Raw genomic sequence first — 144,179 nt, forward strand, 5'->3', positions numbered from 1 at the left:
CCCTGGACTTGTTCTCCTGCTTCAAGGGCTGCCCAAACCTGATTCTGCTCACAGCTACAGAGGAATTAATTATTTCTTGTCTAATAATGTTCAAATAGGCGACTCATTTTACCTGTGAGATGAGGACACAGGAATATTTTAGTCTTTGACTGATGTGGTATTTGGGGTTAGGGAAGGTTTAGCTCCTGAGACAGAAGGGTGAGCCTTGTATCTCTTTGCTTTGTAGAGATGTTTTTGTTACTTTTTTCATCCTGTTTGAATTGTAGAGCATAAAGCTCCTTAAGAAGATAAAGTAGCCATCTTTTTTTATTAATCAGTAGTTTTCGTGGTGTGGGGAAGCACACAGCAAGGATGCAATATCTGCCTTAATGGGTGTATTGCATAAATAATGCTAAATGGAAAACATGTTGATTGTGCTGAAGGCTAACTAAACAAGGACTGAAAATCCCTGTACCTCCCAAGCATTTGCCAGTACAAAGGCAAGAAAATACAATTACTTCTTTTCTGAATATTCCAGATAAGTGCAGACACTCAACCTGGATGTTTACGTGTGTATACAATATTAGTGAGAAAAAACTGCCTGTAAATTTTAGACATTGCCATAAACAAAATGCAGCAGAGTATCTCAGCATTACATACAGGATACCACAAGATGCAGTAGGTTCCTCTCAGAGATTAGGACTCAGAGCAAGGAAGCAAATAGCTGAATGTTTGTAATAGCTACATTCAAGAACCTGCAGTTTCAGGGCTGGGGGGAAATCTTTTAGGTGAGGGGTCTAGATGAGGGAAAGAAAACAAACCAAAACAAAAGTAGTGTGATCAGAAGCAGACCCAAATATCCAGGCAGTGCAAACTGGAACAATGCCATTGAAGTCAATCGGGTTCTGACAATTTGCAAAAGCCAAAGTGCTGCTCCAGAGTATTCTCTGAACACAATTCTTTTGTATTGTGCTGTCTCCCTTTGTTAAATCAGAAATTGCTCCCAGGGTCAGAAAATTTATTAGCTTTGAAACAGACACACTTCCCTCAGCTTTGGGAAGATTTTGCACAACTGCATGCCCTACAACTCTGAGAATCCAGCAGGCTGTTTCTGAATCAGGACTATTGTTGGTAAATCAAAGCTTCTGACAGGTATTAATGAGAGTCTGCAACATTCCTCTGCCTCAGCGAGCAAGCTGGATGGTCCTATAGCTGTGATACAATTAAAGTATGTGAAATGAAACCTAACTTCTAGTTCATCCGTCAGTTACTGAAGTAGTGTAAAAAAAGGTCTGAGCTCCTAAAAATGAACATGTCATGGATATAGATATGTAAATGAAAGCCATCCGTTTGGGGACGGACAGGTTAATCCTTCAATTGACTTCAAGAATTAAAGTGAAATGCTATCTTGATTTTTTGTTTCTCTTCACTAAAGCTGGAAGCTGTGAATCTGATAGAAGGCAGGGTTTCTAACAAGATTTCAATCTCTCTGATAAATGCAATTGTGTTGACATAATATATTCAGATCTCTGCAAAGCATTTCACTTGATGACATGTAACAGTCTGATTTAAAAAAAATGGCACTACCTAAAAATTATTGTTGTCTTTATTGAATTGATTGAAAACATTCAAATTATGGTTAACGGAGTCACCAGCATATAATCATAGAATCATAGAATACCAGGTTGGAAGGGACCTCAAGAACCATCTGGTCCAACCTTTCTTGCCAAAAGCACAGTCTAGACAAGATGGCCCAGCACTCTGTCCAACTGAATCTTAAAGTGTCCAATATTGGGGAACTCATCACTTCCCTGGGGAGATTATTCCAGTGCCTGATTGGTCTCATCATGAAAAATTTCCCTCTTGTGTCCAGCTGGAATCTCCACAGGAGTAATTTGTGCCCATTATCCCTCCTCTTTTCCATGTGACTCCATGTGCCAATGTCAATTTGAGCTGAGCTTTGCTTTTCTTAATGCATCTCTGCACACTCTGCTAATGCCCTCATAGTTCTCAATGGTTATTCGGCTGCTTTTCCACCTCTGATATGCTTCTCTTTTGGTTTTGAGCAGACTCTGAAGCTCACAGTTAAGCCAAGGGGGTCTCTTGCTCCTCCTATTTCTCTTACCTTTAAAGGGGAGGAAGTCTTCTTGTGCTTCCAGGACAGCGTTCTTGAAAAGCTTCCAGCACTCACCAGCTCCTTTATCCACCATGTAAGCTTCCCATGGAATCCCTTCCGGCTGAGCTCTAAGTGACAGGAAGTTTGCTCTTCTAAAATCAGAAACCTTTCTTAGTACTAACCTTCAGTGTGCTCAGCCGAATCCCAGACTCCATAATATCGTGATCACTTCAGCCAAGGCTATCACTAACCAAGATATTACAAGGCGGATTTTCTTGGATCAGGATGTTTGCAGGAGAGAGACAAAGAAAAGAAAATTATGCTATTACTCATTGTTACAAATTGTTACAAATGGAAAATCAGTTATAAGTTTGAAAGTGGCAGAGTTTATTAGACGCTAAGCCAAAGCAATTAACATTTAACAGTATCATTTCATTACTGATGCAGAAATGGTTTTGCTTTAAATCATAACAGGTGCTCCTACTCTGAAAGACCAGAAAGGACTTCAATGAATCAACTTCTAACAAACTTTCCTGATTTTAATCACACCTGAAGCAGAGCATACCGTTTAGGAGCACCTCCCTTATGAAGAAAGGCTGAGGGGGTTGGGTCTCTTTAGTTTGGAGAAGAGGAGACTGAGGGGTGACCTTACTAATGTTTATAAATATATAAAGGGTGAGTGCCACGAGGATGGAGCCAGGCTCTTCTCAGTGGCAAACAATGATAGGACAAGGGGTAATGGGATCAAGCTGGAACACAAGAGGTTCCACTTAAATTTGAGAAAAAACGTCTTCTCAGTAAGGGTGACAGACACTGGAACAGGCTGCCCAGGGAGGTTGTGGAGTCTCCTTCTCTGGAGACATTCAAACCAACCTGGACATGTTCCTGTGCAACCTCACCTAGGCGTTCCTGCTCCAGCAAGGGGATTGGACTGGATGATCTTTCGAGGTCCCTTCCAATCCCAAACATACTGTGATACTGTGATACAATTGTCAGTGGTGGAGACTGCATCAGACACTTCATAAATTGCTCTATTAACTAGTTGTCCTCATTTTTTTAGTAAAAAACAAACACATACTCAAAATACAGCAATGATCTTCATATCTAGCCTAAATGCAATTCCATTCAAACCTCCATGCTTCCAGGCTGGCAGTATTATTTTCCTGCTTGACAGAAGAGTCCTGGCTACAGTCAATGGTGTTTGAGCAGAAGTGGTAAAATCAGTATGATGCACTGCATAGCAGCCTCTGTGACTTTCAGCACAGGAGTCCCTTGTGCTCTTGCTGCCTTCTGCAAGACAAAATAAAATGGGAATGGGTGAATCCTATGCTGTGGAGCTATAGCACATTGGTTTTGGAGAGGCCAGGGTCACATTATGGAAAAAAATCTTCCACTTTGCCTTCCCCTAGTGCCAGAACCCAGCACACATTGCCAGGGGTTGCAGAGGTCTCATGTGATAAGAATTGGTTTTGGCGTCTAGATAGACTTGCTTTTTTCTTTGCTTGCTAAATAGGCATAAGAACTAAAGGACTGAGTATATGAGAGTCAAAATAGATGCCTGCTCTTAATAAAGAAACATGTACCAAAATAGTGTAAATGTTTTAACTGCTCTAAATTACATGAATACTTCTTCTAAAAGCATTGTGTAACCCACTAAAATTCCAAATCTACATACTAATCTCAGTTGTAAGCCACCCTTTTTATGTAAGGAAATAACAAATATCTGATAATTAAATGCATTAACAGTACAGCAGTGCCCACTGTGAGCTTATCGACTGAATCTCAAGGCAGCAAAAACAACATACCAACGTGAGAGGCTCAAAAGCCTAAGAGGAAGAGTAAAGAGAACTACATTAATAACTATTGACAGGGGTGAAGAATTTTGTATTGTACAGAGATTTTCTAATTTGTTAATTCTGCCTAGCAGAACTGACAAAAATTACATTACTAGACAGCATTATTTCATGAAAAGTCTGTCTGTGCTGCTTTTAACCTTACACATTTGACTTTTCCACTCTATCTAATGACAAAAAGGATATTTATTTAAAAATCCAAATATAAGTTTAACCTTCATCATATCAAGTTAGAAGAAAAAAGTTTTATTTTTTTAAACTCTCACATTTGTGTCATTAAAGGACACACACGGACACTCTCCATTTTTAATTGATTAAAAGCAACTATAAAAAAAAACAGACATATTTTAAGCATTAAAGCATATTTATGCAAATGGCATTTAACATTTCAACCATAAAAAGACCTTTCACTCAATGCAGAAGAGCTATTGTGATCTAATGAGCTATTATTGTGACTTTTCTCTTTCAAAGCCTCTAAACATTCCCAGAGGTTGAATTCTTTGACATAAATCATGAGTACATTTCATTTTACACTGATTTTCAGTAAAGACTGTTACCTAAAAGATAGTACAGTCTAAAGATTGTGGAGAGTTCAAATATACCAGAGACCTCATTTATTGGCTGGTTAAATAGTAATAAAATAAATTGTAATGTTTGATGCCTTTCTGAAATTGCGATGTACTTAGGCTTGTATATGTTGGTTTCCCAAGCTCTTGTGAATTTACAACTCTGTGAGTTGTAAACTTCTGCCTGAGCTGATTTTTGGCATGCCGTTCTGAAATGGTAATAATGTGGCTGGGACAGAATGCAATAAATGGTAAAATGGATGATTTACCAGGAGGGCAATTGCTCACAACAGATTAAGGGACACGCTTAATATTCTGTAAAGTTTGTATCTCTTCATGCATACAAAGTGTCAGTAGCCTATTTTTGTGACACATTTTTGCTCTGAAACCATGACAAAAGCTGTTTCAGCCTTGCTGCTGAAACTTTTATTGTAAGAGCAGGGGACATTAATACATAGACCTGAATCTTTCCCCAGGGGGCGAGCTGTAGACGTAGAAAAGCAGAGTTGGTACAACAGAAGATGCCACAATGTGTCATGAAATGTTTGCAATTGCCCATTTAATCAGTAGCTTACGCAGCTATCTGACACTATCCTGAAACCTTTAAGATTTTTCTATATGTGTTGTGTCATACATCTGCCAAATAGCCTTTTTAAAGAACATCTGACAGAGACCTGACAAGAAGCAAAATGATTGCATGTTTGTTCCAGTCAGGATGTTGAAAATTGTCTTTTTGAAGACAATCAGAGGAAAAGGAATACATTCACATAACGTATTTTCAACACAGTTGAATCCTCTTTAAAAAGTTTATATTGTGTTCTAAAAGCTGTCTTTATGGCATTTCTTCTTCTTGAAGAGAACCTCCCTATACAGTTTCATTATACCAGTATGCATTCTGGTCCTCCCCACCAAATATGTGCAGATCACTTACCCTGACAGAAGGAAGCTTTTTGTTGGATTTATTGTGCTTGATTAAGAAACCACTCTTCTCTCAAAACTGCTGCTGCCCTTCAAATCTTCGAAAGGTGTTCTCGAAATCCTGCAGCACACAGAGAATAATCATTTCTGTGTGCTCACCACTCTGATGTAATGCTGCTTACTAATAAATAGCCTGCTGTGGTGTAAATTGAAATGAACACATAGTCTGCAAGGGAATTAAAAAAATAATTTCTCAAAAATCAGAATTGTTTGATGGTTTTAAGTCAAGCTACTTATTCCAACATCTCCTATAACAATCTAAGTATTTATACTGGTGTGTTTTCTCTGACAGCATTTACTTTGAGGAAAGGGCATTGAAATATGTTGCTTTTGCATAAAAGATGATTGCTGTAAAGAGGCATTCACACGAACAGGTGTGAGAAGAAATAAGACAGCACTTAGGTTTGTTCTGTACTGGCATGCAAGAAGTTATTGTGAAAGGATGTGATCAGCTTGAAGCTATTAAAGTAATTTTAAAATTGGAGCCTCCAAATCATATAATGTTTGTGCATATCAGCTTGGAGTCATTTAGGATGATCTTGATGATACTAATCCTTTTGGAGATGTTTATTGAAAGAGGAGACCAAGCAAACACATGGTCATTTCAACTTCAAAACTGACCAGGTGGACCACTAAGCACATCTGCTTGCAGGCATGTGATGGCAGCACTATGTGATGGGCAGCAGAGTTATAATTTGGGGTATCTCAGTGTCTTCCCAGCTTGGAGAGAATAAGGCAAGACTCCGAGCACATAAGCTCTTCCTTGGAAAAGTCTTCAGCAAAACAGGCTACAATGCCCCACATTCTGAGCAGCCAACTGATAACATTTGTAAAAATCTTTGAGATTAAACAACAGAGGATATTTCAACGCAGCCCAGGGGCTAACCTGCTCTTATGTTTTCTTTGTGAGGATCCAGAAGTGCTATGTAAGTACCCATGAATTATTAATCATCAATCCTTGTGAAAAGAATTAAGTATTAAGCTGGTTTTGAAGACAAGAAAAAGACAAAGGTTAGGCTTGGTTTATATTACCCTAATGTCCGTGGAGAATGAGTTTAATAGGAATACAATGTCCTTCATATAAGCAGGATAGCTCTCTGTCATTGTTATTATATAAGTACACATTCAGATGAAATCAAGAGCACAGTAGAAACAACAAAACATTCAAGCCTGGATTTGTCTCCCTAAATTTCAGAGAGCAGGATCCTCATATTAGCTGTGTGAAAATAGAATTCATTTTGTAATACACACAAATAAAAATTTGATTTTCCTTTGTACCTGCAGCTGACAAATCTGGATTCACCTATATTTTAATTGCTACCTGTGACCAACCCACTACAGTCACTCTTCTTGCTTTTTATTTTTAATTCTACCTAAACTTGCTTATGCTTTCTCCCTTGTTCTGTTGCCTTCTCTAGCTTAGATTCTTTTCTCTAGCTTAGATTCTTTTCTTTATGACACAGAAAGGAACTTGGGTTTTAGAAAAGAGCAGACATTTCCAGCTGTACCAAATTTCAGTTAAGACCCCAAATTGAGAGCTGGAACAATTCCAGACAACCAAGTAGTTCAAACTAAGTAATGTATCCTAACCAAGTCTGTCAACTCAAAAAAACTAAAACTACGTGGTATTGATGCAGGGCAACACTGAATTCAGTGTAATACAATTATCGGTACACCCCACTATCATCTTGTGAAAGAAGAATCACACATGTTTCTTATGGACAGAATATGCATATTTTGTGACATGCTTGACTACATAAATTGCACCATTTGCTATGATAATTCATTAAGGCTACAGTTTCAGGTTTTTCCAACTGGGGTTGACCAAGAAAAGTAAAAAAAAAAGACTTGCTATCAGGCTTGCACTTTTGTGGGACAATTCAATATTTGAAAACTGGAGGAGAAACAAACTCAGAACTAGTGAAGACCTGTTCATCACCTCAGCTGGAGCCCTTTCTTAGAGAATTATTATTACCAAACTGAGGATAAACTGATGTAAATCATTCTATGAAACTCATTTCAAGACATGAACCATCAGATGTGGCTGTAAAATCTGCAATTGCAATTTAGGTTGGAGAGTTTTTTGATTGCAATTAAACTCTAATTCCAAGTCAGGAAAGGTGAATTTTCATGTTCTCCACATGGTATTTAATTTTCGGAAGCTGTTCCTTCACCGTTTTCCTCTGGAGGCAAGACTGGAGTATAAATTATCAAAAGAGAGCTATAATTTTGGATCTGACATAAAAAAATATGGGTGACTCATAGACACTATGCATCTATTATCATAATCCTGAACACATGATTATCTGGTAGATTATACTTATGGTTTCTAGAAGAGAAAGCTGCAGTTTCCCCTTTGAGTAACATTTTAACTACAATAAATGATCACAGGCACACTTTTTCAGCTTATGACTACAATCAAGGGAAAGCATAAAAGTGGCAAGTGTCTTTTAAAGAATAAAGATGATATGAGGTTGAGAGCTAAGACCCAAGAATTTCGCAATAAGATATAAAATACATCTAATCTTTCAGTAAACACTGAATATGGTGCAAAAACCATAATCCTGTCTTAAAATTGAGACTTAGAAACTGAGGCAAAAATTCTAAGTAAGGAAGTGGAGAAAGACTAAGTGCTGACAGCAATTGCAGGATTCTACCTTTTGGAGTTTTTAAAGAATCAGTCTTAGAACTGATGTTAGCTAATGTTTTCGAGCTAATGTTTTCACAAATTACATCAACCAAAAAAAATATTATGCCAATGAATTTTCCTGGTGACACAAAATTTAGACACAATACCTGAGTACATCAGATGCAAAGAAAAGCATGAGCTTGAGGAAATAAGCAAAATACAAATTTCAAACAAAATACAAGTTTAATTCCATAGAGTAAGATTTATGGACAATGACAAACATTTCAAAATTTTCTGAGCAGCAGACAATATGAAAGGAAATAGACAGTTTTTCATACTCTAGTAATTTGTATTGACATATTTTTAAATTTCATTGTTTGAACTGTAATAGAGCTTCACACGCATGCACTGATTAGTTTTTTTAATCTAGTTTTGTCCCTGGAAATTATAACTTCAACATTCTTAATCACACTTCCTCTCTATTTTTAGACTGATTTCATTTGGAAATAAGACTTCTGTGATAATATCATCTGAGTGTTTTCCCCAAAAAAAATGTGGCATTATTGGTCATTTTTCTGTCCAAGAGGAAAGAAGATTTGACATTTTAAAGATTATTATGCTCTTACTGTCATCACAAAAAAAAAAATAGGTGGTCAGAAGGAGAACAGTTTCTTGACATATGAACTATGATCTCACATAGAAAATCTGTAAGGTAGAAATACATCATAATTTCTCCAGCTGTAGGAAAAGTTTCATGTAGCACTTGCTACCAAAGGACCCAAGACTCCAGTCCTGGAGAAATATCATTCATGTTGCAAAAAATACAGTAGGTGTGTTAAAACACAAGATCTTCTGGGGATTTGGTGCATCAGTCATGAGAATTTGCCGCCAACAGTTGAGTGCTGGTGCTCATTCCTGTTTAGATGGAGCTTGTGAAGCTCATGGCTGTGAGATACATTTTGGAAACTGTGATTTGATCCTCACTTAGAAAAGAGCATTTCATTGTTTTAGTGCCTCCCAGGGAAACAGTAGCAGCAGACTGAACAATGCGGATCATACGTCAATATGTTCACTGCTGCGTCTATTTGTATTTTGTGTGTTTGCCTGCTTTGCATGTCTCTTTCTCCAAAACACTGAAAGTGGTTGCTCTTCTTTTCTTCCCACAATCTCTACATGGCACTGGAAATGAAATATGAGAGGGAATGGAGGAGGCTGCCTAAATTTCCTGCTATCTGATATTTACATTGTTGACTTGCAGTGTTTGTGTAAGAACCTCACAGGCACTGTAAATTATACAATGCTGTGGGATTGATTTTTAATTCTGTTTAATTTGTTAATGGTTCAAAGCTAAGAAAGAGGTTTTTGTCAAGTATGTTCTGATATCCAAATAGGGAGGAACCTATTTAATCTATATCTTAATTTGGATGTGAAAACGGTGGATGGGAAGGGTTGGTACCAGCTTATACAGTCCAGAAAATATGACACTTAACCAGCCAAATACCTGGATGCTTTCTAAGCATCCAAACACCCTTTAAAGTTACAGTTCAAGTGACTACCCAAATCAGAGACTGGGATTACCACGTAGCGTTTTAGTAAAGGGAGTCTTCCTAACTCATCCTCAAATGCCGCAGTTGCATTTAAAGGAATAGGAAAACCTCATGAGTATATTTTGTGATGTGATTACCCAGAGATGGGATACAACTGGCAAATTACACCGTGGGTTTCTAGCTTACCAGCTAAGTCATTTTTTTACAAGTTTTTAGAATTCTGTGTGGAAGATACAAGAAAAGCTCATCATGATTTGTGTTGTTTAATATATTCTAAAATTGTGGTTATAGCCTGTAATTTAGCATTTTGATTTCCTGGAAAAAGCATCATCTTCCTTACACCTGCCAGGTCTCAAAAGAATGTTCATGTGAAGCTAACAAAGTTACAACACATTCACCTTTGGGGCAAGAAAACTAGGTAATGTCTTGGTGATGGTGGTGGTCTGGAAAAGCATATTTAATCACTTCAGAATCAGCAAGTGCTTTTGCCCTGCTGCAAAGACTAGCGTAGAGATCAGTGCTTCCAGGGGGCTGGGGAAGAATCTATTTAGAAAAGCTGTTTCAGACTGGGTAAATTAGCGTAACAGGGACATGAACTAAAAGAAAATGCAGGTTCATAATAGTGACATGGTGAAAAATAAGATAAACACACTGTGGAATACTTAAGAAGTGTGTTTAAGGTCCCATCACCAGCGCTACTACAGGTAGGTGAGACAAAATACTGTGATTTGCATTTCAATGTTATGAAAGGAAGGTGGTGCAATGGTTACAGTACAAAGCTGACATCTGGAACCTGTGGAGCAATTCATACATTTGTGACAGATTTCCTATTTATTTATATTCCTGCCACTATAGAAAGGATGACTTGAAAATCTGGCCCCTCAGAACTCCTGCTCAGCTTACATCTAATCCTGAGGGTGCTTAAAATGTCCGGGACTGCCTATGTCTCGATGAACACATGGAGGCAAGTACTTATCCCAGCTCTCAGCCCCATTCAACTCACAGTGCAGCACAGGCCCCTTCCTGCCTCACTTGCAGTACGGCTGATATTCTCAAATAAAACCAGTCAAATACCAATAATGAGCCAGAGAAGGATGAAATCTCTGTTAACTCACTGGTCTTACTGTCAGAGTATTGACCTCAGCTATACATCGTCCTCCTTCCCCATTCCTGTATGGAAATACTTTTAACACACAGCTCACTTACTTACAATTTCTTTAGAAAATAAGGAATTCTTCAGACCTTCTTACTAAATCTACACTTTTCAAGGAATAATTTAGAATTCTGTTGGAAAAAGGCAACCCTTACCCAGCACATATTCCCAGTATTTTCTACTAGGTACTCAGCGACTGAGTCTAGCACTGATCTCTCTCAGGGAAACACCATAGCTACTAGGCTATAAAATCATTCTCACGCTTATTTGCCACGGTCTAGTAAGCACTTCATTATTTTAAATACAGTGGAAGTGCAGCAGGAGGAATTGAGAGTTATGCTCCGTACTCAGGTCAGGACAGCTCTGCAAGGCAAGGGCTTCTGCTCTCCTCATGAATTGCCTTTTCTCATCTAGTACAACTTAAGAGTATATTTCCCAGCATGGAGCAGCTACCTGTGGTAAAGCTACACAATCCTCTGTGCAGATGGTCAATGACTCCGGATGACTTTGCTGGGAAAGGGCTGAGACATAGGTAAATGTCCCTATATTTGCTAGTAAAATAAATACCTGATAGGTATTGTCAGACTCCACCATGCAGCTGCATCCATTAAGACAACTTTCCACTAAAATGTTTTGGCTGGTGAAAGAAGCAAACTCCTTAATTCTGACTTGGTACACTCCCTGAAGGATTCATGTTTCTTATTTTTTTTGTTCCAGTTGCTTCCTTGTTCAGCACAAATGCAACGAACAGCACCAGGCTGCCAAAAAAACTTCATCGCCTTCAGTAATTGAGTACTATCTCAGGCACATCAGTACCAGCCACCTTGGGATTAACATCTACCTCATCATTACTTCCCAATATCAAACAATATTTTCTTCAGTTTAGAAGCAACCACAGCTCTAACAAATGTGGCAAATCTGATGAACATCTCTGGTGTGTCTCCTAGAACAGAGCTAATTAAGCATTTCATTTTTCTTGAATTAAATATATATATATATTAAAAAATATAATTCTGATGTATCAAACCTACCAAGACATTTTTCTGCACTTTGGGTAGATTCATGATCAGGCATACTCTTGCAAAATAATACTGCTTCACTGGATGTGTCTTTGTACTTCATAAGCTGTAATTTCTGATAAACCAGAAAGACAAAAGTGGAACTTGAAATATATGGAGTTATTTGTCTGTGTCTGTAAACATCTTCCACAGTGAATGTCTCCTGCTTAAGATGATCCAAAAGTCCATTTATCATGAAAAAGACATCTGTACTTCTTTGAATAAATTATTCTTTTAGCTGCAGAGTTAGGCAATGACACCTGCTCCCAGATGGATTTGTAAAATGGAGTGTTCAGAAACTACTACATTTGCAATACAAAATTTGAGGATTTTTTCAGCTGTTAAACTAAAGTCTTGGTTTCTGCTTTTTTGCATTAATATCTTCAAGTAATAATTCAGGTGTCAATAAAGCCAAATTTGATCACTGGAGATCACGTAGAACCTTTCCTAAACTGTTTGGGCTGTGAGGACCTCGTGTCTTCCCCACATACGCAACCCTCACTTTTAAACTTTCCAGTTGTCTCCAGAGAGCAAAGCCTTAATGTTCTCAGAGATCCTCCCGTATGTTTAATTAGTGAAATATACACATTTGTATTCTGTTCTGCTGAAGTCCTAACTGTGTCACTTTTTTCTTATTTTCAATAAGCTGAAATGAGTACCTTGTGCTCTTTGTCCGCATACGCACCATATGCAACACAGCCAGAAAGCAAACAGAGCGAGAACAAGAATAGGAATTTCTAGTCTATATCATAGCACAGCTGTATGTAAGTGATTTTACTGCTAATCTCATACAAGAAACTTCACTAATGTCTTTGGCTCTTCATTTTTAGTGCATGTTCTGAAATTGTTATTTGTGAATTCCTAGTGTTCACTGAATAGTTATTTCGCTTCATGGAAATAAACACACTTTGTTTCCTTGCTGTTATATTTAACTACACTGTAAATTTCTACTACAGATGAATCTTTCTACAGGACAAATAATGTGCAACAAGAGAGTTGGGCCAATTAATTTGCTTTATTGGCCTGAACATTATTAGGCACCACATAGTTTCTTTTTCTGTTTACAAGGAGCACACAAAGTATCTTTCTGCGTACCTGCTTCTCTGTGGTCCCAAACTAATTGGGCCAATGTCTCACAAATTGCCTAATTGGCTGAACATTCCTAGCCTTCTGATTTTAATCAGGGACACATGGTGCATATCAATAGCCTGCTTCATTACGCCTGAAGAAGATCCAGGCTACTGTCCCTTTTCAATTAAATTGTATTTAAAAAGAACAGCAACTTGACCTTTTGGAATACCACATAATAGGCTTAAAAACTTAAGATGCTTTTTTTTTTTTCTTCCTGGAATAACTAACAAACAAATAGAAACAAGCAACCCTTATCACCAGGAGCAGCCTTTGACAGAGCATTGGATCCATTAGCTACATCTTGTGATGATAATAACACCTGAAAAAAAATCAATTGCAAATGGCTAGAGAATTGTGTGTCTCTACAGCCTTGCAGCTTCCTGTTAGCATATTTATTATAGAAGGACCCAGAAACCACAAAAAAAGAGTGAGCCTGACCAAATTACATAAGAGGTCTCCAATCACAAAAGGCTCTCTCTGTAAATCAACCACTGTAGGAAAGAGAAAAACGATGAAAGGCCTTGCTAAGTGTAAAGAGTGGGTCAGTGATAGAACCGGCACAGAACATACAACTTTTAATTTCTATGATGCCAATTCTAAATGCCAATTCTATTTATTTCTCCTTAGTTCTGACTCTGACTGAAGCATCTGTTATTCTAAGACTCTCGTGACATCTCTGAAAGGCCACAAAACAACCAAGAAGGTTTTACCATCAGCACAATTTTCCTCCACTTCAGATTACAGTTCTTTTTTTTCTACCTGTGGTGACAGTGGTTTTCAACCAGTATCATTCTGCGCATGAGCCAAAATGCCAACTGAATTAGGAACGATATATTAGATAGCCAAACACGTCACTGCTCAGGAACTTTTAGCTACTACATGAGATTTAATAAGCATCCTGTTAAAGACTGAACAGAGGATATGAGAAGTTTTTACTACAAAATATCAGCAGTTCTGGGAAGGCTGAGAGCAAAGGAAAAATCATGCTCCTCCAGAATGTGCAGGCCATGTTGTTGAAAATCCCTCGTCTCCTAAGTTGATAAGTAGTGCTGAACCGCTGACTGACTAAAGTACACTCTTCTTTGTAACAATAAAAATCTGTAATTCATGTGCACCAATGTTTAGGAAAAATATTCTTATCCAGATTGAATGTCACTGTGGCTTGTGTAAATGAAAAGAGACAAAGAGCTCAGGAACAGTCCCACACATGGTATGCTTTTTCATCACCAAGTGAGATGAAAGCATAATAAACCAGACATGACAACAAAACCCTGATAAAAGATAAAATTATTCACTAGGAACAATAGCTTTAGCAAAGTGTACACAGCATCTCTCCAGACTGAGGTAAGAGGTGGGTTTAGTGTATGTAATTGAATATTAGAGGCTTTAAAAGTCCTTGACCTATATCAGTACAACTATTCTCTCACCCACAAGAGCAAACAATCACCTACCACTCTCCAGCTAGGATTTGATCTGTCAGAGGCATGAAAACTACTTGTAATGCAGGTTTAAATATTTTTTTCTTTATTGACAGATTCTTAAATGAAGGTCAATCCATTCTTTTTGGAAGTACATTTCCTTCAAACAGTCCCCCATGTGTAGCCAAAGGGCTACTAAAGAAAGATGGAACAAAAGTAAACCTTGTATAACGTGGACCTTCCAGGATATTTACAAAGGATCCTCCGGGGCCCTAAGTAATCAGAAGCCTAACTTTAAATATTCTAACTTGGGTGCTTAGAAGTACCCAAGGTTTTGTTGCTTACAGAGGGAGTCTTTGGGCTAAAATCAGCCTTTGTGAATGCTAATTCTTCTGTGCCACCTACCTTCAAAATACAGACATTCAACCCCTGCTGGAGATAGTTAGGTGTGTTTTTTCCAAGCTTAGACCAAAAATATTTGTGGATAGTTCAACTAGGCTGCTCAAGGCATCAGCATCCAAGAGCAACAAGACAAGTTATTCTCTGTTGTCTTTGTCAGGTACTCTCTCCTGAGCAACTAACCAGACACATCCAGAACCCACAGCAGCCAACTGCAACACAAAAGTGCACAACAGACTTAGGGAACTGGTCCCATCTGTTTTATCTTCACATACAAATCAAGTGACGTGCAAAATGAAATAAGAGGTGTCTTACCTAAGTGTCTAATTTCAAAATCTAGATTTTTCCCACAAAAAAACACTCTTACTCAGCTGGAAAAACTTCATCACATCATGGTGTGTATCATCATTACCAGCCCTTTGCCAAAGAGGCCTTGGTTGTCGCTCACTAGAAGGAATTCCTCTTAGTTTCTGAGCACTTGAAGATACCAACTCCCAAAATTACTTCAGTAGTTTGGAAGGTGAAAATTGCCAGCTTGGGTTACAAGCACTAAAAGGACTTGCCATTTTGCTTGGGTTCCTTATCTCCTTGCCAATGTAAGCACCTCAAAACTGTCCAATTTGTTTCAGTTCCCCTTTGACAAGTTTAAAAATAAAAGCAGTAAAACTTGTTTTTGCAAAACAGAAGACTATGTCCTGTATTACAAAACTGAAAACACACTTTAAAAAGTAAAGCGTATAATAAATAGACATTTAACACATATCTTACATGAATGCTCTTAACTACCCTTAACTACATTCAGTGCAAGTATAGCCACTTCTAAACACAAGCTAAAAGGTCTCAGCTTTTGCAGACCCATCAGGAGTACCATGCAAACTGCAGATTGAAAAACACCACTCAGAGAATTGTCTTTCACAAGGGGACCTCTGAGCTTTTACTCAAAAAGAGAAGCTAAAGGGGCAGCAGCTCAGTAGTATTCATTCTCTGAAATATTCTCCTTTCCTGCTGACCTAAAAGGTTAGCTTGGAAGTTAGCAATCTATCCTTCAGAAATATGCCTTTATAAGTTTTAGAACCATTTCAACTTTTCTTGAAAACCATTCCTGGTATACTAATACCACAGATGAGAGAGCTGGTCTTTGGGAAGCTTCTTGTTCTTTTTTATTAGTTTGAGTAGTTCAGCTGTCTCCACATGCAGGAGATACCCAGACTTTACAAATTACTTTCATATTAATGTTTGAGTACTTAAAGTATGTTGAGTAATGTATTAAGCACTCTAAATATACCTACATTTCCACACAATTCTCACACTAAACTCTCAGCCTGCATAAACCAAGTATTCCCCTCCCTTTAAAGGTTAAATCCACTAGTCTCAAAGCATTCCTAAAAGATTAATTAATCTCCATAGAGAACACAGTGAAGTTTCCATTTTCTTTCATTAGACCAAACAGTGGCAACCCCTATTCATCTAAGAGCCAGAGAAGGCACGCTTAAGTCTTTCACCTGCTTTGAGGATTTAAAACCCACAACACTTGCTTCTCTGGAGAATGTTCTAACTAATAAGCCTAGAGGGCTTTACAGGAATTATTTATCTGACCAGTGAAAAGCAAGGGCATGAATCAATAACCTAATAAGTTAAGAGTCCAGCTCCTGTGCCTGAGTCCTAGTAAAGACAAACATGCCCTCAGCTGCTGGGGAAAACAGAAACTTTCTTAAGGAAGAAAAGGAAGAAAAATAAGATCCACCCTTCCCAGCTAAATACTCCTATTGGTATTAGTGAGAGTCACACACTCTCAGACTCTCACTATTTTCAGCTTGAAACAGCTGCAGGACAAGTGTCGCAGGAGGGGCTGCCATACTCACTGTTGTATTTCTTGAGCCACCTCTTGGTTCTGGCCTCCAATTCCGAGTGCAAAAGGAAGGAGGAAATAAACCAGCAGCAATTGTAACCAAGGATAGAGAAGGAGCAGTTCCTTAAATCTGTTTCTGTGCTGCAATTTTCTCTTCTGAAAAGCATGATGATCTCCACAGCAGTGTTGGGAGGACTAGCTGGTCAACACCTGAAAACACAGCTAAAGGCATAAATCCACTTTCTGATCAATATGGCTTTGGTGGCTGTTAAACATGATCAATCCCATTCCCCTCTTCAGGCACCTGTTTGCAAACCAGATTTTCAGTGAATAAAGCATACTGGATTTATTATAGAACAGTATTGCCCTCCTGTGGCCAAAGACTATTCTGAAGAAATGAATCCTATGAGGGTTCCTCTTTATTTATTTGTTTGCTTGTTTCTCATGCACAACGCCAGACACACTGGGCAATCTTTCTGAAAGGAACTAAGAACTGGGAGACTCACCTCCAAACCCCTCCAAAACCTAGATCCAAAGATGGATTGGGCATGTTATGGCATAGTAGCTAAACAGAAAAAGTAAGCAGTATACATGATGCCAGTCCTTCTGCCTCCTGATATTTCTCCTGATGATGTTATTCACAGCAGAAATTATGATTATCTGTGTTCATCTTCAGTGGCCATGTTTAATAGTGACAGCATTTATTTCTGTGTACCATCAATTAATCAGTCCTCTTCTACCTTAGATTTACTAAGTAGTAAAGTAGAACTACAACAGAGTAGGAGACAATCATCTATCCCTTCACCGGGAGCAGACGTGGGCCTTCCAGCCCTTACTCAAAACCCACGTTAAGTAAACAGATTCTCTCTTAAATGTCTTCTGGATCAGGTCCTTCGTGGCTTAGAGTCAGACATAATGCAAGAGTTTGCAGACTCATGGAGCAATAACAGAGACTGCAATGCAGGTCAGGGACTGACATGGGGCTCCCCACGGCAAAACCAAGGTCCCCCAGGATACAGAACTGATGTGCAAAGCAGAAGAGATCATCCCACCCTGGAATACAAGTAATCTCTCATAATTTAGCCAAACAGTATAGCTTAACCAACACAATTACAACCTTTTCATGGGTAAAAAAACTTGGAGATAATAAAAATTTCTTAAATCTTGGATGAGCCAAATACCTGCAAGAAAACTGTTGCAATAAAATATTTATATATATAAAAATAACAGGATGAATGTAGCTTAAAGCAGTCTAGATTCTTCACCATTATGTCAAAGCGCTGTTGAAAATCAAGTTACAGTTCCTGTGAAGATTAATTGCACTTGACATATTCCATGGAATGTGCTTGACCTGATCTATTTTATCTGCCAATTATCAGTTAATATGACTCAGCTTTTCTGTCCATCTGTCAAGGCTGGAGAAATAAGGATAAGAATCTCTGTCTTTCCTTTATGATTGCCAGCTATGCAGTGCAAGAATGACTTATATTTTCGTTCTCATATATGGTCTTTTCTTGACAGTCTTGTCACTGACACTGTCAGTGCTGCAACAAATTCAAACAGAATAATTACGGTGTTGGAATTTTGAACTTTTAACCATGACTATGCATGTCGAGCCTCGTGGCTCTTCTGAGGCGTGGAATGGAAATAATCCCACGTGATCAATATCCCTGAGACAGAAAAAAAAAAAAAGAAGAGTCTAATTTTATCGCTAACTCTAACTGAAAAAATATGTGGCAAAGACCCATTTCTACAACTGATTTATGACATCTTTAGGGTGCGGTGATAGGGAGGAAGTCCTCTATGAACTTTAATGGTTCAGAATATATACAAATAAAAAAAAGTATGCCTTGAATCAAGCCAGACTTCAATCTATGCATGTGTTTCCATATTACCTACACTGAGGTTTTTGTATTCTCCATTCAGGTTGAAGAAATCATTCACAAGTCATCCATACAGCCAGAGAAAGTTAATGAATACATCTGTGCTCAAAATACACAAAAGTATTTTAAGTTGGTTCTGGAAAACCTACAGCCCAAAATAGAGGATGGATCCTGGGCCACAACTAACTTAACTCTGCCACAGCCATCATTTTTCAATGCACTGGAATGCACTTAACAATGCACATTCCACAACACAATTTTGTTCTGATTTAAGAAAAATCAACTTCTCTTTCATGTAAGTATTGACAGCAAATTTTCCTTGCTGCTCAGTATTTCTTTCTGATCCATGAATTTTAATGATCACCTCAAGAGAAACAGTATCTGCTTAGCATTAGGTTCCAGGAGGGTCAATAGAACATGATGGAAAATGAGTTCTACATACCCAGCTGGGCATATATAGAGGGATGGCAGGATAAGGAATAACTCTTATTCTCTTGGAAATATCTCAGAAGTATTTTTACCTATTCTTCCCTTCCAAGAACACTTTGTATAGACCAAGCACACAGAACTGCAGCATGGAAGCAGAACGTTTAAAAAGTTTTTATCATCAAGGTCACAGGGAACACTGCTCACTTTTTCATTAATTCTGTATAATAGATGTTTATAGACATGTGCCACTCAAAATGACACTAGAGAAATTAGGCTTGCTAGCATTTGGTTTAATTATGCCGATCACCAATGTCTTTTGAGTGGAGTTATAAAAACAACAGCAAGCACTGGCTATGTCTTTCAGCAACGTGCCCTTTAGCACAGACGAAGACAGACAGACATACATTCAGATTTCTTGTGGGAACCCTGAAGACATCCCCCATTTCCTTTTGAGTACCTTCATCCTAACCCTGTAGCAGTGAACAGCCACATTTGGATCTGGCTACTCACTCCCAAGTGCAACAGATTTTGGATTGTTCATTTTATTTTTCCATCTTTCCTGATCAATTTTTATTTTGGATGCTATCTAGGAAAAACAAATAGAAATGATTAAGTGGCTTGCATTTAGATTTCCATTTATTTATATTTTTGGCTGGCAGATTTGTTATACATTTAACGCTATCCAGAACCATTCGTTTCATTTAACCACTTTCCCTCAGAAAATAATTTTGTTGACAATTACACTGATTTCTTTTTTGTTGGTAGTCCATCTCACAGAAGCAAAAGAATCCAGCACCTTGGCACAAAAGCAGGATGCCACCAGCTAGCACAGGCTTGTCTGCCTCTCTTCTTGCTTTTTGACCAGACCATCGCAAAGAAACTCACTTGATCCTCCCTCCCATAGCTCACACTCACCATTTATCTTGTATTGGTAAGCTCAGTACTTCTTGCTCTGTAGCAGAACCCTCCCTGCACTCCTCTTCTCAGCACGTCTCTATTTGGACAACAAGGAGCAAGTCTTTTATTATGGCTCGTAAGTTATTTTTCAGGCCGTCATAACACTGCAAAGTAACAAAACTATGATAATTACTCTCATTCTTGGTATTGGTGTGACCTCATCTCCCTCTACAAATATTGTCCTGTTTGTTTCATTCCTCCTGAGGAGATGTACAGCTACTGCTAGTTACACTATTTACATGTGAATGCCTCAGAACACATAAGAATAACAAAATATCCTGATCAGTGTTTGGCTGGTGAAGTCCTTCTAACTCAACTGTGAGTCTCTCCCTCCTTGAGGAATTTCTCTGTGATGCCCACCGGGAAGCACTGAGTTCTCAGACATAGCAGGTGATGGAGATATTTTCCCAGCTCTGAAATCCTCTCTTTGAACCTTCCACAGGAAGAGCAGCTCTTTCAGCTGGGTTAGAAGATCCCATCTGTTTATTTGGCTCAGTTTTCTACAGCTCCTTCCGCCCAAAGAGCTGAATCTTCAAAAACAATAATTAGAATGAAAACTTCTCCTTTTATACTCTTGAGTGTCCATGCCAGAGCTTGTAACACTCTGGAACACCAAAACATCCTTGAAGGTTGCTCACCAAAAACTGAATCCCCCACACAACAGTAATTTGAAAAATATTGCTGCTCCTCTTCAAGAGTTCTGACAACAAATACACCAGAAAATAACATGTTTTCTGTATGTCTCAACAGATATAAAAAGATACTGAGGCACATCTGAATAATGCAGGACTGTGACAAACAACCCTTCTCGTGCATCTAGGAAAAGAGTGTGGGCAGTTAAATAAGTTTTGAAAGGTATAGGTATTGCTTGGTAAAGTTTGAAAGCTACATACTCAATGGAGGACGCATGGGAAGAAAATAAAGGGAAGCGAGGATGTATGATGTAGATGTACTTAGAAAGTCGTGATGTGAACACTAAAGGAAAAAATGAAGGAAGCTCAAGAAGGTATGTAAAAAAGGAATGACATGGCCAAGGTTAGATGGGGAGAGGAAGAAAAAGCAAGAGAGGCAGAGAAGCAAGAAGCAGAAATTATTCAAGGTGGTAGCACGGCCGAACATGAACACATGGACACTTGCTCAGTGGTGAAGACCTCCTATCGTCACATCCCACAGTGACAATCGGCAGTCTAGAAGCCATCAGGATTGCTGTACTACATTTTTGTGGGAAAAACAGGGATCAAGTTAAACTGCAACAATACTTTTAATGAGTCTTTAACTAAATTCCTGACAAAAAAAGGACACAGTTACCCTGACAGAAAACTGTCATAAAGGAGCACATCTGTCAGGTTTGTTCCAGTACTGCACTGCTGAATACCAGAAGGGAGCACTCAGGAGGAAGAGAATTATAATTAATTATTTGTGATAATTTTATAGGAAAAAAATACAGGACTTAAATATATGGCATTGAAGGAAATGGCACTTGGAATTTTTTCAGAATCCTTTTTGTTATTTCATGTTCTGTTTCATTAAATTGCTCTTGTGTTTTTTATTGAGCTAAATACAACCATGAGTTGTACTGTTGTGCTTCATATCAGAGAGGAGCTGCATATCACTGGCAGGCGAGACACCTGTTAGCAATTAGTTTGTTTATTTTACATTCATTTTTTATTTTATTCTAATAATTTACAGCCAAAATTCTACCAAAAAAACCCAAAAAAATATATATTTAATATTAAAAGTGCAAGTAGTCTCACAACAGTAAAGTCCATGCTGGTACCAGGATTATAAAACAAAGACAGTTTCTGTGAGTCTGAGTGTTCGAGAAACCACCTCTCATTTCAAATCTTGAGCTTATTCAGTACCTAAACTGTCCCAATGAAACAAGTCAATATTCCCTCTACAAAATCCTTATTATCCTCTCCACACTTAGGAAGAATGAAAGAGCCTATAAAAGCATGTATTGGGAACTGAATGAAAAGGAGAGCTGGATTCACCACAGCAGGCAGAAATCATCTAGAGCCGTCATCAGGAGCACCAAAACTGAGAGCCGAGAATGCCAGTGAGTAGCTTGTTTCTTCCCAAAGCAAGTCTTTTTTCATCTTTAATCAGTCACACTTTAATCACTCTAATCAGTCACAAAGTTCATTTCTAGAAGGGCAGAATGCATAAGCTGGTTTTCATACACTTATCTTTAGCATCAGCCCTAAACAGTTTAGCTAAGGAAGTAATTTCAGTAAGATAATGGCAACAGAAAGCTGCTACCACTTATAAGAATTAACTATTCCAGGGAGATGATTTGCAATAATATTATGCCAACACTTGCTTTTTTCTTTCATTAAAATTAAGTGCAAAGAAGAAAGGACCCACATTATGACAATACATATTTAAAAATAAATTCCAAGATGGTTAGTTCTCTCCGGTGTTCCAGTAATTCACGTCAAGGACATAGGTAGGAAGCTAATGTAATTACAAACATGTCCCCAGTTTATCTTTTCTGCATGTTACGTGATTAATTTTCTTCAGTTTGACACTGTTTAACTTTCTGCTTGGATGCACAGAATTAAATCCAAGGAAAATAAAGAAGCTATTTCAGGAGAAGAAAGCAAGAAAAAAAAAGGTTTCCTCCACACTAGAGCAGAGTTGTGTTCCTGTGATTCAGACTTGGAACAAGGCAGCCTACAACTTCAGAGGCTGGAAAAGGACCCATTGTCTGGGTTTGCTTGGACTGGGAACTGAGAGTCACCCATGCAGAGAATCACGGAGGCAGTTGCTGTGATGAGGACATCTTCTCTGAGCTGAAAATGGAGCTCACAGTGAGAAGGAAGGTTTACAATGATGTTGCAGGTACAGCTGCAAGCCTCCAGGCCATCTGAGGAATGAGCACATAAAGTGCTTTTAGGACAACTGTGACTTTCCATCACAGTGAGCTACTGCAGACTCCTTAAGGGAACATCAGAGGAATCCAGCTCCTGTTAGCCCTGCTGAAGTAGTCAAAACTGATGTCTAAAAGCTGATTCTGACCTTGGTCTGAGATTCACAGAACAGCACATGGTGAAGGAACAGGCTTAATCCCTTCACAAACAGGGTTGTGTCTTTGATGAGAGATTTCAGCTCTGTTAGTCCAGATACATATCGCTGGCTGTTCTGTCCTAGAAAACCTAAAGAACACCTGAACAAATGCTCTTTAATTTAAAGTGGGTTAGAGTATAAGGAAGTATACATCTCTGTGAAAACGAATGTATGAGATCTAGAACAATGCTTCCTCTTCTGTTATTAAAATAAAGTAAAAGAAAAAATAGGATCCTTGAACTTTATGAAAACATACTAAGAGAGGCAGACACCAGACACAGAGAATGTTTTGTGTCACCAACTGAGCAGAGACAATCAGGCATCTCCAAAGTTATCTTGATTTGGAAGGTTCCTCTACTTGCAATTCCTGACAACCCAAGAGTGTTTTACCAGCATGGACCTGCATCTTTATAGGGCTAAAAAGATTTTAAACTGTTAATAACTAATCCAAAATATAAATAAAATGCTGCAGACATAAGGAGAGCCAGTAAGATTATACATAGTGTTCCAGTACATTTGTGGCTCTCTTCACAAGATCAGGCTGCAGCTAACTGCTGTGGTATGTACCACAGGGAGTTTGGTTTGCCACTACCATTGAAATGGGAAAGACAGTTTCGCCTTCCTATCACATTTCTTACACTTCTTTGTGACCAAATAGTGGCATTTAGGGAGCCTATATGCTCTCTTACTAAACAAGACAGCTGATTTTAACCCCTGGATGCAGAATCTTCAGTCATATTAGATCAATCTTGGCAGATCTCAATTATTTACACATAAAACAAAGGTAAAAAGTCAAGATGCTCAGGAGGGTGATTGTAAGAGTTGGTCCGAAGGACAGTATTTGCCTGAACATCGCCATCAGGGAACAGAAGCCCTGATAGAAAGAATTGGACAATGACTTGGAGAGAGGCCTGAGGAGGAGAAATGTGTTGCACAGGTCTCTCCGACCCAGGGGCTACCGGTAACAATGGCTGCTGTGTGGATTTCACCTGCTGACTCAGCCAAACTTGCCCCCACCTCCTAAAAGGAATTGTGTTATATGGGTCTCTCCAGCCTGGGGACAATAGCTGCTGTCCAGAAGATGGATTTTCACCTGCTGCTTCAGCCAAACTTGCCCCCTACCTCCTCCCTGTTACAAAGGCCAACGAAGAAAAGCATGCCCAGAAGCTCGCCAAGGGTCTTGAGGTCACCCAATGGACCAGAAAGAGACCCCTGAACGCAAGGCCATGCAGGCACAGACGCATTCTGGCAAGCGAAGTGAGGACTTTTCGAGCCTGCGCAGTTAAGCCTGGGTTGTGAAACAAAGGCGGAGATTGGTCTCAACCCATGGGAGTGAGGGAGGGTGAAGAAGCATAAAAGCCAATTCCCAACTGGACATCATTAAGATCTCCCCACCAAAGGATCCCGAATCACGACAGAGGGCCGGCAGGACTCCACGGGACCGGAGACCAGAGGGACACCTTTGAGAGTCATTTGGTGGTAACTAAATCCTCCTTTCCCCTTTTATTTTTCTTTCCCTTCTTCTCTATTCTCTCTATCGCATGCTGCTTTATGGGCAAAATAATAAAGTAACACTGTTTGATTGAATTATAATCCCTTGGTATTTTGGTTGCCTTAATTTTGTGCTTCGAGATCAAGGTAAACAAACCATCACGAGTCCATGACTGAATGCACCATGACAGTGATATCGAGAGTGGTTACCACCAAAATGGTATTATTTACCCACTGTCAGAAATAGGCAACATACCAGAACCTACCTTGGTACACAAAGGTACTGTGATATCTCGAAGCTACAGACAAACCTTGACTATTTGGAGAGCCATTTATACAGTCTTATCTTTCTATTCTGTTATATATAATAATCACAATGTTGGGAGGTTTTTATAGATATAAGACAGGGTGCTAAACCAAAAGAAAAAAAAAAAAACTAAGTAGAAATGAATCATGAAGTAGAAATGAATCATCTATGAATCATCATTCATAGATGAGAACAACTGTACAGAAACTGTAACTGGGTGAACTTGTGAACTAGACAACACTTGAATTTATTTTTCTTGCTCGTTGCTTCATTCTTAGAAAGACTATTGTTTCTCTTCCAAATGGATAAGGAGGGAAAAGTTAGTCTTTGACTGAGCACTTGTCCAAGATATCTGCTATGATGTGGTTAATTTAGTAAAAAGTGTTGGGATCTAGATTAATCTTCTTATAAATGAGGAAAAACACAGATATATCAGATGATCAATAACTAATCTTAATTTAAAAAAACTAGGATTCATAATCATTTGCCGTTCTCAAAATTTTCATTGAGTTTTTTAGTGCATCTTTCTGAATAGGTTTATAGCTACACATATTATAGCCAAGAGCCAATTATTGTTGCTTTTATATTTCAGACACACTTGTCCAATTTAGATATGCACAAAGGATCTATTTATTATATCACCTCAATAAAGATAAAACATCAGTCAAAGAGCAGCTTCTATCTTAACTAAAAGGCAGCATGATCTCAAAAGCAACGTACAAACACAGGAAAAAAAATAAAAAGAAAACAACAAAAACCACAACAGATAATGTAGCTGTAAAACTTGCTGTTTCCTCTTTTTTTCCTTTTTTTCCTTTTTTTCCTTTTTTCTGGCCTTGCCCTGTTTTTCCTCAGGGCTCTGGTCATGAAGTTTCATGCCACAGCCTGGTTCTTGGCTGGTGGAATCATTGCATCAGTGGCAAGATGGGTGTCACCTCTCATGAGCCACCCCAGCTCCAGCCCCACTCGTGGTTCCCTTGGCCCACGCAGCACCATGAAGATCATAGAATAGAATCATTGAATCATTTAAGTTGGAAAAGACCCTTAAGATCACCAAGTCCGACCATTAATCCAACATGACCAAGTCCAACATTAAAGAAACACTAAGCAGCGCATCTTTTAAATACCTTCATGGATGGTGACTCCACCACTTACCTGGGCAGCCTGTTTCAATGCCTGACAGCTCTTTCAGTGAAGAATTTTTTTTCCTAATATCCAATCTAAACCTCCCCTGGTGCAACTTGAGGCCATTTCCTCTTGTCCTATCACTTGTTACCTGGGAGAAGAGACCAACCCCCTCCATGCTACAGCCTCCTTTCAGGTAGCTGTAGACAGCTATAAGGTCTCCCCTCACCCTCCTTCAGGCTAAACAGCCCCAGTTCCCTCAGCCCCTCCTCATCAGACTCGTTGTCTCTTGAATCTGGTGGTTCCCCTTCTGTGGTTTCCTTGCCTTCTCCAGCTCAGCGGAACTGAGAAATGCCAACATAACTTTCTCAGAATGATGCGTGCATTTTCTTTCCTTGAAACCCTGCAACCATACAGCAACCAGGGGAAAAGAGGAAGGCAGCGGCAGCAGGGACCGAGCATCGTGCAGAGGAAAGCCCTGCAGCCACTCCAGTTCCAGCCCCACTCATGGTTCCTTCATCCTCTACAGCACCATGAAGGTCCCTGCAGCTGCTCTGGTCTCTTTGCTCCTCTTGGTCATCTGCTCCCCGGCCGAGGTCCAACTCAATGGTTCGTTGTCCCTTCCTGGGAGAGAGCCCTATCCCCATTGAACATGACCCTCGTGTCCATGGGGACGGCTGGGAGTGGGTGGTCAGTTCTGGGACTCAACCTTGGGGATGGAGGTTTCCAGGGGGTGTCCCCAGGGGACACAGGACAGGTGATGGCAAATTCTCTGGGAGTTCTACACAGAGTCTCTGCCATGGCATGGGGTCTCACTGGGGCTGTCCCTCTGCCTCCACAGACAACTTCTTCATGACCTGTTGCTTCAACTACGTGAGCCGTCCCATCCCACGCAGTCTCATTGTCTCCATTGAAAAAACCCATAGAAGCTGCCACAAGCCGGGAGTGATGTGAGTACCCACCACTACCAGGGTTTGGGGTGCAATGGCCAGGGCAGAGCCCCAAGCACGTCCAAGGGTGGCCAGGATGGGGAAGGGGGCACAGCCAGGGACACCCAGGGCACTGCCAGTGGGAACCAGAGCAAACATTGTGCTGCCCCAGACAACTGACCCAACACTGTTTTTTTCCTGGCAGCATGGTCACAAAAAGGGGGAGGCACATATGTGCAAACCCCGAGGCATCCTGGGTGCAGGCACTTCAGCACGACTTCCAGAAGTGGTAGGCTCAGCCTCCAGCATCAGACACAAAACAGAGTGCTTGAGCAGCATCCTTCAACAGGAAGGTTTATTCTAATTGTTTGTTACAAAAGTGAAAATACAAAAATTATTTAAGAGATATCAGCATGCCTGTTAATGTGGAGTTTTAATTCCTAAATAAAGAATTTGGATTATCAAACCCTTTGAGTGTTTCTGAGTGTCTTTGAAGCCCCTTCTGGAGCCCTGACACAAGAGAAGGAACCACAGGGTTCCCCTTGCCCTCTCCACACCATGGTTTCACTGCTTCCTCCAGGACAGGGCAGCCTTGGCCCCAAGGCAGCTGCCACAATGCTCTGCCCTCCCCAGCTGTCATGGTCCATTGGGTGATGGACTCATGATGGTTCGTTTACCTTGATCTCAAAGAGCAAAATTAAGGCAACCAAAATGCCAAGGGGTTATAATTCAATCAAACAGTGTTACTTTATTATTTTGCGCATGAAGTGGCATGCGATAGCGAGAGAGTAGGAAAAAGGGAAAGAAAAAGAAAGAGGTGGAAATGAGGATTCGGTTACCACCAGACGAGTCCCAAAGGCATCCCTCTGGTCTCTGGACCCATAGATTCCTGCCAGTCCTCTGTCGTGATTCGGGATCCTCTGGTGGGAAGATCTTAATGATGTCCATTCGGGTGTCATCTTTTATGCTTCTTCACCCGCCCCCCACTTCCATTGTTTGAGGCCAATCTCCGCCTTTGTTTCGCAATCCAGGCTAAACTACGCAGGCCCGAAAACTCCCCGCTCTGCGTATCAGGACCCATCTGCACCTGCGGGGCCTCGTATTCAGGGGTCTTCTTTCTGGCCCATTGGGTGACCTCAGGACCCTTGGCGAGCTTCTGGGCATGCTCTTCTTCATTGGCCGTTGTTTAAGAGAGAAGGTGGGGGGCAGGTGTGACTGAGGCAGCAGGCGAGAATCCATCTTCTGGATGGCAGCTATTGTCCCCGGGTCGGAGAGACCCGTATAACACAATCCCTTTTAGGAGGCGAGGGCTAGTTTGGCTGAGTCAGCAGGTGAAATCCACACAGCAGCCATTGTTACCGGTAGTCCCCGGGCTGGAGAGACCTGTGCAACACAATTCTTCTCCTCAGGTCTCTCTCCAAGTTGTTGTCCATCTGTTCTTTCTGTCAGGGACTCAGTTCTAGTGCCTGATGACTACGTTTCAGGCAAATACTGTTCCATCTTCAGACTGACTCTTACACCAGCCCAGGCTCAGCTCCTGCTCCCAGCATGATCCTAACGTCCCCACAGGGTGACACTGGCATGTCACCTGAGGGTTGCTGTTGGGTGAGTTCCCAGGTCTCGGCACCCCCCAGTCCCCAGCCCTGCGCTGCTGACAGCCCCCAGCACACACTATATTTTCCCCTTTTGCAGTACCACACCAGCGGGTTCAGCCAGTGAGGGGACGATGAAGAGGGTTCTTACAGCCTAATCTTCCAAGACAACCAGCAGGAACTGAAGCTGGTGGCATGGAAGGTGAGGCTGCAGGTAAATGTGTCCCCACCGTGGTCCCCATGCCCATGTCTGGTACTGCACAGGCCAACAACTCCCCAAGGATGTTCTTGCAACTGGCTGCAAGTAACTCACCAGATCCCCATTTATCTAAAAAGGCCCATTTCTGCAGAAATGAGGAATTTTGAGAGGGTACGTGGCCTTCTCAGCAGTCCAGTGTCACCAGCCAGGCTGTTGTGGGCAAGGGCTAACCAAGCCCCCCGGTGGCACATGGTGCTGACACCAGCAGCAGCAGGCTCCACAGTACCTTGGTCACCTGCTGGGGCCAGCGATGCCCCCAAAAATTCCATTTCCTCCATGGCAGTGAGCAATACTGCATCTCCCAGTTTTTTGAGGAGTTCAAGTGCAGTCACCCTGCAGGGCCAGAGCCAGTACCAGGGTGGAGTAAGGCTGAGGCTGAGCTGTCGCCTCTGTCCTACACGTCCTTCTGCTGGAAGCAGTGGTGAGAGCAGTGCAGCAGGGCCAGATCCCCTGCCCCATCTGCCAGGAGGTGGTGGCAGAGCGGCCCTGCTATGACACCCAGGTCTATCCCATCTGCGCCAGTGCCTGGTTCCACTGCCACTGCATCTAGGTAGGCAGCACTGCCCCCAGCCCTGACCTCATCCCTGTTGTCAGGCCCATCACCCAGCCCCAGGGGAGTGAGCAGGACTCCCCCACCACCAATGCCAGCTCTGCCCCAGGGCCACGCTGTGCCCTGAGTCACTTGTGCTGCCCACTGCCTGGACACGCAGACCTTCCGGGTGGACGTTTCACCTCAGCATCAAAATCCACAACAGGTCGGCACCCTCCCCACTGCCTCCCTCCCACTCCGCAATGCTCCAGCAGATCCGCTCCTGCCTCCCCGGGTGCTGGTGGGGGGAACCCTTTGCCCCAGGGTGAGCACTCATCAGTTCCCACAGGGATGCTCCCTGGGAGAAGGAGGATGGGGCCTTCAGTGACCATTACTGGCAGTACATCTCCTGCAACATGGGGCAGGACATATAGAACAATACCAAGCAGTGGTACTGAATACTCACTTGACACAGGTATTAATATAAAAGCACTGAAGAGTGAACTCCAACAAGCCAGCATAAGCAAACTAATGGTGCTGTATCCCTTAACTATTTCTAAAAACTTTTCCCAGTGTAGCTCAAAAACTGAAGCAAACAAATGCATAAAGCTATGCACAACCATGCTCAATACAAGGAAAAAAGTGGAAATGTGTAAGATTTCATACAGCATGAAGGTCTCATTTATTTGCAGAGAACCTGGAAACTCAAACAATACTTCAAATGACAGACAAGACCTGTTCCAAAATGACTCAACAACACATTTACACGTAATAATGGGACTAAAACAAGCTCTAAATCCTAAAACGGATGTGGAGAGCTCTGCAAGTTTTGAATAAGGCTGATGGGTTTCTTAGCACCATTTTGCTATGCTTCCATGCTTCAATGTATACTTCAATGTTCACTTCAGTTGCTCTTCAATGCAGCATATACTGCAATACTTTTGCCCACTCCTGAAATTTAGTCTTACATCAACAGCTTCTAGGTTCATATGACTAAGAGTCTCTGCACAGACTTAGGAAAATGTGGAAAAGACAAGAGGTTTATATTGCTTACAAAGCAAAAATATCAGTCCACTAAAAATGTTCCCCAGGGCATGGTTTTCAGAAATCTCATTATAGTTTAGACAATCTATTTGTTTTCATAGGACTCGTTTATAATGCATGAAGGCTTGGTGTTGACAGTACTACAGAGCTACATTCTAATTTGCTCAATGTCACGCATGCGATCTGAGGTGAATTTATGAAGCAGAACTTTGCCTCCACCACCAGCTACACTCAGGAAAAGAACCTCACCGCTACCTCGCTAAACAAACTGAACACAGAAATGCCCAGCTATGCTGAAGACCTCATGCTACACAGGCTTTGCAGTGTGCAGAACAGGGTTCATCAAGAAGACAAGAGATGGAACAGCTTTCTTCACTTCCTTCCCCTCAGAAACACGCACATGGAATGTGTTTGCATCATCAGCACTTCCTTTGTAGCAGTGTTCAATTTTAGTGGAGGATGTATACCAAGCCCGGGCTACATATTAGGCATTTTCTCAGCATGACATTGGTTTGGGGTTTTGTTTTTCTTAATACATCTTAACTTAATCCCCTCAAAAAAATTCCCGTGGCCAACTGCACTTCTTGGCTGCGCCCTTGAGGAGGAAGCATGGTGAAAGGAGGTTGGTGCCATGCAGGACAGGCACTCCTGCCCAAGAGCTGCACTCTCAGCACACACCATCAACCTCCGGGCTGTTCTCACAGTTCATACCTTGGTAAAGACCTGACCTACTTATTACTATGTTTGCCACCATCCTCTTCCTCCCCACACAATCAAACCCGATGTGCTGTCCTGGGTTGAGGTGTCCTCCACTACCACCTGCAAGAAGGACAGAGTCCTTCTTCCCCTCGCAGGGAGTACTGGGGAGCTGGTCCCCATTCTTGCTTTCCACGCTTCCTCAGCTGCCTTTTCTTTTTCTGTACACCCTTGAACACTGCTATTAGTAATATCTGAACACTTTGATGGATCAAATGGGCCGCATTTAGACCAGTCCTGTCCCCTTTTCCTCACACAGCTGATTGCAACACCTCGCTGAGGGACACACAGGGTGCAGATTGGGAGTGTTTGTGGTAGCTACTACAGTCTGCAAAAGAAAACACTTGCAAAAACTTCCACATTCAGTGTGTTTCCTCATTTTGTGAAGCAAACACTCAAGAGGACGTTGGTCTCTTCTCTCAAGCAACAAGTGACAGAACAAGAGGAAATGGCCTCAAGTCGCACCAGGAAAGGTTGAGATTGAATATGAGGAAAAAATTCTTCAGAGAAATGGTTGTCAGACACTGGAACAGGCTGTCCAGGGAAGTGGTGGAGTCACCATCCCTGGAGGGGTTTAAAAGGCATTTAGACGATGTTCTTAGGAACATGGTTTAGTCCTAGAATTAGGTTATGGTTGGACTCAATGATGTTGATGGCCTCTTCCAACTGAAATGATTCTATGATTCTATGAAAATGACACGAAGCCACTTGAAGAGAAACAGCCCAAATCTAATTCTTCTCACTCAGACCACAAAACAGACACTAGACTTTCGACCTAAAACTGGATTTTCAGCTCGATTTCCCAACGGCTCCTAACACGCCCCTCCCTCTCCGGGGAGGGTCCCGAGTCCGGCCCTGAGCACCGCCCGCCCAGGCTCTGCGGGCAGGAACCCGCCCGGCATTCTGGGATTTGTAGTTCCCCTCCCAGGGCGACATGGCGGCGGCGCAGAGCCTGGCGGTTTTTGGTGCCGCGCTCCTCCTTGCGGCTTGCGTCCAGGCCGGCAAGTACTCTCGGGAGGCTAACGAGGGGCTGGCGGCCGCCGGCGTCAAGCGTCCGGAGCCCGGGGAGTTCCGTGTGCTGAAGCTGAACCAGGTCTGGGAGAAGGCGCAGCGGGTGAGTGAGGCGGCGCGGGAGGAGCGGGGCGATGGCGGCGCTCGGGCAGAGCTCTGAGGGGGACTCAGGGCCGGGCTTGCCCGTTTCGGACCCTCGTTCCCTGTCAGCCGCCTGGGGAGATGGGCTGCGGCGGGAGAATCGGCGCGGCCGGCAGCCGGGGCGGGAGGTTTGTGAGTGAGGAGCCGAGGCTGCCCGGCCCGGCCTTCCCTCCACAGGCCCGGCTTGGTGTTGGACTTTTGGGCTGCGGTGGCTGTTTTCAGGCCAGGGAGCAGAATCATAGAATCATTTCAGCTGGAGGAGACCCTCAGGATCATCGAGTCCAACCACAACCTAACTCTAGCACTAAACCATGTCCTTCAGAACCTCGTCTAAATGTCTTTTAAACACTTCCAGGGATGGTGACTCCACCACTGCCCTAGGCAGCCTGTTCCAATGTCTGACAACCGTTTCTCTGAAGAATTTTTTCCTAATATCCCATCTAAACCGCCCCGATGCAATTTGAGGCCATTTCCTCTTGTCCTATCACTTGTTACTTGGAAGAAGAGAACAACCCCCTCCATGCTACGACCTCCTTTCAGGTAATTGTAGACAGCAATAAGGTCTCCCCTCAGCCTCCTTCTCTCCAGGCTGAACAGCCCCAGTTCCCTCAGCTGCTCCTCATCAGAGTTGTGCTCCAGGCCCCTCACCAGCTTTGTTGCCTTCATCTGCACTCTCTCCAGCACTTCAATGTCCTTCTTATGATGAGGGGTCCAAAACTGCACACAAGATTCAAGGTGTGGCCCCTCACCAGTGCTGAGAACTGTGACACAATCACTTCTCTAGTCCTGCTGGCCACACTATTCCTGATACAAGCCAGGATGCTGTTGGCCTTTCTGGCCACCTGGGCATACTGCTGGCTCATGTTCAGATGGCTGTCAATCAACACCCCCAGATCCTTTTCCTCCAGGCAGCTTTCCAGCCACTCTTCACAGCCCCGCTCCCTGAGGCTGCCCTAGGTGGCTGGGAACAGCGGTGCTGTGTAAAGCCTTCTCTCTGGAGGTACCTCCTTCCCCTCTCCTGCCATATCTACCTGTGTCAGTGGGAGTGTTGATCTTCCCATGTTTAAACCCAGCAGTTAATCCTCATGCCTGGGAAGCAGAAGACAGACTGAAGTCCATGTGGTACCATGGAGGATCTGAGATAGGCTCCTGCACTCACATGTTGAAAGCTTTAGCCCTTTTGTTGATGGGTGTGATGCTCTCATCCATCTGAAGGCAGTGGCCTTAGTTCCTGCTTTGCAAAGGACAGGTGCTCACTTCACAGGAGAGTGAGAAACCCTCCGTTGTGATGGTCATGTCACCTGTGTTATTTTACTTATACCAAGTGATGTCGTCACGTGTAGGGGAAACCAGCAAATGGGTATTGCTATTCCCAGATAAGAGCCCTAATTTTGACAGTGATACTTGAGTTTTCTCTCAATTTGAGCTAAAAAAATACCTAATTAAAGTGAAAAAAACAGTAAAAACATTTAATTACAGTGGAAATATTTAATTATAGCAAAGCAGAACAGCTCCAACAGGAGGGGAGGAGCGCATTGCGCACCTGCATTTATGCCCTGATTATTGTGGAGCGTAGAAGTTAAGAGTCATGTCTGGTAAAGGTTCAGTTCTTTCAGCCAAATAAATATATTTAATATTAATCCTGGATTTCCCATATCCTGTATAGGCATTACCCAGCCTGAGTGATTGAATTAGAGGCAGGACATCCCTGCGTTTAGTCAAAAAATAGAACCCTTGCCATAATGCTGTGTAGTTATATCCAGGTTCCTAACATGTCAGAAGAAGGTGTCAAAAATACTCCTTCACTTAATGGAAGAAGGACAGGGTGGGGGATAGGGCGGTGTGTGGTAATGAACTCCAGCTGTGAACTGACAGCTGAGGAAGAAACAACATGGAGCCTAGAAGTCAACTGCAATGGTAGTATTGTCAGTTTCTTTTTTCAATTACAGTATTTTTTAATATTAATACCTGGATCTTTTGGAATTCAATTTTGAGATGCTTTACATCATCTACATTGAGTCTTGCTGCTGAAGATGCTAAAATGTAAAATGGAGTTAATTCTGACAGTGTAAAGAGCTAAGCTTTAGTAACTTCCGTATGTGTGAGCAAGATTTTAAAGAGGCAACACCTTCTTGAACTAAATTTGCCACAATCTAAATTTCGCTTTCAAGTACAGTTGACACCCAGCCTGTGTTTTAGAAAGTGATGTTTCAGTATGTCTGAGCAATATCTGGACTAAGAGGAAACTAAGCCCATGTGTTAGACCTGCTTCAAAATATTTGTGTGTGCCAATCCTTCATTTTGGTAGTGGTGGAGATAGCACTGAAAAAAATAAACTTGTTTTATTTTTACATAAAAGATGGATATTGCAATTCAGCAGTGCAACACATGGCTGGATGAGCCCCAAAACGTTTCTTAGTGTGAACCAGGAGCTGGCAAGCCAGAATTCCTTTCCTTTTCCCTGAAGGAGGGAGGATTCGATCTTTCTCCAGCATTTCTTTTCATAGGTATATATTTTATATGAAAACTTTAAAAAGTTATTTTAATATGAGAATTCTTCCTAGCCAGACCTTAATTCTATAATTATTTGAACAAATGACAAATATGTTTCATGAGGTATGTGGTTCGGCCTGTTAGTCTCTAATTCACTGGGCTGGGGGTATTGCCGTTCGTCTAGTTCTGGCATTGGTTGTGATCAGGGTTTCCTGGCCATCCCAAAGTGGGCTCCAGAATCTAGGATGTATTATACCTAAAAAATCTGTAGTAAAGAACTCTTTCTTCATGGAAGTAAGGGTCTGAGTATGATATTGTAGGTAATGATTGCAGCCAGACAAACAGCAAACAATTGTTGTAATGTCTCACAGATTTCCAGTGCTTGTTCGCAGAATTACCAGGTACCTATCTTGGATGTTATGTCCAGGCAGCATAAGGAATGAGTGTAAGGAATTTGGTGCTTTATTATTTAATCATTAAACTTAGCTTTTTGCCTCTGCTTCTAGTTAGTTACTCCAATATATGACTGATGTTAGTAAAGTGAAGTGGAGGCTCTCCTGTTGACATTTTTTACATGGTGTCATTCAGGGTCCGACATGAGATGATCTTGAAGTTCTTGAACTATTTGCTTTAAATGAGCCTATGGATTCACTTTTGTGTTATATAAATGGTACAGGTGAGAGGCTTCCAGCACATTTCGAAGAATTTATAATGTTTAAAAGGACAGTTACTTGAGTTGCATAGTTAATTATAAGGAGAATCAGAAAAAAAAATGTTATTGGAATTGGGAGGAGTTTGAATAGAATCTTTCTTTTTCCTCTTAAGGAACAATGTAATTCCGTATTTTTCATTAAGTATTTAAAATGTTTGATTGATGATGTCTCCAAACTTTATGTTTAGATGTTCTGATACTTTTCTATGGAACTTTCAAAAAACACAAACCCGTATGTGTTTATGAGATTGCACTAACTACAGAGAGTATCTCTGATGATAAAATCATACATTTAAATATTATATTGGGCTATTCTTGCAGTACTTAGGAGTTTAATATATAGCTGAATTAATATCTAAGCTATTGCCGGTAACTTTTTTCCTGGATTTGCTCAGCTTGACAACATATTAAGTCCATGCTAATTGAGTGCTTACAGTAGGGTACAGAATTACTGAGATAATCAGTCATTTCCTTCACAATTTGTAGCAAACTTTTCAGTCAGTCTTTCTCCTAAAGCATCAGAGCACTATTACTGTGAGCAAAGCATTGTTACTTGATACCACTGCAGCAATGACACTGACCAGTTTATCCTGCTCCAGAAAAGCAAATAAGTACCCAATTAAGGTTTTTTCACTCTAGCGCATACTAAAAGTCATAAATAAATTTGTTCCTTCTAAGTACTTGCTCTTATCAAACAGGAGCTGGCTGCCTAGTGGTCTGAGGTAGGAGGAATCCAACCGCTCAGGCAGAATTGTATTGGAAATTGCACTGCTGACGTGTTTTTTTATCGCCTCTGTTCTTGGGGCTTTTCCTTGTCTCACTTGCTTGTTATTAACATGCACACACACACAAAAGAAGTTCTGAAGCATTAATATGATTTGTTACATTGTTACATTTCATAGTTCTAAACTGAATAACTGGAGTGTCCAAAATCTCAAAGTTTAAAAGTTTAGGCTCATTCTATGAAAGTGCTGCTTAGTCAACTGCATGTTAATCATTGTCTCTGTTCCTGTTTTCTCTGTATTTCACAAAATTTCAAGCTGAACACTCATTAATTTAAACCTTATTTCTTTGTCATCTTGTTAGCTACGTTATCTTTTTGTTCTCTTATATGGGACAGGAATACCTCTAGGTTTTCTATGCTTTTAGTACACATAAACATACACATAAACCATGTTAAGAAGAGATTGATCTTAGAAAATTTTGCACTTTGATCATAGTAAAAATTGCTGATAAGTGACTCTTGACCTGCAAGGCCATCCTGATAGTCTGCAAAACCATACTGACAAATTTTACTGACTCACTGTAACTGTGATTATAAGGTGGCCACAAGAAAGCATATACGGTGGCAGTATCATGTCATTTGAAAAGTTTGGTCATAAGTGCCTTTTGTGAACCAGTGAAACTGAATTCTTTACATTGTTGGTACTGGACATTTTTTAAGTAGAATTTTTTTTAGAATGTGGTCCTGTTAAAAGCAGGGAAAAAAACCTTTTTAAGTATTACTTGAACGAACACCCAAGAAAGATGGAAATTTTCTATCCTTATGTAATTTTGCCATTGTCCATGTAGTTGAAGAGCTGAGAGAAAAGGCTACATGATAATTCTCTCTAACACTAGTATGCTAAAGGTGTAGCCATGTTCATAGGCAAGAGATGTATGTATGCAGTGGCTCATGCCTTAAGGCCCTTAAATTCAGATGAATACACAGCATTAAATAAAAGAAACAAATACTGTGGTCTACTGGCTTCTGAGGTAACATTGCAGAAAGAGGTGACTCAACATAACTGAATACAAACTTTTCTCTCTCTCTTTAGCTTCATCTCTCTCCTGTGAAACTGGCAGAGTTGCACAGTGATCTAAAAATACAAGAAAGGGATGAGATAAGCTGGAAAAAAATGAAGGCTGAAGGGCTGGATGAAGATGGAGAGAAAGAAGCCAAACTTAGACGCAACTTAAATGGTAAGATATATCTTTGCAGAAGAGGTTTAGACTTTGCATCAGACACATGCATGGTTAGACACCCATGTTTATGTTTGAATCATTAACTAGCAGGTTATCTTTCAAGACACTGGGCGCACACAAGTTCTTTAGAGGTCAGTAGGGCTGGAGACTAACAGCTTATTTTGCTCCCGATGTTTTCAGAAGAGGTCATTAAACCTGGGATCTCTGTGTCTTAAACTGTTAGACTATCCACTGTGAGCTGCAAAATCCAGCTCTGCAAGTCAAGGATGTAGGCAATCGCTCATCTTCCATATATCCGTGATTCTAATGTTTCTGTATCTTCCATTTTCCTGCAGTCATTATGGCTAAATATGGAATGGATGGAAAGAAAGACTCTAAACTAGTTGATACCAACTACATTAAAGATGGTACAGAAAGTGATACACTAGATGATCCAAGACTGGAAAAATTATGGAGCAAGGTGGGTGAGATTTCCAGGAACTGTAGTGTAGGAAATCGGTGTTTCTTCACTGAACTACAGTCAGTGTCTTCTGAGAGGCCAGAGACATGGAACTGAATGGCTTTACTACTGTGTTTTAACCCTGTTTCCCCGAAAATAAGACCTTCCCTGAAAATAAGCCCTAGCATGATTTTTCAGGATTTTTGAGGATGCTCAAAATATAAGCCCTACTCCAAAAATAAAACCTAGTTACAGTTCATTAAAAAAGTCAATTTGAATAGTGTCCAGGCAGCTATACATGTAAAAAAGTAATAAATTTTGGAGCAAAAATTAATATAAGACCCTTATTTTGGGGGAAACAGGACAGGCACTGGCCAAGCTGCTGTGCTCTGTAGCTCACATCATTGTGCCCTCAGGGCATCCCTACCTGCATCCAGGTCACCAAGTGTGGCAGGTTCGCTTTGCCAAAGAAAACACACACATCAATTTGTGTGGAGGGTGAGATCGTGAGTCCACCCAGGACAGTTTTTCCTCACATTACACTGATCTCATGATTTTCCTGTGTGTGACTATTAGGCTGTGTGGTAGAATACTTTTGCTTTTTTTTCCTGGTTTTCTTAGTGTTGTTTCTGGGCTTTTAAAAATAGAACCATTTCATAAAATGTTTAAAAATGTATAGTGGGGGATGTTAAATAAGCACTTGCACAGCCTGGTATTCAAGTGAAACTTTCCAAGATTTGCATTAATGCATAAAAAAATAGGAAGTGTAGCATTTGTTTGGGCAGTTAAAACTGGCACAATCATAATCTTCAAAAATGAAATAATTCAGGGTGTTAAAAACAAGTACTCATGAAAAGCAAAGAATTCTTAGACCAGTCTAGTGCAGTGGTAGTAAAGCAGAGAAGGAGATTTACTTGGTTTTAAAATGTTGCTGTGACTAGATAGAACTCTGGCAAAGGACACGCTGTCATGTGCTTTGAGGAACAGTAAAGTGCATTAGATAGAAATATGCCCTAAGCAAAAAAAGGATTGGGGCTGAATAGGTATCAAAAACATTCACTTTTGATCATGCATTGCAGTAAGTCACCAGATTTGTGGGCAGTGCTCCAGCTGTCTGAGCAGCGCTTCCCTAATTGCTCAAAAGTAGTCCAGTGAGGAACAAATCCCTGCAGAGCAAATGGATGGCACTGATAACATCCTCACTTGCCCATAGAGTAAGAGTTCTTGAGTAAAGGCTGAGGTTAATATCAGGCTGTATCCCTCATGCAAACAGTCACTTTACAGTTGCATGTGGAGTTCCATGGCCTGTATTTCTTTGTCAAATTGTTTCCCACAGAATAGAAATAACAGATGCTTTTCACTGGGTAGGCCACAGCAAGTCTAGCTTTGTAAGTCTGAAACAAACTTCCTTTTGACATGATTAAAGCCACCATATCTATCGATGTCTAAATCCTGGCCTCATACTAGTATAAAGGAACTTAAAAGAAAAGATCTTAAGGAAAAGCTGGACTTGATGATGTTCTAAATGTGGTGGGAAGTGGAAAGAAGGTTTGGCAGCTGAGTGCACTTAAAAGCACTTGGCCTGGGAAGCATAATGAGCTTATGTTTCTTTCAGGCCAAGAGCTCTGGGAAGTTCTCCGATGAAGAGCTGGATAAGCTTTGGCGAGAATTTAAGCATCACAAAGAAAAGATTCGCGAATACAATATTCTGCTAGAGACCGTGAGCAGAACAGAAGGTGCCTGAACATTTCTCTGATGTTTTGAGATCAGTACAACTCTTTTCTCTGCCCATTGCCTCCATTGTTTCCAAGTTTCTTTGAAATTCCTGAAGTCTGACATTTCTGTCAGAACTGCTTGCAGATGCTGACATTTCCAGATACTTGCTGGGTTTAGTTCTGCAGTAACTGCCAAAAATCTTGCCAGCTAATGAAAATGTTGCCATTTCAGTTTTCTGATTCTGCCTATTATGATTAGGGAAGACACCATCAGATTAGCAATGATGTCCTTGGTAGTTTTCTGGGTATTAGGCATCAAGTGTAGATCTGCTGCTGCAAAATGTGTTTTTAAAGTCTGTGGAACATGCATGTTTTATCTCACCAGCTGGGAGCCCAAGAGGATATGCTTCAATATTTTAGGCACTGAGCCTGAGGTGTATTAAAGCATCAAGGATCTGAATCCAGCCTTCTGTACTAATCCTAGATAAAACTTTGTTAGAGCCAAAGTATTCTAAAGCTTATAGGCAGTTTGATGTTTGCATCGTAGAGACCAAGTCAGGAGCTGCCTGAAGTCATTTCAACATCAGATATCTTTATTGGTTCATGAAATGTCCAGGGAAGAGGCCACAGAACTCATCAGCCATCCCTGTCACATTTCCTTGGAATATTGATAACCTAAGAAAATAAGAACTTTTCCTTACTAAAATCTTGGCTGGTCACCAGTAGGAATTAAAAGGCATTTTTGTACTATCACCCTCTAGAGCATTGAGGGGCACTGATCTTAATACTGACCTGCAAAAGGAATTACTGCTTCTTAAAATGTGGTATTGATGCTTTATTTACACTCAGCTCAAATGCTAAGAACTTATTACCTTTTATTCACCTCAGATTTGGGAGATTTCTGGAGCTTTTGACCTGTCAGGATTTGGCCCACAATCAATAACACTTTTCTTCTCTAACAGATATTCACAAAAATGTTATCAACCCATCTGAAGAGAACCTGGTGAAAGAGGAAATCTTGCACAACAAACACAGAGAACTCAAGGACAAGCTAAGAAGCATTAATCAGGGGTTTGAGCGTTTGCGTAAAGTCAGTCACCAGGGATATGACACAACCAGTGGTATGATACAGTGCTTTTTTATGCTTTTGGGAGATTATTTTCATTTTTTAAAATGTCAATGGGCAAGTAATAAGATGTAGTCACAGTATCACAGTACATGGTGTGACCACAATGGGCTGAGGAGATACAACCAGCCTGGTCTATTTAGAAGCCAACATTAGAAGCCTAATGAAAGGAGGGTGACAACCTGAGACAAGGAGAGTTCTGTCTTCCACATGCACATGAGAAGGGCTATTACACCTTCTGCTCCAGGAGGGTGGGTAAATGAGACAACATGCAGGGCAAGCAACACCATTGTTCAGTTCCTTGGTGGAGGTTTTGCTTTTTAAAAAAATACTCACTACAGCAGTACTATAGTTTTAAGTTAAATACTTTTCTCCCTTTTCATCTAAATAGGCATTAATAATGCAGTACCTAATGTATCTGTGTGTACGGATGTGAGAAAGCATGCTCATCTTGCCTAGAAGCTGGGCATCAAACACATTATGTCCACATTTTCATTTAGTGGTATGTGTTTGTTTAGAATTTGAAGAACCAAGAGTGATTGATTTGTGGGACATGGCCAAATCAGCCAATTTCACTGAGAAAGAACTGGAATCTTTTCGGGTAAGTAGAATTCCAGTTTGATCTTTTATGGAAAGATATTTCCCTACCTAAAGTAACACTTGACGATACTCTGAGTGCAGCCACTTCTGTATTGCTCTGCAGACACCATAAAAAAAGAGTCATGCTTCTTTCTTAGTATTTCGAATATATAAATATGTATGTAACTAGTCATATGCATGGTTGTGTTCTAATCAGCAAAGTGAAAATTCTGAATCCTGTTGTTACAGCAACATTTTAAAGCCCAGAAAATGTGCAAGTGTTGCATATTTTAAATCTTTGAAAGATCAGGCCCTGCTCATTTGTTTCCAATGCACCAATTTCCCTCTCTTACCTAATGCCTTAATGCAATTACTTCATTGGGAAGCAGTGTACTCCGTATACCCAACAATTGCCCACCTCTTGCACTGCTAATCTGCCATGTTGGAGCAGTATTGAAAGTAATTTCTGTGCGGTTCTTACTGGTTTGTGGGGTTTTTTATCATTACTATTATTTAATTCAAATTATGTTGAGATTTTTTGTTGTTTTCATCTGACTCTGCCTGTATATCAGAATAGATTTTGATGATGGATAGCCTGGAGAAGTAACTCTTCAGGGCTTGCTCATGGAGTTGCATGTACTTACGATGGTGTCTTACCCTCCAAGACGTGGCTGGGGACACCTTGAGTTTTTCCAGATAAGGTAATGAGAGAGTTTTAACTGCCTGGGTCAGGGATTGAAATCTGTCTCTCTTTAGATATCAAAGATCCATCTTTTTTCTTTTAACTCATGTGGAGGCCGATTCTTTTATGAAGGAAACATTTTAATTACACTGATTTCAGTGGCCTTGCTTTTAAGGGTGTCAGAGGACAGCCTGTTGAAGCTTCTGCTGACCTCAGTGGGACATTTTGGGTCAGGACCGTGCAATTGTATGAGAGGTAAATTGGGCCTTCGTATCTGGTGCTGTGAAAACAAAAAAAATCCATAAGCAAGAATACATACTTGCTTATTAATTTTACTGGTTTCATAGAAATCTTCATTCATGCGAACCCTCTCCACCAGACCAAACCTGTCTTCTTACTGGGAATGCTGGGACATCCTAAGACAATAAGAATCACAGTGAAACTCTGTCTATTTAAAAAAATCCATGAAAGCAAAGTTAAAGAAGTCATGTGCTGATTCCATTCAGCTGAAGTTGTGTCTTCTCCTGGGTGGCCACAGTACCAATATTTGTAAGGGTTTCATAATGAAAGACACAAGTGCTGCTCTGCTGGTACATGATTTGAGAGGAACAACTAAAATGATTTATCAGAGCAGTAGAACCCCAAGCTGAGGTGAGTGGAGTACGTAAAACAGACTGGAAAGTTCTACAGCAAAAGGAAACTGTTTTCTTGTCGGAAATATTGAAAACAAAACTCCTCTGCTTTAAAAGTGGAAGATCTATTAGGATGATTTTTGGTTCTTTTTTAATTGTCTTGACATGAGAGGAATTTTGTCAGCTGCCTGGACTGAAACACACCAGTGACCAAAATTAAGTGGGGTCTGTCAAACGGGGGGATTTCACTGTAGGGTTTCTCTGAGCTTTTCTTGATGTAATGCATGGAACTGCCACCGTAAGTGGCATAACAGTTTGAACTGTTCATATCCTCTTCACATAGGAGGTATCCTAAGACACATAGAAACTGAATTTACTTCTTTGAAGTAGCAAAACAAGAGCATGCTTCAGTGGGTAGAGACATTACACATTCCTTGGTCCCCTTTGTAGTGTACCAGGATATCTGAGGCCCCTCTCTGATATGTCCTGGAACACCACAGTTAGTCTGGCCACTGTCGTTGGGACAAACTGAGATGGCTTTTTGTTTCTTAATTAATTCATCCTGTTTCAGATTCATCATAGCAGACTGCAAACCCAGAAAACCTTTAAGTCTGAGCAGAAAACAGCAAATTTGGGACCTGATTTTTAAAAAGAGGCTTCTCTTAAAAATTGTCTGTCTCCCTCCCCTGGTCCACTATTCTTATGAAGAAACTCTTATTGGTTACTCACTGCTGTCATCTCCTAGCACCGCGCAGCCATCAGCCTCCTTTTGAGGGTTCTGCAGTGGGTCATTTTCAGCACCTACCTTCAAAATCGAGTGTCTGGATGGTGATGATAATGTATTGTCCAGACGTTCTTAAGAAGAAGGGAAATGAAAAAGCTTTCTGTGCTTGACTTAGTAGAATAGCATTTGCAATATCTTGGCAAGAAGAGAGAGGAAGCCTTGGAAAAAAAGTCCTGTGAAGCTGTGTGTATTTTTTGTCTTAGGAGGAGCTGAAACACTTTGAAGCAAAAATTGAAAAACACCAACACTACCAGAAACAATTAGAGATTTCACATGAGAAACTGAAACATATAGAGGGAACTGGAGATAAGGATCATCTGAACAGAAACAAAGAGAAATATGCCATGCTGGAAGAAAAGACGAAAGAACTAGGATATAAGGTCCGTAGAAATCCATTCTATGTATGTGTTGAAAGTTTAATTCGGTAGAAGAGTGTATGTAGATTATCCAGTGCAATTTCATGCAATTTGAATGATTTCTAGAGGGGGAGTTTGACGCACATCTGTACTTTGTGTTTAGTACAGTATATGTATAACTGTTTCATAGACCTAATTCGAAAATGCCTGAAATCTCCTTATTTCAGCTCTTGCTGTTGTCACATATACTGATAGCAAAATCTGAATATATGATAGTGATAATTCATTGTCTTACTAAAATTTGTTTGATGTGTGTTGTTTTCCTGCTAGGTAAAGAAGCACTTGCAAGACTTATCCAGCAGAATCTCTCAAGGTCTTCAACACAATGAATTATGAAAATTTGTTTTCCTTCATGGGATCAATCTATTAACACAAAACAGATAATGTGTTTTTAAACAGGATTCACCAAGAAGTCTGAAATAGTAAGGATTGAACAGGTTTGTCCTGTAAGAAAATTTTTCTTGGTCCACTTAAATGCCAGTTTTGTATTTGCACTGTCAAATCAAATTAAATAATTAGATTGTAAATTTAACTTGCATATCTCGGATCATGTAAATCTTAGATCTGAATCAAGTAACAGGCTTTGAAATAAGCAGTCATGTCAAAAGGAAAAATATGTGAATTCTCAGAGGATTCCTGCTAGTAAAAAAAATACTGATCTGATAGTCAGGAAAGGAATTCCGATCAGTGAAAGCAACACTGAGGTATGGGAAGTTAAAACAGAGGCCAGAAAACTCTCTTATTTCAGTGCCTGGCCTAATACATTTCCTACTGAAGGTAACAAAAAAATTTCTACTGACTTTGAGCAGTGGCTCAGAGCTGCACTGTATATGAATCTTTCATGTGAGAGGGGGAGGAAGAGGAAGGAGGGAACAAGTATTGAGGTCAATTCACACAATTTAGTTCTAGACTAACACATCTGACGTTGTTGAATGTATGTGTACAATTATCTTGTTCATGGTTGCTTGGTTTTGTTACACTTAGTCATTAAAAAAATCAAAACAAAATACTGGTGAGGCTTTTATTTTTCTTTCATTTAGTGAGAAGTAACCAGACCTGTTTTTTGAGCATGTTGCTTATTTCTTTAAGCTAAAGTTCACTCAAGTTAGATTTTAAGACAGAAGGGGTGGTTTCGCACCACAAGAATGCATCTCTATATTCTGAATAGACAGAAGGCTCGCTAAAGCAGCTTTTCTCTCAACATATTTCAATACAATCCCTATAAAGATTATTATCACTTTCTCTTTCCAGCCCAGATTCTTCTGTAGTTCATCAGAACTTTGGCAAACATTAGCCATCTGGGTTGAAATTTTCTACCATAATAACGCTGACCATTTATTTCTGAGGAGTGTTTCACATGAAAGGGTTCAGAACAAGGTTAAGGCAAAGGTCTGATGCAGGTAAATCATTACAGCTGCTTGTGCTGTGCTGCGTGGGGAAGCTGTTCTCAAGCCTTGCATGCCATAACCTGTTCAATGAGAAATACTGAACAAATCCATTCAGTCAGAATCAGGTACTTTATATTATTTATCCAATTCCTGGGTCCATGATGAGTTAAAAGTAGTACGATTATGTACATAAAGACTATTTCATAATGTGCAATTGATCTGAACCAGAAACACAGGCCACGGTTAATATTAAAAATCACTTTAGAGATGGCTCAGTTCGTGTAGTTTATGGTGTACATCCCCTTTGGTTGGTGAGCTAAAAAAGTAAATGCCAAAACAGATATAACCCATTTATGTGAAAACTGGTTTGTTTCTTTCCTAGATGCTGCACACCATTTCTTCTCTAGACTATCACTTTAAGGGCTGTTTAGTCACCTTCAACACAGCGGTAACTGCATTGTCTTACAGGTTTATCTTCATCATTACTTTTTCATTGTTTCACGATCAATGCAGAATAGAAATGTATATTATGTGTGGAAGGTGCAGGCTTCTCTGCGTCCGTCAGTTTTCCCTTTGCTAGAGTAAGAAATAAAGCCACGTACCACAGGTCAGTTTGGTGCCTGGTGGCTGTAGGTTGGATGGGAGAGGCCCACACCACTCGCTCCTGGGTGAATAATCTGAACTCATGTACAATGTACATCAGCAGAGGAAAGAAACTACGCAAAGCACTGAAATCTGAACAGCTCCTGCTCAGCAATCCTGGCCAGGCTGTACAAGAATGGAAAAGCTTTTCCTGAGCATGTTCAGAAACTGCTGGTGGGGAAAATCTGTTGCACAAAGGAAAGCGACGTATCTTAGCCTACAGTGAAGATGGGCAGAGTAGCTGGGTTTCATCTTTGATGTGTCCATGAAATAGAATATCTTCTTGAAGAAAATCTGAAGAATTTTGGAATAGCACAAGGCGCAGGATTCACAGAACAGATAACTAGGGCCAGACCAGCATTGGTAATGGTTGGCTCCAAGTGCAGAGCTGCTTCTGCACAGGCTGTGAACAGATGGTGGCTGTACCACATCTCTACCCACCACACCATGACAGAAATCGGGCTCAAAGGCCAGATAGGCTTCAGCAGAGAGAATGTTTGGCAAGCACTTGAAAGTACAAGAGGCTGACAAAATATTTACGTGTCACAGGAATTTCAAATTAGGAATGAGTCACAGGCAGCAAAGAGTGGAGTCCAGGGTCAGCACAGTCACCTCGTTTTAGTTATTCCACAGGGCTGTTAATGAGTCATTGGACCCGGAGATTTTCCATTCCAACCTAGAGGAGACAGCAGCCATTGCTGCCCCTGAACCCAGCTTCACCCCAAAATAGTCTGTAGCTGAGTTAGAGTCTGCAGCGGAATCAAGGGGACATTAGGAAGAGTCTCCATTCCTGTCCAGACTCTTTGGGGCTTTCCCTACATTTGGAGATCTGGCAACAGCGCACAGGCGAGTGAGTTGTAAAGTCTGATTTCATTTGTTTCTGTAGTCTTCGCCTTCCATGCATCAATACAGGTACAAGTCAGTTAATTATTACAGATTTTAAGTCTCCGAAGACAATTCCTGTGGCCAAAATAGCTTGAAGCATTAAAGAAAAAAAAAATAGCTTGAGTCACCACTCTTGTTTTTCTGTAAATAGCAGCCAAATTTCAAAGCCAAGAAAAAAGGTTTAAATGAAATATGCCTACAGTCCTGTACCTGGTAAAAAGTGAATAATGGAGTGCAGAGGTGAGACTGCATGGGAAAGACATCCGCATAGGAAGGAACTAGCAGCTTTCGAACAGCAGTTGAACCTTTTCTTCTTCCTTACCTGGTATTTCATCTGATCTTTTTGTAATTATTCAAGTTAACATGTTTTTCACACCTGTCTGAAAAACAATTTGAAATACAAAACTGGGAGCAGAAAAAGGAAAGAACTGCATTTTGTAGGAAAAAAAAAAAAAAAAAGAACACTTTAAACACTTTACACAGTCTGTCAAATTCTGCCCTGGAAAAAGGATCCTCAATTTAAATAAATGTGTCAGTGATTTCAGGTAGGACAGATTTTATTTATTAAACGGGTTGGAGATGGAAATGAGAGGGAAATAAATACACAAGGCATTAAATACAACAAAAATAACCAAGTCCTTCTTAAAATAAACACTGTATCCTACATGCTGGTAGAGGAGCTCAAATCACCTCGTTCTGCCAAGACATATACAGAACAGCCATTACTGCAGATGCTTTGCCATGACAATGTCCCTTCTCCCCTCCCAAGGGATTTTGATGCCAAATAAATCAGGCAATAGCCAGAGTATCTAAATTCACCAAGCAGAGATCATTTACGTTTCATAAGCTTAAGCAGGCATCTCGCCCTGCCCGCCCCAAATGGACTGGCAGCGGCCCTAACTCATTGTATTTTCATTTCTGCCATTTATTCAACATTGGAGTTCAGGTGAACTGGTGCAGTTACACTCCACAAAAGAATGTAGGGCCCCAGGCAGGAGCCAGCGCACCACAATGCCCAGAAATCAGAGCACTGCACTGGCAGCCAGGCTGCTGGGAGCTCCCCTGAGCCAGCACCACGTGGCAAAAGCCCAAACACAGCGTTCAGCTCGGGACTGACCCACACAGAGGTAACACACAGTTCATGTGTTTGGTTCACAACACGGTCATCATCCACAGCGCTTCCCTGTCATCATCTGGCACTGCTTCTGAGAGGTATTTGGGTTGAATTTTTGTTTCATTTGTTTAAAAAGATTTCACATACCAAAAAAAAGAAATCTACCAGTAAGTAGTACACACGCAGTTCTAAAATCAATTTAAAATATATTTTTCTTTCCATAGCATTTAATTAGAATAGATTAAATAAAAAAGTCATGAAGTATAAGTCAGTCAAGAGGACAGACTGTTGCTTTCAGTACAAACAGAGCTACCCTTGTAACAGAGATCAGGGAGCTTTGAAAGACAAAGACTGCATTTTGCATATATGCTGTTACCTGACAAACAGCTTCGAAATGCTGGAATCAACATTTCCAAATACAGCCCACAGTTAACGTGTATTTCAGGCCATTCACACAGCACCTGTTAGGAAGCAGGTTGTTAATCTACAGAAAAAAAAAAAGACTGGATTTCTTTTACTAGTATCCACAGTCATAAACTGAAAGTGTTCATAAAATCTGTCCACTTGAACCAAAATAAATTTATAAAATCTCATCCCCAGTAAATATTTCAAGTTCAGCCATATTTGGTGCAGCAATGATTGTGACCCAAATGTTTTTAGCAATAGCCCTTAATACACTTACCTATCCAAATCTTCACGTATATTATCCCCACCACTCAACAGAAGAGCACTCTCCTAAATCAAAAAGAAAACAGCACACAGATGCTAACACTTAACATGTGAATGTAGAAACACTGGATACAGTAATATAGTATGGAGATATTTTGTTCCTTCAGTGATGAGTTAATTTATCAGAAAGCTGCACACATCCATTTTAATAAAACGCACCATTTTAGGTTAATTCTCAAAGGTTGTCTGTCAAGAATTGATCTACTGTAACTTAAACCTGGTTATTTCCATAGGGTGAGTGTTGAATCACTTTGAAATAAGCATCTTATTAAATAAAATGCTATTGAATGTTCTGCAGTTATAATTTTCCAGGCAACTTACTTTAAAGGGGGAAGGAAGCTGCATTATTTTAAGAAACACACTGAGAACTTGAAACCTGCATATTAAGCCAAATAATTTGCAATGCTTGCCATCAGATCTGGGAGTTTAACCTCAAAATTCAAATCTCAGTTTCTAATTCAAGAAGAAATCTGAACCAGAACCATTAACTAAATGGTCCTTCAAAGGGAAAGAGTCAGTTCTGCAACCTCAATCCAGATCCAAATTTTGGGACTCCCATTTATGATCCCAGATATGCCCAGTCACAGTATAAAGAGTTTTCGTTCTTAGCAGTGCCTGGGGCCATTGATGATCCAGTGTTTGTTCCATTTTGAAGTTCAAGATAACAAAATGGGAGTGAGGAGAACTATGTGCAAAAGCTGACATCTCCAAAAAGAGGATTTCTGTGGCAAGAACTTAAGAATCAGGTTACTGCTCATTTCAGTTTAGCAAGAGTCTACTGGCAGTGGGAAATGCAGGAATTTTCTCCCAGTTTTTGTAAGAAAGTTTTCAGCTTATACCTGTTCCTAATCTTTACAAAACTGGCACAGATTCTTACATGAAAAACACATTCCAACAGTCTGAACTCCTTCCACACAGGTAAATGTGACCTGGGACACTTGAGTTAACCTTCTCCAAGCCGCTAATAACAATTATCTGTACAGGGTGCAAATGCCTGCATTAGTGTCACTTTAATGGTGTTGCTAAACCGCTGCTACTGATGGATCGTTTCAGGTCTTGTGCAAACTGACCCTCATTCCTCTGCAGAGAAATGAGCTTTGCAGAACTGCAAAACAAGGGTTTCATTCATGAGTGGTTTTTAGTTCAGGATGAGAACATTATTTTCCAGAGATACCCTCAGGAATTGTGTTCCTTCTCACTTTATAGCCTTCTGTATAAACAGCTATGCTAGAATTTTTGAAAGAAAGAAAAAAAAGCCAATGTACCCAAATAAGGTGATCAGAAATCTCAACAGCAGCCCTGCCTGAGACTCCAAGTCCCATCACTGCAGGAAATGCATTATCCCAGCTGTCACTTGTGGTCACCAGTTTCATGCATTCACCGTAAAAAGCACAGAGATGGCAAAAATTAATCTAAGACCAGATTCATCTCTAGCAAATCTACTGTAAACGACACAGGTACGGCTGAGTGCAGAATGAGGTGCACCTTCGCATCAAGTCAGGTGCTCTCTGTCACAGCAGGGCCCAGCTCCCACCACCCCTCACCAACCTATGTACTAAGTTTTCATATATAACACTTTCCACAGAGGAGAAAAAACAGACATGGAGGATAATTCCCTCCGAGATCTAGATAGCATATACTCTGCAAACTTGAACCATTTGCATGACTCGATATAAGGTCACACTCTGTGGCAGCACAGTGTGCCAGTCTGCCTCTTCAGAGTGGACACCAGCATTTCACCATCCCATGGTTCCCACTCCATTCCTAGCAGAGACGGTGCTGGTACATTTTGTTTGACTGAGGACACAACCTCATCCTGTTCCAAGAGACTCCACTTCCTCACTACAACCCCAGTTTGTGCAAGAACCAACAATCCAGCTGGCAACCTCCAGCACTGACCCAAACACCACATTTTACAGACATAAAACTTTCCTGTCACCCTTGTCCTGTCAGCACAAGGCCTGGCAAAGGACAACCACTGCTCTCCGCTGACACCTTCCTACTTCTCCATCAAACTCTCAACGTGAATGTTCCCCGTCCTTCCCGGTCTGCGTCCAGTACTGCTGACTGTGGGTACCAAAAGGACAGAGTGTGACAGCAGCCAAAGGCAGGTCATGGGCTGCATCTTCCAACTGCCGCAGAGACACCGATGTGCGTGTGATGAATCTGAGCAATTCATTACATAATAAAACTTTGGAACCCAAAGGCCAGATTCCCTTCCGAACATGCAATCTGCTCTATTTTCTGTATATGAACTATCCATAAATTGCCAGCTCAGCCCACAGATGAGTAAAATTTAACTTATACAATAGCAGATGCTAGGGCTTTTTTAATTTTTTTTTTCTTAGGGATTTCACAACAGTATAATGTACTGTAGAGACAAATTACTGTCATGCCAAATCTGCTTTCTGATCCCACCCCCCCACTGCACATTCCTCAAATAAGTTGACGCTTATTATTTCAGTAAAATGGTGCTGTTACATACGCCTCTGTGTACAAAGTGGGATAATAAATTTGAATTATTTCTAGATGCTCTGATGCAGACAAATGTTTGAAAGTTAACTTTCACTCACCCTGAAGTTTTTATGAAACACCAAGTTTGCTCAGCAGTTGCGCTTCCCTACACCTGCCTACTGACTTATAAAGCCATTTATTGTGTCAGAATCCAGGCTGTGAATTCCACGTATTTTCCTGTCATTTGCGGTCCAGCCTTTCAAAGAAAGTCCACAGGTGTATTGTTTTTAATATGCAATCAACTGATTATCACTGTCATAAGCCTCAGTGTGGCTACCCTGAAGCCAGTCATCTTTTAGGGAAAGCATAAACCTGAACTCATCAGAACCCATCCACATTCAAGAAAAACCACAAAACACACCACTTTTCCTTAATTCTACTCACCTATGCTGAAAAGACATGCTTACAGAGCTATTCCTTACAAGTATCCCTTTGATAACTTCCAATTCTTCCATCCTTACTCTGTCTTGTTTGTTCTTATTGCTATATGATGTTAAATTAACATTTCCTCTCAACATACATTGCAAAATAATGTTCGTATTACTGGCCAAATGAGAGCTGAGCATCTTCCCAGATAAAAGGTGACATTAAAACCTAACCACTTTCATCTGAAAAAATGCATAATTTCAACAGAAATGAGCAGCTAGTAACCCATAAAATTCTGTCTTCTTCCTGTGGTCATTTAAGCAATGGTATTTGTGTTATTCCAGCCCAACTAGAAAAGGTGCTTACCAAACAGAGCGTGTTTCAGCATCTCATAAAAAATGTAGTCACTCATAACCCAAATTCAAGCCTAGTTTTCCAAGCTGCAGTAATTTACAGCTGCACGTACAGCAGAGAGGAAAACGAGGAATTTTTCCAAGCTATTTGCTAAAAACAACTCTTGGGGCTGATTTTCACACACATTTAGATGCCTAAAGACACCTACTGGCATTTTCCATGACTAGTTGGCAGCGAGCTATTCAATCCCAGACAGCTATTTGCATTGCTGGGCAATTAAATGCCTCCAATCTCCAGCCCCGCATCCTGCAGCACTTGTTAACTTGGAGAAATTCCATCACCCAAATGCTTGCATATAAAAATGTTCCATATCAGCTTATGAACGACACCATAAAATGCACAGAAGTAGTAGTTACATGTTGCAGTAACCTACTGAGTAGGATATCGGATGTAAAGAGGTACATACACAACGCACTAATGGTTATGCCCAAGCAACGCACTTGCTGACAGCGTGTTTTCTCACCACTGAGAGCACTTCTGCCATGTTAAAGTGCTTCAAGAACATCTTACAGAAGTATCAGCCACATCACATCGTTTTGTTCTTCTGATAATTAATTCTTCATACTCCTGGTCAGGGCAGGAGGACACCTGACCATAGAAGAAAGCTAAATCAAAAATTATCAAAGTCTTCATTTGTACCAGCAGATGTTATGAATCACATTGACCTCCAAACATGTGGGAGATATTTTGGGTTTTTTTTGCAAAGAGCTCTGAATCTGGAGTCATCGCAAACCACATTCTAGATCGCTTATGCACAAGTTTTATGCAAGGCATATGAATAAACCCCTAACTATCGTACATTAACAGTGGTACTAGAGTTAACCCGTGGCAGCTACACAGTGGGCCCAGGCCTGCTCATAGGATTATGGTTTGACTTGTGCTTTCCTAAGGTCAGAACTGGAAACTGAAGCCACATTGTTTTATTTCTTTTGGAAAAAGACTTCCTGTGAGCTCCTGTTGTTCAAATGAGGAAACTAGTTTCTTAACGGGTTGTGAGGCAATAAGGATCTGTTCAGTTAAATAAATCTGGTCCCAGAAACTGTAAGAAAGTCCAGGCTATTCCAGTTATACTGAATAAGTGTTTACAAAGCAGATCACCACTGTCTGTTTGTCAAATAATAATAATAATAAAAAAAATTGTTTAAACTGAGAATGTCATAACAAGTATTTTTCTTTTCCCTTCAGAAATATGGCAGGCTGATAAACAGAGAAGTACATCTTAGCGCAGGACAGATGACAATGCCAATTGTCAACTCTCAGACACATTGTTATTTATTTGAGAGATTTCTGATATTTTACATTATTGCTGAGGCTACATTCAAGTAAATTTATAAGTCAAATTTTGCCTCAGAAACAAACACCCACCTCTCCTTCTGAGTCACTTAGTGAAATCCCCTCACTGGCACAAAACTTCCACTCACCAATATGAATTACAACGCAAACCTGAAAAACAGAACTGGGCTGTGATATTTTGTCTTAAGAGGACACAGTCAAAAATCATAATACCCAAGATTTCACTCCTGATATAACTTCTGGGAGCCAAAGCTGATGTGTTATTGCAGGCTAAGATTTTGTTCTCTTCATAAGTACACTGCTTTGTTACTGCAGTAACATTTTATTTAAATAACACTTTGTATCGGGACAAATACACAGAACACAAGAATTACATAGACAATGCAACAGAAACTACGTCAAGTTTTAAATTGTACAATCTCACTGTACAAAAGCAAGAAGTCAAAGACTTTTGGATAAACCTATATTACAATAGAACATCTGTTGTGCCTCAATTCTGTAGCATCTCTGAAAACATCATCCTTTTACACAGAACTGATTTTATGCTATTTAGGGACAGCAGAGATTTATTCAATGAACTATTTACATTCAAGGTAGATGATCTGCTTTTGATGATGGTTTACATTGGGAATAGTTTTTAAGATGTAAATAAAGGACTCAATTTTCAAAACTGAATGTTTCTTTAGAATACCTTGATTTTAAGATATCCTGCATGAGAAACCTGACACCTGGTTTGCCAAGTGATACATATGTTCAACTCCAGGAAAAGTGCTAATAATTACAGGTACTCAGCAACTATGAAATGAGCTATGGTTTGACACAGGGTTTCTAAGAACAGAAGCACCCAAAATGTCCCTTCACATTACTTTGGTTTATAGACATAATTAAATAAAGTAACTTGTTTGTGTGTGCTCTTGTCTGTATGCATACACCTATGCATCCCTGACGCTGCAGCTTTAAATCTGAGCAACTTTAGCCAAAGCTAAAGAACTCTTGGTGAGTTATAAAACTGAATTACCCATAGGTAAAGTTAAGCATGTCCATAAATAAGCATATAAATTGAAAAAAATTGTGCCTGCAAAAAAATCAGGCATGAATGTTCTTGCTTTTGTAAGAGTCCATTAATATATTAATAGAGGCTTTACATATTTTATACACTCAGATATATACATATATTTTATCAGTAATGTGTGCTTACATACATACGCACAAATGCGAACATATGTGTACTCTTACAATGCACACACTCGCATTCCCTTATCCGCACACATTCAAATTCTTCATTTTTAAAGAAAATGCCACCATTTAATAAAAACTGGAATTAGTTCCAGTTTCTCCAGGATTTTAGAATTATGGAAAAAGGTAACTTACATCTGTCATTGCATATGGAAAAAAAGAAAAAATCAGAACTTTACAACCAAATTAAAATAGAAAGACCACACACACTCTTCATGCTACCAGCTTTCCAATCAGGAATCAAGATATTGGAATGAATCTGGCATAGGTGCAGTAAGTAATGGCAGCTTCTTGCATGAGTATTTTGAAAATAAACGCGAATCTTTTGGAAGAGAAATTAGTACCAGTTTATGGTGAGCAAAAAGTTCTTTCCTAAACAGGTCACTGCTGAGCCCCTTTCTTCTTCTGCTCGAGCTCCTGCAGGCGTTCCTCCCGGCACTGGGCGTGCTGTGTCCCCACTTTGTGGGCTGTCTCGGTGGCTGCAATGTCAATCTGTGCATATCGGGATGATCCACTCCCTGAAATACCAAATGAAACCATGTAAAAGGCTTCACCCCTCACATATTCCTGGGTAAAATTGACCTAGGGTTAAGCTATTGAGACACTTCTTCTATAGATTTCCTAGATGATCTTGGTCTAATCTTAAAGCAAGCTCTATAAATGGAGTAAGATGATAACCACAACTGGGAAAAAAAACAAATAAAACCCTCAAAAGCTTTTTTACCTCCATATTTTGGCTATCTGGTTTTCTTCAAGTAAGCAAATGAACCACATGTATTTCTGCCCAGGTTTGAGTCTCCACCTCTACTCTTCCTGGTAGAAGACAAAACTGAATTCAGCTCTCCCATTTCTGGGAGGCTTCATCAGCAAGCTACTAGTAAGTAAATGAATAGCACCTGGTATTTGTAAAGCAAGCACCATTGGTAGGGCAGTTGGCAGGGATTCTTCTTTGTGTGGAATAGGTGCTCTGAAGGTTTACCAGATCAACCACCTTCAGCCTTAGGCAGAATGACAATTTAACCCAATAATTAGCAATAAGGGAGATTAAAGCTGCTCAATGTGTTTGAGAGCAGAACAGGTCTGTCTAGGCAAAGGTACAACTCTGGAGGCTGGATAAACTTTAGTATGGCAAAATAAAATATTCATGGACATTAGAGGCACCTTCAGTTATTCAAGTTGAGCACAGGAGGGCGGTTGACTTTTAAGAAACTATGTCTTAATGCGTTGGTTCACTGTCTTTAAAAAGAAGATAAACCACCACTTTTATATCTCAACAGGATGTTGTACGGAGAACTACATTAAAGTCTGGGAGAACCTTAGAATTATTTAACTAGAGCCATATAAAGAACCAAAGGGGAAAACACTAGCATTTCAAAGTTAATAAAACTTGCTGAAATTAAAAGTATATTAATTAAAATCTCAGTAGCTGAAAACTATACATGGAAAACACATTAATACCAAATGTGAGCAGTTAAATGGCAGATGCTGATTAGAGGTTTTCTGTAAGGAAGGATGCATCTCCAAATGATAATACATGATAGCTATGATGCATGTTTATGTGCTAATTGTCCATTAAGAATTAGAAATAAAATACCTAGATCCAGACAAAAAAAACTAAAAAAAAAATAAAAATTAAAAAAAAAAAAAAAAAAAAAAAACAAAAAAACAAAAAACCACAAACAAATAATTGCACTGCTTTCCTCTCTGTAGCACTTTCACACATCCTCATGGATAGAACAGATAGAACACTTTGTTCTATTCTCAAGCATCTGCTGCATGACTCCAGAGTCAGTGTCTTCAGGAGCAAGCCCCGTACACCTACACCCACAGCCCTGTTTCTGAAGCCAACCAAGGCCAATTAAGTAAGTGTAGTCCTAATATGTGTGATGAAAACCTTGAGAACACAAATCAAGTCCCTCTGTCAGACTCCATAGACATGGAAATGTTCGCTTTAGGAGGAGTGCATATACAATGCACCTGTCAGAAGGATGCAACATCTTATAGAGCCTCATTACTCAAAAATCTTTTCCAAAAGAGTCGTCAGTTCCAAGAACTGACTCACAAATGTACCAGGGTTCAACTCCTCTGTTAGCAAGAGCCTATGGGTAGACAAGAAACTGAGATTCCCACTAGAGTTCGCATTTCCTTTGCTGTTTCAATGGTACTGTAGACTTCCTTACCTCTTATGCTTGTGCTAGGTTCTTGAAGTTCCAGTTCCATGTAATGAAGTTGTTTTTTGGAAGTAGGGCTAACAGGAATATTCACATAGGTGGCTGTCTCGCTGTGGGGTCGATCTGATGCAGGAACATCACCTGAATAACCTACTGCTCCTTCTAAAATAAGTAACACATTATTAGAGACACTGTTGGCAGTGACCAACAATGCATTTCATAAAAACACGATGTTCCATCAAATGTTCTCAAAGCAAACATTCAGCGGCAACAACTCAGCTTGCCAAACAGTACATTCCTCAGTAGTAGGTGGGACATGTGAAGACAAAGGCTTCTACAGAAAAGACTCAGAGTCTGATCAAGTCAGGATCTGCGCAGAAGACCACAGACCACAGCGAGTGAGCTCACTTTGTTGTGACAGAAAGTGAACACTGTGCAGGAATTATCAAACAGAAGCAACATGTGCAACACTCCCTCACAAGGCTTTCAGCTCTAACACAGGTTAGTAAAGCTTTATATGAAGCAATCTGTTCTGGGAAGATGTGAACTATTATATCATCTGCAAGAATAAAGGTCAAGAATTATGTCCTCACAACAGGGACTGAAGAACTGTTTAAAGCAAGGAGAAGGCTTCCCTGTAATGAGTTGAAAAAGACAGGAACAATGCCAAGTGGGGACAGACCAAGTAATAAAAGACTTCAATTGCAGGAAAAAAGTAGCAAATTAGACAGTGGGAAAACCTTTCTAATAGTGAAGATCACAAGAACACTAGAGGAAATCTCACAGAGGCTGAACAATTTCTGTATCTAGAAATTTCTAAAAAAGAGATGGACTAACACCTACCAGGAAACAGTTCTCTATAAAGTGATTCCGACTTAAAGACAACTTTTTTTGTCTACTGGAAGAATTCTCAAGACTTCTTCTAGCCTGACTTTCAATTATTCTAAACTTATCAGAAGTGAAACTAAGAGAGAATGTGGAAGCTGAATGTTCCATTCACTGGCCAACCAGGCATTTCAGCCTTCAACTCGTTCCTGACATCAGATACCTAGATCTAGATCTTTTGATCCATGAATGCCAAGAGACTTATCAGGATTGACTGGGCTACAGGAGACCCAAATATGCACCTGTATTCCTCCTGTGCTTGGACAAGTCTTTGAGTCACATTCTCATTGTCCTGCTCAGCAGGTTAGCAATCACCTGCCTGTCCAGTCCAGTTGAAGTTCTTTCCCTTAAATACTTTCTGCTGTTAAGTCAATTGACACAGAGGAGTGCAGAGGAAAAATCATATCACTTCCAGGTTCCCCCATTCCCTTTCCTTGTCTCTGCATAAACCTCCTATCAAAACTTTATTTGTCCAAATCACTGCTTTGCTTTTCTGCTTATTCAGACACTGTCGAGATGTGAATGAAAAGGCAGTAGGTGATCAAAAGTTTTTAGAGGCCGGGAGAGAATTACTTCTTATATCCAACTAACAGCACCGGTGAATAACCATTAAGGGGAACTTTTTCTTCTTCTCAGGCTGTGTTATGAATAGCAGAGATAGCTCATACAAAGTCAGGCAACAGTAAGAGTTGTCAGAGGCTACAGCAGGTTCCAGGATAATGGAATATCTCCAGGATTAAGCTATTTAAATCAGAGGAGTCTGCCAGGCAATCCAAAATCTTTAAAGCCAGAAAAGTCAGCCCATTTTCTGCCAGATTTTCATAAAGAAAACACAGGAACATCTATGGCATAACTGAACATCTTTCTGACCATCAGACTTCAAGTCGTTGTTCCAAAACCAGGTGTCAGGAAAAAAATGAAATTTCTATATCTTCATCAAATGTCATTCTCAGAAATCATCCTCGATAGTTCTTTAAAGTATTTCAAAGAAATTTGGCCTGACTGTGCTAACAGGGATTCGGCAGAACCATAGCATTAAAAACCTGCATCCCAAATAGTTAAAATTGTAAGCAAATTACGGTCTTAAGGACTAACACAGAGTCATGAATAGTCATGAAGGAAAAGATAATTTTTGAAGTCTTTCTATACACTGTTCAAGTGAAGTCTCCTCAAAGCTCGCTAGCATGAAAACTAGCACATTTCTCTCCAGACCTACATAGTTGAAAGGTTTCAGGAAGCTGAATGTCATACCTGATGCAGACAAGCCAAGTGACTTTCCTGAGAACTAAAACAACACACATGGAGAAAAATAAATTAGTTGGTAGGGCTTTGTGCAAGAAAAGCAAAAGAAACACACAGAACAAAGTAATCCCTGTCAACAAATATTCTTCTCAAAGGACAAAAAAACAAAGTTGGGCAAACTAGAGTGGAAGGAAAAGTCTTCTGTTGTTTAGTCTGTGCTTTCTTAATAGAAACTGCTTTCTTTGTAAACATAGAAATACTTGGCTTTTCATTTTTCCTTCAAATTAAAAGAAAAACCCAACTCATTAGACAATAAAAACTGGCTTATGTTTGTTTGAAGAGAAAGGTTTATTTGAAAAGCACAAGACAGTCAAAAGCTCCTCCTAAGAAAACAGGCACACACATAGAGCCATCGACAGAGGCAGAGCTTTCAGCCATCCTTTCTGGGTGGGCAAAGGGAGAATATGCTTACAAACGGGATCAGAGGATCAGTATCTGAGATCATTATGAAGGGAGAATTTGGGAGAAAACCAGACCAAAATACACAGTTACAACTCAGAGACATCTGAAAGAATTGGCAGAATATCATGACTGCTTGAGGAGAAAGGGAAGAAAAAAATACAGTTAAGCAAATAACAGGAGAAGAGTAAAAGAGAAAGTGCAGTGGCATTGAAATGAGAATACAAAGAAAGGGAAAGATAGTATGACTGGGGAAGAAAGAAGAGAATGATATTTGAAACTGGTTTCAGCCTTTCTTTCAGCAAGTGCTAGCTATTCATATTTTTTGTCCTATGTAGGCACCATTTTCAGAAATGTGTGATAAATAATGCAGAAAGAAAATCAACACCATAAACACAGCCCTGAGATAAGTGTGTGAGCATTCATGTAAAGCTGACACGTTCAAATGGAAAAAAATACCTCAAAAAGAAATGTTTAGAAGAGATCACAACCATAAATAGGAGATGTTAGTGTCCTCTTGTGCAGCTGGCTGCAATGACTTGTACTCACCAGGTTCCTCAGGGTTGGTAAGAGTTCCAGATTCTGCAGGAAGTGTCAGCATCTCATAACCACCTTTAGGACCTAGAATACAGAAGCACCATCAAAAGCTTTGGAGTTAGGAATTTGCACAATGAAAGAAAATCATATGATTTTCTGGTTCCGATTTGTAACCTCCTAATCTGAATAATCACACTGAAAAATCTCAGAAAGTATAAAGAGTGGCTAGTGCTGACCTTTCTGTGGTGGTGATGCCAGCGTTATCTAATGGGTTCAACAGCAAGGAAATAAATGTTGGGACATTTTTGCAAGTATTCACACTGAAGGCCACTGAAGGCAACAGTGTATTTTGCTATACATCGATGTTGGAGCAAAGCCACCTTGAATGTATGAATCAGGGAAAAGTGTGTGGGTGATCTTGGGAGCATCTGGAAGACTCTTTTTAAAATTCCACCTCCAGCATGATGGCGAACTTCTTGATTTCTGACAAATCTCTGCAGAGAATGCTTAAACTAGCCCTTCCAAAGACAGCTTTGCTTTCCACACACAAACCATGATCTTTGCAAGAAACCAGGCTGCACAACATCATCAGTTCTTCCAGAGGCCTAAGCTGAAAAAAAGACGTCCAGGTTCCCTCATGATCTCAGACTCCACCCCAGTTAAAACAAGGCAAGTAAAAATGCTATACTCACAGAATGAACATATTTGGATTCATTTTTAACGACAAAAACTCATAATTTTATCTGCTGGTGTTTTTTCTTTCTCCATTATACTGTAGAAGTACCTTTAAATGTGATGGTTTGGGGTTTTTTTTTCACACCATATAATTTCTAGCGTACACGATTTCTTATGGCCTGAGGTGGGTTTTTCTGGTGGGTGCCCTTTGTTAAGGTGCTGGCAGCATTTTACTGCTGTAAATGAGATTTCTGCCTATGCTGTGACACTTATCTCATCTGTCACTGCCTCTTCTAAACTTATCCCATCTGTCAATGTCTTTTTAACAAAAACCCTGCAAAGCAAAAAACCCAAAGAAATACGTAAGCCTTACAATAGGGAATTAAGCCATACATTACCTTTAACATTTTCTGAAGTTTAAAATCATTTAAGTTTAAATTAATTTAAATTCACATGCACACACATACCTCATAACCACTTATACCTACCAGCTTGGAGACTGTGCCCTCTGTGTACTTTCAAAGACCCAGAAGCTGCCATGACAGAAGCACCACCTGCTTTCAAAGAGAGGTATTCACATTAAATCTAAATACCTCTTGCTATTATTAGATACATGCTGTGCATCAGCATTTTAGTAGATGCTTCTGAAACATCAAGAAAAAAAAAATGAATAGGAATTACAAATCATTGTTCTTCATTTAAGCAATATACCTTTTTTTTTTCCCCCTAAATTCTTTATCCCGAGATTGAAGCATTATAATCTAATTTTGATGTTTTCTTTCTTTAGAAAGAAAGAATACCTTCTACAAAACTTCAGGATACTGGCCTCCCTGTTTGTGGAGAGTACTACCTTACTCACAGAGACAGTTGTCTTGAACTGAGGAGTAAAATGGCAATGAACACTGAGTAGGTAGTTGCCTTTCCAATCCATAACATAGCTTTGGCATCCACAAAGTTTGAAGTATTCATTAAAATCTCATCAGATTGGATTATTGAGTTAATGGGAAGAACTGTATCACACTTCAGTAGTCCACTGTCCAGTTTTAGACATGCCTACAGAAACAGGGGCAGGGTAAAGGGTAGGCGAAGGATTTAGCTTCCATGGGGTTGCAATCCAGGTCATAGCTCGTTCTTGTGAAATACAAGTGTTACAGCCAGGAAAGCTTTACCAAGGACACGTCAGATGGCACAGTCGAGTCTCCTTTCCCCAGCCCTATGCAGATCAGCAGATGCTGTCTCACGTACGGCATTAGATAATGGAAGTTTGAGGAAACAAGAGTTAACAATTCAGAAAACCGCAGAACAGACCAGTCGGTAGATAAGGAATTCGCTGGTCACACTCAAAGAGCTGTGGTCAACAGCTCTATGTCCAGGTGGAGTGGCATTCCTCAGAGGCCAGTGGTGGTACTGATGCTGTTCAACATATTTTGTCTGCAACATGGACAGTGGGATTGAGTGACCCCTCAGCAAGTTTGCCTGTGACACCAAGCTGAGTGGTGCAGTCGACACACTGGGGGGAAGGGCCGCCATTCAGAGGGACCTTGACAGCCTTGAGAGGTGGACTCGTGTGAACTTCATGAAGTTCAACAAGGACAAGTGCAATGCCCTGCATGTGGGTCAGAGCAATCCCAAGAACAAACACAGTCTGGGCAAAGAATGGCTTGAGAGCAGCCCTGAGGAGAAGAACTTGGGGGCCTTGGTTGATGAGAAGCTCAACATGACCCCCAATGTACACTTGCAGCCAAGAAAACTGACCATATCCTGCACTGCATCAAAGGAAGTATGACCAACAGGTCAATGGAGGTGATCTCCCCTTCTACTCTGCGCTTGTGAGACTCCACCTGCAGGCAGTTCAGCTCTGGGGCTGCCAACATAAGGACATGGACTGTTGGAGCAAGTCCAGAGGAGGCCACAGAGATGATCAGAGGGCTGGAGCACGTCTCTGATGAAGACAGGCCGAGTTGGCGTTGTTCAGCCTACGGAAGAGGAGGCTCTAGGGAGATCTTACAGCAGGCTTCCAGTACCTCAAGGGGACCTACGAGAAAGCTGGAGAGGGCCATTTTATGAGAGCTTGTAGTGACAGGACAAGGAGTAATGACTTTAAACTGAAAGAGGGTGGACTTAGATTAGATATAAGGAAGAAATTCTTCACCCTGATGGTAATGAGATGCTGGAAAAGGCTGCCCAGAGAAGCTGTGGATGCCCCATCCCTGGAAGTGTTCAAGAGCAGGCTGGACAAGGCTTTGAGTAACCTGGTCAAGCGGAAGGTGTCCCTACCCATGGCAGAGGAGTTGAGACTAGATGATCTTTAAGGTCACTTTCAAACTAAGACATTCTAGATTTCTGTGATTCTATGGTTTAGTGGGATTGGGAGTGTTAGTTTCACAGTTAAGCTCAATGATCTCAGAGGTCTTTTCTAAATGATTCTATGATTCTGTGTGGTGTGGTTTGTCTACAAACACACATCCCTTCTTTATTTACCCGGGAAACTAATCATCGTTATACCTACCTGTTTGGTTAGCATTGTCCCTATCCACCCATGAATGTCTTCTCTCTATTGGTGTCACCATGGGCACCAATGCAGCAGCATTTTTTTTCCTGATATGAATAATTTCAAGGGAACTTCTTGTGCAAGTAAATGGTACTCGACAGAAATAAGGTAGGAGGCTGAGCATATGAGCAACCCTGCCACTGGTGACAGGGCAGCTGTGCCATGTGCTGCTGGGTGTTGGGGATCAGGGGTAAAATTAACACTAAACTGGTGAATTGTCTCTGAGCAGGTGAGACACTTCTCTGCAAATTGTTTTTAAAATAGCATCCAAAAACTGTTGAGATTCTTACATGACATGAAAAAGCTCTGTAAGATAAATAGCAGCCTCGAATACCTAAGAAATCTGCAGGACCTAAGAGTCTAAAGAAAATGGTAACTTCTTAATTATTCCCCTGTATAAACTATACATTCATACGATTTTTTTCTAATTCTAATAATTTCCACACTTACAAAAATTATTCTTACACTTTCATAAAATAAATCTAAACAAAACCCACAGATTATTTAATTTAATGAGGAGAATTGATTAAAAGATAATAAATACCTATTTCAGAAGTGCACAACTGGCCTAAAACCTTTAGTTGTGAAGACTTTGTGTACACAAAACCAAATATCCATATAATACAGAGGTACATCAATTTTCAGGCACAGCATACTGAGAAAATGATTTTGTATTTTAACAAATGAGATCAGATTGTAGAATCTTGATATACTCTGGTGAGGACTTAACCACTAAAAATATTGTTTGAAATTTTATTTTTAACAAGATTGATGATAAAAATAAATGCAAAAATAGGACAGAAATTATGATGCCTTGGACTGATTTACTTATTTTACTTTTTCTCACCTCAGAGAATCCTGTCTGCATTATTAAGAATATCAGAATATGCTTTATGCAGCTGAAAGCCTTACCTTAATTTGAAGATTGTACCTTTACACTAATTGCAGCTTCATTACAAAATTGGTGTGGGGTATTTTTCTCCCTCAAAAACTTAATGTAATTCAATAGAAATCACTCCACAGGAAACAGGGATTACAGCCCACTTATGGTCAAGTTGAAGTTTTCCCATTTGGAGCTGGTTTAAAAGAACTGTATTAATGCTTCAGGATTTGACCTGTTGCATTTTCCTCATTTTCAAATCTTGCACCTAACAAATATTTACATTGTCAAATCTCTCATGGAATTTTTTTTTAAGCTCTGAACTGAGTCATATAAAGACATGTCAACAGAGATCAACCTATATATTTTCTTCCTTCTTTATATCTACCATGTAAACTGGTTTGTTTCTTATTCATGAATCTTAGGATATTTTCTGCAAGAATGGAAAAATCAAAGTAGCAAGATGAATTTCTGAATGTATAAAGCATCCAGCAGGAGATGGACACTCCCTTCCATTGTTCTTTTTGTCTTATAAGGGATTGTTAAGAATAATTTTTCCAGTTTCCCCTGCCATCCAGTTCTGTGTCTTTGTTAAAACTGAGTGGCTCATCAAGAGAGTTATTTCTGTTCTACTTTCCTCAGTGTGTAAGAGGAAGAAGATATTCAAAATATGACAAAATGAAAATACACTGGAGAATATTTTGCATTCCTACATATGATTAGACTCAAAATGTCTGATGTAGCTCAATGAGGACAACCACCACTTGAAACATTTTTCTAACTTCATAGTCTTTTTTTTGTGCCAAGTCTTCAAAAATAAGCACAGTTTACAGGACATGTGCTACAAGAAAGAGCCATGAAAAAAGAAGAAGGGAAAGGGAAGGGAAAGGAAACTGAAATACATGCTATAAACTGAGCCCAGACACTTTACATTTTCGGATCCTGTCACCTATCATTACATGTGAATAGACATGTACAACACTGCACTGTATTTACCAAGCAAGCACTTCTTAATGCTCAGCCTTCACTTTGCCTTCATGGAGAAGGTCACAAACTCTGAAGGTTTGGGTTATTAAATTTCCTGACAAGGAGTCAGGACGGAAGAAAACACTATGATCTACCATAAATTCTTGCTTCTTGTTGAATTAAAACTACATTTATTATGAAGTACTTCGATCCACTCAGCCAAGCAACTTTTCCATCTCCTCCGAAGAGAGATACCTTGCTTAAGAGAGCATCCAAAGGCTGGAGATACTGATTGACAGGTGAAATACTGCAAGTACGCTAGGAGGTTTTTTCATGAAAATGTAATAATAGGCTTCCTAGTGCTGTATGATTGTCATATAAAACTTCTGTAAGTTTGTTACTCTTCAGTTTTCAAAGTGATTTCATATATTTTCTGCCAATCAAATGGCATTATCTGCAATACAAAAAAGCTGAAGAGGATGCTTAAAAACGCTTACTTGGTCTACAGATTTCACCATATTCAGAAATGCCTCCTGACTCTCTAACAGTCAACTTTGGAAGTGGAAAAATCACTCAAAATTAGGAATGGATTCCAGCACAGTGACTGTTCAAATATTGCTCCACAAAGATGTTCAGTGTGTCCAAAAGAATCACAGATGATCAAACTACCTCTTGCTATTATTTATCCTCCCTTGCTGTAGGGCCATTCTAGCCCAGCATCTCATCCTTAAAAATGTAAAAGTGTTAAGCTAGAATCATTACCATTTTCATGTACCAGCAAACTCAGTGTCTGTTTTTTGAAAAATATAACTTCAAAGATACTTTACATATATTTGCTCCAAAAATCTTGATGCATCTGAAGCTCAGTATCTATTTCAGCCAAGAATGAAGGTCACATAATGTGTTTCCTTAACAGCTGAAATAATCACTTTTTTTTCCTCCACCTGCAAGGCCCCAATTGATTCTGAGAGTCACTAAGACCAAGGTTTAGCTTGAAAATGAAATACGTATTTTAATCATCTGAGCTCCTATTTTTCTTCCCCTACAGAATTATTTTGAGTGCACTTATAAAACAAAGCCCAATCAAGAAAACACATGTCATGTTATGCATTATGGCAGTGTTTTATTGATCAGTTTCTCATTATAATAAGGCTCTTTTATTACAGTGTTTAGCCCTATCAGGTATGACATATTTATGATGGACACTGTCCAGCACACAGTCCTTTATTGGCTCAATAAAAGTATCATGGTGTACTTTGTCTCCCTACATCTGAAGAGCTGACAACACATTTCCTAAAAAAAGAAAAAAAATTGTGACTTATAAATTATTTTCAACCTAAGCAACAACAATGAACACAGTATGGCCCAGATTCTTCTTTCTCACTGTTCACAATTAATCCCTTGAAAGCTTACTCCTAAGCTTGAGACAGAAATATCAGGCTGCATAGATTCTCACTAAAAATGGTTAAAATGCATGAAAGAAAGCCTATTTTTCCATTAGAAAACCTAAGCTGTCAGACAGCTGAGTTTGTTTCCAGCACCCATCACCTGTTTATGCTTAATTTTATTCTTTGTTTCAATCTCTCTACCTTGACTCCCTACCTACCTAAGAACAATTTAATAGACATACAATATTCATAATCAGTGTTGAGCTGACATTTCAGCTAATTCCAATCCACGGCATTGTTTTATGTTTATTCTTTAACTAATTCTCTCAGAACATTTCCCATCAAGCATTGTGTAGGTTTGGTATTACAAGTAAAGGGGCTGTCAGATAACAAGAGTGTCTGTTGCGAAGCTGATGGATTTGCTCCTGTGAAATATGGAAAACATGGAACTGCACATACCAGAAAAAATAAATAAATTAAAAATAAAAAACAAATAAAGGAAACACAACTTCAGAGTCAAAAACTTAACAATATTTAAGTATGCTGCTTCCATGGGAGGATGTTTGTTAACTTATTTTCTCAGTCAGCTATTGACTTTTGTAGTGCCAGAGCCCGCGGCACAGAAGTACAGGGAGATCAGATCTGCCACTACAGATGTTTAATTTCGGTGTTGAAATGCTCAAGGTTGGATCTGGCTCCTGGGAATGCCCAGGCAATCCTGAGCTTCCCTGAGCTAATCGGAATGGACAAAGGTTTCTGAAATATGGAGCACAAAGCCTGTGTGAAATGCTTTCTCCAGGGACTGCAAAGGGTCCCCAAGCCCTTCTGCAAACCCATTCCAGCTCTCAGCTTCTCTAAATAGGAGCCTTGGGATTCAGCCTGCTCCATTCACTTGGAATGGGTGGCAACCAAGGACAGAGATAGTGGCATTTCTCCCACACGTAAAACAACATCATGGTTTAATCATCATTCATAAAACAAGGGAGCTGTGATGGAGCTCTACTCAAGTGAGAAAATCCAAATATTTTGAAGGAAAGCATGAAGACCTCATAAGTAAGGGCTGGAGGTTCCTATCTAAGCTGCTGCAATGAACTACCAAGTAGCACAAGATTTAAGTAATAGGCCTAAATCGCACCATAACTGTTAGGAAATACATTCTAAATGTAAGAATAGCAAGGAATTTCAGATGATTTAAGGTGGATTAAGGATTCTATTGCAGAACATGCTAAGCAGACTGTCTGACATGCCGTCAGACATACACACAGAAGTATATCCTAACCTCAGGGCAGAGGCTTGAGCTAGAGACAACACCTTCAGCTCTGTTTTTCCTACAGTACTTTGATTAGAGTAACAGAAAGGTAACCAAGATCATGACAAGCTCTTCAGCTCAGTGTTCTGTGAAGAAATGTGCTACCTTTTTGTTCCATCTCTCAACATTGAATGTGCTTCTCATTCATGGTCCCTTAATTCAAAACACATAAGCAGGTCGTCAGATCTCTGAAAATGTATCCGCTAGATCAGGCTACAAAATTTCTCAAGTGTTCATGAAAAATTCTATGTAAGTCCCACGAGAGCTTCTTAGACCAAATGTGCTGAACGTAGGTGCCTCCAGAATCCAGGAGGCTCAGAAATCAGGAGATCTGAATTACATTTTTGAACCTCTATTCTGTCATGGTATTTCAAGGTCCATTACAACCATGAATGTAGTCTACTACACCTAAGAGCAGGCACACCCACATCACACAGCTCCAAACAATCCCCCACCTTGACCTTCAGTACAAAGCTATGATAACAATGGGAGCACTTTGCCCCTACAAATGCAAGGAGTTTAATTCAGTCTTTCTAATCAAGCTTTATGAAGCTTTTTTATAACAAAGACAAACAAATTATTTAAATCATAATTAAATCATCCACTCCAACTTGTTTTTTTTCCACCTAGTAATACCATTCAGAATTGTTGCCACATTTATGAACATTTTTCAGCTTGCCATTAGAATTAGACACATTTCTCTGGAGTTGTTGAGTCTATTGCTCAGCATATATAACTAACAGTAAAAAGAGAATATCATCACCCACATTCACTACCAATAAACTGAAAAATATTTTATTATAAAAATTGATCCTGACTCTTTAACTCCATTTCTTGCTATAGAACTGTGGCATTCAAGAGCAAAAATACTGTACAGAACATATGGGCACCTTTAGCACTGGAAGAAGTGGGTTTGTATTCATACAGTGTATTTGAATGAAAATACAACACAATCCTTTCTGTGATAAAAAAATAAATGTGTTTATGAATAAGTGGACTGCTACACTAGCAAACATTATAGTTGTGTATTGGGTCACTGTACAATTGCTCATGCTAGTAGAGGTATCTTGTCACGTACATGTGCAAGACAGGTTTTGAAAGCAGTCACCTCAAATTAGTGTGCCTGTATGTCATAATCAACAATCGATTAAAAAATCATAATGGAGAAATATAGGTTCTAATGCTGTTCCTTTAGGCCAACAGAACTGTTTGAATTATGGCTCGGCACCAAGGAACCTTCAGTTAAAGGCTTGGATTAAACAAGACGGAACCAAAACATTTAAAAGCTACAACACTGTTTGGAAAGCTTTGCAACACCAGGGTCAATTATACTTGGCATGTTGACGTATATGCAAGACAATAGTTCAGAAGGAAATATCTGAGTATAATAATAATGGTACAATGAGACAGACAAAACACAGGTTTCTTTTGTATTCTGAAAAATAGAATTGTGTTGAAGAATAAAGTTCTACAGTTATATAACAAGACCGAGAGATGAAACCCCACCAAGACAGACAGAAACTTCATCTATTGGCTTTAGATGCTGCATCTGCCTAAAGCATTTTATACTTATTCTAACTAGTGTTCAGTTCTTTTCTTAAGTAATATTTTCCCAGTGTACCAGACATGAAAAGCCACTCAAGTTTTTTCAGTCTTCCCTCTTCCCTTTCTGTGAATCTAAAAATCTATCCCGTATTTCTGCATTTCCAATTTGCTTAATGATAGGTTTTATTAAAACAACTAACTCCTTCATCTGTATGAATAGTCTGTATTAAGCCTTTTGTTGGGTATTGTTTTGCATCCACAAATAATTTGTCACTGAAATTAATGCAGAAATAATATTGTGCCCACCACACGCAGCTATAGACCCAAGTTCCCCTGCATTTACACACACTTTAATCATAAGTGCTCTAGTTTCCTTGGGTTGATTAGAGGACTAGAAACCTGAGTACCAGAAGGAAAGATAAAATTAGAGTTAATGATCCAATTTGTTCTTCTACTTAGACCTCTATAAATCAAGAGTAATTCCACTGACTCGAGTGGAATAACTAGGAACGAGATCTGCTAAATGCCTCTGGATTTTCTCCTGCTAAGACACACAAAGGAATAGAGTTACTTACGACCTTCTCCAGAGACACATCCTAATCCTAGGTATCTTACTGGATTTGTTCACACAAGTATCAATCAGCTATACTTCTTTACCTGTTTACTAAGATTTTTAAAAGAAATAAAGAAACCCAAGCACAAAGAGCTGTTCTATGTCTACTGGAAGCAAGCAACCTGAGAAATTTAATGGACCTACTGAATTATGAGGTAAACAGTTTATGAAATATAATGACATTTAAGATTCTAAACAACTTCTTTGCAGATATCTCTCAAACAAATAAGATGGAGACAACACACAAAACCAAACACTTACAGAATGTTACCTATGAAGTAAAATGATGATACGAGAGGTGCCAGATCTATTTGGCTACTTTAGACAGGGAACTGCAGATCACCAACATGTTCTACTGATTTACAATGCAAAGTGTTACCTTTGCCTAAATAATCTTTCCCAGCTAGGTACTCAGCTTCCTCCCTGCACTCATTTTGTTGGTCGATCATTAGTTCCACTGACATGAGAGAACCATCCTCATGTTGCCTCTGGTAAGAATACATTCCTGTGTTTTTGTGTTATTTAGAAAACTGTGTATGCACACTGAACATGTAAAACAAATTTCCCCTTGGTGTTACTATACCCTAAAAAAAAAACATTTTATTGACTTTCTTTAAAATATGTGAGTTTCTCTATACAGAAACTGACAAGTTTGAGCATCTTTAGATTACAAAAGGGAAAAACAAGTATGTTAATATTTGCAACTAAAGATACCACAGATTACAATGCATTTCATAATTGTCAGCAGCACAACCAACCACAAACAGGATGCATCTCAATATAGTCTTTAATTCTGCTTCCATAAACCTTCAGTTTCCCTCATCGCAATTTGGAACTTAAATATTATTCTTTAACAAAGCAAAAAACTTAATAGCTCCTACCTGGTAGAGCTGGTAAGACTCCAGACTGTAATACTGCTGTTCCCTAAAGAAAACAGAAAATTTTAGAATGAAAAATCTTCACAAGAAATAGAAACTTTACAAAAGAGAGGAAGAATGTCAGAGAAGTCACTTCACCACCACAAAAGCTTAACACGTGGTTTTAAAATCCAGGACACAACTGTGTTCAGACCTAAAGATGTTCAGAACATGCACAAGCTGCAAAACCTTCATGGACCTTAGCAAAGCCTCACTAACTTGGCCTTGGGTTCTTTGCAACAGCTGTAGCGGGCACCGTGAGGCTTAGCGCTATTGAATCAGTCAGGAATTAAACAGCAAAATGCAAGAAAATTTTATATTCAGAGGCAGATGATATCAAGTTGGAGTAACAGGATTAACATATGTAAATTAAGGCAATGCCTATATTTGCTTAAAATGGTAGGTGTTGTGAGCAGACCAAAGCCTGGTGTTCTTCTGACTCAGCTCCATAAAACCAACATATTTTATCCTAGACCTCACATGGAATTCAGACTGCCTACAAACCCCACCTGTCACATCAGGGTCTTTCTAGGAAAGCTTTGTGCCATCTCAGATGCTTCACATGACTCATACCATGGAGATACAAGGCCACATCAGGCCAGTCAGGCACAGAGAACCAGTGCCCATTGACACTTGACAGTAAGATGTTCCAAAACGTGCTTGCAGGCCAGGTTTCTCCCCAGTTATACCATCTATGTCACTCAAAACTGATCTGGAGGACACTCTGGCACTGTCAAAGAGATCACTTATATTTCTCTGACCTTGGTGAGACCAAGAATGCATCATCACGATCCATTCTTTTTGATAAATAAATGTGTCTTCTGGATTTTGAAGCTGAAAACACTATATACCTATTAGAGCTAAGCAATAACATTGTCCAATTCCAAAGCAATAAAATTCCATTTTATATAGCACCTGACAGTAATTTTCTTCACCTAAATTCACGGACTGGTTACCCCGATAACCCTGCATTTACTATGCTTTCTTATAAACTGGTGGTTTTCTGACACACTTGGGACTTACAGGCACTGCATTGACATCCCAAAATTGTTCAACAGAAAACAAAATAGATTATTTTTTCAATTCCTGCACAATATTTCCTTAAGACAAACATATGAAGACATAAAACTCACTACATTTGACTATCATAAAAACCTGTCAGAGTTATCAACTAAATCAAACTTCAATTAAAGTAGGAGGAAAGGTTTATTTTTGGTCTTAATGAACCTTGCAACAAACTAGAAAAATATTTGACAATATTACACTGATTCTGTGTCGGCCAATAAAATACATATTAAAAGAGCTTAATTGGAACAATTGGAGTAGGGGTGGTGTGTTTTGAAATCTGCAGCACAGAACAACTTTCAATGGTGAAATAACACAATATACAGGATGTTTCTGTCTGATCCCATTGCAAACAGAATCTACAGCTTCAATATTTACTTGAGCTTTTATGCCAGCTGAATATTTTAATACATAAGACACTGAATTTGAGCAGCTGCTTAGAGTAGAAGTAGCAACCAGAAGCACGGCAAATATTTCATTTCTAAAAAAGAAAAAAACACCCCACAGCATTTCAGAAAACAAGAGCATTTTATTAACTTAACCATAGTGGATGTTATTTGTTTCTATAGTTACTGTGCGCCGCCACAGGAGCTGCTGTTTCATTTGGGGAATACACAGATCAAGGACAGAGGACTTCAGAGTCCATTATTAACAATATTCTGCACATTTAGCGAATGATATTTTTCCATTACAATAGAACTCATATGATTTTTTTTGTTACTATTATTCACAGCAGACTTGATTAAGGCATTTTTCCTGGCCTGGTAACTTGTTAGGGATTTACTAATATAGAAAATGAATGCATAATTTCCCTGACTTTGGTTGTGTCTGTGGATACAAAGCAGATTATTCTGCCCATGAAGGTAGCATCTACTAGCTTACTTAATGCAATACTAGTGAGAAAAATCTCACAAACTTTCTGGCAACTTTTTTTGCTTTTAAACAAAGCTTTTTTTCCTTTTTTTTTTTTTTTTTTAATTTGTTGGGTATGGGGAAGGGGGGACCTAGTTCACAAAGTCAATCAAAAATTGCTTCAGGAAGGAAAAAGAAAATACCTTTATATTCCTCACCTTTTCCTCCAGATTCATTAACCTGCACAGCCTTGCCACCAACCAGGGCATAGGTTTGATGCATGACATGTTTTTTAATTCTCTTTCCATAAATGCATTACACATCAGAATATCCTAAATTATGGCAAAAACATGCATAGAAATAAAGCACAGAAAGACAAAAACCTAAAAGGAGATTGAAAGCTCTTTGAAGCAAGAATGGCATTTTGGTTCTTTGTATATGCATAATCTCCCAGAGAGGAGATTATCATCATTATACATGTTGCAAGCTACAGTAATGCAGAGAAACAAAGAATAAACTGAATATTTTGATAATGACTGTTTTTCTTCTCACCTTATAGCAAAGCTATTTGCAAAATAGCATACGCTCCTACTTGCTAAACAGCTCTGCCCCACTCTAAATTCAAGTCATAACTACTTGATTTACTTGCAAATTAAGTTTTGCTGTTTTCCCTCCTCCCAGTGTTGCACAAGTATAGCACTGCTGCAAGAATAAGGATTAAAAAATTGGCAATGACAAGTTGTTAAACATATTTCAGTTGAAGAATCTTTTTTTTTGTGATATGCTGCTAAAGGCAAGTTAAAATTGATCAGCAGGGCTTTCTGACCTTTGAATGTGAGTGAGAATGCAGATCATCATTTGCCTTTTGTTCTACACATCATACATGACGTGGAAATAACTGAAAATTAAAGAGGTCATTTTGTTAACATAGCTACACTTTGTTCAACAATAAAGTCTGATTTCATGCCTGGAACTCCTAGTTACTTTAATAAATAAATTCTAAAAAGTTTTCCATAAAAACGTACAAATTAGGTAAGATGAGAAAATTGATAAAGGCTATACAGACGATATCAAATAAATACACTTTCAAAGTCATTATTAGAAGATGAGATTATACTTGACAAAGAAAGTGCAAAAAGCAGACAGCAGCTAGATGTGTGAAATGATATCAGATGTGGGACACTGATAAAATATCATTGATATGACAGTGAAAGATAACAAATAACTAAATGAGTCAGATGTTATTAGATTTTAAAAAAGAGTCCGAGATAATAAAATAAAACCAAGTTTTTGTTATAAAGTGATTTTTCCAGACTATAACATTATTGTCTTCATTTCCATTTCAATGCATCATATTCTATTACTTCTGCAACTCTGAGGTCTCCTGCTGCAGTTCTTTTAAGAGAGAGGCTTCACTAACTTACAGCAACTACCACTAAGGCAACTTTGTAGAAAGAACAGTATCAGAGCCTTACAATAGATATATTTTTAATTCTACAAGACTCAGACCAAACAACCTTTTGTCTGTAGGATAAACTTTTTAAATTGTTATGGCATAATGTACAAACATAAATGCATGGGTTGCAAATGCAAAGTATAATACATATCTCAACCTACCATATGATTACACCAAAGATATGATATTCAGACAATAACTAACAAGGTGAGTATCTAAGTCCTGAGTATCTCATACCATTACTGATAAATATAAGTTAAATATCTCTCTAAGGTAGATTCTTTTATCTATGACCCAAGAGCTGGGTGCTGAAATACACGATGCCCGGTTGTTAGTTCCAACAACCTCACCACAACACCCACAGTAAACGGATACGTACCACTTGCGTATCACCCAGCATGAACTACATGTCCAGGGCTATTTTAACTCTGGTAGTGATCTGGCTGCTGCCAGATGACATTCATTTTTGATGTTGTGCTTTCAAATATCCTGGGTAGGGTTCAACGACAGATGTTAGGAGAACCCACTAGGTTGATATGCTGGATCATTATTCACAGATTAGCTCTGTTGCCCTAAACAGCTAAACAGAACCTAAGCCTTGGCATTTATTTCTGTCTGTGCAACCATCATAGTACACAATCCTTTTTACAGAAAAAAATGGGATTTTTTTCCCCCTTGTGTATCTTTTTGGTATCTTTCGTATATCTTTTTCTTTCCCCTCTTTTAAAATTTCATTTGATTTCAAAGTTTCGTTCGCTTTAAATTTCATTAAACACATGATTTACCAGATCAGTCCTCATTTAAAAAAAATTACCAGACACAAATACTGTCTGATACATAGAGCAATATGCCTATCTTTCTCTATATACTCAAATCACTTTCCATGGACTACATAACCAATTCTGCCTCACTGCTGCCAATGGGAGTTTTAGTCTTTGGACATGAGATCAGCCTCAAAGTCCAGATCTTCCAGTAGAAGCTCCAAAGGAAGGAGCAAAGGTTACTATACTGTGCAATGTCCTATTCTTTGAAGAAGTTTGCCAGATTCATAGTGAAAAGAAGCATCACAACTGCTTTGTAAGCTCATCACCGTGGTGTGAAAAAGGAGCCAGGACTTTACGTGTCAGATGGACAGAGGAAAACATGTAATTAAAAAAAAAAATAATAAAAATATATATATATTTTTTTGTTTGTTTCATATTTCTCCTCCTAAAAAGGAGGAAACCACACTTCCAAGAAAAAATATATCAGCTTCTGTAGATTGTAATGCTGAGCTGGACTCCATCATCACTGGCAAGAGGAATGAAATGCCATTTGCCTGATAACTGTCAACATTTCAGACACACCTCATCAGTCACAGCTTATGTCATTCCCTTTGTGTATCTTTAGAAATAAAGCTTTTCTTTCAGCTCATCTGCATTTGGTAGCTTTTTATAGCTCCATTATTCTGAACCTAGTTAGAGTTCTCAGTACAGGAAAGACATGGACCTGTCAGAGTGGACCACAGGAACGCCACAAAAATGAGGACAGGCTGGGAGAGTTGGGGTTGTTCAGCCTGGAAAAGAGAAGGCTCCAGGGACACCTTATTGTGGCATTTCAGTAGTTAAAAAGGAGCCTATAAGAAAGATGTGGACAGACTTTGTAGCAGGGCCTGTTACAACAGGACAAGGGGTCATGGCTTTAAACTAAAAGAGGGGAGATTCAGGCTAGACACGAGGAAGAAATTTTTTTTGCAATCGGGGTGGTAAAGTACTGGCACAGATTGCCCAGAGAGGTGTTATTAATAGATGCTCCATCCATGGAGAGATCCAAGTCCAAGCTGGACGGGGCTCTGACCTGATCTAGTTAAAGATGTCCCTACTCATGGCAGGGAGGTTGGACTAGATGAGCTTTAAAGTTCCCTTTCAGCCCAAAGCATTCTATGATTTTCAGGTGTCATTTCCTTTAGTCTAAGCACACATATGAAGCTTTGCCCCAGTCTGAGTCCTCCGACTGGAAGAAGAAAGGCTCAACAAGAATGAGGCTCCCAGATGCTTCTTGTTACAAAAGAGGAATTCATACTCAATAGCAATAGAAGCAACTATTTGCACTGTGAGCTTTTTATCCAGCACCAAAAATGTACTCATAAACAAAGAGGATAGATTGCAATATTGGTCAGTTGCTTAATTTTCATGGAGAACATGATCTAGATTTTTTTCTCCTCTTCCTTCCTTTGCTTTAAAGCTATCACGCAGCATAAAGACCATACAAAACATCTAGTTTTTCAAGAGAAAACCATCATCAAACCAAACCAAAATCATGACTCAAAATCCAGTGGGTGATCCCTGAAAAGTGGCAACTGCGAAGCAGACTTATTCTAACAATGAACAACCACTCTCGTGCCTGCTGTATATAGCTGATGGCCCTTCACCACACTCCCTCTGACTGCTCCATGGAGTTTATAAGTAAAAGGAGGCAGTAGATTACAGTTACATTATAGAGTTTATGACAATAGTATCTTGAACTGCCGGCAATTTCTCAAAGAAGCAAAGGACATAACAAGAAATTCTGAATTAAGACTTTGAAATTAGCATCACAAAAATAGAAAAGTGTCAATTGCTTTTACAAAATGGAAAATAAAAAGTCTTAAACTTATCTAAGATTTGCCAAACTTCGGACATTTCAGCAAAAAGAAACCAGTCTCTAATGAAACAGACAACGAAGGTACTTTCCTCATGAGTATTAAAAGACTACAACTTATTCTTGGAGCAAATCACCAGAAAAATTTAAAGCTGGAATGCTTAGGCTGCCACAGGGAAAAGAGAGTTCCCAGGAAAGGTCAACAAACAGTGACACACAGAGCAACCTTTAAAGGTCATCTGCTTTAATGGGCTGTTTCGCAATGCCCAGCAGTTGATCAGGTTCTGAACAAAAAATACAAAATTATTAAACTCTGTGATCTTTCCTAACAATGAATGCAATAGAAGCTCCTGTCCGCGACATGCTTCAGCTGCAGGGCTCCCACTTCAGCCGCAAGCTTCTGATTACTCAGCTTCATCTGGCTCAAGCCAACTGTCGGCTCACAGAAAGATCGCTGAAGTCACTTCAGAAACATCCCAGTTTGCTCAGCCAAGCCCAAACATCAGCTGTTCTCTGAAGCATGAAGCTGATGATTTCAGTGGCACTGGCAAGCTGTGCTGTGTCACACTAAAATACGTCTCCTAAAACCTGTGAGATAATCGCAGCTCAACTCATCTACAAGTTACAGGTATTTAAACAACAAGAGTATTGAATGAAGAATGAAAAGTATTGTTTCATTCTAGTGCAAATTTGTGTAACCATCTTCTCTCTCTCATGTTTTTACAGAGGAACTCTTCAGTTGTGATTTTGATTATGCTTCTGTTTAGAGGAGCCTTCTGCTTCTTGCTGTGGGCTTCCCAGCTGTCCACAGCCACAAGCGGTTTGTCACCCAATCAAGCCTATGACCATTGGCATCAAACTATGACCATTAGCTCCAAAAATGACACTCCTGCCATTTACCATACTCTGAAATTGTCCACTTAAGGGACAGAAAGATAAGCTGGGCTGAGCTCTCTGCCACAGAGTGCCAGTTTGACTGAAAGTGAGTTAATTTTCTTCATGTAGTTAGAAACTTTTCCATAGCTAGCACGGTCATTATTTGGACTTAGTTTGACAACAAGAGGTAACACCCCAGCACAGAGGTAATGTTTTTAATTGCTCTGGTCTGAGGGCAAAGGACATTCTGAGCTCTACCCACAGGTGTGAGGCATCAAGGAAGCGGGGGGCATGGGTGGGCCAGAGCTTAACTGACATCCAGATTGATCAATAAGAGTATTCCATCCCATTAGCATCATGCTTCATATTTAAGGACAGTTGGGATCTTCCAGTTGCTCTCTTACTTCTTGGCCTTTTTCACTCTTTTTTTTGGAGCCGGGGAGTGTTCTGTTCAGGGTGTTTAGTTCAGCCTTTTGCCATTTTGCAGAGGCCTCTGGGCCTTTCTGACTATTGTTTTCCTTTTTTCTCTCTTCAGGATCAGCTGTTCAGGACCAGGTGCTGCTTCCTGGGACTGGCTGCTCGGTGCGGATGGAGTTTGTGAGGAATTGCCTTGAATCACAGAATCACAGAATGTCAGGGATTGGAAGGGACCTCAAAAGATCATCCAGTCCAATCCCCCCACCGGAGCAGGAACACCCAGATGAGGTTACACAGGAAGGTGTCCAGGTGGGTTTGAATGTCTCCAGAGAAGGAGACTCCACAACCCCCCTGGGCAGCCTGTTCCAGTGTCTGTCACCCTCACTGAGAAGAAGTTTCTTCTCAAATTGGAACCTTTTGTGTTCCAGTTTGAATCCATTACCCCTTGTCCTATCATTGGTTGCCACCGAGAAGAGCCTGGCTCCATCCTCGTGACATTCACCCTTTATATATCTGTAAACATGAATGAGCTCACCCCTCAGTCTCCCCCAAGCTAAAGAGCCCCAGCTCCCTCAGACTTTCCTCATAAGGGAGATGCTCCATTCCCTTCATCATCTTTCTTGCCCTGTGCTGGACTCTCTCCAGCAGTTCTCTGTCCTTCTTGAACTGAGTATCTTTTATTTCTGTTTCATACATATATTTGCTAGTAGTGTATTAGTATTTTGTTATTTTACTAAACTGTGTTTATCTCAATCCAAGTTTCTCCCTTCCCTTTCTATTTCCTCCCCTATTTGGGGGAGGTGAGGAAGGGATGAGTGAGCAGCTACTGTGGTTGTTTTGCTAGCTCGGGTTAAACCACAACACACAGCCCTCATAAAAGCCAGTATCTGGATCCAGCTGCCCAGCTTCCACCCTGAGACAGAGGCCATCTCCAGCTGCCAGCCAGCACCAACAGCCCTGACATTCAGATGGCAGGAGTCTTGGTTGCAATGCTAAAGGCTCCAGTTGCAAGCTCTGCTACTGATAATGTATGGTCATGGGGAAGCTGACACAGCAACAAGGAACATGATTTGCTCTTGTCTTTTGCATTTCAAAGACAGACCTAGAATTACTACACACCAAAGAGTCACAATGGGAGTGTGCTGAACAACTGGACTGTAACACAGTTACGCGGTCACGTATCATTTTTTCCACAAGACATGCGCCTCATTTACTGCACGAGAGGGACACATGTGTGGGTAAAAGCAAGATGGCATGAGCAACTGTAAATCTGTCAATTCCTTAACAGCGAAGGGCTTAACTTTTCAACCTAAATAGCATCCTTTTCACATCACGCCATATCTCATTATGTATAAAAGTATTCAGACAGAATTCTAGAGGAAACAGCCATGCAATTCCATCCAACACATATAAAAATAACTGATGTAAACACCTCAGTGAAGTTTGTGTGTTTCCAGGCACTGCTACAAGTCAACCTCACATACTTCTAGGTTAGACAAAAAACATACTCAAGACCATGTACAGCTGCCCCAAAGCAAAAAACACTCAGGCCACTTCAGTGAATTTAACCATAAGACACCCAGCAGATTTTCTAGTTCAAGATAGCATTGTCACCTTTTCCAAGATGTTTTCACAGCAACATTACATTCCCTTTTCCCCTTTTCAGAGCCTTGTTCAGCCACGGTCCTGTTAATTAAACCACCTCTCCTAAGTTACGCACAGAAACCCCATCTGTAATGCTTAAGCAGAAGAGTCTGAACACAGATTTGTCCTGACTGTTGAAGCTTCAGCAGTGCGCCCACAGCATCGCTTTAACCACTCACATTTTCACAGGTGGACATGAGTGCTGTTATTGAACCTGCAGTTGAATAATAATGTACACAGTAGCTTCAGCCATGCAGAAAGACAAAATGTGTTTCTCTTTTAGAAGTGGCAAGGCCTTTACGAACAGATAGATGTTTATGAACAACGACAATCAACGTTAACTATAATAGGTTATATATTTGTATTCTTGTTAGAAGGACAGTAAAATTGCAGACATCTGTGCCTACAGCTCTATTTTAACACAAAAGGAATATATTTTCAAACTTAATTCAGTCCTGATAACTGGAGGAAAAACATCGTTCCTATTTATGCCAAAAAACTATTTTCCTTTTTCCCCCCCTTTTTTTCCCTTTTATTTATTTTTATTAATAGAGACTGGCACTTCTAAAGTCCTATGAAGTGCAATGGAAATGAAGTAATGTACACAAAATAAAAGAGACTTCTATTCCATGTATTCTGGTTTATATTCCAATTATTCCACTTTCCAACAGGGGGTAGCATTACATTGCTAAAAGAACATTTGGTATTCAAAATACACTCAGTTTCCCCACATCTGCTAGTCTGAGCTTCCTTGTGCAATAGATCTTTTAATTTCTACTCATTTCACCAACTGAAAACCACTCCAGGCAGAAGCTCCAGCAAAACTACCATACCACTGCAAATAAGCCTCAGATGGGGTCCAGACAGGTGTGAATAACAGCAGACTTGACTCTGCTGTGCAGATAATAAGAAATGTGGTGTCATCTTGCTCTTCTTGCTCAGCTTGTCAAAGAAACAGGAGAGGCAAGGAGCACACAGACTGGACGCAACAGCTCACATGATCCATTTCTTTTGTATTTTAGAGTTCACAAGACTAACCGTGACACCACTGAGCATCTCAGTACTGCAGAAATACCTGTGAAATTAGGAGGGCTTGACACATAGGAAGTGTTGTTCTAGATTTTCTTAGAATAGCACATACCAGTAGAAACAACAGGGTTGTGCCGCAGTAGGAATGTTAGCCCATTTCAAGATTTTAAATGTCAATACAAATGTACTGTTTAGCAGGAAGCTTGGAGAGACTGAAAAGAAATGAAAAGGATAGTAACTAACATATAGTTGTTCTCTTGATTAGCAAAGGGGTGATTTATGGCAAATTTACACCAGAAGAGACATGTGAGACAAAAGGTCCAAGAATCCTTCCATTTCTTGACACTGAGACATTCCTTCGCTGATTAGGAAAGGGGATGAGCTTCACCAACACGCATAAGAGATTTATACACCTTCCAATGAAAAATAGCTCTTATGCCGCTGTACTGAGAAGTATCCGAACTTATCATAACTATTCTTGTCAAAAACTTCCTGATTAACAGAAAATTCCACCAATAATACAAAATTGGGTAAAGTATCTCTTTTACTCAAGTTCTCTGCTTCCAATAAGACTTTAAATCCGAGTCACCTATTCATGAAGAAAAGGGATTTTTTTTCAAATAGTTTAACTACAACTCTACGGCTACAGTGACAAACAGTAAAGAAGGGCTCAAACGTGAAAATATTTCAAAAGCTAGCAAAGTGAAACCTCAGTTGTCATAGACAAATCAAACCTTCCTCCACAAATTCCTGGAGATGAAGGAAGTTTATGTTAAGCTGTAACTACCATTTTGAAGCGTTCGCCTAGGGACTGCCCTAAGAAAGGTCTGTTCCTTCTTCTACTTCCCCAAAGACTGTTCCTCACTGAGAGCTTAGCATGTGCTTGCACTAAAAATACACTTGGGCCTGTTTTGTAGCCGATGGAGCTATGCCAATTTACATTAGACCAGTTATTTGATTCCTTCCTTCCAGCCCATGCCACATAAAGACATAAAGAAAAGAATCCTTGTTATAACCTGAGCATCCTGCTCCACACAAAGTAAGAACTGGAGTGGGCTTAATTATAAGCCTATGAAGAATAAAAATGAAAGCCTTGCAATGTCATCTTCGTATTCATTTTTCTTCTTTTCCAACCTCACATTTACAGCTAAAGTTAGTCAAGTTGTCCCAGAAAAAAATTTATTAGCAAGATAATCAGTGATCATCATCAGAAAGAAATGGATGGAACTGAGACAAATAAGGGAGAGAAGGCTCAAAATAGTAAGATTAAGACAAGTGTTTTCCTTTATCCCCAACCCATCATTGAAATTATGGTTTGTCAAAGGTAATGAAACTATAATTAAGCTGCACAGCTTCAAAGGATACAGATACTTAACTATGCACAGGGGCTGCTCACAAGCTTCTCCTATACTGTAGAGCACTGCTAGAAATTATTAGTTATAATTATTTTTGTGGTTTTCCAGAGATTTCTATAGCAGTTATCTCCATAGCATGTGCATTCTGCTTGACTTGGTGTCTCAATAAATGAGATGAATCGGCAAACTTCATCTGGACATGTTTTCCTAGGGCTACACAGGATTCAAGTATAGAGTTACCAGCCCTGATATAGCCCACTTAACACTTCTCTGTCCTTGTAATAGACCAGATCTGGAAAAGGTTTATAGTTCCTTAATATTTTCCAGGCTCAAATTTCTTGTACATTCAAAATTGCTTCCAATCAGCATTGAATTAGCAGAGGATTCCACAGAATCCAGACTACTGCAGGGGATGTGGCTAGGGGAGAAGGAATACAGCCAGAGTTCATGTCCCACTGATTCCCAGCTGTTGAAACAGTCATTTCAGTTGATTGACAGCTGGCTGCTGCAGTATATACTGCGAATAGCCCAATATCCTCATGTGACAAGACTTAGGAGCACAAAGTCTACTTTAAAGTCCCTTTTCCATCTACTCTTTGGACTTGTGTGGGATTGCACTGCTTCAGAGAAAGTCTCAGGGACTGCTTTATTTCATCGACTCTGCTTTAGGAAAGGAAACATGGAAATGTATAAAGATAATGCCAAGGAAGACATGCAAGCAGCGTTTGCATGCAATAAAAGCACTTTACTGCAGCCTAGAATCCGTGGTATTCGCTCACCCCATCCTGGCTGTCATTTATCACACGGATCACATTAATAGTCACTTGTGTTGATCTTAATGTCCCCTTCCCACCTGAGGAAGCTCAATGTAACTTTTACACACACACACACAAATTCCATGTTGTCACAGACATACTAAAGCACCAAACTTCACCGGAGTGGACACAAGACAGCAAAGCAACAGTAGCTGCATATAACAGTTTTCCCCACGTGTGCTACACCCATGGCTTGAGTTACTCCATTAAGCAAGTCAGAGTCTTTCAAAGGACCCTTCAACAGTCAATACGTTACTACTCTAGTAAGGATGGCTAAGATGCAGGGAGGTCCCTCCCTCCACAATGTCATTTAAGAACAGAACAAAAAGGCTATACACAACTAGTAAAAAGTGGGGTTAAGAGTATTTTTTACACCAGAAAAAATATTAACTCCGTTGCTCAGGCACCGTAACTGTAAGGTTTCATTGGGATACTGAGGTTCTGAGCCAGAGTTCCTACAACTTGAGCTGAGTTTAGCCAGCACCAAACTCAACAGTAAATATCTGTTTAAGATGGGACAACTGACTAGCTGAAATACTTAATTGTAGATCCTCAGAGAAATCATTGCATTAAAAAAAAAAATATGCAAAATTAGATTTGATGCAATATTCCTCTCCATAATCATTTAAGAAAAGAACACATGAAGAAAACATAATACAATTATGTTGTGTTTCCTCTAAATGCTAAAAAAGTGCTCAACCCTCTTGCTAGTCCCATGCTTAGAACTGATTTTCAACTGCCATGTCCTCCGTTGTAGACTTTCTGAATCCACTGAGTATAAAGGTTCCTGCATTAGTAACTTCTTTCCAGTAGTTCTGCAGTTCTTGAAAGACACCATTCTTCAAGCTCCATTTCACACAGAAAAAAATTCTGTTGAAATGATGTATTCAGGGCTACTGTGATCTTTCTTTAAATGTAACATCTTTGAAGTATTTGTTTAAGTTATAAAAATTAGTGATAGACTTCCCAGCATTTAAAAAAAATAATTGTAGAGCAGCTGCTCCATCCTGGCAGGCTGATTTTCTTCTTTAGTATCTCTTATTAATGAGTTCCTTTTCTGTGCACAGTTCACTTGAAAGGCAAACAACTTTTTGTCTCTCTCGCTGCAGCCTGGAAAACATCACATTTAATAGAATCTTTAGCTCTTGGATAGAATCGTCCATATCCAAAGTACTGTAGAAACACCATCACACTGATCCTGACAATAGCCTTGGGAAGTAAACTTCATCCAGATACAACACAACTAGGTAGACTGAGGTAAGCTGGTCAGAGGCACAATAATAAAACCACAAGACAAAACTCTTTGGTCAGTCCAAATCTCAAACTTCTTACCTCCCTTGCACACCCTAGGATTCCCCTCTGATTCAAAGTGAGACATTGTCCAAAACACTGTCATTTGCACTTTGCCATCACAAATGCCTGCCCAGAAGTCTGCATGAAGACAAGGAGCTTTGCCACACAGCATAGGGGTTTGTAAGATGCACCAGGCCAGGCAGGGCAAAAACCACCAAAGCTTAGTATGAATTTCATCTGTGTTTTCTGAGGTCCAGAACAATCACCCCCATTCTTCCAGCCTCTGCAGTGTGGGCTTTTGCAGAATTGCCTTTCTTTTCTTCCCTAGACAAGGTAGACATTTCAGCAAACATTTCTCTACACATTTCAGCAGCAGGATTCATAACAGTGCACAATAAAGCAATACATAAAATCACAAGGTAACTTTAAAACAGTCAATCCTGAAAACTGTTTGGCAAGGTTTTCTATACCAGAGTGACTTACCCCCATTTTCTAACCCTCCTGCCTATGAGAACTATCTATTTTGTTCTGAACATATCAACATTTTCCAGTGATTCATATCTCAAATTAATTTCAGTGTATTTTTTTGTGAAGCAAGCAATAAATTTTCTCTTTGGCCATTTTCTTGCTAACAAATGCTGAAATCCCATTACCCATAAGAAGATGCCACTACCATATTATTAAACTTTACTAAGCCAACATTAGAAAACCTTATTTAATCTTTATGAAACAAGAAATACAATTTGTTATAGGGTTGCATAGTTATATTAGAAGAAATTGCCTGCATCACAACCTCTACACGACTGATACCGTAGGGACCTGATCTGATTACAAGTCCATATGAGATATTATCAGCCAGATGGACAGTATTTCCACAGATACCTTGAGCTAGTAAGTATGTTGGACATCTTGAGTTACCAAAACTAATCCCACTCATGTGCCTCATCATGGGTTGTGGACAAATTTAAGCACAGTTTGTGTCCTTTTGTTGGAACATATTTCATCCTTCTAATTTGCCTACTGCCAGTTTTAAGTGGCTCTGTCAAAAACGGTTGGTAGGAAAGGTCACATCCCTACTGAGCATCTGTTTTCAGTCCTCTCATCTACTCACAATGAGCTGCTGTCAACCCCCAGACATCCCATCCAAATGATTGCTATCCTACTGACACTCACCAGTTCCTTTTGAGCCACACAATAACTTTAATATCCCTGACTGCTAATCAAAACAGAATATTGTCTGTGTAGCCTTCTTCAATCCATGATCTTAAAAATATGTTGGTAGACATTACAAACATTTTGCAGAAATGCAAGTCAAGGAGTTGAGCTTTTTATAATGTAACTTTGTTTATAATCTTGCAGGAGATGAATCACATCTAGGAATCTTAATCCAGGGCTGCCACTTACATTGTTTGCTTCCCTCTGCGTTCAGCTCAATGTAATCCCTGCTTTCCTAATCTCTTTTTGAGGTTTCTTCCTCTGCAGCTGAGTTCTACTTTCTCTCTTTAGGAAAACTGCTAACACTTTATAGGACTCTGTAGATTTTTTACGGAAATAAATTATTTCTATTTAGAAAAAAGGACATGAAAAAACCTTCCATTTTCCCATTTGGGACACATTCCAAGCAATCTGATGAGTGTCTCTACAACTGGATCAAACTCAAGACCACCACAAACCCTATATTCCAAGGGAGGGGATTTTTTTTAACAGCTTTTGTTGTCAGACTCCTCCTCATTCTAAACATTTCTTTCTTTCTCTTCAGAAAAGCTATTGCTCCCAACAGAGGAAAAAGTAGCCATCAGTTGTTGTAATAATAAAAGTGCTATTATCCAGCTTGATTTTATATAGGGGAGGAAATAGATTTTCCCGTTTGTTCATTCTGATGGGTCAAAAATGCCAATATCATGGTTTATCAATATCTTCACTGGTTCTCTGACAGAAAAGCAATCCAGCAACTTTTCCAGTTAGTACAGAAGAATTAATTCTGCTGAGCTACGTTGTCTGTATTCCGTCATGTAGGAAACTTCTCTCTTCTCATTATTAATTCATTTCACTTACCAGTGCTTCTATGACAGGCACTTCTTTTCCCATTACAGACCATAGGCTATCCCATCCCAAGAAGTGCTGAGAGCTTAATTCTTATTCTGAATTCAGATCAGAACCTTTAGTCCTAGCACAAACACTGTGGGGCTTCTTTCACAATAGACAGAGACTATCTTCAGCATTGTTTTTTAGATAAGAGGTAAGGCAGCCTCCTACGATGCCTAAAGCAAGTCAGATCTGCACAGTCCTGGGGAGGCTGGGTTGTCCTGTATTTTACTGTGGTATCTCAAACCCAAAGTCATACCCATGAAGTGACCTCCTCCAAGCAAAGCTTTGGGAGAGCTGGGTCACTTCTATGAGCCCTTACCAGCAACAGCAAAGTAAGATCTTTCCTTGATTATTTAGGAGTGAAGCCTATTACCAAGAAGCATTATAATATTGTGCAAAATAGCAGCAGTGAAACAAGAAGAAAAAAATTTCAAATCATTTTAAAAATAAAATCTTCCTTCCCCTGTGAAGTGCTGATAAGCAACATCTCACCACGGTGTGTAAGCAGATTGAACAGCACCTTAGGAAGAGGACAGGAGTTAACACCGACAGACTTGGGGTCCTGGCCAAAACTACAAAAAGGGAAACAAAACAAATCAAGCTCTAAGCCTGACACTATAGCCACTAATGCCCCTTTATTCTGACAGTTTCGACTGGAGAACACATCTTTGTTTTGCACAGTGGTGTGTGCTTTGGTCAGCACATCCAGCTCCAGAAACTACTGCATTTCATTGTCATGAACGGTCATGGATTTCTTTAATTTCTGAAAGATTTTGAGGCAAAACTAGTGGTTGTCTTTGAATCTGTGAAAAGCCCCCCAAATAAGATGACCTTACTGTAAACATTTCAGAGCCTTTTACAAAAACTGTAACGTAAATAAAACTCCAGATTGCCAAACCAGTATCCCGTGCAGTCACCTCATTTAATGGTGATACATGTTATGGAAGATGCACCTCACTGCAGCTTAATGTATCACAGTCAGGATTTAAATTTAAAAAGTTAAAAACCAACCAACCAACCAAACAAACAAACAAAAAACAAAACCACCACACAATTGGAATTAAATTTTAAAATAAGAAAGCACAAATGCAAGTTTTCCAATTCATGCCAAAGGCCAACAATACCCTGATGACTGGCTTCCAGATTCCTTTGAGGGGGATACTGCTCCTGTTACGGTTTTGACAAGGTGCATATTACTTATCTGCCCAGAGCTCTGAGATTAGAGCAGAAATAGAAACAATGCTGTAGGAGATGACAAATGCATCCTTCTCAACTGAGAATTTAGACAGCCCATAGCTTTTCTGAAGGTGGGAGAAGCATCAAATGTTACATCACACACCAATAATGTGAAAAAAAGAGACATAAAAGGTGTGTAATTGCTAATAATCATGTTCATATACTTTCAGAGGGAAATAAACACACTACAAGATAAACACATCAGGTGTTCAGTCTCACGGGGAAAGAGGTAATGGCTCCAACAGAATAAAAATAGCTACGTTAAATTTGTATTTAACAATATATTGTGACTTCTTTAGTGTCTATTTTAATGCTACACTAGAAAAGTACCTGATTAAAAGCCAAAAAAAAAAAAAAAACATTTTCAGCTACATGGATGTGGCAATGTAGTCTACAGCCACTATTTCTTGAGTCTCACTGCATCAATTCATACCTTACAGGCTCTCTCTCTACCACTTTCAAAAGCAGCACCTACAATTAAATCAGACACACCAGCTAAATCCAGGGTTAAGTGATTTGTACAGGATTTGGAAGACTGAGGCTGTATTCCCAACCCAGCTACAGGCTGCTCATCACCCTGGTTAAATCAGTTCAGGCAAGACCACAAAACAGACTTCTGTGCAAGACGTTCTGTAGAGTTCAAGCCCCTTCTCTGAGGACACATTGGCCTTGCTTCTCTCTAGGCTTGTCTCCCCCTGGTCTACAACACGCAATGGAAACACAGATATTCATAGCATCTCTAGATCTCTTAGATCTAGATCTAAGGTTGCATGTGATTAACAACCCTGTAGGGACATGATGCTGTATGATCAAATATACTGAGTAAAGTGCCTGCTCAGGGATCACAGCACAGATACACACATGCCTTCTCTTAAAGTTACAATGCAAAATAAAGCAGTTTCTACAGAACAGACCAAAACAGGTAAATTTCTTATCAGCTAATCAAAGCACCTCCCCACTTAAACTGAGATCCACCTCCCCCCAAGGCAGGTACAAGATGTCCCTTCAGCGTGTAGGGAAGGGTCCTTGGCTGCTCAGAGCGGTGGATCCTGCCACCTGGCAAAACCCTTAAACTCTTTTGTGCATCCTGACCACAGCATTCCCGTATTTCCGCTTCCTACAGATATGCTGGGGGATTCAAAGTTTGAGGCACATAGTTACTGTGGTAGCAGGAACTGTATAAATACCTCACAGAGGATTTTGGTAGATGGGCTCCTGATTTGGGACCATTGTCTCCACAGAGGTTTTGGTATTTTTAAACGATCAGCTAAAATAGGTGGCTGAACACCAAATCAGGATTGATGATAACAGCCACATACAAACTGACACTTTCTCTTCTCCTCTATCATGGCTAGTTAACTACCGAAGCAGAAATCAAGCCAATATTTCTACATCCATAAGAACTCCCACTGACATAAATATGAGTTTATGGTGAGCTAGAAATACATAAAAGTCATTCCTACTAATGGGCACATTTCGAGCTGTCAACAGTGATTTGAGGATAACTAAGTAGTGTGAACAGACAGCCATAATCATTCCATATTAATTCAACTTGCAAGAAGGTGAAGGTCAGGGGTCAAAAAGCAAAGCAAAACTAAAACCAGTACATGTCAGATGGAAAAGGACGAAAACAGTTGGAAAATACTTTTATTGTTCAGACTTCTAAGAAAATTTACAAACAATGGTGGTGTAAAAAAAAAGGACACCCTATAAAAAAGGTTGACATCATTTCTCAAACTATAGCATCAAATGAAGTTACAAAGCAACACATATACAGTGAAATTCTATTTGTCAAATTAGTGTTAGCTAAGTAGTTGTAATACGTAAAGTCCAATAAGAAGTCTCTACAGCTTAGTCAGAAATCCCATAACAATCCAATATTCTGAGCTTAAAATAAACTTACAATACATAAAGAATTAATCTCTGCAATCATCTATAGCACTGAAATCACCTAAGCAAAAATTACATAGCAAAGGCACACCTTGTGAAGTTTGTAAAGGACATCTTGAGCACACTACAGTAACAAACAACAGAAAGCAAAACACCCTGCATGCTTCCTTATTCATCCCCAGCGTCTAATATGAAATACAATATAGAAATAATAGAAGCAATATTTAGTGACTTTCATCATGCTGGTTCTGTTCTTCATCCAGAGTGAAACAGAAAGGCTTCCTTGCCCTATTTTCTGCTTGAACCTTGGCATGTTCCCAAGCTACGTTCTCCCTGTGTTTGTCATCATCCTGGTCATTAGGGGAGCAGATGGTTCTTAACCAAGTCCATCCCCATCACAAACACCACCAGGCCTCCCAAACATATAGGTCTTCATCCTGCAACCTGTCCCCAACTCTCCACATGCTGAACTCCAACACACATAGGCAACGTGCCCAAATCTAATCTTGATTTTTCGAAGTTTATGTACAGTGCAGAAAAAAACCAAATCCTTATATACTTTTTTACCATCATAGACTTTCCTCTATTCAGGTCACTCACTCACTTTAAATAGTAGGCATTTAAAAACCATCAACACAATTTAATTAACAGCTTAACTTGAAATTGCAAAGGCACTCCAAACACTGGCACACTAAAGCCTTTTGAACATGAATCCGAGTAAATGTGAAAACCTGGTGTCTTCATTAATCCATAAATCAACTCCTCCTGGCCCTAACTGCATCTTAAACATATTCCCTGTGCTCTGAACAGACTAAGAATTATTCTTTTATTTACAGCATATGGATTTGTGCTTCCACTGAAGCCAAAGAAAAGCCAAAGACTGTGTCCATTAAATACTGCCAAAATAACTCATCTTGACAATTCAGGACAATGTGTCGAGAGGTTATTTTTTTCTTTCAAAATTAAAAACAAACTCATGAATCATTCCAATTAATGAGTCTTCTTCCCCAATTGCTTACAAATGAGTAGAATAAAAAAAGATAAGCAGATATGCCTATCTCATGCTAAAACCAGAGCTGGTAAGAGGGCTGAACCAGTGTTTCTCTCACCAAATTTGTTTAAATATTGACAATTCCTGACATTCTTGCCAACTGGTATTATTAGGGCAACTAGAAATGCTATGAAACCTGACAGTACTTCACAATAAATATATGGTTGTATACATTGTTGGGGTCAACAGGTAGTTAAAGAAGAAGTGACATAATTTAGGCTGTAATGCCTTTGAGGATATGCAATGGAATACTCAATTTCAGCTTCCTGTCTGCCACAGATGCCCAGGGTAAATTTTGATAAATTCATGTCTAAACTGACAACTTAGATGAACCAGAAACATTTAGACCATGTGGCAGTTGCACATTCCCCTGAGATCTGGAGCCTTCAATGGGGCAGTTGATGGCTCTTTTAGCACCTTTTGTTCCCCACTGTGCCTGTCCCCACATACACACCTAAGGTGGTACCAAGGTGCTGACAGTCACATCCTCCCCTACCCCGGGGCAGGGTGACTTCACCTCCACCAGCTGGTAGGACAGGAGTGGTGGGACCCTCGGTCAATTGACAGAGTCATTAGCAGAGGAGGTGCCCAGAGTAGCTGCAAAGCTTCTGGACCATGTTGTAATGCCCACAGCCAGATCTGACCAGACTATAAAAACAGGGTTCCCACCAAAGGCCCTTTTTGGAGTGGTCTTCTCAGAGCAGCAAGTCTGTGAAATGGAGCCCTCTCCTTAGACTGGGATGCCATCTAAGGAGACTTCCCGGGATTGAGAGCGCCTCACCTCCTCCTTTGGGTGAGTGGTTATTTACTGGATATATCCTTGAATGAGTCCCTGCTTAACAAGGCAAGAGTGAGTCCTTGCCTAACCCAGGTGAGTGATTATTTCTTGTGGGTACCCCAGAGCTAGTGGCCTCTAGTTTTGTTTCTTGTGAGTGTGTGCATGCATGCTGTGGATCCTCATTATTCTTATTTTGCTGTACCCCAATAATCTCCTCAACTGATATCCAAGCCTGTGTTTTATGTTATCGGAGTGCTCACTAATTGTATAAACCTTGATTCTGGTCGGTTTATTGGCTGCACTTTTCCGACCAGATTAAAGTCTGGTTTGGAACTTGTTGTTCACCTAACACTGACTTTGTGGTGCCTCCATGACAGACCACGTGAGCTAATGGTACCTTCACAAGTTCTTGCCTAGAAAGAAAGAAAGAACACTAATCCTACTGATGAGTGTAAATACAACCTTCTCTCACACCAGCATCTCTCCTACATGACAAAGTACTGCCCAAGGTATTGTTACAGAGGCTACAAAAGCACCTCAGGCAGACATCATTTTCTAGTCTTCAGACACATAAAGGCAGCCAGTGATGCAAATCCATGAAATATCACATGAGAAAAAAAATAATCCCTCAAGTTTATAATATTCTAATTTTTCTTTCCTAACTTACTATACACTCAAGCCCTTTTCATAGCAGTGATTTATGGAATCCCACATGCTCAATTAAAATGTACACACTCCAATGGTGATACTCAATTCCTCAAACAAAAGTCTTTCTTGCTGAATCCCTACTTCACATATTCCCTAATCTGAGCACTCTCTCTAACCTCCCAGCCTTTCAACAGCTCACCAACACAAACAGCTTTATTTTCTTCAAGTTTAGCAAGCACATTCATCAAAAAATCTTCTCCAGAGTAGGTAAAAACAGAAATATTTTCTCCGTGCAAAGTACAATTAATATTATAGTTTACTGCCATTAAAAAAGCCAATAATTTAGCAGTCATAGTAACACATACTGGCAAATGTGTTTAGAAAGGCATATGAATCTCCATGCTTCAGGTTTTAAGTCTTTATGTGACTGGTGATCAATTTTTTTTTCCTGCAAATATACTGTCCTGGTAGTACACCACTAATGAGCTTTTGTACACCTCCTCTAAAATATATGTCACAGGCCAATTCTAAATGTAATACTGGATTAGTTGATCTGCTATGGATTGCCATTCTAACTTGACTATCTTGTCTTTGCCCAGTGAGAAGCTTCACTAATCTGGCTTCTAGTGCAAGACATGCTCAAACTACAATTACAAAGAAAAGAGAAATATCAATAAAATAAAAAAAATGTACTGTGGTCACCTAAAGAGCAGCACATGGCATTTGGCCTCCTTTCTTCTTTTGAAATACCATCAGTAAGACAGATCAACATCCTTCATCCTAAATTACTATTATATGACACATTCAGCCCTCTCCTATGCCTGTAAAGCTTCCGTCTTTGTCACTGTAAGCCACACATACACACCCAAAATCAAAACTGACCGATTTAAAAGTAACAATTGATGGCCTATTCTGTTCAGTGTTTTCTTCATCAGGCACAGATTGAGGAAATCATGTGCTAATCCTTTCAATTTGAGCATAAACGACACAAAAGCTATTACCTGTTCAAATTATAAAGGAAACAAGAGTACTTATGGCTTGCAACTTAAGTCGTTTTAAATTAATCATGCTCTATTTCATAAGGCTTGTTAGCATCTGCTCAGTGTTAGGTATTTACCTTTAGTCCACCACAGATTGGACAAGCTGAAAAAAGAGCTCTTGTCATCCCAAGGTGGGGGCTACATGTCTCATAGGGCTCAGCTGAGGCCCCACTAGGTGGTGACAACTCACTACTTTTGGAGTGTGACACCTCTCCTTGTGGTTTTGTGTCTGACCACCTCGAGACAAAATCCACATATGTCTCATCACTTGAGTCCTTGCTGCTTTCTGTGAGTAAGGATGAAGGCCTCTCTCTGTCCTGGCTGTGCCCAGGTACCCTCCGTGCTTCCAAATGTGGTCGTAGCAGTTTTGGGTCACTAGTACCTTGAGGTGACGGGCCCTGGTCCTTGGGTAGTGTGGAATCCGTGCTCTTGGGTTGCACATCTTTAGAAGCTGCCTGTAACAAACTCCTGGGTATGTCGTAAATATGTCTGAGAGAGCTGGGAACCTGATACTCTGATCCCGCACCTCTCTGGGGCTCACTGTGAGGACAAGTACATAAATTCTGATCCGAAGGAAAGTTCAGTGGCAAGCTTAGCAAGGATCCAAACTCATCCCCATGGCAAATATCCAAGCTCCCAGCATAGGAAGAGAAGCTTCCAGAGTAGGAAGAGTGACTACCAGTAGCTATTCCACTGTCAGAAGAACTCTGACGACCTATTTCCTGGAGCTGTCTGGATCGGAGGGGCTTTGGAGGCAGCTTAGTGGTGCCACGTGCCCCTTCTGGAAGGGACTTTTCTTCCCCAAGATGAATGCCCTTGGCAGCTGCCAGTCCGTGACTCTCTTGAGAAGTGCTGGCTGAAGACTGTTCGGGCCAAATTGTCAATCTGCTCCCAACGCTAACATCCGAGTGGCTGGTATCTGACGATGAGCTTGAAAGACTTCTATCATCTCCTAGAAAAAAAAGAAAACGTATCAACCTGTGTTTCAAACGCAATTGACAGACTGAAGCATGGCAAGTACGTACTAACAGAAAGGACCCTGAGATTCCATCTGCTTTTTATAGGGGGAACTTCTGTCAGAACGCCAGAATTCCTGCCATAATTCCTGTTAATTCCCATGGGAAAAATAAAATGCAAATAGTATGTTACCTTGCCATAACCCTACCGCATTGTGGAACCTAACACATTCAGGGCTAAATTTTTAGAGTTTATGCACCAAGTTCTCCCCTTTTCAGCCAAATTTTACTTCCGTACAGTTAATCAGTTTTATTTCAGGCACTCCTATCTTATATCACAAGAAACAGTCACAAAGTCCCGTGCTCAAAATACCTGAGGATGCTCTGAAGAAAACCTTGTTACTGTAACCCAAAGACTTTTTTTCTCTATTTAAATCTTATCTGAATGACAAAGTGAACGTCAAAGAAACTGCAAAAATAAAAATCAAACTTAAGACTGTCCTGTTCTCTCCTATGAATTTTCCTACATTGTATTTCTTCATAATATCCATACGAAAATGCAACCATACATCACTGTAATAAACAAAAATTAGAATTCTACCATTAGAAAAATGTTTACATATCTATATACAAAAAGATCTTCCACGATTCATTTATGCACATATTGCAAGGTTGGTTTTTTTTTCCTCACTGAAACCTGCAAGGACACTTTTGCAGGTAACTTCTGCTATCCAATACAAAAGGTGGAAAAAAAATTAAACATTGGCATGAAAGGGCATAAGGACAAGACGCAACCATCATAGAAACACAAACAAACAAACAAACAAAATCTTTCTTGCAGCAGCACACACACCTTCCTTCTTAATAAAACTCATGTGCAAACAAAAGCTGAAAGCAGGATCATTTTGTAGGTATTAATTTTAATTAATTGTATTACTTTTAAACCTTGGACAATAAGTTACCAGATGGGGTAGAAAGAGGAAGGGTCCACTGCAAATTGTGACCTGAGCTTCTGGTGTTAATCAGCTCTTTCTGTTCTCAGGTGTTGAGGGAAAAATTTCTAACAATTCTGCTGCTCTTCATGGAGTAATGCTTTATATAGACTATCATAAAATAGTAACGTTTATCCCATGAAATCAAATCCTTTCTTTTCCCCCAGTGTCTATTGCATGACATTGGCTTGTGACTCCTGACATTAAATTATACAGCTGTCTAGATGGAAGGAATAAATTACAAAAATATTAATGTAGTTCTCAGTAACATGGCCAGAAGAAGAAATATACTTGTTAAATAAAAGTTATTTTGCTTACAAAAACATCTATTTTTATTTAAAAAAATAAGATTGTTGAATTTTTTTTTTAAATCACCTCTCTTAGACAAATATTTCAGGCACTTTAGGACTCTGGAAGGGAAGCCCTCCCACAGTCCTGAAGAAAATACTCTAACTATGTAGAGCTACATGTTCCCCAAGGCAGTGGCAGAACCTGCATCTCCAGATGCAGGCAAATGTCCTCCCACCAAATCTACAGGACAGTTTTATCACTATAATATTTCTGATAAAGACAAATATTAATTTTCCTATGCAAAACTCAAATAACAGAAAAGGAAAATCATACTCTAGGATTCCTCATTCTCTGAGGATTACAACATTCTTAGGATAATAAGGTCATAAATTCAAGTAATCTCAAGCACAGAAAGTGTACGAACCCACACTTAGTCACAAACCACATTACTCAGCGGCATCAAGACTGAAGTAGCCATGGACATACAAAGAAGCATACAGTAAGTTCTTGAGGATCTTCACAGGATCATTTTTAGGCTTGTAGGCTTTAGAGTAAAGAGCAAAGCAGCTTTTTGAGGATCTAACTTCTGTTATTAAACAATTCAAATGTCAGCTGAGGGCATAGGTCTTTTTACAAATCCAATGGTAGACACCAATTCTACTTTGATATAGAAACAACTCCAGAAGGCACATGCCCAGATACCACCACAAAGCAAGAATAATAACACTTGAACTAAAAGCACAGGAGTCCTAGGTTTTACTACAAAAATCTGCTGTGAGCCTGATGTGTGAACTGTTCAAGTCAGTTCATTTCATAGGCTGGAGTCAAGTACTTCAGCAGATATCAAACTTAACGCAGACAGTTCTTCAGAAGTTGCAAATTCACAAATTCATTAGGATGCAACACACTAAAGGATTTTCCTGTGCTAATAATGTTTGTTCCAAAACTCACTCTGCTCAGCTGAAAAACTTCAATCAACATCAGGGGACTTTAGCCAATGCTGTTAAAGAACAGTCGCACAAGCAGCAGCAACCAAATCAAATATCTCGACCATTTCTTTCTTATTTTTCTTTTAAGCTCATCATCTTATAATTATATACATATGTTCATTTCTTATGCCTGGAAAGGAATGAACACCATTTATCTTTGTTTAATTAAACATATTTCTTACCTCCACTGCCCTGACGACTTGTATGGGACAGCAAGCTCAAGCGCTTTTCTAATTGCAAAGCTTCATGAGCCAATCTTTCTTCTGAATAGGCTGGATTTGTACTTGGATCTTTAAAAAGAAATAGAAAATAAATAAATAAAAAATAAAAAGTGTGGAAAATATATAAAAAGAAGGAAAAAATCCACCACATTCTTACGTTAGATACTCTGGTCTTATGTTTAATTTTCTACTACAGAAGAAGAAAAACTCTCACTGGGAGTTTTGTCATTGAGAAAGACCAAATTTTTCATCCTAAAAATTTACCAATCTACATCATAAACGCAGACTCTTAGTAATTAAATTATCTGATCCCTTCCAATACAGATCATCTGTTTATAACGACATGGGTTTCAAGTTCGATGTTCAGAAGGTCATTAAGTCAGAGGTGAAACAAGCAACCTGGTAGCTGTCTTCATGTTAATGGTTGGACTCAATGATCTTAAACGTCTTTTCCGACCTAAGTGATTCTATGATTCTATGTTTATTACAAGACAAGTTAGAATGGTAAAAATCACTCCTATAAATGTACTGTCAGGGATTTTCCACATACATTTTAGTGAGTTTGCCTTTCCAGATGAAATTACTCCACCGAAGAAGGCTCCTTCTATTCCAATTGAAAGACCAAAAATTATATGGAACATGGAAGAACTTTAATCAGTAAAACAGGCTGGTTTCCTCTAAACCATTTTGTTTCCAGTTGGGTACAACAATAAAACCAGATGTTAGAACTAATCGTAACCACTATCCCAAGAGAAATCGTACAGGTTTCTTCAAACAGCACTGACACGAGTGTCACATTCAGCAGTTGCATAGGATATGGTCTGCTAACTTGTTCATCATCGGAAGTTTCAGTTGCTCTAACTAATTACACAGGGAAAGGAATTAATGGCAGACAGAACCAATTAGCTTCCTCACAACCACTGCCCTTGTATATCAGATCAACTGGGTAGTAGCACACCACAAAAGTATTTAATCACTGAATCATTTAATAAGAGGGGGAAAAAAGGATGCAAAGGGCTACACATAGCTGTGGTCGAGTTAATAAGATAGAACACTGCTGAAACAATGAAAGAAAAGTTTCATTTTCATGCCAGGTCTTTCAGTTTTAAAAGACTTGGGTTTGATGTTGTCAACTCAGCAGTCAAAGCAAGCTCACAATCAGGGGAAAGAACATTGCCAGGTGAGCTGAAGTTCCATAAGAGTCCCTACATTATTAACTACCTGAGAAAAAAGCTGCCACATCTCCCTGACCGCATTCACTTTCTGACCTGCCCTGAATAGGTCCGAGTGCATCACATGAACACAAGTGACAATGCTGAACTTTCTTTCCCACATAGAGATGGGTTCCATCTTTAGCAGTCTGCAATCTGGGTAAGATTAGCAGAACAAGTCAGACTCACACACAGTCCTTCTGTAACAGAGTATCTTGGAAATGAAAGATGTTCTCACAAGGACAAGGCAACTATGCCTGCCACCTGTGTGCCTACCAGCTCAAACAGTGCTTGATGTCAGTCTGACACCTTCCAAAATTGACTTTAAAAACAGAAAAGAAGACTGATACGGATTATTTTCTTAGGTCTCCATTCCTATTTCCCCTGCAATACAACTCATATTAAGCATTGACTTGTCCAAACCTGTGTAACCGCTTACTCAAACGAAATCCCCGATGCTTCCGTATGGACCTCTGCCAAAGGAAAATGTAAGATTTGGCCACCAGCACCTATGGCGCAACCCAGACAGGTCTATGCAAGGATCTGCTCAGTGGCACGCAGTGTTACAGGCTGCTGCTTGAATCTATTTTTGAATCTCCCCTGCTCCAGTTACTCTGCTGTATCTAGTTAAATGCCCTTATGTCCAAAAGGGTTCAAAGACATTCTATAAGAACTTTGAATATAAAGTGGGCACAACAAGTCAGCAAATTAGTCAAACCAAAATGCAACGGGCACTAACGCTTCCCACAGCAAAGAACTGTCAGTAGGAAAGATCCTTCCACTTTCCTCAGAATATAATTACTTGATAAATACAGATTTTCAGAATGTTACTAGGACACATACAAAGCCATTAGTTTTTTAGTAACTGCTATCCCTCTTACAGATGACAAAATGTATTAAAAATAATTTTTTAAAAAATAAAACAACTGATCTTGGAAAAATGGACTAAAATACAAGGCGGGAAGGCAGAAGGAAGTTGAAGCAAATCAGTAAGTTTGCATTTCACATGTTCAGTTGCTTCTAGAAGCCAAATTCCCTATCGGCTACACAGCTACAGAACACAATGGGTTTCACCCAACAATATGAAATCTTCAGGCACACTGTTTGTCCAACAGCACTGACGATGCTTTGGTTAAACTTGCCCTTAAGGATTACCTATGTGTAAAAGGTGTGTATAAAATTAGGTTCCTAGTTGTGTGCTGTGACTTCTCAGTGCCCGGTTTTGTGGAAGACTGGTTAGAAAAAACGTTTCTCAGGGAGTATCAGGAAATACCCAGAGAAACAGCTTCAAAACGTGCGAAACATATATAAAGTCTCAGGCACATACTAAAAATAATCGTCCAGTCTTACTGAAATCTTTTTTTTTTGCCTTTAATCTTCTCTGCTAATAAGAAAGACTTCTATGGAAAACACACAAATTGCTATTCCCCAGAAGCAGCTGATTCTTACATCACTATTTTTGATTACAGACTGTCAAGCACTGATCAGGAGCTTTTGCTACAAGATTGGACTAAGGACTGAAGTCACTGGCATCCACCTTTTAGAAACCAGTCCTTACTGGAGTACATAACCTATGACCTCCTGTCATATTAGTGTAGAAATATGGCCTAAAAAAAAAAAGATAAAAACAAGGGGTTTTTTGAACAGTGAAGCTGTATTTGTTGCCATCATCGTATACCTTGTGCACACACAATCCAAAGCCTCTAAAAAACTGTGTAGTAATTTGTCATATTACTAACTCAGAGGACAGAAGCAGCATGACCGGTACTGAGATAGCTGCCCAAGGAAGTTCAGACAGGTTCTGCCCACACAACATCCTACAGTATCTCCAACAACTCTAAGAGCAATTAGTACCTTCATTTCCCAAACTCTTAACATCTATCCTATACCATGATTTACTCCCATGGAATCTAGGCAGTCAGATTCACTCAGGTCCTTCAATCAATTAAGTGTTTTATCATTTTCCAATCAAAAATGAATCCCTTCCCATAAAAAAAAAAAAAAATCTGTTGTGTGAGGCAGTCATTGAAATCTTCTTAAAACCCTGCTTTGAGGCAAAAGGGAAGAATTACATCAAATTGGGCTGGACCAAAATTGCCTCTGATGGAGTTTTTATTTTTATATTACGTTGGTGGATATTCAGTAAAGCCACTTCAGCTGCTCATCGTGGGAGATTTTTGAATACTTTGGTAACATACAAATAAAGTGTCACAGTAATTCAAAGCTCCTGAGTTGTTCAGTAAGAACCTGTCAGGAAAAAAATGTATCAAGCCAAGTCAGCAGCTGACTAAGATATGCTTGATTATATGCATCTTTAAAATGCAATATTGGTTAATTACTTCATTAAACAATGTTAGGTTGAACATCTCTCCTTTCTTTCTTCCATTGTAACTGTAGACACATTTGCAAATCAGGCCTGGACCCTCACCTTCATGCTAACATCTCCACACCTTGTAAGATGTCTGGAGGAATGAAAAGATGTCCTAAAAGTTTGGGGAGGATCCAGTTGGTACAGATACTGCAGAAGGCAGCCACAGAGCTGTCTTGCAATGGCCAAAGGTGTCTCAGGCTTCAACAAAAAGAGCATCAGATAGATCCTCAGGAGCAGCACTGCACACTCTCCAGTCAGTCACAAAGCAGTCTGAAAAAGCTTCCAAAATTAAAAGAGAGCATCAAGACTATCAACGTTACACTTGGGATCTTTCCAGCCTGCAGGACTGGACTGTCCCATAGCCTTTGCCAGATAAGAGCACTGATCTGCTCAAAGATATCACTGATCGGCTGGTGGGCATTTGCTGTGTTCATGTTTGGCATTCAAGATGAATCTTGCTAGTGAAAAGAAGGAACTCAATGCACACCTGGTAAACAAACATATCTCAAATAATACGCATGCAAATCTGGTAGAGATTACAAACCATGCAATCAGTGAATCATTACACTGTCAATGCCTAGACTTCTGTCAAGACAAGAACATCAAATGCTCTGGTCTGTTTCTAAACATCTTCTCAAGAAAAAAAAAAAAAAAGCAAGACTATGCAAGTAGCCAATCACAGCAATTATCTTCCAACAAGTACCTGGGGAAAACAAGCCATCCAAAGACATCCTGTTGCTCATCTGAGTTCTTTGTTTAAAATGCTACACTGTCTAAAAACTTGTACAGATACCTACACTACCTTTGCATTCCCATTCAATACCATATGTCTTAAATCTGAGACCAAATCAAGCACCATTTAACAAATCAAACCCCGCAGTCTGTTAACAGGGCTACCAATAGAAGTATTTTGGTACAATTTCGCAGAATTACTGGACTCCCAAAATAAATACCACAGAGTAGTACACTGTAAAACATCTAATGTTCTTTTCCTTTTCCATTTTATTTTGGATATACGCATACTAGAATTATTTTTATAATTAGAATATTCACATTCATTTGACACCTATTTCCAAAAAGTCAGAGAATAATCCAGGTTGGAAGGGATCTCAGGAGTTCTTTAGACTAACCTGCTGCTCAAAGCTATGTCAGCTATGAGAGACTAGACCAGATTTAGATACCTCCAATGATCAGTCAAGTTTCGAGTTCCGCTGCATAGCATTTTCATTATACGTTGTATAGATGACATCATAAAATACATACAATAATAATAAATCTGCATTATAAGAACACCAAGCTTTTAAGGAAGTAAGGTATGTTTTTTAAAACTACAGTTCTAAAAAGAAGAAGTGAATATTGTACTTGAGCAAATATCCCCTGCACTCCTTTTGGATACCGGACATTTTATATTTGTTTAAAAGAATCACTATAACAAGTGAGAAAATTGGTCATTTGCCAGTCCTCTTTAAACCAGTCTCTATAATTTCATATTAATTTTATGCTAAAACTTAAATATTTCAGCACACCATTTACCCATATGGTTGAGCTGTTTGCACATGAAGCAACTGTCTTCATTCATTACCCTTTTTCCAAAGACAAACTAAGCAGATGTTGACTGCATAATGTCTCTAGATTATATTTGTTCTGTGAGCATTGGTGTCCAAGAACACTGTCAATGGATTATTTTTTCAACACATTCCATTTTTTTAGGTGTACGCCTGCCCTTTGTGTGTTTTCCTTTCTTGAAAATAGCTAAGAGTTATTTGAGCGTATTTCGTGTTTAAGTTGGAAAGGTACAGGCAACAGCAAGAAGCCAAATTCAAATAGCAAACCGTGGAGAGAAGGCTGCTTCCCTTAAAAGCTTTTAAATTACACGAAAGCAGAAACTTGCATATTTAAAGCACAGTTGAGGCTGTGTAGCATTCTGCGCTGCAGTAAATATGAATAACGTTGACTAGATGTTTCCTGGTAGAATCCCCAATCTGGAAGTTTTGATCTAGTTACCTGAAGTATGCAGATGATTAATCTAATTAATAACAAATCCTTTCAAAAGGTTGGGTGAAGTTCAATGCTCTTGCCAGATACAGTTTGCAGCTGGTAGAGACTTGACCTTTTCAAGCAATACAGTACATTCCGTGTAACAGCATACTAGATAGGGAAAATTAATTTATGGATGAATCATTAGTATTGTACACGTGCCTCAAACAGGTCTGTGGAAGCTTCTGCGTGGGATAATAAATGAAGTAGAACATAAAAAATAAAAAATTTTCTCTGAAGGCGTGTGCACATAGCGGGTGACAACCAACTTGAACAGACAAGGGCAAAGATACACGGAAATACAAGTTGGAGGGGTCAAAGCAGCTTGGAAAAATGGCTGCAGAGGAGCCTGCAAGAACGTGAGCACAGCTCCCTACTGAACGCTGCTCCTGTCCAGGGAACCAAGGGGAAACTTTGCCTCATTTTAGCAGCAAGTCCATCAAGCACAGAAGACAAATAAAAAAGACCTCAGAAAAGAGGTCTTCCCTTACAAAAATCACCCAATAATTCCCAGGATACTCCACATCCACTTTATGCAATTCAGTGAGGTCAGATGATCTTTAAGTTCCTTTCCAGCCCAAACCATTCTATGACTCTATGATTTTATGATTACCTGGCATCTGAAAACACAATCTCAAAAATATGTTTCTAACTATTTTCTTCTATGATTTAGGAGTTGTATGTATGTAATACAGCTTTAGACATGCAGAAAAACGTGCATTCAATAGAAAAGTTTTAAGTATTGGCACTGTTTATTTGGTTTCTGTTGTTGGCTTTTTGTTTGCCTTTTTTTTTTTTTAAACACTCCATTTGGTTGAATGCAAACAGATCATTATATAACAAGAATGAGGTTTTATTGCCCACTATTCTGCTTATTTTCTTTACTTCAGTGGTACAATTAAAAGAAAGAAGAGATGAACTGAGTTTTCTATCTATGGCATTTACCTTAACTACCTTCTCACAACTTATTTTCACAAATTTCACATCCAGATCTCATCTTTTCCATCACACTTCCTTCCTGCAATTATCTTAATCTTATAACAGCAATAAAACCCTGTCAAACACATATTAACTGTCTAATACTTAAGTAGAGACTCTAAGTATTTCTCACAAATCCCACCTCGTCCTTCACCGTTCTTGCAGCCTATTCCCACAATATCCCACTACCAATTCAGAGACATTTTTGTGCAACCTCATTTCCACACTCTTGCCCTGTTTGACACAGTCATTCCAACTCAATATCATATTTCTTCATCTGCTAAAGTCAAAAGGCAACAGGGCTTGCTATGACGCCATCTAATTTCCTCTCTGAATATTACAGCACATGCAGCATTTACCATGAAATAGGAAAAGTCTAAACCTAATGGTTAGGGTTCCTTTCAACTCAAATCACCATATTTTAGTACTGTTAAATAAGAGAAGGATGAAGTTAGCAATATCACCAGAAATATGAATGAGCCAGAGCAGCAGGGGAAACTGGGTACAATCAACTGATAAATCTGTGCTGTGACATTTCAGAATGAGAACCACTTTGCACTTTCTACACCCTTAGCGTCTGCAATGTGTTCTTACAATCACAGCAATGAGTGCTAGACATAGCGAGGTCCGACTTTACTTGGTTACTCTATACTTCCTATATTAACCTGGTAGAACTGGACGCAAACCAAAAGGGCCCTTCGTCGGGGAGATGCCACGGACGATACAGTCGAACAGAAAGCTGATCTGCTCTCCTTCGGCACAAGAAAGGAAAAAAACGCCAGCCCCTGCAAGAAAGCACAATATAAGTATGTGTTTTTTCACATGGATACATTAGAAATATATTTAGCTGAAGATACTTATAATATAGCAATCAAGAGCATTAAGTGCAAGCCATGAAAAGAAATCAACAAGATGTCCTCCAGAAAAAAGAAATAAAAAGAAAAAATTCAGGTCAGCACACACACACTCTATTACCACAAATATACAAATAAACCAAATAGCTACCAAATCATTTTGCATTGCTCTAATTGTCTGAGATTCAGGCAATTAGAGCAATGCAAAATACAAGCCATAAGCGCAACAGTTGTTTGGGTCTTTTACTCTTATTTACCCCTAAAATTTTGTAGATCAAATCTCAGCTACGCAGGTGTCAGGGATACTCAAAGTGTCTTTGTTAAAATGAACCAAATTAATTCTACTTTTACCTGATTTTAACTAAGACCAGCTTTTTATATCCCAATGAATCATGTTTTGGTTATATCACCGGATTATATTATAAATTTTCCTAGACTAAGTCTTATGTGTCTATTATTAACAGAACGTAACACAACTCCACAGATTGTCATCAGATCTTTACCCTTTGCTCTATCCTGATATTTTGCTTTCCATTCATTAAGAATAGCCCCAGGCAAAATTAGAATGAGAATCACTAAATAAACAAACAAGTTCTGAGCTGCATGATATATGTCTACGTGGACAGCACACAAGACTAGAAATGCACCACAGAACATTCTATTTGGGAACTGTCAGTCCAAATATTACTGACCTCAGAGTGGTGGGGGGGAAAAAGTCTACTTGAACTTTTTGATGATCTTAAAACACCAGGCAAAAAATCACTCCAGTAACCAGTGAGTTCAGGAGAAAAAGAAAATACAATAAGCAGATATAAAGTGGAATGGAATTAAATTAGTATAGAAGCCCTGAAAATGTGCTTCCAGTTTGCCAGCGCCGTGCACATTAGAAAACCACAGTACCAAATCTAAGACTTGCAGGAGGGTTTTGCATATTATTTTCCTAGGACCTTGGGCCCCTAATCTGGACACAGGTTTAACTTCTGCATTTCTCTAACCAGTTCTGAGTTGCATACATATTTTTGCCAGTTTTACCTAAAACAGCACGGATAGTCTTCTTCAGAATGCCTGAATCCCCATCACTTTCCATATGTATGTCCTGTCATACCTAACATGATATTCACATTTCACTTAAGCAATGGATCCACTTTTGACTGCTTGACAAAGGACTATGGGATTCAAACAAAGGGTGATCACAAACCAAATTAACTATTTTAGTATATTAAATGTAGCCAGCAAGCAGTAAACTGACCACTTTAGGAAAAGCAAATTCTGGTCCACATTCATCTGTCATTATCAATTTATGTCACATCTAAGTCTCTGCCTGCTCTGCTTAAATCTATTCAAGACAACATTGTTATCAGCATTTCACAGCTTGATTTGTCACTCCACAACATTTGTTCCTCTGCAGATCTTACTGATCAAAACTTCTCCAGCTAAAGAAACAGAAATCCTGTTCCCAGTACAGTTTGTTTCATTTGGTGAACTGCTATAAACTCAAATTAGAACTGCCTCACTGGTAGAAGTTAAAGTTATACTTAGAGGCTGCCTTGCCAGTCATTTCTAGAGTACAAGTTCTCAAACATATTCCTCGAGATTCAGGACAGACAAATATTAAAACACTAAGCTATGTTTAAACAAGTGAAAAGATGAACACACACTAGCTAATGAACTGTATTAATCAACTGGAATAAAGTCTGCCTAACTCCAGACTGCTGTGGTATTGGTGTTTATTAGTGTTTGGGGTTTTTTGTTTTTGTTTGTTTGTTTTTAAAAAAAAAGTTTGTCCCACGTTTCCCCACAGCATGTATACACATCCTGACTTCAATATCAAAGACCATTTAGGAGATTACACCACTAATCAAGCAGTCTGACAGGTATGAAAGTTTCTGGTGGTGACTCACAGTCTTGTCCCATTTCCACTCCTCAAGAGATGCCAAAGAGTCAGAGAACACACCATGTTAGAAAAACCTGGGTGCAAGGTATGTATTCAGGAATTATTTAAAACTCAGCTCTTCCTTTGAGCTGCCTTCTCCTCCCCCCACAGCATAATGGGAAACTGGTTTGTCTAATATTAAATGGTGTGACTCTTCCCCCATCAATCACACTGATACCAGCTATTTAAGAATAAACTGGTGCTAACCATCTTGAAAATGCACCTAGATTCAACATATGAAATTTCAGCATTATCTCAGATGGTTTCCCTCTACCTGGATTGAGCACCAAAGCCTTCAGAGTTGAACAAAGCCTGGACTGAGTAACTAATTCAAAAACATAACTAAGTATTTTCTTTACACAAAATGTTGTGGAGAAGCAAGGAACAAAAAGCTAAACCAGACACAGATACTTTTAGTCCTCAGTTCTACCACAGAAATATTAAAAAGTCAATTTGCTTCTGTTTGGGGCTTCATGTTTTTTTGTATGGAGAGGAAAGGCAATCTAACCACAAGATCATCTGTTCCTTTTAGTAAGGTATTTATTACAGAGGTATTTAAAACTTCAGTTTCACTGCATTTGGAGCTTCACATGAAGAATGGGAGCAAACATATGGTTTCACCTACAGGGAAGTAACAATAATAGAGGCGGCATAATATTATACAATGTTTCTACGAGTGGCTAAAGGAGAGGGCTTTTGTTTGGGAATTAAAACAACTTCTATAATAACATATCAAGTTTTTTTTCCTAAATGCTACTTGTTTGTCATATTCCTCAAGAATTTCAGAGAAACAAGGTAAAATAATGAGATACCTGAAGAAAAATGGTCTTTCCTTTTACTTTTCTGTTACGAATAAGTGGAGTTATATTTTTATTTAGGTCTTATTTATAAAAAGCATTTTCTTCTAGTGGCAGTATTAAAACAAATACTTAGACTAAACACATATTTAAATGTTGTTATGCTTGCAGACCTGTCTGGGTGCTCAGTTAAGAGCATCAGCTCCTTTAACAAGACTGAGTATGTAGAGAGTTTCCAACTGTGCAGGTTATTTTGTACCAAAATGAATATACTGTTCTTCCCTTTGAATGCACTTGCGCACGGGAAGATGCAAAAGGCAAAAAGGACCCTTCCATGGCAACTGAAGGCTCTCAGATATCAACACAAATATTACTTATTAAAAACAAAAAAAAAAGTATTAATAATAATATAATATTCAGCAATATAGTAGGACTCTTTCCAAAGTATTTGTCTGTAATTCTGGTCACCTGTAACCAAGAAAAAAAAAGATTAATTCATATTGAAAAGACAGGTACACAGGAAAGCTACCGATGAGCTCCTGTATCCTACAGAGAAAATAAAGAACTGAGTTTGTTTAACCTAGCAATAGTGACAGAGAGCATAAATAAATGCTCTATAAATATTTAAGGAGATAAGCATCAGAGAGAGAGAACATTACACTAAAGGACAACGTTGGTACAAAAACAATCTAGGATAAAAGAACACATACATTTAGGTTGGAAATTTTAAAAAGATTAAAAGATCAGAGATAGAAAAGGATCTACAGACCTCAAGACCACATTTTAAGCCTAATTCACACTTTGATTCTTTTTCAAGGATGAAAGTCATGACAATACCAGTTTTCAAAAAGTTTTGGACCTTCAGGAACAGTTGACAGTCATTCAGAAGTCAGATTTTTCATTTGCATATGCCTAACCACAACTTCAAAGACCATTTTAATTAATGCTAATATCAAGAAAGGCAGAATATCTTCCTGACATCAGAAGAGTTCTCCTTGAAAGGGACATATTTCTTCCTTTTTACACCTGTACCGTTTTGCACCAGAAAATAGTGTAAGCTTAAGAGATGAGGCAGGGGGGGGAGAACTTCAAGCTCCATCACCTACAGTTTCACATTTGTACATCCATCCACACTTCCTACTACATGTTACTTATCCATCTGGCACCCTGGCCTATGGATTGAACCATTTACGTTTTCTGCAGTGTGGAGATAAGATACAGCAGCACTCAATAAGCCCAAACCAGTTTAAATTCTTGGAGCACAGCAAATGCATCAAATCTAGAACAAGTTACAGAAGAAATGCCACAATTCAGCTAAACAACATCAATGAAGGGCTATTTGTGTACCTCATTCCAGAGTCCTGGAACAGACTCCCAAGAGAGGTTGAGTCTCTTCTCTGGAGACATTCAAACCCACCTGGACACATTTCTGTGTGATCTGCTCTGGTGAACCTGCTTTAGCAGGTGGGTTGGATTAGATGATCTCCAGAGGTCCCTTCCAATCCCAACCATTCTGTGATTATTTCTGGGCTTTCTTATACAACTAAGATTTAAGACTGGGAACAAAGCATTTAAGCTTAGGAGCAGCAACCAGAATTTAGGGTCTGTCCCTGCACTTGTGCTCCCAGGCTCAAGGCTACGGACACATACTCCATTTGTCTCTTCTCATCCCAGTGACATTTTCACGTCTCGTTAAAAGTGAGGCAATTTCCAGGCTTTGTAGTAGGCTGTTCTTTTGTGGGCACTAACCACTCCACAGAAGGGAAACAAAGATTTGAAGTCCTGCAGGCTGAAGGAGGCTAGGAGCTCAGGTTTCCCACTCTGTAGAAGAATGGCAACCAGAAAACACACACACAGCAACACCACCACCACTTTGTCTTTCCTAGTGATGTTTCAGTGTGTCCCCTCCAGTTAGGCAACTCACTTGGAAAAATATTCCTGTTTTGTTTTTTTAACTGCTTATCTAGGGACCCATAACATCTTCACTCTCACTTCCTAGAATCAGTCTGCAGGAGCAGACTTTGGCTTGTTCAGGAATTTACTTGGAAGAATCCCATGTGATACAGTCCTGGTGGGAAGTGGGATCCAGGAGAGCTGGCTGATTTTCGAGGATCACCTACTGCAAGTTCAAGCCAATCAAATGTGGTGGGAAAGTCTGCATAGCATACATAGAAGCCGGGTGGCCAAGATGACACAGGAGGAATAGAGACACACTGTACAAGCACAGAGGAATGGGCTTAGGAAACCCTGATTCTGCCTGGACTTGAATTTGGAGAGGGATGTGAAAGGCAACAAGAATGGCTTCTGCAAGTATATCAGCAGCAAAAGGAAAACCAGGGAAAACTTCACCTACTGCTGAATAGAATTGTAGACGTGGTGACAAAGGACATGTAAAATGCCAAAGTACTCAAAGTCTACTTCACCTTGGTCTTTACTGAAAAGATTAAATTCCCCCATCAGGAATCCCAGGCCCTTGAGATTTGTGGGAAAATCTAGAAAAGCAACAACTTTCCCTTAGTGGAAGAGGACCAGGTTAAGGAACATTTAAACAAATCGAATATACTCAAGCCCATAAGGCCTTATGGGATGCATTCCCATGTGCTAAGGAAGATATCAGTGTCATTGCAAGTACTTTATTATCTTTGAAAGTCCAGGAAGACTGGGGGATGGAATGGTGTGCCTAAGGGCTTAGGGAAGGAAAAAAACAAACAAACAACAAACAAAAAAGCAGATGATGTAACTTTTGTCTTCAAGAAGGAGGATTCAGAGAACCACAGACCAGGGGAGGTAACAGTACAAATAATCCTAGAAGCCATTTCCAAGAAAGATGCTGACCGGGAATAGTCGGTAATGCAGAAGGAAAATAACACCCAATCAATCTCATAGTCTTTGATAAAATTACCAGCTTGGTAGATGAAGCAGTAGATATTGTTTGCTTTTACTTCAGCAAGGATTTCAGCATCATCTCCTATAATATATTGATCAACAAACTGATCAAGTACAGACTAGGTAAGTCTAGGTAAGTGAACAGTAAGATGGACTGAAAACTGTCTGAACTGCCAGGCTGGAAGGGTTATGATCCGCAGCAAAAAGTCCAGTTGGAGGACAATCCCGACTGGTGTGTGCAAGTGGTCAGCACTGGAGATAGTGTTCTTTAATATCTTCAGGAATGACCTGGATGATGGGACAGAGCACACCCTCGGCAAGTTTGCAGAAGGTACAAAATTGGGAGGAGCAGCTGATACACCAGAATACGGGAAATAGTCACTCACAGAGGCTGTGGGGTGCCCATCCTTGGAGATATTCAAAGCCTGACTCGATATGGTCTTGGGCAAACTGCTCCAGCTGACCCAGCTTTGAGCAGGGGAGTTGGACAAGGTAACCTCCAAATGTCCCCCTCAAGCTTTCTTTGACATTTAGGCATTTGTGACATTCAAATCTGATCTCATTCTAAAAATGTTCTCTTACTATACTGTAAAAACTTAATAATTAGCATTAGCTGCTGCATAACCAGATCAGCAGTGTCCCATCAACACTTCAATAACACAACTGCTATGGTAAATTCTCTGTGCAAAAGCACTGCTAATGTTTCAAAATAAATTACAACATTAATTTGTATTATCAAACAACTAAGCAAAAATTGACAGAAAGCTATTTCAGATTAATATTTTTGTTCAATTACTTGCTACTTTTCAAAATCCAAGCATTAGTGTGAACTGGTGATATTCTATTAATATGTATTAAAGCATAAAATTTTCTTTCAAATCAATTAACAGTAAATGAAAGTTCCTACTATATTCGTAATGTTATAAGATGTCACCATTTACTACAAAACCCAATTAAGAATAAAAAGACCAACACTGTTATTCCCTAACCACTGTAATGAAAGTAAAATGCACAAACTGAGTGGTCTATATTTACTGTACAGGCTACTGAACATTTTTTATATCACATAAAACCAGTTCATATTTCTTATATTGTGGTTCAACTTGGGGAAATTTTCTCCCTGTAAGCATTGTGAAAAGTTCCATTCAAAACTAATTTTTCTATTTTCAGTTAATAATTCAAAGAGGGGACCCAAATTATGTCAGCATAGCAGTGCACACATTTATTATAAGGCCAGCTTGCATTTAAAGTGGTACTTGGATACAGAGGCAGGAAGGCACAATTGCTGTACTCTGAATGGAGAAAAACCTGTTGAAACCAAAACTGCTGTTATTCAAATCAAAGCTGCAGGTTCAAGTTTAGCCCAGGTCTACAAGAGAGGGGGGAAAAGGTGACTGTGCTGACTATCCTTTATGCTCTGTAACCAGTTATCTATCCCACAGACTAAACCACACTAGTAGAGAATAAGGCAATGGTATGGTAGTTCCCATACCAGTTTTTAACCAAAACAGAATAACCTTAAAAGAAAACAGAGTCGTATCCTCACAGGCTATACCTATATCCCATTCCTGCACGTGGTGGAAACCCTTCTTTAGCCCCGACTTCCCAATTAAATAGGGAAATATTTGAACCAGAATCTTACACATCTAAAACAATATCTCAAGTCAGGAATCAGGATATAATAGTTGATTCCATACCATCCTTGTAACTCAGCTTCATACTTTTCAGTAGACAAAAAGAAAGCGCCTCACTGGAGTAAAACAGTCAAAATAATTTCTTTCCCCTTCCTCCCCATATGTTGCCAAAAGTCCCAAGGGAGAATATCTTTGGATTTAGATCAACTCTGAAACCTTCTATTTCTTCAGTTTGGTAACTGAAAAAATCCATTATTTTCACATTTCACTATGCAAGTCAAACAACTTCACATCAAACCGGCATTCTGCAATACCCCCTTCCATTCACAGATCTTCAATTCAGCATGTCTTCAAACTCTGCTTTTGAACTTTAAACTTTATGTTTTCTAATGATGTATATGATATATACCAGCGCATTAATAATCTTTCCTTTTCAGCTCTCACATAGGAACTTTACACTGTATCTGAAGTAAGAATGTGAGAAGTCCTAAACTGGAGATTGGAACAAGAGATTTATCCCCATCTAAAGGGTATCTTGGCTACTAGGCTACAAAAACTACCTTCAGTTGCTTGTTTTCATTTTGATCTCAGGAATCTCACCATCCCATAAAGTAACAAAGCTAATCTATAGGGAAAGAAAGGGAACACACAGAAGTTCCTAACTTTTAGGAGCTAGAAGTCCTCTACAGGACTTAGACATTTGTATTTTCACAATGAGAGCCTTGAGGCTGCATGTAACCTCAAGGCTCCGTACCATTTTCCCTCTGCAAAGAAGAAAATAATTAATCACAACTTAATAATCTGAACATTAAACCATTTCACCTCATCTCTTACACCACACATGCCACAAAATTTCATTACCTTATTTTAGCTCTGTGTCCACTAGCAACAGCTGGCAAAACATCATCTGGAGAGCCACAGGGCAGTATTCGGTCAGGACTCCACACAGTCACACTTTTACAGAACACCAGGGCTAAAGCCTACAGAAATCTACTCAGTAAAACAGACCCACTGACACGAGGCTGCCTGTATGACAGAGCAGCACAACTGGGTCTGCAGTCTCCACTTTGAATGACACTAGCATTTACATTTCTACAAAAGGTTTCAAACAACTTTTAGAAGACAGGTTCCATCTGTACTTACAGAAGCCGCACCTGGTACCTCCTTCAAAGATGAATCCATTTGGGACAGCTCCATACCGACGCAGATCCGAGAGCTTCCATTGCCCCATGACACTAGGAGGAAGGTCTTTTACAAGGACGAGAATGTCATTGCAGAAATGCAGGGTAGCAGGCCCGCTCTCTAGTTTAGTGCCAGGTGCTACAAAAACTTGAAATCTATGAACTATCAGATAAGGAAGAAAAAAAAAATTACCATAGAAAACAGGAGGTACCATGACTTATGTCACACAAGTCACTCCATTGAGCTGCAGTATGCGGACTCACCCCTGCCCACACCATGAGGTTCCAGCATAAAGATTCTAAGTGAAGCCCAGACAGCCCCATGTGAGTAGCTATGAACTCATTATGCCAGTTTAGCATTGGAAAAAAAACATACCTTGGCTTAATGCTACAAATTATTAAGTTGTAATACTACATTAAGTCATCCTAAGTCTTCCAGGCTACTCCCTATCTCAAATTAGTCAGTTATTCAGTTACCTCTTCCATCCTTGCGTCATTACACAAGCTTCTTTCTGTATCCTCCTCTCAAGCAGCTATGCCTCTCCTTTCCTACATGCACACACACACACACAACACTGTGCCCAAGGAGCCCAAAAGCCAAGGCTCAAAGAAGAAGGCAAATTCTAACCAGAGCTCTGACTCATTTGCAACATTTAACAAACTGCTTCACTCCTTCCTTTGCAGCAAAGGTTTTCCTGCCTTTGTGCATCTTTTGGGAGTTGGTGATGGTAGATGCCCAGGCATGTACAATTACTAGAAAACTAAGTGATTCATAGGTAATAAACACTCTTAGATGTCAGCTAGTCCTTCATATTTCACAGCCTAAACCTGAAATAAGTGGAGGGGAAAGAAAGGAAACACCTGTCTCATTCAAGTTTACAAAATTCAGGTTCAAATACCAACTCCTATATCACAAGGTCCTTACCTAAAGTAGCAGCTGTTCTAGGCTGATCTCCCAATTTTCTCCAGAGCTCTTGCATTTTGGATAATAAGCTACTGAGAACATTTCAAAGGCACAAATCTCACAGTGTTTCAAAGGGAGCAATTTAAGTGAGTAGACAATTCATTCTCAAACAACTGTTTTGACCTTCACTACTCCTCTAGTTTCTTTCATCTTGTGATTAGACAAACAAAAAAAAAAACACCACCTGTTGTGATGCAGAGAATCATCAGGGCTGTTACATTTCCAGTCAGAGGTTTCCAGTGGAGTATTTATCAAGAAGCACATAGATTTACCTTTTGGTTATCCATCCAAGATCATACAAAGAGCTTCCTGGCTGTGAAATCAGCAGGGTGACTTCCAGGCAGTCTCACTTCTTACAACCACTGTTCCCTGTCTCTTGGCTGTGCTTCTTCAGGCATCATGAATTTCAGCTATGTCAAAGTCTTGCTCCTTATCTAAATACTTGCTATATTCTTAGTTACCATCTTAGCTGTAAGTCAACTCCTCATCTGTGACATGCATTTGGTAAGTTCCCTGAGGCTCCATCAGAATTAGCCACAAAGTCATTCAAGTGAAATGTGCAAGGAGACAGAGATAGATCTAACTAACTACAGCTCTACTTACAGCTTTGCCAGTAGTACTGCTAGGGAGCAAATCTATAGTCACACGATGTCCCCTTTTGGGCACACAGTTGTTACACAACCTGCTTAAACATAAACTATGAAAAAGATACCAAAACCATCTGATGAATAATGTTCAGTAAGGAATCTTTAATATCATTTGCACCCCTCTGCCCAGTTAAGTCTGCCCAGTGCTTTGCTGGCAATTAAACTATGGGAGCAGAAGCACCAGGGTACTTTCTGCCTCGTAAATGAGGAATGGAGTGCACACTTCAGGCAATCAGTTGCAAGTTACAACAGTTGCCAAAAACAAAGAGCTGCAACTCAGATTCTAGACCACTGTTAAAAAACAGCATCTCCAAACCTGAACAAAACCAAAGTAGAGGGGAAAAAAAACAGATCTGGTAATGAAGATTTTGCCATGGGCTGCTTTCCTGCTAAAGTGGAATTTTTTTTCAAAATTCTCCCCAACCATCTAATCTGGGCGGCGGGGGAAGCACCAAACACAAAAAAAATACAACCACACCACCAACAAAACACACACAGTTGAATATACCTATGAACAAGATGTATTATTCAGGTTCCTCATTTCCTTCAGCTAATCTTTTCCTCTTCACAGCTATTTACTGAGCTGCACGCAGTATGCTAACTTCCTCAGAATGAGTTATGGGCTCAAGAACTCTTCTCACACCTGATCTATACCTCAAACCACTTAATTCCACTGTTTTCTCTAATCCTGGTTCTTTTATTCCAGGAATCACATCCACCTCATCTGCTAAGAATGGAGAGAGAACACTGGGAACTCCAGAGCAAACACCTCCATTCTGTGGTCCTCATTCAAGAACAGGACTCCTTTCACTTTGTTGGTTTTTTTTTTTTTTGCTTCCCAGACTATGAGGTCATCTGTTCATAGTCTATTTTTATCACCCAGCCACCTTACTTCCAAGGCACACAAAGGCACCCTTACTATACTTTAAGAAAAAACACTATTCACCATCCTCTCTTCATCTCAGTCTCCACTCTTTTCTGTCTTCACAAACTAGATTCGCTTCCCTTTGACTTCTTTCTCCTAACTGAACCTGCATTGAAAGAGAAAATCCTGAAAAATAATTTCTGTACTCTGGTCTATCCCCCTTCCCCTAGGCTAATTTGTAATTAACATTCCACTAATTATTGCCAGTTCAAGCAATTACACTCGTTTTCTTACTTCATTTCTTCGCCTCCACACACATTCTCTCCCACTCCATCTTTACTCTATGGCTGCACGTGTCATAATCCAATAGGCTCTGTTTCTACCTCACTTGCAGCTTTCCTTTAAAAAAAAGCTCCTTGCTGTTCTGCATTTCCTTCTATCACCATCATAACACTCACACCCAGAAACAGAACCGGTACATAATAAAGCTGCAACAAAGTGTACCAACTACTCCAGCTATGCATGCCTGTATTGAAACCCTCTCTGACCTTCCCCCTTACACAAGGCTTCATATTTGATAGCTCCAAGTGGTACATCCACACATCGCTCTTCTGATACTTGTACGTTTTATTACTGTAAAATTCCTAGGCCATCCTTCTGTGTATGTACTTCAAAGAAAAGAGTCCACAAATGCAACAGATGGCAAAGCATATGTAAGAAATGATTAAGATAGCTAATGTGTGTCCCACACACACCTGCCCTGCTTTCCTAGTTATGACTACACAAACATAAGACAGATACTTCGGATTACCAATATTATCACTCCTTGTTCACCACTGTACATTTTAGAGCTGCTAACCAAGCAAATAAAATAAATAAAAGGATGCATAAGAGTGAAGTTAGCTGGAAAGACTGTCTGATGACACTCCTTGTTGCAAGATGGCTCTTCTTGAAGGGGGCACTAGCAGCAATAAGCATCACCAGCGCAACACCTACCAGGCAGCTCAGAAAACTGGATTTGAACCAGCCAATTTCTACTCAGGACTCTCCTCCTCTTAATTCAGGCTCCCTCTGAATCCTGTTGTCAAAATTCCCAATTAAAATACAGGACCAGAAGTAGAAGTCCGATCACTTTTCTTCAAAGCTACACACTTTCAGTGCCAAAATCAAAAACTAAGTTAAGGGCTCTTGTAGTTAGTTGTCAGCACTGGGCAGTGATGTAATCAACACCTATCGTAAGGGACACCTGCTTTAAGATGGAAGGGGAAGACCAGTCTCTTTGCTCTCGAATTAGTGGCAGTCTTTTCCTTAACTGTACTTTGTTATTTGCATTTTAGCTGTGCTTTTCTGTGCCTTTTTCCCCTGAGGAGAAAAAAAAAAAAAAAAAAAAAAAACAAATAAATAAATAGAAAAAGTGTGAGAAGGCAAAGATTACCTTCCCCCAAACTGTAGCGGATTCGTACATCCCACGCACACATTGTTTCCTTGTTCTCGAACCCCAGCATCACAACTTGAGAGAGACAGATGATTGCAAGCGTGTGATTCAAGCCCTCGTAGGACAGCCCAGGATCCAAGCCACAGATGTCTTCTAAGGTCATGCTGCTCCTCTCCTTATGCCCTTTTGCACGTTCAGATTTATCCTTGTACACCAGCATGAGCAAACAGTCTAAAAGAAGCAAAACTGTCAGAGATGATGAGGCAGAACATAGAACATAACGCATTTCTCAGTACCCTGCTTCAATACAAAGGTGCTTTAGACAACTTCAGGGTCAATCTGATCAAGTCAATGTGAGAACTCAGTTTCCTTTTCCCACCCACCCCCAAGTAGTTTGCAGCCCTTGTTTTCAGGGAGCAAACACTGACGGCATGTTTAAAAGCTAACCTGCAGTATTAGAAATAAGGAGGTAAATAAAAAGTCTTCCCTATTTTATTTTTCAAAAGTCCAGTGGTTTTTCAGATACTCTCCCAAATCTGGAAGAGACTGACTCATTAATTCTGAACATTAGGAGTTACACTGTGATAGCTGTTCACATTACAAACACTAAAGACCAAGAAGCTATTGTCATCTATATTTCCATTAGAACATACTGAACCACAAATGAAATTCTTACAGTAGTTCAGAGATTAGTCAACTACTAAATGGCGAGCAGACTCCTCTGCCAGATTGTTAGTGTCAGCTCAGGTTTCCTAGTTAAATGTTACACAGTAGCCATTGCTAAATAATCATTATGTGCCACACCTTTTTGAAAAAAAAAAAAAATATTCACTTGTGTCACCACTTGTTTTTAACCCCTTCCTAGAGGTGTTTATTACACAGTAACTATACAAAGGACGAAAGTAATTCAAGTGCCAGGGTCCAATGGGAAAGGCACATTTCACAAGCAAGCACAAAAGAAGGGAAAAAAGGGGACAGACCCCCACCTTTTCTATTTATCACTCCTCTTCCCCGGGTTCCCTTCCTATGACATAGCACTCAGTTGTAAATGAAATTAATGGTCAACATCAAAGCTGTGACATCCACAGCTCAAGCTGACCCACACGCCACAGAGGAGAAAACCCCCACATGTCCCATTTTATGAATGTTGGGGTGTGATGCTCTGAGCCCTGGCGAGGTGCCCTGTGGCGCTCTGCTGGGAAAAAGGCTGGCAAGTCTCCAAAGAGGTGAAAAATGACTGAAAGGCTGAACCGTCTGCTAACTAAAGAAGAGCTTTGCATGGACTCCCAATTGTTTTTGTGCACCTGTTAGCAAAAGCAGCTGCAGCTATGATATTTAAACATTCTGCAATACAGTTGTGTGTCTGAAGAACAAATGACTATGGTTTACAGAATAAGAAAAGCAAATCACTGGGGCTCTTCTTGGTAAACCTCACCAATTTAGCTAGAATAAAAATATTGATTTTCAGGACATTATCAATCAGTGAGTTTTCAAGGCAAGTTCCTCTATCTCCCCCTTCAAACTTGGCTTACTCACGATAGAAATCCAGGCCTATATTCACATGTCTAGATACTTGTTCTAGGATCAACAGATGCCCATTCATGCAGAGAAGTGGAACACATTCAGCCAAGCTACAGGCATTTGAGACACTAACACATAACTGTAACGACTTAGGTCTGAAGAGCTTTAATTACTAAGAAACCTTCTAGAATGACGCAACAACCTAGAAAAGATGCCATAATCTGTTCTGCAGCAATGCAGATTCGTATTTTGTAAGTACAGGCAACATTTACCCCTGGAAATATATACTTTCAGGTTCAAATGTCTTCCCTGTTAGGAATAGATGGGGAAACCTGAAACTTACTTTTCCTTCTCCAGCAGTAAAACATCAACTCTGAATAACGTTTTCAATTTCCCCTTCAGAATAACATTTTCAATTTCCCCTTCAGAAACATGGAAGTGATTTTTTTTTTTAATTTAAAATGTCATTTTATTTTTAAATGGAAGTGATATTTTATGTCAAAACACTGATCAAAAATAACTACAGAGCTTACATTGCCAGGTTGGGTTTTTTTTTTTTTTTACAGCCACCAATCATCCTGAAGAAATAAAATTTTAAAAATAAAATATAAAAAACGCATTTTAAACTGGAACCAAAACCAAGCAGCTGTGCCTTGAAAAGTCACCTTTCCCAATGGTCTGAGTCAGCGCCTGGTGTTAAGCTACTCAAACCTCTCTCTCCGAGGCCGGACACAACGCCCGGGCACCGCTGCCGGCCCGATGGACAAACGCGACCGCCGGGCAGCGGCCGCGGGGTCCCCGCGTTACACCCGCTGAGGGGGCGGCGGGTGTCGAACCGGCCCCCGGCCCCCGCTGCGGGGAAGGCGACCCCGGGCCGCTAGGAGCCGGGAGGAGACGGGAGGCCTTGCGGCTCATCTCCGCGTTCGGAACACTCTGGGGGGTTCCGACAGCAGCCGCCGCCTCCTCCTCCTATTTTTGGCCGCCTGATCCGTCGCCAGATAATTTATTCCCCGCTCCCCCGCGTAAAAATAAATAAATAATAAATAAAAATATGAGGAAAGAACAGCGAACGGCTTGAGGAGAGCCCCGCCGAGGGGGATCTCCAGCGGTAGCTCACGTCTAGGAGAGCCCTCTAAACTCCTTGCCCCCGGGGCCCCAAACCTCGTCCCCGCCACGGTCGGGCAGAGGACAAGGGACTCCCCGGCACCTTTCCCCCCACCCCCCAAAAAAAAAAAAACGGGCCCCCTCTTACCTGCCACCGGGGAGGGCTTGCGCAGCACCAGCCACCTATTCTTCCACTGCAACGAGAGGCAAAAGGAGAGGGTTAGCCATGGCCGGAACGGGGAAGAGCGGGCTCTCTCCCCTCCTGGGGAGGGGGCCGCCGGTCGGGGACCCCCGGCCCGCCGCGGGGCCAGGCCGAAGGGGTGCTGGGAGCGGGCACCTTTTTTCCATCTCTCAACTTGACGTGACCCTCCACCACCACGGAATCCGTCATCTTCAGTCATGATTCCGGACAGCTGCGCCCGGCTCGCTGCTCCCTCCCCGCGCTCTGCCCGAGGGGTCACTTTCAAAATAACTTTATTAGGTCCCCGCACAGGCACAGGCAGCGACGCGGGCGAGCGGCCAGCGCGGCCCGGCCCTCCCCAGCGCCCCCCGCCACACCGGGCAGGGGGACAGGCAGGAGCCGGGCCGGCGGATGGGAGAGGGGGTCCTGCGGAGTTTTCTACCGGTTCTTTATTCATGCATTTTATTGTGGTGTTGGGTTTGTTTGGGTTTTTTTTTTTAACTATTATTATTTTCCCTACAGTGTTCTGGTAGCCGGGGGCGCGATTCGGGACACCCGGAGGGCGGCAGCCCTGCGGGGCCGCCTCAGCGGATCTCCTCCGGGCGCGATCCCGCTCCGGGCTTTGCAGCTGACCGCCGCCACAGCCTGGCGGCCGGGGACGGCGGGAAGGCCCGAATCGGATTCCGCCCTCCGCGGAGCGGGGCCGGCGGACCTAAACACCCGCTTTCCCGCGCCCCCGAAGCAACCGATTCCTTATAACGCCCGGATTTCTCTTGCAAAAACTGTAATTACTGCTCCTCCTGACTCCCAGAAGACATACAGCCAACTACCCCAGATAAAAATACCCTTTTTTTTTTCGCCTCATTGCAATGCAACTGTCACGAGATAACAACCCACTTACACCAAACCCAGAGCAGCTACAATTAATAGAATAAGATGTGTTAATGATGTCCTCAGATTTATTTCAATGAGCAATGGACTAATTAGGGTCCATTATTCTAAAAATATTCCTACTGCATCTTATTTGATGGTAATTGGTTCTTCAGCTTTTTTTTAAACTGCACCACAGCACATTTTTTCTTTCAATAGCACAATAGAGGGGGCTTTTAGATGTTTGCATTTATTTCTTCCGTTTGAATCGGTCAGTTTGCATGGAATAACATATAATTTAATGAAACCATTTTTAAGTGTGTTTCATAATGAATTGGGAAGGTGTTTGTTCAACTGGCTTTGCATTCTAATTGTTTCAATATAAATGTTAGGAAAAATATCAGATAAAATTTCACTAGTAAATTTAAGTTGGATTTTCATTTTAACCAAAGTGATAAGCACTTATAGAGAGGAGAAAAATACAGACGATGAGTTTCTGTGGGGTAACGCTCAACAGAAAACCGGGAGGTAGAAGGTGCTGCAGTGCCCCATAGGAATGTGACCAATGTCAGGGGTGTGAGAGGTCAAGCAAGGACCTCCCGCTTAACCTGGATGTCTCCTAGTCTGGGTTTGTGGATTTAATACAGTCACCACACATCAGATGCTCAAATGATGAAATTCAGTTCCACCAGATCAATGCAGTAACAGTGGGCAAACAGGCTTCTTTGAAAGCCACAAATTAATTTTAATGCATTCAGAGCATGTCAGTAATGACTGAAGATCTGCCATTTAGACCTGTGAGGGCAGAAAATAGGCTGTTTCACTTGTGAACATTTAATACATCTTTAAAAAATATTTTATTGGTCATATTGGTGGTGTTACATACTGATATAAGCAGCATAGATTTTGAAAACAGGATTGCTAAAAAGCTGCAGATGGATTGCCAGAAACACAAGTTTGACCCCTTTCCTATCAAACAGCCATCTTCTTTACAGCAAGAGAAGACTGAGAGAATATATATAACACAAAACTGTGAGATTAAAAGCATGCACAACGTGGATGGATATTAGTTGTGAAATGAAACTGAAGTCACAGAACAGATATGGACGTTTGGAATGGCATAAGCATTGTGTGTAAACCTGTTCTAAATGAAGAACTCTTCTTCCAAAGAAGAGTAAATAGTTCCTTCATGCTGACTTAGTACTTGCCTTTCAGCAGCAGCTGCAATTAGTCTGGTTACACAATCACGTATATTTCATGGAGTTAAGCAAGCCAGATATGTACTGCAAATGGTCAGGGTGGAAAACCCAGGCAACAAGAGTCTCCAGCTTGGTTTGGAATCAAGACCCTAGAGGTGGATGTCAGTTTTTCAATCGAGTGTTTGGTGCTTCAGAAAAAAACAAACTAAAGAGTTTGATCTTAGTATTTACAGTATTCATATCTGAAAATTGTGTCTAAGCTCTTGCATCTGTCTGATGGAAATTTTGTACAACACTTGCATGAAACTGGGAGCACCACCAGCTGAAATTGATTCTCACACAGAGCTTTTCAGATGCCTTCCAGCACACAGAACTGTTATTTCATTTTTTTCTACCAGCTTTCAACCTGGTGAACAACCTACAGAGGGATTCAAAGATTCATTTATAACTTTATACACAACAAAGCCCAAGAAACAGAAGGTAAACATTTTTATTAAACAGCTTATGTCATTTATCTAGATTAGCATTGTTATATATCTCTACTTACACAAATTCAGGTTTTGGTTATTTTTCCATACAAAGTTTCTTTTAACTGCCAAAATCATTCACCATGAAGACACTATGCCAGTCATATAAAACAAAACACATAGCTGAGTATCCAGGCACCACTTTAAAATTCTGTGTCTTAAAACACAGCTTTGCTTGAAACACTTAAGAGAATTCAAAAACATTCACTATCGGAAAAGAAACACACTTGACATCAACACTTCCAAATGTACATACCTGACATGACTAAAGGTTCCCTGTATATATGTTAAAAAAAAAGTTGGCATTTTCAGTTCTTTATCAGATTATAATTTGTTTTGGTTTTGAATCATTTTCTGCCTTTTCTTCTTACATAGCTGAATCCACAGCCTCTAACCAGCCATATATTGTAATAATTCCTTTGATTCTTCCTATAACAATTCCATAGACCGTGACAGCAAAGCCTGTGGTTTATGATATCACCAAGCTCCCAAGAAAACTCCCCCAGCCACCCAGTTTAAAAATTTGCTAACAGAAAACTTCTTTTTGAGTTATCTAAACAGTTGAACAACTTGTTACTACAACACCTAAGACATCTTCAAAACACTGTTAAATTTAAGGAACGTTTAGGCATTTATCATCAAGGTGAAGTATTTCCACAGCCATCCTCAGGGTGACGGGCAGCTCACAGCCTGCAAAATATCCTGACTGCGTCAGCCTGAAATCAGGTGCTTTGACTTCCAACATTTCTCAGCAAGAATCTTTGTGCTCTCAGGAGGTTTTACATTAACCTTGCTGGAAAATTGCACACTAGATTCAGCAGATCTCTGAGGCTTGTTCCTGACTTTATGTCAGCGGAACATTAAAATACACTTACATGTTTGGTTGAATCAAAACCTAAACCCTGTTTTTTTTCCCCAGAACTGGTTTGTTGCAGTTAACTGAGGAGCAGCTTCACCCCCCTTCCTCTACTGGTGTCTCTTGACCTCAACTTCAAGAGACAGGGAGGGAATTTCATTTTTGGTGCTCCCTCTGTTTATTTTTTTATCTCATCTGAGAATACAAGGACAAACTTTTTACAAGTTGGTTTGGGGATGGCAGCTCCACCAGAAAGTGCACAAACATTCAAATAACTTCCAATGATAGGACAAGGGGCAATAGGTTCAAACTGGAACACAAAAGGTTCCACTTAAATTTGAGAAGAAACTTCTTCTCAGTGAGGGTGCCTGAGCCTGGAACAGGCTGCCCAGGGGGTTGTGGAGTCTCCTACTCTGGAGACATTCAAAACCTGCCTGGACACCTTCCTGTGTAACCTCACCTGGGTGTTCCTGCTCTGGCAGGGGGATTGGACTGGATGAGCTTTCGAGGTTCCCTTCCAATCCCTGACATTCTGTGATTCTAATGCAATTACCTAAGCAGAGAAACATTTGTAGATTTTTGTCCCTGTCTGGACATGTTTGTTTTATTAAGCCAAATAATGACAGTCCTGTATATTGAGCAATTGACAGCCCTAAAATTCTAGATCAAGGATCCTGACATCAGATATCGCAGGCCTACTGTCAGTGGTCTGATTAGGAATTGCTAAGAATAACTGTGACAGTTTTCATACAAGCTTATAATAAAATATTTATGTCACTTTAATGAAACAAAAATACTCCAGAGCCATGCTTCACCTATTAGCATATTTGACAGTTCAACTAGTTTTTCGGGGAGATATTTTCTCATTAATCCAGTTTACGTAGTTTGTCATTCGTGTATATACGCCAGGTTTGTTGACTCTGCCACAGCCATCTCCCCAGCTGATAACTCCATAGAGGTAAGAGATTTCATCTTTCTCACAGGCCAGAGGTCCACCAGAATCTCCCTGTGTTAAAAATTAGGAAATATCATCTAATTTGATAGAAACTTGTCAGAAAAAAAACCAGTTTGGTAAAGTCCCAAATTAAGAATGAAGTCTTAAAAAAATACTCGAGCAGAATGGATTATCTACTTGGTGTTTCTTGGCCATGAAATATATTCATACATAAAAGTTGTTTTATAGATTAATTTCCTAAGCATATACTGAGAAAACTCAGAGGTCAGCTGCATTTATTGTGACATTAAGAAGTCTACATTATTTCTCTTTGTATCACACTACAAGCCTGCCAACAGGAAAAAAATGAATTATTGATTCACTAACAATGATTGAATGTCACGAGCACTGTTTTCAGCAACATCTGTGACTCTAAATCACTGTTTCTCAGACTTTGCAGCTCTCTCCAGACCACTTGTCTTTGTGCAGCTCCTCTCTCCTTCCCTCCACTTTCTTCTTCCTCCTTCTCATTCCTGACCAACCCTGTTTACTTTCTTCTTTCTCCTTCTCATTCCTGACCAACCCTGTTTCTCCACAGCAGGGAGCAAGAACCAGCTGTAGTGTTGCATCTTGTACTTGTACTTCCTGCGTAAGGCAAGGAAAACTGAGCAAGCAAGGTAGATTCTAGTTCACTGGCTTGTATGAACATTTGCAGCAAATAATTACAACCAGTTCTCAGCCCTGACCTGGAAACCTTGAGCCACTGATGGCTGCTGCCATTTCAGTCTGAATATCCTTCATTGGATGCTTTTGTGATCTCTGTGGGGGTTCCAGCACACAGTATACATTATATTCTTTGCTGTACTTAATCTCACTGCCAGCTATTAGCTATGTACTGTTTGTTCCCAGATTTATGCTAATAGATACATAGCATAAGCCTCTTTCTTCAAAATGAATTGAAGATAAAATCTGAAGGTTTATGTAAGGAATAATCTGATCCTTCATTTAAAAAATATTCTCATCCATCACCACAAGAATTCTGCATCCTTTTTCAGATCCAAGGTGTGACACAATTCAAAAAGAGATGCAAAGTAGTAAGAGCATGAGGTCATTTCGCAAAGGATAGAAGTCATGAAAAAGTTTCCAGCTGACTGATATTCTACAGCATTACATCCCATTCACTAGAGTAACCTCAGCTCCTTCCTCCTCCAAACCTCAATGCTGTTCCCCATCTCCTACCTAATTTCCATAAGGCAAGAGGCAGCAGCTTGGGGATTTGGCTCTGCACAGGTCCTTGCTGGCTGACCTGCCAACGCATCCCTGTCCCAAGGCCAGCAAACCTTCACCATCATGCTGCAAGCTCAGCCAGGAGCTCAAGCAGCTCACCCTCCAATGCACAGCCACTGCTTTTTATGAAGGCAGGAGGAATATAACACCCTTGAGGCTTTTTTGCCCTTCTGTAGATCTTATCTGACATTGAAAATGTTAAAAAGTGAAGGTGGAAGCAAACAGTGCAGTCACAAAAGTTACTTTTCTTTATGAACATTTCTAGAAGAACACAGTAATGTCAAAAGTAAGCACTTTAACACTACAACATTTTTGGCAATAATATACATTTATATTCTCTGCCTAGAGATGACTCATGACATTACCTGACAAGCATCAGATTTGCTATCAAAGTAGCCAGCACAGAACATATTTTCAGTGATTTCTGTTCCATAAATTTCAGGACTTCTGCACTTCTCCTCAGGAATAATTGGAATCAGTGTTTCTTGCAGGACATGTGAATAACCAGGTGTATCTTAAAAAAATTCCCAAAAAGGAAAAGAAAGTCATTTTTATAGACCGTGAAGAGTGTAACATGGAAACACTATGCAAAATAAAACATATAAACACACTTAATACATGGCAGTCATATATCTGTTGTGGATGTCTCTAAAATATAACAATTTTTCTAGTGATCCGATAACTTTCTGCTCCTCCAGTCAAATTCCATGACCTTTATAATAACAGTATGATGACCTTTATAATAACAGCATGCCATGTCCAGACATCAATCCTCTCCGGGTTCTCTCATTTTCTAGAGACTCAGGAACACTCCCCCAGCACTCCTGTCCCCTCCTCTCTCCAGATATGATGTTAAATCATCGATTTATCATAGGCTCCATTGCCTGGTTTTGCCTTTAGACTACACATTTAGATCAGGACAACACTTTCTCATACTAAATCTCTCACCAAAATGAGGCAGCCAGCTCCCCCATCCTCCTTATCTATCTACATAGATCTCTGCTGTCTCCACGTCAAAGGAGCATGGCCAAGCCTCATAATCCTGAAATTCCTCCTCTGAAAGGATGGGCTGCATTTTTCCACATTTTCAAGCTGGATGTAAACACTTCTTATCCAAAGTCTATCTGTCCCTCTCCTGTAGATGTTTCCAAATTTTCTTGCTGGTGAAGGTAAAGAACTCCTTCATCACAGACCAGTAAATTGTGTTTGGTTTGCAGTCTCTGATATCTGCCTTGAGAAACCAGGAGCAGGATTCACTCAACTAAACTATCAAGTTGTTGGCACTTGCTCCCCTCTCAGTCTATGGAGATCTAGCTGGCCCACAGCTCATCCCATCCTAAAGCAGATACAATCACTTGGTCAAGGGAACCACACTCCAAATTCCAAGGGCTATAAGGAAGATCTAAAGGTAAGTAAAAAGATTTCTGCCAGAAGTCCCTTGGAAAACATTTTAACAAGCACCAAACTATCAGTTGTATAACATAGATTTGAGCATTATGTTTTAATTGTCATTTTTTTCTACAGACACCAACTCTCATTTTACTCACCCTCATGCCTGTGTCCCCATCCAGAAATTTGACATTTGAACTGATCAGGAAAAACCGTGTTACTTTCTGGCAAGCAGATGGGCTGAACAAACTGGGACTTGACGGCACAACGTTGGCCGTTCTTCTTCAGCTTAATCAAAGCTGCAGAACAGAATATATAGGAGAAATAAAGTGATTGTTCCCTTTCTTTAATAGGATTGGCAGCAATGGGTCTCAGATACAACTTTAATTATCCCCTAAGCATCTCTTAATTAAGATATTTCAATCAAAGACAGACAGACTCATCTCAACAGCACCTGATTTCACAGCAAATTGAAGGCTGAAGCATTTAGCTACTCCCCTTGTGGGAATATTTATTTTATGCTGCACTCACTGAGCAGATTTTGCTTCACTGCCTTTGTAGAGAAGGAGGAAGATAAAAAATACATATGTCTCCTCCCACCTTAAAGTTAAATAACAGTGACATATCCACAACTTTCAGCTGAAATAAGTGGGATGTGCAAGAGCTCACTGCTTCTGAAAGTCTGTCCACACACCTAATTCCAATTTGATTTAAAAAAATAATTACTGCAAGAGCTGGTGTATTTCCTGCTCTGTGATCACTGAATTCAGCACAATTAAATATCTTGAAAAATAAGGAATAAAAAAATCAGGGTATTTCAAAACCAAGCTTCTGAAAGCTACAAGGAATTACACAATCTTTGCTACCCCCTCATGCAGCTGAGAACAGTGTAAATAGGGAGCTCTGCAGCATCATGAGCTTAATACTGAAAGAAGATGTCAAAAGTAGCAGAAACATTGGTTGCCCTGTAGCAAGCACCCTGTGTTTGGCTGCAGAGCAACAGAGGGGGCTTTGTGCGTGGTGTAGCAAGGGCAGCATGTTGGGTCTGGACACACTACTCAAAGAGGACAGAGCTGAGGTAGTGTGGAAAAACCCATTACTTCACATCACGCCTTTTGGAAGCTCCAGGTTTTCTGAGCACAGCTGTGTGGAAAGCAAGAGATCCCACTGGATAGTCTTATTTCTCTACTGACTACATTTTTTTTTGTGGAACATGTGGAGAGTATCTCACAGGCTGAGAAGCCCACGCAAACCATGCTCCAACACTCACCAGCTTGCTCTTCCTCACCTTCCTCCTCTCCCCCACCAACTCTCCCTGTTTCTGAATCACTCGAACTTCCCACCAAACACCCATGTGGCAGGTTCTTTCCCTTAGGAAAGCATTTTCAGCAGGAAATAACTCTTCTGCTTCATCAGTAGAAATCACTGACAGGGCAGAATGTGCCCCCACATCTTTTCTCCCCCAGCTTCTGCCTGCTTGTTTGTTTGCAGTGGAGCATGTATTAGGAACTCCACATTCCATTGACCTTAGATTTGGACACCGCACATTGGTGAGGCACACCAAATTTCAGAGTGATTCAAAACGTTAGGAGATCTGAAAGTCCCGATGGTGGTTTACACCAGGATATTTCAGAGCAGAGTAATACCCCAAACCCAGTTCATCTCCTGCTACACTCTGACAGCGCTCCCGCCAACACAGAATCTGAATGCTTTTTGCTATGTGGTGGAAAATATTCACCATCTGGGAGCAAAAAATAAAGCCAGTACTTGCCTGACCTAAAATATCCCTGATGCCAGGCTACTAAATAGTCTCATAGACAAAGCGCTCACACAGCTCAATACCCCCAGGTGATGTGCCACCTTCCACCAGAGCAGATCAGAAAATAAGAAATGAGTTGCTGTTACATCATCATTCTGACTATTGTTATAAGGTCAATCAGAAGGGCTTTTGACTTTTGACTAATAAGACAGCTGATTCTTAAATCTATTTTGGTGTAAAAATGATTCTTAGTAACATAGATTTTCAGAGCAGATGGGGTTATTATGTTCATCTAGTCAGGTCCTCTATACAATACAGACAATAGAATTTTACCAAGTAATTCCTGTGTCAAGCCCACAGTTTCTGGTTCAGATGAAAAAATGCTTAATCCCACAAAGACTTGAAGTGATGATGAATTTGCCATACATCTAGGTAAATTCTCCAAATGCTAATTATCATAATTATTTAAAATTTTGCCATTTATTTCACATCTGAATTTGTTTAGCTTTCAGATGCTGTTATACCTCTGGTGCAACTAAGAACTCTCTGCACTCAAAAGCTTCTCCTAATGCTTATGATTTTTTCCACTGCGAAGGCAGTTTTTGACAGATCAACTTGAAACTAACTTAAGCAAACAGAAAATAAAACTGTAAGAACAAAAATACTCACCAATGTCATGGTCAGTTGGGTTGAACACAGAATACTCAGGATGCAAGATGTATTTCTCTATTTCAAAAGTTTGTGTTACGTCAGTTGTTTTATTAAATATATGCTGACCCAGAACTACCTTAATAGTCGATTTTAGTGGACTGTAATACAAAATAAAATAAAATAAAATAAAATAAAATAAAATAAAATAAAATAAAATAAAATAAAATAAAATAAAATAAAATAAAATAAAATAAAATAAAATAAAATAAAATAAAATAAAATAAAATAAAATAAAATAAAACAAACACACACACAAGCAAATCTGTGATTATCAGACCGAACAAAACATGATTTCCAATGGCTGTGTGTCCTCTGAACAGTAATAACCTCAGTCCCTCACCACATCCATTATTTACCCTCTCATAATTATTTGACATGTTTCCCAAGCTTCCTACCTACTGTGGACCAGAAAAGGATGAGTAGTGTTACAGTGAGTCCCAGGCTCTGTGGGTCCTGATTAGCCTAATTAAAGGCTGCTGCTCTTTGACAGAAGTATTAGTAAAAGGCAAGCACTTGCACTGCTGCCCAGCTGCTGTCCAGTTCAAAAGCATCTTCAGGGGCTGCAAGCACTTCTTGTTCTAGAAACTCAACTGCGTTAATGTGGACCACACTTTGCCGATGAGTACAAATATTACTGAGGAAGAAATGAGGGACCAAAAGACGAGTCAGTGGTGGATCTCTCATTTCTCCGGGAAACCAGGCTCTTAAAATATTACAGGCATGGGTCAAGGCTTTAAAGGTGCTGGCAGACTGACAACTCAGGAACATCTGGGCAGCTTCCACCTAAGAGCTATCACCACTTCTGTTCTGAGATTAGCTTGGTCTATGTTAAATTTGTTGTCTAGAATCAAAAGCAACTTGGTGGAGGAAGGTTCCAACATCACACTAATCTAACAGGAAAAAGCACACTCAGAAGAAAACACTGGTTTTGTAATTCACAACATTTTTACAGCCATTGTGTGTTTAAAAACACCACAATGCTCTCATATCCATTGCCTTAGGACAGGCAACTAATAGGAAACAGTACAGCAGTTGGGAAGAAAGGGACATTTGGGAATAATCAGTAAGTGTTTGGAAAGACAGTAAATTTTCTAGCTTTGAAAACAATGGAATTCAAATTTCACTCTTGTTATAAAACCAATTCAATCTGCATGTGCATGTCTACAATGAATTTAGTTATCAAGTGTCTTCAACATTGGAGCGCTCATATGTTTTGTTATCCAGTGCAGGGGTAGAAAATATCTGCTGTCACACATCATGCACAGATGCAGAGGGGTCAACATCACTGCAGCTTCCCTAATTGTGTTTCTGTGCATCACCAGTGCTCATCAGATACAAAAACACCGTGGAGTCTCCTCCAAAACTGAGCACGAAGCAACGATCAACAGTGATGTACTTGGAGGAAAGAGATTCTAATTCATTGCATCACATAGAGCCAGCAGCTACCCTGCAACAATAACTGTGCTTATAATTAACAAATGAAAGTGCAAAGTTTATTTTTTTGTGACTGAAAAAAAAAATAAGACAATAATATATTCTTTGATCGATATGTAATGGCAGGATTTTCTCAGGGTTCTTGCAATAGTAAATGAATCACCTCAAAAACCAGATTTGGGGCCTGTAAAACAGGGTGGAAGTTTTCTTCCCAGGGTAGGATTTAGAATAGATATTAAAGGCACTGAATGGTTCTGCTGTGACTTACAGGTGGTTTATTCAGGAAAAGAAATAAAACAGGAGAGGTTACAGAAAAGAGAAAGAAATAATAATAAGTAAAAAAAAAAATCTGCACAGGTATCTATTGTCGCCTAGCGGAAAAGAGTTGAAATTGTGGCTAACTAAACATACGGAAGAGTGCAAATTACAATGCAGCAATTATGGAAAATCTGTATGTACCAAACCACCAGCTGGAAGTGGGTGGAAGTGTCCTGAATAGCTGCCAAAGTTAGTAGCTATTTCACAACATTTGAAAAACAAATGCGTTGTGGCTCGAGCTCCGAATGCTTCAGTACAGCATTCAGAATGGTATTATTAGCTCTACGAGCTATCAGTGTATGTATTCTGGCACAAGGTTTTCTGTTTCTCTTGGCTTCTTTACTATGTAAAGGAACAATGGGTAAGAAATGATGTAATATTTTTCTCATCAATGTGACCAACTGAAATCAGGGAAAGTGTTCAGCATTTGTGGAAAATTAAGTATTTAGAATGAAGTAAGAGCATCCTATAGCCAATGTTCTCTCCAGTGTCCCACAGCTGGAGGACAAAACCACTCCAAAAAACCCAAAATATCTTTCAAGGAAATCAGCCTTAAAAAATTAACTGTTTAGTTCTTCCCTTTGGCTTTTCATAAAGCTTGGCCCACTCTATTTGTGTCAACCAACGGTAATTTATTGTCTCCTCTAAATCATTGCTTGACTGTCTCAGCCTTTTTGAATTAAACACTGCAATAAGCATGGTCATCTGCATTACACCTCAAAGCAGGCAAAAACATTTAAAAAGGTAACTGAGAAGAAGAGAAATACTTATATCCCCTTGCAGATGCCTGCACATACAAGCTCCTAGTCTTGCGTTCTTGCTCCCGTTCTATGTCCTGCTCAGCACAACTGACTTCAGTTGGGTCATTCAGCTTCTTTGAGACTCCTTAAGGAAGAAGATTGTGAGACAACAGGGCTGCAGGCTGCTTGTCAACCTGTGAACTGCACCCAAATTGCCAGAAACTCCTTTTGAAACATGGGCCTTTTAAAATCACATCTTTGTCACTCGTTTCAGTTCAGGTTTGTTGAGAGCCACAAGCAGTGACTATGAGGAGCAGAGGAGCTACTGTCATATTAATGGGTGAGTTTACCTGTTAGCAAAGCAGTGTGCTGCTGACACCACCCAGCAGGTCTGAATAAGGCTTCCACCACAAAAACTCTCTCCAATATATATAGCTGCTGTCCACGGATGAGATCCAGGCAGAGATGAAGACCCTCCAACGATCCTAGGTCTCACAAAAGTTCTTTTTTTGTGTCTTCTCCCACATGGTCTTCTGGTGACTGCAGAGCTATCTGCATTGTCTGGAGCTGGTGGCCTCCTTTCCCTGCTTGCTGAGATAGGAAGGGATATGGCATCAGACTATAAATCCTTGTGATTTGTAAGGCCTGGAACTTTTATAGGACTCTTTAAAAGAAAAGTTCATTAAATTTTCATTAAACATTTACATACAACTGAATCTCATTCAGTTCCTCCAAAGACTTGCAAGAATGAATGCTATGCCTATTCCAACACCCTGGCTACATGTGTACTACTGTAAATTAAATTAGTCTGTGAACATTACTGGACACTGTTCCATTTACCAGCACAAATATAATGTTCACTACTGGGAGACACACATAATGCATGATAGATCACATCTTCATTCCTAGATTCTGGACTGAGCTTTTGCCACTGCAATAGCAAGGTCTAGGACAATTATGTAAATATCATGTATCAAATTCATTAGGACCATAAAAGAGGAAAGTTTATAAACTGTCTTTTCAGATTACAACTCCATTCTGAAGGTCAGCTTCAACATTAACATTTAAATATTAATTTACAGAAGAGAAGAATCTTTAATTTTTGGCATTAAGTACTACATCTAGTACATCATCAGTACATCAGAGGATCCAGTCCTCTGATTGCTCAGAGACCCATTCACTTCTTTGGCCCGTAACTCCCTGAGTGATGACAATTTGTACCAGAGCATCAATCATTTCTGACATTGTGCATGTTCTAGCAGAAAAATTGATGATATTGGGATGATTTTGACTGAAAGCAGTTGTGTGACAGTGCTGTTATATAGTATTCCAGGACAAAAATCACAGATTGTATTGCAACTTGAAAAAAAATGCAAAAGAAACTGGTTGTCATTTAATTTACTGCAAACAGTAAAATATACAGCACTCCTGGGAACAGGAGAACATTCAAAATTATATAGTGAAAGCTTGTTCTGGTATCACTAAATCTTTCCTCATTCATTCATAACATGGATTTTAAGAGAGCCTTTACATACCACAAGATGGAATGTCACAATACTCCCAAGACAAACTGTTGTTCTTCGTGATGTAGCACCATGGCTTCTCATCATCATCTGGATTTCTAATTAATTCAGGGGAGAGTGAATCACAAGCATTAACCACAGCATTGTTCCAAGCTACCTGGAGGTTTTCTTCTTTTTCCTCTTGCAGCACGCAGAGGACTGACAGGACTCTCAGGTTTTGAGCTACCTGGCAAAGGACCGAAGCACCTACTAATCCCTACACAGGTGAGCAGCATTTCAGTAGTGTTCTTCGTGCTCCAAACTAACCAAGCCTAAGGTTCTTTAGGACCTGAAATACAGACACATGACTAAACACCTGTAAAATTTGCCTACAAGTATTTGGATTCATGAGCATGTTCACATGGTTTAAACACAGCCCACACTGAAGCACTCTAACACATATCAGCTCAGCTATTTTCAGGACTAAATCCCATGGGAAAGATTCCTTTTTTAGATGATCTTTTTAAGCAAGGAAATTCCAACACAGGTAGATTCATAGAAAATCCATAACAAGAACAGCTAGCAAAAATTAATTTGAGGAGCTGAAGTTCACATTCCCTGGAGAGTCTGAGGAAATGTATGACTACCTCAAGAAAATATTGTATTCCTCAAAAGGGGGACCAAAAAAAAAGGCATATCAGAAACAGTTTAGTCCTTTGTTACCTTGGTGTTGAACAGGTATTGGTTTGATTTCAATAGGTTTTCTCCATGGTACAGCCCAATTGTCTTTATCAATGCCATATAATTAACAGAAATATGCCCAGTTTACTCCTCTAAGAATATCAGGAAACTTTAAAGAGCCAGAAAGATCTCGAGTAAGCCAAGAAAAATAGACAAGGTAACTCAAGGCTCCAGATAAACATTAATTCTAATTTCAGTTGGATTCATCAGAAGTACTATGATTTTAAGGTTCTTCAATATTTTTTTTCTTTTTAATGACTGCTCTTCAGAAAAAGATTAAAGCACTTTCAGCTTCTCAGAACTGAAGAAGCAACACAGGTTGAGTCATCTTCCGCCAACAATGTTTCTAAATTAGACTATTTGAAGAAGATGTCTGCAGGATTATATAGTGTAGCAGAGATATCCCCAGAAATTGTAACAAGCTGACAAAAAAGTGAAAAGCTTTTTTTCTCAGCTCTACAGAACACGAACACATCAGCTCCTACACCATTTTATTCTTTGCATTTCAGATCTGCTTAAATGATGCAAATTGAAGCCATCAAGATTTATCAAAGCACAAAATATGTGCCTAATAAACTGCCATACTGTGCTGGGACACCATAAATCACATACTTAAGTGCCTGAATCAGGACCAAGCCTTGGAAAGCAAGACAGTCTGCATTAGGATAGGGTGTAGGAACTGCTTATTGTTCTGTGTTAGATAGAGAAGAGCTTCTTTCAGCAGGCATGCATGCTTCTTAACACCAAACAAATTAGAAAAAGCAGCACATTCTGATCTTCCTGAAATACTCATCTAACTTCCAGTTAAAAAACAAAACAAAACACAAAACAAAACAAAGCCACCTCTGAGACATCAACCAGTAATTTATAGAATCATAGAATCATAGAATGCTAGTGATTGGAAGGGACCTCGAAAGCTCATCCAGTCCAATTCCCCTGCCGGAGCAGGAACACCCAGATGAGGTTACACAGGAACATATCCAGGCGGGTTTTGAATGTCTGCAGAGAAGGAGACTCCACAACCCCCCTGGGCAGCCTGTTCCAGGCTCCGTCACCCTCAGAAGTTTCTTCTCAAGTTTAAGTGGAACCTCTTATGTTCCAGCTTAAACCCATTACCCCTAGTCCTACCATTGGTTGTCACTGAGAAGAGCCTGGCTCCATCCTTGTGACTCTCACCCTTTGTATATTTATAAACATTAATAAGGTCACCCCTCAGTCTCCTCTTCTCCAAACTAAAGAGACCCAGCTCCCTCAGTCTTTCCTCATAAGGAAGATGCTCCACTCCCTTAATCATCTTCGTTGCCCTGTGCTGGACTGTCTCCAGCAGTTCCCTGTCCTTCTTGAACTGAGGAGCCCAGAACTGGACACAATATTCCAGATGTGGTCTCACCAGGGCAGAGTAGAGGGGGAGGAGAACCTCTCTTGATCTACTAACCACCCCCCTTCTAATACACCCCAGGATGCCATTGGCCCCCTTGGCCACAAGGGCACAGTGCTGGCTCATGGTCATCCTGCTGTCCACCAGGATCCCTATGTCCCTCTCCCCTAAGCTGTTCTCTAATGGATCATTCCCCAACTTATACTGGAACCTGGGGTTGTTCCTGCCCAGATTCAAGACTCTACACTTGCCCTTGTTATATTTCATTAAATTTTTCCCTGCCCAACTCTCCAGCCTGTCCAGGTCTCGCTGGATGGCAGCACAGCCTTCTGGTGTGTCAGCCACTCCTCCCAGCTTGGTGTCATCAGCAAACTTGCTGATAGTGCACTCTGTTCCCTCATCCAAGTCATTGATGAATATATTGAACAGTACTGGCCCCAGCACCGACCCTTGAGGCACTCCACTATATACAGGCCTCCAACCGGACGCTGCCCCAATTTATGGAGAACATCTAAAGTTTATTCATTTCTAACATTTGCTCATCTCCAGGATTCTCTCTAAAAAGAAACATTTCCTTTATTTGTGAATATCCATTGACCTCACAAAGACCCCACAGGGAGGGGGAACATAAAGTAACTGAGGAGAAAGCACAAACCTGTGTATCATAGACCTTTTCATTACAGCTGAACAGAAAACTTTAGTAGAAATGCAGTTTATCATAGGTATGGTTCAATCAAAATTGAAACAGTGCCATTTTACTTTGCAATAATTTTGCTCTGGAAGAAAGTCAGGAAAAAAATTTGACATGCCATTTCAACATATTTGAAGTATCGTGCTTTGATTTTTCATTTTCAAATAACTTTTCAGTTTTAAAATATTTTCCTTCACAATATGTATTTCAAAATTTAAGAATTAGAAATAAAAAATTAAACATTTCAACTTGGCTAGCACATTTCTGTCTCCTTTTAGATAGTCATTTATGAACAATTTCAAAAGTTTTGCAGTAAGGTCTTATTTTCAAAAAGAAAGAAAAAAAAATCCCAGGGAAAATAAATAAATAAATAAAATGACCTGGAGTTTCCAACATTAGAATCATAGGATGTCCTGAGTTGGAAGGAACCCACAAGGATCATCAAGTCCAGCTCCTGTCCCTGCATATGACATTCCCTAAATTCACACCACATGGTGTCTCTGAGCTTCTGTTAGTGGTCACAGCTATTGATTTAACCCATCTACCATATCATGTGTTCTGCACACTTACATCTCTCGAGTCAGCCTGTTAGAGTCAGTCCAGCTTTTCCGGGCCAGGAACAACACCTGCTTTGAGATTCCTGGCCCTTCTCCCCTACACAACGCATCCACCTCTTGATTTACAAATACAAGGCACCTGAGAGCTTTTCTCACCTGCAGTAAGAGAACGGCCCCAAGCCGAGTTGTACTGCTTTCTCAACACTGTCGACATGAAGCTCTTGGTAAAGCAAATCTGAATCCCATGGCAAGCAGCTGTGTCCAGAAATGGTTGTCTTTGCCGTGCCCCTGTACTCCGTGCCATTGCCCACATAGCACCGCTGGCTGGGAACTGGCAAAGCATAAGACACTGGTCAAGAATCAGTGCTAATTCTATGTTAAATACTTACTTCACAGCTGAGGTCCCAAATGTGAGCCAGTGGCCCCAATTCTGTATACTGCCTTTCACAGTAATTGAATCCATCAAATCAGGATTTTCTTTTTTTTTTAATAAAAAACAACCCAAGCAGTTAAAAATTCTGTTTAAAATGAATGGTGAGTTAGCCTTGTTTTACACATGCACAAGTAACTATTCAACAGGCAGTAGAGCAGAAAAATAAACCTAAATTTGTACTGCGTATGGAAGATTTTAGTCAGCAATCGACAGCAAAGTCAGCAATATGTCTGGGATTCCTCCTGCCTAATTTTAGACACAACCGAGCTCATGACTGGAGACTCCCTTTTTAGTCAATTAAGAGAAACAGGCATTTCTAGCACCAGACTGATCCAGCCTGCTTGAGGTGGCTTTTTTGAAACAAGATTAATCTTGCCTTACACTCTTGACTCCATTGACTAATCTCCATTGACAATAAAAGGAGCTTAAGTCAACCATATCAGATAGAGATATCTGTGTTGCAAAGTAGTAAAAACAACCCTGGCCTGCCAGTACACGTTTAAAAGGCCTGATTTTGGAAAATAGTTATTTTTATGGACTCATACGTGCCCATATATCTACGCTATACCCATGTATATTATATATAGGTAGCTACATGTTGCAAATACATGCATTTTGCAAAGATTGAACTAGTAGGTTGAATTTTGTTATTCAAACCCCATTTCTTCATCACCTGCACATGGGTTATTTCTTCAGATAGGCCTGACATACATATTCTATGACCTGTATACTCAGCTGCCAAGATCTATCAACAGCACATACCAGCATTATGGCTGAAAAACATATGGGGATGCATTTGTATACAAATAGCTACACTGAGCAGAAAGTCTACACCTCAAAACACAGCTCAGAGTATCCCAAAGGAAACACAAAACCTTCTAATGTATAAAGAGGATTAATTGTTACCAAGCCTCAGAGGGTTTCTTATCCCAGCCATGTCAGTGTGACTTATCCTTGACATCTGCAAGACTGGTTGAATCTCCTTCTAAACTTATAAACATACTTAAATATATAACATCATGATATCTCTTTACTGTTGAAAAACACACCATGAGGATGATCTGTCACACCACACAGTGTGGACAGCTATTGCCAAAGATCTGTTTATTTTGACGGAATAAGGTGACAAGTGAACCAGGGAATATCACCAGCACTGAAATTATGAATCACAGCAATGAACTGCTGGTGTCAATTATCCCTCTAAGTCAGCAGTGTAACCACAGACCTCAAAAGCTCAAGCAAGCATATGGCATAAATTGGAGAGCTGGAGGTCAAGAAGTTTTTTGCAAGAACTCCAGTGTGAGTTAGTATACAAATACTTAGCAAAATTTGTTTTCTAGCTTGGCGTGGCAGACCCTTCTGAGATGGTGACAACATTTTCTCCTACCCCTGCCCTCAAATCAAATTCCCTTTATTTCAGTTGCTATGAATATAACATTAAATCCAACTCATATTGTAACAACCATAGTCTAGGAGCTCACAGAAAATAATTTGCCTTTCATTTGTGTTGCTAGCAATAGTAACCATTTCTTGGCAATCCTGACATTTATTTTCTGGGCAAGTTGCATGTTACTCTGCTTTGTTTGCTTGAAACAGTGTCATGAAAATACCACCATCATGCTGTATGCTGAATTCTTTGATTTATCCAGGGAAGTGCCAGGTGCTGTTTTTATTTGTACTGTATTTATTACATTCAGAAATGAACTAAACTACTTTCATGAGGATGAAACAAGAGATTCTGTTTCAGCGTAGAACCAGGGACATATTCTGCAACAGCAATGCTTTGGACATCTTACAGATGGTGTTTGCAAGTTGTGCTCATTCTTGTCAGGCTTAAAATCCAATGCATCTCTGTTTCATCGGGTCTGCCAGTTATTGCTAAACATATCAGAAGATTATAACTGGAAGAATTTGGCCCCTTTCTAAATCATCCCTCCTGTTCTCCTCTTGTAAGTAAGGAGTCTGGATTATATATTACACTTGTTGAGAGGAACAGTAATATCTCTCACACAGTTTTGTGTTCCTTTTTGGTTTTATAAGGAGTATTTTGGGCACAGGAGTAAAGTGACTTAATCTCTTATCTTGTGGAGAAGCCTCTAGCTTAATGCAGTTATTGTTTCATTAGTAGCTTTCCATCAGCCTGCTCTCCACTCCAGCAAGCTTTATTTGACTGGCTTGTAGTAGCATCACAGTATTCACATCGCTGCTCATTAAACCGCATTTCATTATGTATCTGAGGCCATTAAGAAGTATATGCAAAACCTAATACATTTTATCTCCTATAATTCAGGACAAATAGTTTTCCAAAAATCTCTTCTTTGCAACTATTACAGTCATATAGATCTTTTGCTCCTAATACTCTTTTTTGAACTGTTACAGCACTGAAAAAATCTCTTTTTCCTCTCTTTGTCAGAAACGGTGCGTAGGTGGTCTGCTTTCAGCAGTTCTTTATGGATTGCTCTGACTGGGAATTGTTCATTCTCAGTTCCTAATGGCTTCTGAAACTTCTCATAACTCCAAAACATATTTATTTTCCTATGTGGAAAAAAGTAATGGAGGACATAATGTCTGTATTTTTCTTGTTTGTTCACTTCCCTGCAGTATTGCCAATCACTATGTTGAGTAGAAATGGCCTAAACTTTCAGATGACAAAAAATTTCATGCAAATGCAGATTCAAGTTACTCTGCAGGCTTATGCCACTATCACCACTGTTTGTTTCTTTTCAGAAAAATAAAAACACAACTTAAAACTAGAAATACTTTCCTGCTATGATTTGTTTTTAAAATCCAAGAGGTTTAAATAGCTCACTTAAAACATTTTCATTGTGTTAGGATGGCATATTTTATCAGCATGTCACACAAATTCTTTCCCTTTTAAATTTTCAATAAAAAGCTGTTTCAGGTCTTAAAATTAAAAGCAACCTGAAACAGCAGTTATCCAACCACTTCTAATTGCTAAATTTCTGAAAACAGTGCACAAGACTTTTTGTCACCAAATCTTGTTCCAGGTTCTCTAGTTACATACCTGAATGGTTTTATGAGTCTCTTTTTGAAGTCTTTGTGTAGAAAGCAATATATCTTTTAGATTTTTTTTCCCCCTAAAACATCTCGTCAGCAAATTTCCTAATGTTTTTGAGTTTTTACTTTATTTTCCTTCCAGATATGCATAAACTGTTTCATTCTGTTAATAAGAATACATTTTTCCCCTGATGGTCCTAATCCTGGGATGGGATAGTTTTAAGTAACCTTTTCATTCAGTAATGCTTTGTTTTACTCCTGACCAACCTTGTTTTATCCCTGACCAACCTGTAATGCTTTTATTAAATACAGTGTCAGATGAATTTCTATATCAGCTGATGGCAGGAAGGGAGAGCAGGGAAGAGGAGAAAGGACAGAAGTCCCCTCTCTGCTCACAATTGCCATTACAAGAAGTCTTCTCCAGTGTGTTGATTATCAGTTACCCAGATGGAAGAGTTATTTAGAAAATTGTAAATTAAAGCAAAACTTTGGTGGAATTATGAGAGCGTTCTCCATCCAGAACACTCCTGGAGCACATGGCCACTCTTGTTGCAGTGCCTTGGGAAGCTCCAGAGCCAAAGGCCTGAGTGGCTGCCCTACATCCCCTGGCCTGGTCAGAGGGAACACTCCAGCACTCACTAAGTAGAAGCTGGTTTGCAAGACAGCGCATTAATATCCCTCTGAAGCCTTTTTAATATGTCTATCTATTTATATTTCTACCTGATCCTATTTCATCCACTAACTATGAAGATGAATAGTAATAAACAATGAAATTTTATGGCTCTGCATAAGCCTTTTGCTTACACTGCCTTGGCATTGCAGGATGCAGTCAAGTTTCCTTCTTGTTTGAGCTCAGACTCATCGGATGTCTACAGAAGGGTCCATCTTTTCTTGATTCACCTGGAAGGTCCCTTTTCTCCTTTCCTGGGTAGCCATGAAAAGTGTGAAAGCTTTTGATTTTGGGGAGCTGCACCTCCCTCACTGCAAGTGCAGCCAGCTTCCAGCCTGAGCTGGCCATAAATGTGTGACAGAAAGGAGTCTCCAGTATTCCTAGAGATTGCTCTTACTGGCATCTCATTTCATCAGATAAAGCACTGAAAAGCCCCCAGGTATTCTGAAGGCAGAAATTCCTATGCAAAATGAAACAAACACCACACAGAGAGCTTTGAAGGGTGTCCACATTAACCTAGCACTGTTCCCAAAGGAAGATTTAGCTTATATTTCAGTGATTCCCTGTGCCACTGAAAAATCTGCGTTAATGTCTAGGAAGGTGGTCAGGTGGGTATAGACTGCACTGAAGAAAGCAGTTGCCATCTTTTTCATTCTTTAGTTATGAGAATGTGAAGGCTAATCAACAGGGGCAGGAGATTGCATGGCAGCAGCCCTGGGACTGGACTGTTGCAAATGGCTTGAAGCAAACGGCTTCATATTTTCATGCACTAATACCTGTCTGTGAAAGTGAGAATAACAGCACCGACTGTAGCTTTCAGAGTTTGCAAATTAACAAATATAAACCACAACTGAAGTGTAAGGAAAGCGATATATATATATATATTTCTGTATAATTCAATCATACATTTATAATATTTATCTAGATTTCAGTATTTCTGTTTGGGTTTATGATTTAATACAACAGCAGATAATGCATGCCACTAATTTATAACAAATAACTGTTTCAAACAGTTATGCTGCTTACTGATTCATTGAATAGCAACGATATCTCTGGACTCAGAGCACCTAACACTAAAATAAATCCCCATTGAAACTGTAGCCTGATTATGAAATGCACAAACAATCTGTCTGAGCCAAAAACTAGTCAGAGATGTGGAAAATTCCTAACTTTATAAAGAAACCTGGGAGATCAGAATAGCATCTCTATTATTGCTCATATCTATCACCTCCATAAATGACACCCTATAATTATCATTTTGTGAAGCTATAGTTATCATTAGTCTCCTGTCCACCATCCCATATATTGACCCTATTTTAGTGTAATGAATCAGAGGTGGGTTCTCAGTTGATAATGTCACAGTCTCTCACTTATTCATCTTGCAATTCTTCCTGCCACTTACCATCACCAGGGATAGTCCACTAGACCTAGTTTTTCCCCATGGAACTCCAGCACTTTTGAAATAATTCAAAATCTGATAAAATCCAACCTGCCCTTGCTATCTCTGCAACAGTGCCCTATGCTTTCTCTTTATTAACCTTGCCCTATTAACCCTTGCCCTGCCCTCATGCAGCCTCCCAGGGGATCCATAGGACTCTACCCCTGCAAACCGTATCAAGCCATGTCAGACCTTAATGGTGCTTTTTTATCTCCTAGTCTATCCATTCTTCTACAACCACGGAGGAATATTAACCTTATTCTTTTCCATCTTAGCTTTATTACTAATTCAAATGCTCCACACATGCAAACAACAAGCAGCATCCCAGTCCCACTTACAAATCCTCTTCAATTCTTAGTGGCAGACCTACTTATCCAAGCTCAGTGGGGGATTGACTGGTTGAATATTCATTTGTCATTTTCAGTCAACTGACTTTGTTATTATGCTTCATCTATTTCTTTCATCCACCCCCCACCCGGATCCTAGAAAATTAAAAAATGAACAATAATCCAAAAACATTCTAGTAGATTATAGAATAACACTAATAAATATAAACCACAAAGTAAGACTCATTATCTTCTTCTCACTGTCTTCTTAAGAAGAAAAAGAATTAAAACTTTTCCTCCAGTTTCCAGAGCTGAACTTTACTTACTAAAGTAACTTCTTTTTAAGTAGAAAACTGCAAACACCCTATTTCAGTAAAACAACCACTGAAAAGGTGAGTTTGCTGTCATTTTTACTTCTTTTATTACCTCAGACTCCCCCAGCTTAACCCTCAAAGATGTGGCCAAGAATTTTTTTTCTGTGTGTAATTACATATTCAGCTATTCTGTCACCTTCTTTTTCTAAAAATCTTCAACCTACTTGTGGCATACAACAACACATCTCCTTACGTAACCATAAACGTTCCACAATTAGCATTCCAACTCATACTTTCTCTAAAGTTATGGTGCTCCTCTAATTCCATTACCCATAGGAAATAAATAAAAAAATAAAATAAAATAAAATAAAATAAAATAAAATAAAATAAAATAAAATAAAATAAAATAAAATAAAATAAAATAAAATAAAATAAAATAAAATAGGAAAAAACAAACAAACAAACTAGAAAACATAAAAGAGTTTTCAAAAATACCTTCAACAACTTCATACTTCATCATGACCAAAATGCTAACAAAAACATTATTGCTATTGAAATCTCAATCCAAATAAACCTCAAAATGTATAATCCCCTGTGCAGTCCCCCCAATACTCTTCAAACTACCATCTACTGTAACCCACGACCACGGTGACACAAATCCAAGCAGGTTTACCATGTGTCACTTTCTCCCTCTTCATTAGTTTAATCATCAAAAATACCAAAATCTGCCACAACCCATCCATCCCATGGCTGCTTTATTTTTGCAAATAGTTCCACAAGAACAGGTCCTGAGCTGCTACTGAGTCCTAATACAACAAACGAGACAGAAATAAACCCCAGCTAGCCATCAAGAACATTGTACAACCCAATGATTAAGGTTACATGGTGTTAAGGCCCACCACAGTTCTCCACATGTGACTACCAGCTCTTCCTCTGATCAACAGCGACACAACAAAGCCACCTACATAGACTAAATGTTTCAGGAAAAGGCTTGGCAGCTAATTAAACAGAATAAATACACCCCACCAACATACCCTCCAAAAAATCAATAATAAACCTAAAAATACAAATGAGGCTCCCAGATTAACTCAATATCCCACACACAAACCCAGTAATAAAGCAATGGCAAGAAGGAAGTACTTTTACACAGGAAATGGGGCAAAATATATATTAGTTTTCACATGCACTTCAGCTAACACCTACAATGAGAGTGCAATGGTGGGTTTTCAATCACAGAAACCTAAAGGCACCAATCCCTTTAAAAAAGTTCTACATCACCTTCCTTCGCCTTCCAACTCTATTCAACATTTACATACCAATGCTTATTAGATTGAATTATCTGTCCTCTGGCCAAACAGCTACTCCTCTGTCTTTAGCTGTGTCCCTCTGTATTCACTCGACATCTCTAACATGGCTCCTATCTGTTCAAAGAAGCATAAAATATCAAAGTAATTTTACAATTACATGTTCATAACCATTTATCATAAGTTATCACCTCCAATGAAGTTAAACATTCCTGAAGCTAAATGTTTCCCAAAAATCTTCACAATTACCTTTCCACTGTCTATGCCAACTTGGGGCAGGGAAAAAATATCACCCTTACATCCCTCTTAGTTTTCACTTCTTCCTCACATTTATCGCTGACAAAGGTCTGGGTCCCTTTTTCAACTTCCTCTGTACAATAAGACAACTATTGGTACTCACGGTTGGATAATTAATTCTGAATTTTCACCTAAAACCTGGATAGAGAGTTCTCTCGGCAAAAACTTTGTCTCCGAAGTGAATGCAGTTACTCTCTTAACACAAAATCCGTATTTCTAAAAATAAGTGCATATTTAAATGCAATTATTATGAATTAAACTTAATTAAAATGCATCCCTGAATAATTTTAAACAGTGTCTGTTTTCAGGTGGATTTGTTGATGATGTATCTAATTTCCTTTGGAACTAAACTTCACTGAAAATTTCTGCATAAACTCTGTTAGAACACTTTTTAAAATGGCAGTTCTTTCTTTAGTACTGAAGGTTCTTCTTTAAGGGCTAGAAAATAATGTATTACTGCAAAGAATAGAAACCTATATTAGAAACTGTCTTTTGTATTTTGATTTCCTTTGTTATAAATATCTCCTATGTTATGTTTATCACCTCCCATAAGTCAGCTCGTAATTTGCCAATAACTGCACGGCCGTTGTGATAATGGCTTGGCTATATATAGTGATTGTTTATATAGTGCATATATATAGTGATCGTTTGCAAGAGAACGTTAAGAACAGTGAAAAGATGATTTTTGAGTTCTGACAGGGACTCTCTAGTCAGAAAGAAAAAAAAAACACAAATGGACAGTTAAATAGGTATCTGTAAAATCACAGAAGTTATGATTATTCTGTTACTCACTGTTCAAAGAGGGGAAACAAAATTATCAGGCAGT

General features: G+C 39.8%; 3 protein-coding genes and 1 long non-coding RNA gene across 5 annotated transcripts in view; 2 read left to right on the forward strand and 2 right to left on the reverse strand.

Moving 5' to 3' along the window:
- Positions 1 to 1,766: 1,766 nt before the first annotated feature.
- On the reverse strand, positions 1,767 to 118,938 carry DOK7 (docking protein 7). Of its 2 annotated transcripts, XM_082050743.1 has the most exons (15): positions 118,817 to 118,938; positions 118,628 to 118,673; positions 115,855 to 116,085; positions 111,906 to 112,106; positions 103,324 to 103,443; positions 96,023 to 96,130; positions 92,690 to 93,564; positions 70,425 to 70,467; positions 60,780 to 60,845; positions 59,629 to 59,700; positions 56,503 to 56,655; positions 53,159 to 54,840; positions 5,446 to 5,553; positions 3,067 to 3,385; positions 1,767 to 2,673 (listed from the first exon to the last, which is right to left on the reverse strand). In XM_082050743.1, the coding sequence occupies exons 1-12, from the start codon at positions 118,868 to 118,870 to the stop codon at positions 54,704 to 54,706; spliced, it is 2,106 nt and encodes a 701-aa protein (XP_081906869.1). In that variant the 5' UTR covers positions 118,871 to 118,938; the 3' UTR covers positions 1,767 to 2,673; positions 3,067 to 3,385; positions 5,446 to 5,553; positions 53,159 to 54,703. The 2 variants fall into 2 exon arrangements, with proteins under 2 accessions (XP_081906869.1, XP_081906868.1); XM_082050742.1 differs by lacking the exons at positions 1,767 to 2,673; positions 3,067 to 3,385; positions 5,446 to 5,553 and adding an exon at positions 48,488 to 48,505 and having other exon boundaries at positions 53,159 to 53,236; positions 54,667 to 54,840; positions 60,780 to 60,848; positions 115,855 to 116,100.
- Positions 24,361 to 27,092, forward strand: LOC309438836. The gene is made up of 3 exons (XR_014183879.1): positions 24,361 to 24,493; positions 26,779 to 26,887; positions 27,072 to 27,092. It is a non-coding gene; the product is annotated as an uncharacterized lncRNA (long non-coding RNA).
- LRPAP1 (LDL receptor related protein associated protein 1) lies at positions 31,951 to 44,756 on the forward strand. Its single transcript, XM_082052166.1, has 8 exons — positions 31,951 to 32,160; positions 37,221 to 37,365; positions 37,704 to 37,828; positions 39,423 to 39,543; positions 40,485 to 40,643; positions 41,167 to 41,249; positions 43,529 to 43,705; positions 44,012 to 44,756. The coding sequence occupies exons 1-8, from the start codon at positions 31,981 to 31,983 to the stop codon at positions 44,075 to 44,077; spliced, it is 1,056 nt and encodes a 351-aa protein (XP_081908292.1). The 5' UTR covers positions 31,951 to 31,980; the 3' UTR covers positions 44,078 to 44,756.
- A 2,217-nt stretch (positions 118,939 to 121,155) lies between the features above and the next one.
- HGFAC (HGF activator) overlaps positions 121,156 to 144,179 on the reverse strand; it is a 58,262-nt gene continuing 35,238 nt past the window's right edge. Inside the window, exons 10-16 of the mRNA XM_082050711.1 lie at positions 135,710 to 135,884; positions 132,220 to 132,305; positions 131,035 to 131,275; positions 128,151 to 128,290; positions 125,881 to 126,021; positions 124,699 to 124,847; positions 121,156 to 123,118 (exon numbers count right to left, since the gene is read on the reverse strand). Coding sequence (XP_081906837.1) covers positions 122,948 to 123,118; positions 124,699 to 124,847; positions 125,881 to 126,021; positions 128,151 to 128,290; positions 131,035 to 131,275; positions 132,220 to 132,305; positions 135,710 to 135,884 — 1,103 coding nt within the window. The 3' untranslated portion in view covers positions 121,156 to 122,947. The remainder of the gene's footprint in view (positions 123,119 to 124,698; positions 124,848 to 125,880; positions 126,022 to 128,150; positions 128,291 to 131,034; positions 131,276 to 132,219; positions 132,306 to 135,709; positions 135,885 to 144,179) is intronic.

This window comes from Streptopelia decaocto, assembly GCF_964273445.1.
Source record: "Streptopelia decaocto genome assembly, chromosome: 4".
In the NCBI taxonomy this organism is placed as follows: domain Eukaryota; kingdom Metazoa; phylum Chordata; class Aves; order Columbiformes; family Columbidae; genus Streptopelia; species Streptopelia decaocto.

Excerpts from the sequence above, each read along its gene's own strand:
- LRPAP1 (XM_082052166.1), top strand. The coding sequence starts at position 31,981 with ATGGCGGCGGCGCAGAGCCTGGCGGTTTTTGGTGCCGCGCTCCTCCTT. Across the intron at positions 32,161-37,220 it reads TCTGGGAGAAGGCGCAGCGG|CTTCATCTCTCTCCTGTGAA; the intron begins GTGAGTGAGGCG and ends CTCTCTCTTTAG. Across the intron at positions 39,544-40,484 it reads GACCGTGAGCAGAACAGAAG|ATATTCACAAAAATGTTATC; the intron begins GTGCCTGAACAT and ends CTTCTCTAACAG.
- DOK7 (XM_082050742.1), bottom strand. The coding sequence starts at position 118,870 with ATGACGGATTCCGTGGTGGTGGAGGGTCACGTCAAGTTGAGAGATGGA. Across the intron at positions 56,656-59,628 it reads TACCAACCCTGAGGAACCTG|AAGGAGCAGTAGGTTATTCA; the intron begins GTGAGTACAAGT and ends TACTTATTTTAG. Across the intron at positions 54,841-56,502 it reads ACCTAGCACAAGCATAAGAG|GGAGTGGATCATCCCGATAT; the intron begins GTAAGGAAGTCT and ends TTGGTATTTCAG.